The 144,179-nt window shown below is 38.8% G+C and overlaps 1 pseudogene; it reads left to right on the top strand.

Annotated features, from left to right (window-relative positions):
- The first annotated feature begins 61,733 nt into the window (after positions 1–61,733).
- Positions 61,734–117,863, top strand: LOC118356128 (annotated as a pseudogene).
- Positions 117,864–144,179: the final 26,316 nt, after the last annotated feature.

Genomic DNA, 144,179 nt, shown 5'->3' with positions numbered 1-144,179 from the left:
CATTATTGCCTCACAATGCCGGAGTTTATTGCTGAAACCTGCTTCTCCCCTAGCTCCGCACTCCATGGGAACTTCAGTCAGGTGGAAAGTTATTCTCTTCTCTGCCGGAGCGGCTTGAAGTATCGTAAGACCCGCTAAAGCCCCTAAAGCTCTTGCTCGTAACTGAGACATTTAGGATAATCTTTAGAGGAGTTTTGCATGAGCTTCTGCTTTTTGTTGCCCTTAGAAGGAGAGTTAATGATGAGCTTTCACTGGCTTCTCTTTTTCTTTCTTTCTTTCTTTCTTTCTTTCTTTCTTTCTTTCTTTCTTTCTTTCTTTCTTTCTTTCTTTCTTTTTCTTTCTTTCTTTCTTTGTGTGTGTGTGTGTGTGTGTGTGTGTGTGTGTGTGTGTGTGTGTGTGTGTGTGTGAAATCTAAGCCAAAAAGCGCCTGTTTAAGTTAAGTACCACCTCCCTCCAGCCCTTGGGAAACCACTCAAGAGGGCTTTGCTTGGCTCTGTGTTCATGACACATAATGAAAACAATTTTACGCTGTGGAGGGAAGTATTGGGCAATTACTGATGTACCAGCCACCTGCAGTAGGGAGCCCTGGCTGCAGTGTTGCGCGGTTCATGAATATTTTATGGTGTGATGTTATTTTCAATGGCTGGGGCAGGTGAAGGGGGCCGAGGGTGTAATAAGTAACTCTGCTGGAGGCTGTGTAGCTGTTCTGTTTCCCCGCAGAGCCCACAGTGTAACACCAAGAAGCATCCTGACCCTGCCTGGATCGACGCGAGGGCAGCTGAGGCTGTGGCAAGATGGTATGACAAGTCACGGTGGGCACCCTTTACAAACCCTTGTCTGCCGATTTTACACACGATGTCCAGCTTGAAAAGCCCCGGCATCAATCTTGTCTGATTTAATTTGATAAATTAAGTGTGGATAAGGATTAAATGAGAATTTTGTAATGGAGAAAGCTTGTCCTTACTCTTTAATCCAGTTAAGATAGTATGGGAGAGACCTTAAAAAATATAAAGCAATGGCTTGAGAAAGCGAAGGGAAAAAGAGAGAGGGAGAGAATTGCTTGGTACTTCTGTGATGTTAGGTCCATGGAAGTTGAATGAAAATGCAACTCTTGCTTTCCGGTGTTTGCATGGGAAATACACATGCCCTGTGTACAAACATATCTACCATCATACGTGCACATTTTCCAGAGGACTTGGAAATACAGGAGAGAAATAGGGATCACAACGTAGCTTATATAATAAAAGATGGCTATTGAGAATTGTTCATGACTAGGTGGAATATTTTGAGTATCATTTCCTTTTTCAAATGTTATTTTCCTAACAGGAAATGTCAAGATTTAAACTTGGTATCAGAGCATAAAGAATACATCTCCAGCGTTTCAGACTTTGTGATTCTTCCTCCTGGCATATTGAAGATCTCAGGCACAAAAAAATAATATTGTATATGACCAAGATACAGACAGTACAGAAATTATTTTATTTGACAGTTCTATTTCTATAGAATGGAGCGGTATGAACAAACGCTAGTTATCTAGACAGTTGAAGGAAGTTCAAAACAATGCCATGTGAGACTCTATTAAAATTCTTCTTTTAATTTGTGTGGAGTGTGTATGTGTATGTTTTTAGAATGGTGTGCTTTTGAGGAAGAGCTTGGAAAGGCTGTACATTAGACTCCAGGCTGAATAGCTTTGTTGTAGAGAACATGCTTAGAAAAAGATACAAAAGATTTGCAGAAACCTTGGACACAAATTGGCATAAAGTACAGAAATCCTGAACAGAAGCACAGAAGGAAAATGTAGCCGACCAGACATTCTGAGAATAATGTGAGGCAACAGAGGAATTGCTAGTGACAATATTAAGATTATAAAAGATACTCTTCAATTTTTGTAAGGGATAGTTTTATAGGTACGCTCCTACAGTTCATAACATTAATTTAAAGCTTATACCAGAATGAAATCCTGTGGTAATATGTTAAATTTTCTACTTTAACATTCACCTTGTAGCTGAATATTGAAGTACCACTGCTTCCAGTGGTTGGCAATCCCATTTGCACTTTAAAAATTATAAAGTCCAGATGACAAAAATGATAAGTGTCTATACAATCTGGGCATGAGCCACTTTATCAAATGGCAGTACATTACCTAAATTCTAATCTTATTATTTAGTATTGGCATTCCTACTAGTGTGTCCATTGGAAGAATTGTCTCAGCTTGCTTGAATATGCCATTTATCGTCTATACATAAGGCACGATGTCAGTCCTTTTTAAAATATTGGTACTTTTCATTAACAAAGAGGAAATGATGACATCAGATGATCTTGATAAATCATGTCCCTGTGAGCCACCTCTCTCCACAAACAGGTTGAACTCAAGAGAAAGGCAATAAAATGGCAAATAGTGTTAATATAGTAATATTAATAGGAATTAACATACATTAAAGAAATTCCAAAATATTTAATTTTGTCTCACTATAGGTATTTTTCCTGGCTTGTAATGTATGTTAAAGGTGCCCTGATTTAGCAATTTTATAAAGATGAAATTATAAACATGCAGTAAATTTCAGATTCTTGTAATTAGATTTCTAGCTTACGAGATGTTAAACTCTGTATGTAAACGACATTACTTAAAAGCCTGTCTTCTAAAAGAAAATTGCTGTTTGACAATTCTATAGAATGTTCAAGAAAGGTAATTATACTGCTCTGGTTGTTAAAGATGCAGGTGTTGGAGAAAGTCACTGCTTCCGCTTTTGCAAAAAACTCCAATGAGGAAGAGAGAGGAGATGTGATGACACGACCCCATTGCCAAATCTTTATCCTCAGAATATCAGAATGTGGGTTCACATTGTCTCCCTCTCCTCTCACAGGTAATACAATAATGATCAGAAGAAAAAATATCCAGCCAACCCACTGATGCTGAGAAGCTGTGATGAGAGCAGGCACCAATCAGATACTGAAATAAAACCTTGACCAAAAAATGGGAGGGGGAAGGCATTTTTTTTAATTAAAAAAAACAAGCACCCTATAATCAAACAGGGACCAAAAAATGACCACAGCAAAAATTGGTCTTGACTGACTCAGCTTTGCAGAAATGCTTTTGGCTTTAACATTATTTACCCAAATACAGGTAACACTCCTAGAAGCAAATTTCATTTTGAGGATCACAAATTTAACTAAAATCTGACCTAATTATTTAACTCTAATGTTTTATAATATTATGAAATGTTGGGCCTAGAGAAGCCCTAACTGTTTTTATTTTATTGAAGAGTAAAAAGTTTTTCATGAATGGTGGGTGTGGAGCACCAAGCATGCACACAAACACACTCCGAGTGGCCAGTGTTATTGGAAAGAATGTTCTAAGGGATATTTAATCCCTTAGCTCAACAGCAACAAAAAGGCTTGTTCTGAGTTTGAATACATACAAAGTTTCCAAAAGACATTTATGCCATCCTTTCTACTGGATGAGGAACAGAAGTTAACAGATCATGGGTCAGTAAAAAGACAAGGCAAACACGAAGGTTTTAGGTGTTGGGCACTTCATTCTTCTCTTTAGCCTTTCCAGACGTTTTTAGAACAGATACTTAGAACTGTGTTTGAATTGAAAAAGAAAAGGTGGGAGCTGCGATATTTTCTTTTAGGTCCCTAAACTAGTCCTGTGTTTTTAAAAGAAATTTCAGAAAAAGAACAAGAAAATCAACTGACTCTGACTCCTGCTGGAAAGCATACCCAAACAATCATTCTCCTGCTCTTCTTTCTCGTAAAGGTCTTTGTCTCTCTTCTGTTTCCCCTGAGGACGTTTTCTCTTCCACCCAATAGCTAGAGTCCCATCGAAGCCACTGGGCTAGTTCTACAGTACTTACTGCTTATTCTTTAATTAATGTGCACTTGCATCATTAATCAACTCTTTCAAATATATGCATAGATTATAATGCAAGTGGTACCCCTTAGAGTTGGACAGTACAGTGGCCCCTGAATGCATGGGTCTCTGCTCCGTAGTATAATTCCTACCTCCTTGATGATGAAGAGCTTATTTTCCCCTCCCACCCCTCTATCATGCTTCCTTAGTGCTCTTCCCATAACTGATGGTCCATCGAAATAAACTCGCCAACTGGAAGCTACTCCATTTCTTCCTCTTCCCATTTTAATATCGCAGCCTAGGTTCACAAAGCATGTTCCACAGTGAATAGCTACCTGATTCCCACCACAGCCTGGTCAGAACAGCAGGGAAAGACTTCTATCCTGATGGCACACATTAGGGGATGGAAGCTCTGAAAGGGGCAGCATCAAACTTGAACTCAGCTTTGTTGACTCCCAACCCAAGGCTCCTACTACTCTCTCATATGGCCTCTCTCTTTGGTGCCCGCTTTTACACATTTTGAGTCACCAGAATTTAACTTAAAGCAGTGAAAATCACCTGCATACTGGCCAAGGCAGAGTTCGGGGGTGCTGCAGCTTCTAGGCCAAGGCAGGGAGTCTGAGGCAAAGGGAGGGACAAGAAGGTGGCTGCTATATTATCCTTCATGGAAACGGGCTAAGTCTGTGCAGGGGCGGCGAGAGGGGATCAAGGGGGAGTGGGACCCCACTGTGGTTGATGGACTGGATGATTCAAGCATCCTTTGAAACAAGCAGGTCTTAGAGCTCCCAACTACCTCTCAGTGACACCTATTACTGAAAAAAAAAAACCAAAAACCTGCCAGGGGAATGTAGACATAATGGTGATAACTTTAGACACTGGGCAGTTGACCTTCTCATGAATAGAAATGCTGTCTGAGAAACCTGATGGGCAGAAAATCTGGAGCTCCTTCTATGGTACTTACACAAAGGAAATTGGCTTTCAGCTAATAATGAAAACTTGTTGGTTATGATTTCTCCTTTGAAGTCCAGCTTCCCCAAAACCAGACTTCAGGAAATAGCATGTAGGTGTCATTATTAACCTGCATAGAGCAGGTGGCCCCCAGGGTTTACTCTACATCATTTTCAAGGTCAAGAGTAGCTGCACCATTTCAGGTGAACGACATCCTTGGTCTACACTATACCAAAATTCTAGCACATTCTGTAGTTTTCTGAAAAATGCAAGTCCTACTTATCAGAACTTATCCCACCTTTGCCCTTGCTCTTTACACATCAGCCTCACGGATTATTTCTGTTCCTCAAACATTTGAAATTGGTCCCCACCTTAGGATCTTTGTACTTGCTGTTTCTGTGGAGGGGAATGCTTTTTCCCTAGGTGATTTTGCTGGCAGTGTCTTTTTATCCAGGTTTCAGATGGAACATTACTCCTCTGAGAAAGGTCCATTTACAGTTGTTCCTCAGTTGTCACAGAATCTGATTTCATTTTTGTGGTTTTCGGTTTTCAGTTTCAGGCTTCCCCTCTTAACATGTTATGTTAGTATAATACACTTGTTAGGATTCATGAACCAATACTGATACATTATTATTAACTAAAGTTTATCATTTATTCAGATTTCCTTGGTTTTTTTACCTAATGTTCTTCTCTGTTCCAGGATCCTATCCAGGATAACATATTACATTTACTCATCATGTTTATTCATGTCTCATGTTTCTTTGTCTGCTGATCGCTAATGCTGAGAACAGTGCCTACTATATACCTGGTATTCAAAATACTTGCTGAGAGTGTGTAAATGAATTAATAGCTTGAGCGAGGAATTCACAATTGGTCATATTACTTTGCATTTGTTTAGCACTTTACAATTCACAAAATGCATTCATATTCCTTATCCTGATAATCCTGTGAGGCAGGCCATGGGGGCATGTATTACACCCTATGAGACCTAAGGTTCTGAGAAGTTAGTGACTTGCCCTTGGTACAGAAATGCTGGGATTACACCCTCAGTTCTCTGATGATCCTATTCTTTTGAGTACCTCTGTGGAAGGGATGGACTGAGACAGAAAATACCATCATAGCCGATTTTATCTTGGGTGTTGGGTAATTCAAATGCCAAAAGCCTCTATAATCTTCAGTGAAATACAAAACAACAAGTTGAATAAACAAGCACAAGATACAACAGATAGAGCAGATAGACAAAATAGATTTATGTTTGACTCTAGAATTAGGTCAAATTGACTTCATAGTTGTACTTTTTTCAACAAACGCATAAACTTGTATCTGTTGAGTGAATGTTTAATGAGTCTTAATTGTAGGTACATTGTTAAGGTTTAATTGGAAGATGTACCTTATTAGCCTAAGGCAAAATTTTAAGAAGAAGCAACATAGGAGAATTGCTCTGGCTTTGGTAAAACATGTTATACTTGTTAATCCTGGTAAAGGTAAGTTAGTGGGATGTCAATTAAACAATTAATTTCTGGTGTTATAGAACAATCAAATGTTTAAAAGATAGCAATCTAAATTCTAAGATTTTTATAGGAATTACTTCTTTATTATACATAATGGTATACACTCTTATAGCTGTAAGGGACTTCGGTAATTTAACCTGTCATTTTACAAGTGAGGATGCAAAAGGTGAAAGATGTTGAGTAACTCGCCAAAGTCAACCGCAACCAGATTAGTGGTAAGAGATGAGTCTTGATCTCAGGTATTTTGGCTTCCATTCCAGTGTTCTTTCACTTCCTCAAATTGTGTCTAATGCCTAAAGCAAAGGAATGTGAATTGAGTTGATATTCTCTCTTTTTATCTTTATTTACTTATTTGATAGAGAGAAAGGGAGAGAGAGGGAGTGTGAGGTGGGGGAGGGACAGTGGGAGCGGGAAACTAGCAGACCCCCTGCAGAGTGGGGAGCCTGACGAGGGGCTCGATCCCAGGACCCTGAGATCATGACCAGAGATGAAATAAAAAATCGGACACTTAACCTAACCAGCCAAGCTACCCAGACACCCCAGTGAGTTGATATTCTAATAAAAAAGCTTGTCTCTTTAACGTAAGTATAACTATTCATTGCCTTCTAAAAAGTGATGGATCAATTCTTAATGATGAGCAAATACTGTTACTTCTACCTGTCAAATCTGTATTGGATGAAAAAGGGCCCAATCCCCAAATTTTTACAGAAAACTATAAAGGAGAAGTAACATCCCTGGGTCAGTCAAACCTTCTGTTGCATATTCATTATATTCCTCCTCAAGAGAAAAATTACCAACCTTTGTGGATGCTTCTGAAAAAGGAAAAGTATTCTAGAATGATGAAACATTTTAGATACCAAATCAATATTTGCCATAGTTGAGTGACACATGATTAAAAATACCATTATAAATAAGCAAGAGACACGAAGGGCTCTCTTCAAGATAAAAAACGGGTGGGCCCCTGCACTACCGTTACCATCCTCCTATATCGCAGGAATTTATAATGCAATAGCCGAGCCTACGTAAAGCTGGTGAATGTTTTTTCAGCTCCATGTGAGATGTATAATGCCTCCTGACCTGATTAAAAAAGCTTATTTGAAGGTAAATGCTATAGCTCAAAAATTTATACGGCATTTGTGACTTTGAGTAGGCTTATGTTGTAAGAATGGGAAAACCCTGTTGATTCAGGGAAAGAGACAGAGGAAGTTTTTGTTGTTGTTGTTAACAAATTGAGTTACTTCAGACTTCTGCCCAAGCAGGTTATTGAAAACCAGTGTGTCCGGTAAAGGTGATAGCCTGGACATAAAATAAAGAAGCCCAGAGAGAACTGTGATAAGACTCCTGGGGTGATGTCCCAGCTTTACTTTATCTTATCAGCCAAGGTGAATGCAAACGATTATCAAGAGAGCCCAGGTCACGATGAGGGGAAGGCAAATCCCCAATTACGTAAGGAAGTAACAGCTATCTCTAGAGTTAGGCTGCGACATGCCTTCCTATTTAATGAACTGATTTATTTATAGGCAATGTATGTTATTTTTTTTCACAAACATAGCTACAGACTTGTTCGTTTTTGTTAAGAAACTAAGAGATGCAAGAAATGTTAAGGTATTTGCTCGAGGAAGACATTTGAGCTGTCCACAACCAGAGTGTTGCAGAACCCCTGTGGTCAGATAAATTAGGGAGATAGCGTTTATTGAGTTTTCTCTGTGCCTGTGGTTTGGGAAGTAGAAAGTCAGAGGCATAGTTATTGTTGACAAGAAATTTACAATTAAATCTTAGACTATAAATGAGGGAGCTACTTCTTGTGGGACTTTGGGCAGCCCCTTCAACCTTTCAATCTTTGCTTGTTGCAAGAATAAAATCTTTGCTCTTAGAAGAATCATAGCATAATGTTTAAGACCATAGGCTTTAGATACAGACCAAACTATACTGGATTCTTAATCACCATTTCCTAGTTATGTGATTTGGGCAAGTGATTTAACTTTTCTATGGTGCCTGATATGTCTAAGTGCTCCATAAATGGTAGCCATTGTTAATAAGAATGACAGATCAGTTTTATTAAACATTAATCAGAGAGTAGTGTATAAGTACGAAGAAATTTGTAAGGCTGTTACTATAAATAAAAGTTTTCTAGGATAATTCATGAAAGAGATGCATTCTATAGGTGAAAGAAGGAAATTTGTTATTATTTATGAAAACTGTAACTATGCCTCTCCAGCAACGGAGCCATGGCGTACTGTGCAGGTAAGAGTATGATATATCACAGTAGTACAGGGATGTGCATGGCTGATTATTTGAAATAGCAAAGATTTGGGGAAAACTTGAATTTCTCTGATAAAAATTATAACAGCTTATTGAGTGTTAACTATATCCCAAGTATTATTGTTTTTCAAATTAAGAATTTATTTCCCACAAAACCTCTATGAAGTATGTACCACTATCATCCCTACTTAACATATAGTCATGTCAAAGAACTTACATATATTTACATGTACTCTCCTGAAATGTTGTTGTTCAAGCAAAAATAAGCAACATTCAAAATTCCATGTCTCTCTCTCTCTCTCACACACACACACACATATATAAAAGTGGTCAGATTGGATTTAAAGAATTAACCCAACAAGAGATTTCTTACAAGAGACTCAGTTTAAATATAGGACACAGCTTTTTAGAAAAGCTAAAAGGATAGGAAAAGATATATCATTCAGACGCAATGTACAAAAATCGACTGTATTTCTAATACCGACAATAAAATATAAAAATATTAAAATTATCTGCCAAAGAATAAAATATAACAAGCACTTTGTAGCAAATTGAAGAGAAGATATTTAAAAGTTCTATACTAAATAGTACAAAATGTTATTAAGATCAATTAAAGAAGACCTAAATAAATGGAGACGTATACCATGCTAATGGATTAGAAGGCTGAAGAGTACAGTGATGCCATTTCTTCCAAAACTGATCTATAGAGTCACTGTAACCTCAATCAGTAATCCCAGTTGGGCTGTATGTGTGTGTGTATGTGTGTATGTGTGTGTGTGTGTGTGTGTGTGTGTGTGTGTGTAATTTGAAAAGTTATGCTAAAATGCATGCCGAATGTAAAGGGTTAAGAAATAACCAATGTAATCTTGAAAAAGAACACAACTTGAAGATCTAAACTACCAGACATAGTAATGACTAATAAACTGGTACTGGTTCAAGGATAGACAATAAACCAATGGAATAGACCAGAACTCAGAAACAGATCCAAACACATAGGGTCACCTGATGTTTGACAAAGCTGACACTATAGTGCAATGGGGAAAGGATCACAATTATTTTTTCAATAAATGGTGCTGGGTCAATTGGATATCCATTTGGAAACAAATGAATGTTGAACCTTTTATCTCACACCATCCACAAAATTCAATTCTACTTGGATTGTAGATCTAAATGTGAAAGGTAAAAAAATAAAGCTTTTAGGAGAAAGTTAGGAGCATATGTCATGACCTTGGAACAGGAAAAGATTTCTTAAACAGGGCACAAAAAACACTAATCATAAAAGGATAAATTGGATTACATTAAAATTAAGAACTTCTGGTCATCAAAAGACACTGTTAAGAGAGGGAAAAGGCAAGCCAAAGTGGGAGAAATTATTTGCACTAACATATACCAGACAAAGAATTTATACCCAGAATATAAAGGACTCCTATGAAATAACAAAAGCAAACAACCCAACATAAAAATGGGTAAACACTAAACAAAAGATAACCAAATTGCCACAGGAAAACAGATGAATGCAAACATAAATAGCAACGAGACACATTTTCATGCCCACCGGAAAGGCTAAACTGGAAATAAGGGCCCCATCAAGAGTAGTGAGGAGTGCAGCGATGAAGCGAACTTGCACTTCTGACAGAAGCGTAAATTGGGACAATCACCTTGAAAAACCATTTGGCAGTATCAACTGAAGGTGAATAGGTACATTCCTGTGAAAGCATATCGAACACTTTGTCCCGCTACCATATGAATAAGCATACACATTACATACACAGAGATGACAGGACAGTCTGCACCCTGAGATACTGCAAAAACAACAGCCCATCTATGCAGTCCCGGGACTCAAAACAAATGAAACCTTGAACTTTTCCTAGAAGCCTTGCCCGCCTTGCAAAAACAATGTTATCACTGACTTCCTGTGGTGCCGATATCTGAAAATAGGCCATGACCTTTGTGGACACCATAATCATGTGAGAAAGTTGTTCTCACCCACCGCAAATAGATGAATCCCCTAATGTGAACCTGGAAATCTTGAGGGCTTTTTCGGGTTTAAATGATCTCTTGGTTTTCTGCTTTTTGTGAGTCTTCTGAAGCCTGAATCTTTTACACCACTTTGCGAGCCAACATCTTTTCTTCTTCAAATTTACAATTCTTTTGACAATCTTAAGACAGAAAAATTCCGCTCCTCCTTATAGACACAACACAATAAATGCGTGCGTTTAACATGTACAACTGTTCGCAGGAGAACATGAGTCCATGAATTGTGGCATAAAATGGACTGAATAGGATGAATAAATGAATTGCAGTTTATATATTCAATGGAATATTATACAACATGAGAATAAGCAAGCACTGTCACATGCAACATCAACGATCCATCTCGACAAACATAATTTTGGGCAAAGGAGTCCAGACCCACAAAATACTTTATGGGATTTCCATTTATATAAAATTTTAAAACAGGGCAATTTATCTGTGGTGCTAGATGTCAGGATAGTGAGATATGATTACCTTCAGGGGTGGAGTACGATTAGCTTGAGGAGTGATTCATGTGCTGGGAATATTCTTTCCTGAACTACATGCTGGTTACATGGATGTAGTCACTTTATGATAATTCACCAAAGCTGACAATTAAGATCTGTGCACTTTTCTGTAAGTATGTCATACTTAAAAGATTATTTTAAAATGGCAAGGGACATAAACTCACCATAGACAAAAGCACACGCCATGCCATGTTGATGTGAGGAGAAGCTCAGTGCCCTCAGGTGGACTGTGGGTGAGGTTGGTCTGACTTGTGTGGAGAACAGAGGACGTGTATGTGAAAGAAATAATCGGAACACGTTTCTTAGAATGAATCCTTCCTCAAATCGAGGAAGACTTTGATCAGGGATGATGGGGATGGGTGTGGGGGCTGGGCTGATGGTGGTCTGAAATAGGAGAAACAGAGTTAAATTTCAGTAATGAGAGAGAGAGGAGACTTGGGCTATAGTGTGAGGAAGGCAAAAGAGAGTCAGCGTGGTCAGTCAGGTTCCAGCCTTGCCAAGGGTTGATGATCAGTACATTTTCATCTGTGTTGTTGTTTCCTCCAATCTGGCCCATGATTAAATGGGTTAGCTGAATACCTCTATGCCTCTCGTGCATGTAATATCCTCACCGGAGCGGCGTGAATGCAGCTGCAGCACACCACACAACAGCAGCCTCATTTGTCAGCACTGCCCGACCATCATCCGCAAATGTGTGAATCAAGTACTAGCCAGTATTTAATGATGGGATCCTATATACTCAGGCACGGGGAAAATGGAATAAAAATAAGATGTTAGGTCCTCAGAAAAGCTAACAACATACATGGAGATATAAGGCTACAAAACTACTGATTGGGTCTAAGAACGGCATTCCAATATCTACCTTGTGTAAGGGGCTCACACCCAAGCACTGGGCAAAGGGTCTCAGCTGGGCAAAGGGTCTCAGCTGTGCAAAGGGACCATGGGGTATAGTACTAAGAAACGTCTGGGAGAATTTTCCTGACAACGTCACTGGAACTGCATACATCTTTTTATTGTTTTTAATTATTTTATTTTTAATCTCTACACCCAATGTGGGGCTCGAACTCACAAACCTGAGATCAAGAGTTGCATGCTCTACTGACTGAGTCAGCCAGGTGTTCCTTGGAACTGCATACATCTTTATGTTACAGTCATATTTATACCATTCATCGTATCAAATGTGTTTTTACATATGTGCGGGGACTATTATTATTTTCCAACATATCCAAGTAGGATACCAGCTTGATGACCTTAAGCAACAAAACCTATGGATCATGGAACATGGAAGATTCTAGATTGGAACTCATCTTGGCCCAGTCATTCTGGCATTTTTTTCTATGAAATGGAACATTAGTAACACTTTGGAGCCCCAAGGGACAGCACTGCTGATCATAATGCAGAAAGCCAGCGTGCCCACTCTCCCACTTTAAAAGGAAAAAGTAAGCTGGCACAAGCTATGAGAATCAAGATGGTGCCAGAAGTAGTGAATTTCCCATTCAAAGCCAGCAAAATAACTATCAGATGTGGAGTCTGGCGTTGAGGTGACTGGGTTTTGGTGCTCTGACAGGCATCAAAGATTATGAATATGGACTCACAGGTAAGATATAAGGACCCCCCAGAGATTTCCAGAAATATTTGGGAAGAGTCACCATAAGAAAAGACTGGATTGTCTTTCCATGGAGAAGATCAGAGCATCAAAATTGGAAGCATTCGTGCAACTGTCACCTCATCTATTCCCTCAAAGGTATTTATTGAGAACGTGTTCTCATGCCAGGCATGATTTGGTCCCTGGGTTTATGGCAGTGGATAAAATAAAGAAGGGGCCTGCTTTCAAAGAGATTATTTCCTAGTGGGGAGAGAGAGAGAGAGAGAATATAAACCTGAAAACAAACAGGTAAGTTAAGGAAAAGGGTGGTGAAGAAAAAATAAAATGGCAAACAAATAAAATGGCAAAGGCACGAGGAGCGCTTGGCATAGGTATGTCCTTCAGCCAGGGCTGCTGGCTGGCCCACTGTGTGGATCTAAATGATGGGAACAAGGCAGCAGCGGGAAGATGGGGAGAGAAGCAACAACACAGCTTCGAGAAGCCTTGGACGGGCTAGTTCTAGCAGCACCGGGGAACTGACTTCACTTCTAGGTCACTGTTAAAATGTATAAACAACTGTCACCAAAGCTTCTTGGGGAAGTCCTATAGCCTCTGATGGATGCTAATGAATGCACTGGAGTTGAAGGAGAAAGACAATTAGAGGAATTGTGCAAAGTCAGCAGTGCCCTTGCATTGATAACATGTCTGTGGACAACCTACCCGGCGGCACTCCCAAGCTCCGTCCTGACAGGCACATTGCAGAGCTAAAATAATCCCTGAATCCTGTGTGATGCCGAAGCTCGAAGAGTGCACGGAAACACCCTTACCAAAGCACCCATATTGAATGTCACTACAGAGTTCCCATGTGTCAGTAGAAAGAGCTCAGACCTGGAGTTTGAAGACATGAATTCAGGTCTGGGCTCTACCTGACAAAATTGAGTTAACAGAGACGAGCTACATTCTTCATGTGTAACCAGAAGGATGACACCAAGATCACAGAGCTATTGCAATGATGAGATGAATCAACACCTATAAAAATGCTTTGTTCATTCCAAAATATAATGCAAATAATTGTCATCAGAATCTATGCATCTGAGCCAAATCTAGCCCCGGCGTGGAATGGCCACCCTCTGAAATGCCTGCTACAATAGACATATCCTTTATATCCTCTCTTTTGCAGTGAGTTGCCAACCAAGAAAAGCTGATTGGCATCTTTAGAGGAAGCATCTGGCTTCCTCTACAAGGACAAATCAATTCTCAATTTCTTGATTCGAGTGCTGTGTTTATTCAGTGCATTGTCCACAAGTTTGGGATATGATTCCATTCAGCCCTAAGCAATTCGCATTAGAAGTATTCGAACCACACCTCAGTTCATTCACTTCTGTTTCCGATGGAGCCTGTGGCTATTCCTGACTCAACATTCAGTGTCCAGGTGAGAGGGAGAGGGAGGAGGACTGCAGCCTGAATGTGTCTTGTGACCGTGGCCAAAGACCACAGCAATTCCGTGTCCTCAATAATAATTAGTCCTCCTGTGGGTCATACATTTCTGGTCACCTATCTTCCTCTACGTTTTGTTTCTTTTCTTTTTTCTTTTCTTCCTTCCTTTCTTTTCTTTTATTCCTTCCTTTTCCACTCCCTCTTCCTTCCTTTCTTCTTCTTCTTCTTTTTTTTTTTTTTTTAGAATATCTGAGTTATTGCTTTCCAAAGAATGAATCACAGGGCTACCTAACTCTGAAAGCAAGCTACACTTGGACAGTACAGTTTTATACTGAACCTTGTTGTTTTTGGTACAAAATGAATGGAATGCAAAGAACAGAGCCCCTATAGATGGTTTAAACCAAGTATAAGTGAATAGTTATTACCAGGCCACATATGGCCTAACCAGCTTTCTATGACTCAAGGTCTAACGTCAAAGCGAAAGGCTTCAAGAAGGAAAAGGCTCCCAGGAGCTCCACATCATTTATAAGGAAGTTAGACATGAGCCTTTCAGCCAAGTGGTGCCAGGGCTTTTCACTCACACACAGAGCTGACTCATGGTATCTCACTCTTGAGAAGTTAGGACATCTGGGCCCACCATTCACCTGGTATATTAGTTTCCTATTGCTGTTTTAACAAATTACCACATACTTAGAGGCTTAAAAGAACACAAAATTTATTCTCTAACAGTTCCGAAGTTCAAAAGTTAAAAATGAGTCTCAAACGGCTAAAATCAAGCTGTTGGCAAGGCTGATTCCTTATAGAGGACCCAGGGAGAATCAACTCCATGGCTCTTCCAGCTTCTCAAGCCTGCCAGCATTTCTGAGATTGTGGCACATGACTTCAATCTCTGCTTCTGTGGTCACATTGCCCTCCCCTATTACTCACTTTGATCTCCTGCCTCTCTCTTAACAGGACTCTTGTGATTACTTTGGAGCCACCCAGATAATCTGGGATAATCTCCCCATCTCAAGATCCCTAATCACAACTCTGAGGTCCCTTTTGCCATATAAAGTAACATTCACAGACTCTTGAGATCAGGATGTGGACATCTTTGAGCACCATTATTCCCATTATCAGGTGCTTGGTTCCAGCTGCCCTGCCTCACTGAGGATGGGACAGAATCTTCTAAACAGAGGAAAAGAAAGTTCAGACTGGCTTATACTGCTAGGAGTTAACCACATTTTTTTATTTCCTCTATTCCAATAGCTTAACTAATTCTTAGCATACAATAGGTCCTCAAAATGAGAAAGAATGCTAGTCGTCCCCCAATATGCACGTCACCCTTTGTCCTTTGTCAGTAGAATGCCCTGGTAGAGTTGAGCACAAGGCTGCTTGCTATTAGGTATTTTCAAGTTCTGGCTAAAGGGAACAAAAGAGATGTGCACAACTTCCAGACTGTGGTTCTAGAGTAAAACAGTGGGCCCGTCTTCTCTTTCTCCTCCCTGATGGCTGGAATTACAATGTGATAATGGGACGTGAAACCTTTGAAAAAGACTGGGAGACAGAAGCCATGAGCTGAGCACCAACAAGGTAGATGGAGCCTGGGTCCTTGAAAGAGTGAAACTGTCTCTATTATTATTATTATTAACATGTAATGTATTATTTGTTTCAGGGGTACAGGTCTGTGATTTACCAGTCTTACATAATACACAGTGCTCACCACAACACATACTCTCCCCAATGTCTTATCAGCCTGGTGGTTTGTTCTCAGATTACTTACAGACAATTGAATTACAGAGCAATAAATTTCTTTCTTATTTGGGACTTTTTTTATAGGAGCTAAACTCATATCCTAATGTAGTTTTCAATGTATGAGAACGAACTCATTCTCTCCACAGCTTTGCCACTAAATGGATATATGATCTTACATAGATCAGTTTGCTTCTCTGATCCTTAGTTCCTTTAGTTGAAAAATAAAAATGATAATAATATGTACCTCATGTGTTGCAAATATTAAATAGGAGTGGACAAGTGGCCATCATTTGTGAACTCTAAGGCACTTTACAAATACAAGGGTTGAAAGATTAAAATGTAATTTCTGATTCCTCCTCAAACATGTTTGGCTTTTTAACATTTTATTGTCTAAAAGGCTCTACCAATTCTCTCATTGACTTTCATTTATTTAATAAGGTCAGCAATATAATTTGTAGAATACATATATAAACTTTTTTCTTCTAGGAGTTAATAAAACTATATTTATTTTGAATGGAAAAAATAAGACACATTAATTTTTATTTTTCTGCATTAGACTCTGTAAAAATATTTGCTCACCACAGTGCAGGGGAGGAGAACTAACCATTCTTTCTACCCTTGTTAGTTCTTGGCTGGGAGTGCTCTAATAAAAGACAAATCAAGAGGAGAAAAACATGCAAATGTATTAGATGTACATTTTACATCTACTTACAGGAGCCTTCAGACGGAAAAGACCCAAAAACCCAGTTAAAGTTGAATGTTTAAATAATGAATCGGACAAAGAGTAGTAAACTATCAAACATGATAAAACAAAGGGGTTGCCCTAGGGCAGTTAGTGTGCAAGTAACTAGGAAGGTGAGGGTTAGTTTCACAAGGCTTGTTAGTGAAGATTTTCCTCTGCTTCCATTCCCATCTTTGGTGATAAGAATGTTACTCTCCTCCTGGAAGAGGGTGGACATCTTCATATGGGGGTTTGATCTCCTTCTAATCAGAGCACCCATTTTGCATCTGCTGTTTTCTGAAGTGCCTTTGGCTCAAAATCATCCTTATGCCAAAGTGGCCTATTTTGCCACCCTTCACCAAGCTTAAACAATGTCTATTTCTCCATTAGTGACTTCATGTAAGTGAACATGGTTACCCAACTATGGATTTGGAAGGAATAACCTGAAAAGGGGGCGGAAAAGGCTGTGTGCCAGTTACAAGTTAAAATATAGGAACTCAGAGTGAGAAAGATAAAAGTAACCAACAGTGTCCACCCAAAGAAGGTCTAGCACACCCTGTCCAGGAAGCAGGGAGAGAACAGACTCTGATGTTCTTGGTAGAGCATTCTGTCTCCCAGCTTTAGATCCCTAAGCTCCAGATTAAGCCACAGCTTAAGTTCTACATTTTTTAAAAAAGATTTTATTTATTTATTTGAGAGAAAGAGAAAGCACAAGCAGGCTAAGTGGCAGAGGGAGAGGGAGAAGCAGGCTTCCCGCCAAGCAGGGAGCCTGATGCGGGGCTCAATCCCAGGACGCTGGGATCATGATCTGAGCCAAAGGCAGACGCTTAATCAACCGAGCCACCCAGGCGCCTCTAAATTCCACATTTAGAATGTCCTGAGAGCAGAGGTGGAAGAACACAAATGGAGAAGAGTGCAAGTTGGCCGCCAGACATGTTCTCGAATCCCAGTGGCCATTTGGATTTGGATCAGGGACAGGCACTGGCCAAGCAAGGACTCTTTGAACATCTCAGTTTGGCTTTTTTGATTACTCCTTATCCTTCATTTTCATTCCTTCTCATTCTACCCTCTGTGGGATCAGAGATGTCGCAGAATAAAATGAGCATTTTGAAACCACAGAAAGAGGGTGATGTTGGCCTCTTACTTTGGGGCAGTCAGCAGTACTTAAATAAAGGTTTTATCACCATTTAATATGATGGGAGAATGAAGTGAATATATGGTTCCTTTTGTTAGCCTTTTGTCCACACATGTTAAGACTCCTGCTTGCATTTTTTTTTCTTTTTCTTAACAGAAGTTCTTCACTGACAAATTCTACCATGTTTCTATACAAATTTAAAGACAATCCTTAGTAAATAATAACATTTCAAATTTGCAACTCAGGGGTCACACACTGCTTTTCTTCTGTTCCTTCTGTGTTTGGCGTATACTGGGCACCTTTCAGGAGCTGTTACACATGCAAAGGGTTGTTCTTCTGGATGAATAACAAATGGGTGCATGCAAAACCACCCAGTACACTGTAATTACAAACTGGAAATTCATAATTGGTGCATGAACCACTTCCTTTATGAGTTGCTCAGCTTTATTTACAACTCTTTTCATTGGAAGGGCCATGTCTTCTGGCTCTACCTTTAATAATGGTGATAATCAAAATAACTGTAATAATGGAGCATTACTTTCTAATTACAAAGAAAATCTCTTCTGAAGGACTCAGAGCACTTCACAGACATTATCTCATTCATTCTCATAACCTCTGTGTGCTATCTGTTCATCACTAGCATGGTCAGAGTAACAGCTTGGTCATGTTCCACTTCTCCATACTCTCATAAAGCCAGATGGCAAGGGGAACCTTGACACTTCCCAAACTCAGGTGGAAACTTTTGCCTATTCCTGAATATGTTAATTATGCAACTTGAGACATCAGTAATGCAACACAAAGCATTACGTGCAAGCTGCACGTTGGTGGAAGAGAAACTTCTCACGGTTTTGGCATATCCTTCTAAAAACACAACGCTCTGCATTCTGTCAGCGGAGAACCGCCAAACACGCAGATTCACCCCAGTTGCTAATGGCCTCCGACTGTGCTCTTTCACAGAGCCCTCTAACACAGGGCTCAGCACACTGTGGCTCACAGGCCAAATCTGGAGAAAAATGGTTTTTATGTTTGTAAATAGCTATGTGTGTAAAATAGTTAGATCAGTCCCTAAATAAGATCTTGGATTTTGCTTCTTGGGTCCCCAAGTCTAAAATAGTTACCACATGGTTCTGTACAAGTTTGCTAACCTCTACTCCCGAGAATAGAACACAGACACCAAAGCCTGGACAGTGGGAGGGGAGCAGCATGGGTAATCCCTGAACCATTCCAGGGCACGATCAAGGAAGATCCTGATGCTAGGATTCCCCATGCACCCGACAGAAAAAGGTTCCTGGCATGATTTGCTGGTGCTCTATATGCCCCTTTAATTTCCCAGTTAGATTATCTCTTGGGTCTTAATTATACTTTTCCCAGAAAAACAGTGTATCTGTAATATGGCTACACCAAGTGATACTTTTTTGTTTTCATCAAGCCATTGCACTGCCACATAGTTGCTGAGATAGTCACACGTGTGTGTATTTTTAACAGTATATATTGCTTGTGTCTGAGCTGTTTTATTTGCACCAGAAAAAAAAAAAAAGGATTAAAAGCATAGTGATGACACGCCTTAGAAATGTTTACCAGTCTTCACGGTCAGTGAATAAGCAATGGGTGTGGTAATTTTGACTTATTCACGTTCATACTGTGTTTTGCTTTTCTGATCTCTCAACTTTGGATGAAGCTTCAGGCTCAGTTTCAAGGCATTTAATATTCAGAAACGTCTTAGAGACAGAGTTCGATAAAAACCCGCAGGGAAAGGACAGACTGGTTATTGGGCCTGTTCTTCCTGAGCCACAAACGACAGTGGGACTTCTGTTTCTGAGGCTGGCACTGACTTTTCTGGTCTTCTAGGTCCTCATGTACCTCTTAGCTTCGTATTTTGCTAACTTTTTCCCTTCTTGTTCATTCCTCCCCTTTACTTCCCCCATTGGACCAAAAATATGGTGGAAACAAGGTAACAATTGAACACTTTTATATTTTGAGATCAGCTTTCATTTAGTGAGGACATTATAAGGATTTAGGACACTGGGAGAGTGGTTTTCATTGCTGACTTTTGGGTCATGTCTTCTGTTGGCTGCAAATGAAGCAGTAAATAGAGTTGATTTTGACAAAGAAGGAATCAGGGCAAGGTTGAACACATGTTCCTCAGGCACAGTGTTCTTAATACGTGAGTACGTCGCAACAACAAATCTGGCCCTACTTGTGCGCCTGGATATTGAGTATCACAGACAGACTTTACCTTGTCTTTTCCCCTCTCAGAAAGGATGAGTTGATATGCAGTTGCTGGGGGAAGTAGTCAACAGACCAGACAGTATGTGATCTTGAGAATCACACTGACTGCAAAAGGGATTAGTCACCAGTAAACCCTGTAAACCAAGAAAATATTTTTGCTGGTAACAGGTAACAGACAACAGGAGGCAAATTGTAAAAATAATGATTGAAAGTCGATGTTAAAGTTCTTTTTGAAACTTTAAAAAAAGTAACCTTGGCTATGACACCAGCAGCACCGGCAACAAAATAGAGATACGTTGAACTTCACCAAAATTTAAAATGTTTGTGTCTTAACAGACACTATCAAGAAATTGAAAAGGGTAACCTACAGAATGGGAGAAAATACTTGTAAATCATACATCTGACAAGAAATTAATATCCACAATACTTAAGAACTCCTACAACTCAACAACAACAAAAAATAAACAACCCAATTTAAAAATAGGCAAAGAATTTGAACAGATGTCTTCCCAGAGAATCTATACAAATGGCCAATAAGCACATAAAGAGATACTCAACATCATTAGTCCATAGAGAAATGCAAATCAAGACCACAATGAGATATCACTTCACATCTACTAAGATGGTTATAATAATATTGATCATCATAATAATAAACCAGAAATAACAAGTGCTGGGGAGGAGGTAGAAAAAAAGAGAGCCCGTGTGCACTGCTGGTGAGAACGTAAAATGGTGCCACCATTACGAAAAAGAATTTGGTGTTTCCTCAAAAAGGTAAACACAGAACTACGATGTCACCCAGTGATTCCACGTCTAGGTCTATGTCCAAAAGGACTGAAAGCAGTAACTCGAACAGATATCGGTAACCAGGCTTCCCAGAAGCAGTATTCACCACAGCCAAAAGTGGAAGCAACCCATGTTCACGGGTGAATGGCTAAACAAAATGTGGTCTACATACAATGGAATACTATCCAGCCACATAAATGAATGAAATTTTAATATAGGCTACAACATAAGTGGAACTTCAAGACATTGTGATTAATGAAATAAGCCAAACATGTAAGGACAAATATTGTATGATTCCACTTATGTTGCTACCTAGAATAGGCAAATTCATAGAGAGAGAGAGAACAGAGGTTAGCAGATCTGGGGGTAAAGGAGAAGGAAAAGTTCTGGGTTGATGGATACGGAGTTTATGGTGGAGATGATGAAAAAGTATTGGGGACACAAAGTAGTGACAGTCATACGACATTGTGAATGCATTTAATGCCACAGAATTGTACACTTACAAATGGTTAAAATGCTAGATGTATATTTCATGTATGTTTTACCGGAACAAAAGTGATTAAAAAAAATAATCTTTGATATTCACTTCAATCCTCATTATTTTGCCAAGAAGCTAACATTTTTCTTCTTATTTGGGGCTTTTGTTCTCATCATTAGGAAAGTAGTTTTCAAACTCGAAACTGACAGCAAAGCTCCCTGAAACAGCAGCTGTGATTCTGTGTTCCTCTCCAGGAACCCGAATCGTGTCTGTAGTTATAATTTCAGCACATGTGGACTGAGCTTGTAATATGTGTATTATAGAGCAGAGCTACAATTCATCTTAATGATGGTATGTGAAAGAACATCTCGGCAGGGCACCTTAATGAAATGACAATTGGTTGAAGACTTAGAAGATTAAAAATACCCAAGACTTTCAGAAGCCATATCAACTCTCATTTGGATCCTTTAAGGGATAGTGTGAAATAATGTTCTCTGCCAAATAACAAGAAAGCTTATAGTAAAGAGACTAAAAATCCTTTTAATACATTTTTCAAGGATGCAGCCATTAAAAACGTCTAATCAGAAAAGCTAAAAATATGAACCAAATTCTCAAGTTTGAATATATCATATAGATACCTCTGGAAGAAACTTCTTAAGGAAAGGACTAAAATACTGCCAAAAATAGTTAGAGCCTCTTAAAATACTTAGAATTCCCTTCATGGGGCGGATATTCTTGGTCAGGCCTTGCAGTAGACACAATATGTCTTTCACTTAACTCTGAGAACAGTCTTATGAGGCAGGTATAGGAAACCCATCACAATGATAAGAAAGCTGAGGCCCAGAGACATTAAGTATGTTGACTGGAGTTCAGAGTAGATAAGGCTTCATTGTTATTAAGGCATGAATATCATTTAACAGCAAAAAAGTGGACATATTGTATGTCCCATTTTATAGTCATTACATTAACCAATACAACAAAGGGAAAAATTACGTTCAGGCAGGCCTCCTTTTCTAAGTCCAACACAGCAAACAAAAGGCAACATATTTCATAGTAAGAATTCTAATTCTTTCCCTGGATAACTTGAGATATCCATTCCCTGTCTCAGCTTCCTCAAAAAAAATATCATTGAGTACCTCTTATTCCAAGTACTGTACCAACCATTTTCACCTGCCTTATCTCACCTAATCAATTCAACCTAATTTTTGTTATTTTCATTCCGCATAGCCAGCAGACATGAAAGATGTGATAATATCCTCTGTGCAAACTGATATGCCAGTACCTACTGGTATTTTTTTTAAAGATTTTCAAAAGTAATCTCTATACCCAATGTGGGGCTCGAAATTACAACCCCAAGATCAAGAGTTGCATGCTCTACCAACCGAGCCAGCCAGGCACCCCTACCAGAACTTACTTTGTTAACAAACTACTATGATTTACAATTAACCAACAATATTTCTCGAAATTTTCTTGTATTAAATGCACTTACCAAACCTTTACATTTTTAAAAGCAATGTATTTCAGAATTAGCAAGTGATTTTCAAATTGTTATGCAGTGAATAATATGAGCATCTATTGTGTTTGCCAATGACTTTGACTATTTGGATATCTTTTCAAAAATCAGGGTATTCTGTAAACTTCCTAATATCCATATGGCTAGATAAATTAGAGATGGAGTCACCCTCTCAAGGCTATTCTCTAAGGGCTAAAAATGTAGCAAAAACTTATGACCGTCTACTTTATGTCCATCTTGTGCTTTTTGTAGGGTCATAATTTAATATGTAGTAAAAGATCAAGAAACAAATATTAGAATACCTTCAGAATCCTGTGAATAGGCTGGGAATTTTATCTAGAGTACATGAGTTAATAAGTCAGGTCTTAAAGTACAGTCCTATCCTACCGTGCACTTTAAGCCCTCAGGTCTTTTTGCACACCATGCAGCCAGCAAAAATAGAAGTGGGATTCTACAATCCATGCACTGTTCTCTACACTAATGAACAACGATTTGCCTTAGTCTGTCTTTATTATGCTTCTTTACCTAGTCTCATTCTTTCTGGCTTCTGACTTTGTGACCCAGTAATATTTATTCACTCACTTTAGCATTCATGCTTGCTCTGTAACACTGCTTCTCCTGTTTAAAACTTCTTTTGCTTTCCTATCATGACTTAGGTTTCCCCCTTCAGGCTCTCTGCATGAAGATCCAGCAGGGCCCATTTTAGCCTCTCAAACACTTTGATTTGGCACATTCCATAAGCATAGCACTACTGCTGGGTTTGTACTTTTCTCTGAGTAGAACCTAGTTGTGCTAAATATAATTAGGATGATGATAGTAGGCTAAAGTTATCCTAAACTCAACAGCATAAACTAAGCCACTTATTATAAATCAGACACTAACTCTCCCAAATCTTCAAAGGAAAACAAATCATCTTTTAGCATATTAGGTTATCTTTTCAGTACACACACACACACACACACACACACACACATGTGACAGAAAGGTGGAGAAACTTGATTTTGATGGCCATTATGTCATCTGGGACACTAGTTAAAAAATAATGGGTCAGTATGGCTGAAGGACTGAGTAGCTGAGAGATTTCCTATCCAAATTGCCATTAGCAATTTTGTAAAGATTATCTCTACATCACACTTGATGTTGATAAAAGAAATTAAAGATGACACAAATAAATGGAAAGATGTACCATGCTCATGGATTGCAAAAATGAATATTGTTAAAATGTCCACACCACCCAAAGCAATCTACAGACTCAATGCAATCCCTATTAATATACCAGTGGCATTTTTCACAGAACTAGAGCAAAGAATCCTAAAATATGTAATGGAACCACAAAAGACCCTGAAAAGCCAAAGAACAAAGAAGAACAAACTGGATGTACCATGTTCCCTGATTTCAAACTATACTACAAAGCTATAGTAATCAAAACAATATGGTACTGGCACAAAAACAGACACATAGAACAATAGAACATAACACAGAGTCCAGAAATAAAGCCACATTTATATGGTCAATTAATCTTTGACACAAGAGGCAAGAACATACAATGGGGAAAAGACAGTCTCTCCAATAAATAGTGTTGGGAAAACTTGACAACTGCATGAAAAAAAGAATAAAACTGGACCACTTTCTTATACGATATGCAAAAATAAACTCAAAATGGATTAACAACTTAAATGTAAGACTGGAAACCATAAAACTCTTACAAGAAAACATAGGCTATATGCTCTTGGACATTGGAGTGGGCAATGTATCTTTGGATCTCTCTCCTCAGGCAAGAGCAACAAAAGGAAACATAAATAAATGGGACTATATCAAACTAAAACGTAATTGCACAACAAAGGAAACCATCAACAAATTGAAAAAGAAGCCTATTGAATGGGAGAAGATATTTGCAAATGATATAACTGATAAGGGGTTAATATCCAAAATATATAAAAAACTCATACAACTCTGTATCAAAAAAGCAATCCAATTTAAAAATGGGCAGAGGACCTCAATAGACATTTCTCCAAAGAAGACAGATAGGTGGCCAAAAGATCTTTGAAAAGATGCTCAACATCACAAATCATCAGGGAAATGAAAATCAAAACCACAATGAAATATCACTTCATACCTGTCAGAATGGCTATTACCAAAAAGGCAAGAAATAACAAGCATTGGTGAAGATGTAGAAAAAAGAGATCCCTTGTGCCTTGCTCATGGGAATGCAAAATGGTGCAGCCACTGTGGAAAACATTTAAAAAATTAAAAATAGAACTATAATATGATCCAGCAATTCCACTTCTGGGTATTTAACTGAAGAAAACAAAAACACTAATTTGAAAAGATATATGCACCCCTATGTTCACTACAGAATTATTTATAATAGCTAAGATATGAGAGCAATCTAAGTGTCTACTGACAGATAAATGGATAAAGAAGATGTGGTTTATATAGACAGTGGACTATTACTTGGCCATAAAAATCAATAAAATTTTGTCATTTGCCACAACACGGATGTATCTAAAGGGTATTATGCTAAGTTAAACAAGTCAGAGAGAGAAAGACAAATTCCATATGATTTCACTTATATGTGGAATCTAAACAAAACAAAACAGAAACAGACTCAAGGATACAGAGAACACATTGATGGTTGCAAGGGGGAAGGAGCTTGGGGGATGTGCAGAATAGGGGAAGGGGATTAAAACGGTCAAACTTTCAATTATAAAATAAGACATGGGGATACAAAATACTGCATAGAAAATACAGTTAATACACAACAACTTTGTATGGTGACAGATGGTAGCTAGATTTGTCATGGTGATCACTTTGTAATGTATATAAATGTTGAATCACTATGTTGTACACCTGAAAGTAATATATTGTATGTCAACTACACTTCAAATAAAAAAAATTATTATCTCTACATAATGCTTAGTAAAAAGGGTTAAGCTTTTGGGAACAAAACAGTCATCATACTGACTGAGAGCTGAAGAATATGCCAGAGATGAGGAAAGAGTAGTTTAAAGTAAATATATAGTTGCTAAATATAAACTTGAAGAAATGCTGACTAGATCTCAGCCAGAGGAAGAAAAAGAAAAACACAGACTAACCTAGACCAGTGGTTTTCAATTAAGGGTGATTTCTACCCCAGAAGACATTGGGTAGTCCAGTGTCATTTTGGTTGTCACAACTGGGGCAGTCGAGTGTGTACTACTGTTATCTGGTGGGGAGAGGACAGGGATGCTGCTGAACATCCTACAAGGCACATGACAACTGCTCACAACAAAGAATTATTCAACCCAAAGTCCAGCAGTAGTGCCAAGATTGAGAAATCCTAGTCTAGAGCAGAACATTCTGAAACCAGCTGGCTGATATTTAATCAGTGTGATTAAAGGGAGAGCCACATGTGAATCTACCTTGCAGAGCATAAGCATAAGCAGACCCTGGGCCACATATCAAGTTTGCCTCTGCTGTTTCAATTTTTTTCTGACATCCTAAGTCTATTGATTAGGTATAGTGTTCTCTGTGATGCCTGTGTTCACCTTTGGGTCAAAATCTTACTCAAGAAAGTTTCTAAAAACATGAGTCCCAACACAAATTGGCTAACCACTTCTTGAGCATTTTCTCTTAAAAGTGGAAATATTTTCATGGGCAATAAAACATGACAGGTCACAAAGAATGAATCTCTAGTTATGGAACTTAGGCATGAGCCGACTTAGAGTGGAAAGTTTTCATTTGTGGGGGTACCTTGCCTCCCCCATATGAATGACCCTTTTCTCCATATAAGACTAGCTCTGGGTAACCATGGAAAGTGACGGCTACCAACAGAAGGGGTACATAACAAGGAACCACATTCAGAGACTACATACAATCTAGGAACACGAGACTTCTAAATACTAGTAACAACACCATTCTGATAAAAAGAGTAGCCATGTCAGTTTTCCTGTAAATTATTTCAGAAATATTATTAGGGAATGCTATTCACTTTTCAAGATTTCTATCAAAATCAAAACAATGAATGGCCCCTTTAATTATGCAAAGTGGACTCTGTTCAAAACAAGTTATACTGAATCTCTGTGCTCTTATGCCTTGGGATGTTATTCTGTAATATGTAATAAATAGCAAGTAATAAATATGTATATAACTATATAAACACATGTACAAAACATGAAATATTAAAGTTAGACTCAATATGTAATTAAAAAGGGAAAACCACATTAAAATCAGGGAAAAACCCACTGTCTGGGGCAGTGGGTTTCAAAATGCCTCCTGCTGAGCCCTGCGTCTCCCAGTTATGCCGTGGGAGGCACAAGGAGGAGGGGGACGCAAGCTGGAGTAGCTTCACCTTTATGTGTTTGCATTTTGACTTTTCATATAAAAGTTCTTGCAGAAAGGGATTCAGTTGGAAAAAAATTGAAAATAATTGCTCCAAGGTGTTTCCAGTACAACTTTAAAAATGTAGATACCCTCAAAGATATTTTTAAGATATGTTCAATTCACTTTAATTTTTGGAATAAACATACCATGAAAAGTTCAGTGAGATAGAAGGCAAGTAAGCAGCACAGCGTTGCACACAGAATGTTAGTTGGTAGTAGCTGGAGAGGCCCTTCACAGAAGACTCAGTTGCTCCCTCAAACTGTGTTATATTCCAAAGGAACCCAGATAACTTTGTATTTCGGTTACATGTCTATTCATCTGTCTTCACAAGACTTGGCTCCCAAAGAACCTGGTCATGTTAGACTTTTTAAAAAATTTCTAGCACGAACACAGTGCCAGGCACATTGCCAAGTCCTTCTTGCATGTTTGTTGAACTAAATTGCTGAATGTCATGAAATAATTCTTTATGGCCATACTTCTGCCTTCACATAAAATCTGAACAACATTAAATGCTGTAGCTGTTTTCCCCTTCTTTGGAAGACTTATTTATTGTCTGAGACCAAGCAGAACTTGTTTCTAGAAAGATAAAAAGGGTTTTTTCCCCCAGAAATTCCCAGAAAGGAGCATACTACAAATATCACAATTCAATTTTTTCTTTATGTAATAACTAACAAAAACAGAAACCACCATGCCTCAGTCTGAAGAGCCTACTTTCTTCATACACAAAAATTGGGGAAGCATTTATGCCTGCCAACCAAATAATGGGCAATTGGGTTATCGCTAACCTAGATGTCTCAGGTAGGTTAATGGGAAAAAAAAGCAACTTTATAATTTCAAGTGACAGCCACAAAAGTCTAGGTAATTTCAGGACTCTGCAGGCCAACTTTCAGATTCATATGGGCTCAAGATCCTGGATGTAGACGTTTCCCCACATGGAGAAAAGGACCGCCACCAACAAAATAACAATAGTTTATAGAGATCTATGTAAACCGTAACTAATGAGTTTCCCACAGTTCTGAAATATGACTACTTCATTTCTTTTCCTTCTAATGTTTGCGAGCATCACAAGGCTAGAGTCAACTAGAGTATCTTGAAAATGTACCTCTTTGAAAATAATGTTAATTCAAACTTATTATTAACTTATGTTGTAGGACTATGATTGTCTAAAGCCGTAACCTACAGTTCATATTAACAGCAACAAAGACTGAAACTTTATGTAAAAAGGATCATGGAGACTAGCAACAAAGACAAAAATAAATAATATAGAAGAGAAAGGAGAGTCCCCATTTCTATTAAAGATATACTGTAATTAGCATCCAGTTATTTGGGATTCCTGCAGCATATTCTGAATGTGTAAGCCTTACACTCACTTTGGTCACAGCTCTCCACCTCTTTTCTAGCCTTGGTCTGTGTTCTACTCATTTCTGGCTTTTTTCTTCACCCTCTCCTTTGTATGTCTTCCCATCTGTGTCTTGCTTGAGCTAACCCTCATTTCGTATTGTTGCTCATTCAAATCCCATTGGGTAGTCAAAACACACACCACAAACACATGCAGACACACACAGGCACACAGACAAACATTTCCAAGTGTTCTATCATCCTCAGGATCACTCATTCAGTCTCAGTGCAATTTTCAGTATTTCTTCTCAGCATTAAGAAGCTGATTTCATTGGGAAAGTGGGACAGGGATTTTAGCCCATGAATAAAATATGCAAAAGGAACACATGTGCCTAGATAGACGAAAAACAAAAGCAATACAACAAATTTTTAAATTAGGTAATGAGGATACATATGAGAACATATATTTTTCTTCTTATAAGAATAATACATATTTTTTGAAAATGTAGAAAATACAGAGAAATATAAAGAAGGAAACCAAAATCACCTGTAATCTTGCCACAACAGACATAATCAATTCTCACCCTTGGCTACATTTCCTTCTAACATTTTCCTTGTATGTTCATATACATGTATAAACACACAAATTAAAAATAACAAGACTAGAAGCTTACTCTGTGTGTGTGTATGCACACACAAACATTTAATTATACATTTAAATATATAGTTAAAGTCTAAAGACTAAGCAATTTTTAAACATTCTAGAATAATTTGGCTTAACAAATGAGACTTTTTTTTTAAAAAAAAAGTTAAAATAAAACATACTTTCTAAGGAATTTGCTACATATCCTCAAAGTAAAGATGTATTACTGTGATTGGTTGGGAAGGTACAGCATGGATCTAGAATGGTGTTGCTAATGAGATTAAGTCTATGAGTTCAATTCCTGAATGAGTTTAGCACCACACATACAAAAGCTCTATTCGATGGCCCCAGAACACCCCCCAACCCCCAAAAGTGTCTTCGTACTTATGCACCATTGCTCAAGTAATGGGTGTCTGGAAAGTGTGTGTGTTTGGTGAAATTCAGCATTTCATAAGCCTACCGGTGCACCAGAGCCCTTCATTTAGAGTAAGGACTTTTCCCATCCTAAAGAATTACTATTCCACAGGATGCACTTTAGGAAGTTCTGGCCATAGTATTTAAACTTTCCGGAGTGATATCATATGAGGAACTTCGTGGTCTGGTTCCATGTAATTTTAGAAACGTAGTGAGAAAAATCCTGGGCTCTGGAATCAGATAAATTTGAGTTTGGATCCTGAACCTTTGTAAACTTCACTTTTCTCCTCTATGAAAGAGATTAATAACAACACTTTGCACAAAGTTGTGTGGAGTAGAAATAATGTGAGAAAAGATTTATCATATCATCCTCTCAAAAAATGGTGGATGTCTTCCTTATTATTGTTGTTGCCTTTTTCACCACATTTACTCTAGTCCATCATATAATCCCTTTCCTCAAGCCCAGTAATTCCCAACAGGCATCCTGCCAACCAAATTCAAGGTATGCTACCAAGTTTTGACAAACATGCAAATTTGGTTGTTGCTATATTTGAATCTGTACTGTGTTTTGCCATTGCTTGTCAATGGAATGTTCAGCTAAGAGGACATGGGACATCCAGTGAGAAGTCGAGGCAAATTCGTTCTAAAGTAAGATTTTCAGAAATATGTGACAATTCTGCCTTATGAGTATATATGAGCAGGGTAGTAAACTACTCAAACACAATCACATTGCTAAAGAGTGACCACTTGAGTAGTGTGAGAACTATGGGTACTTCTGTACATGCTGGGATATATTCTTGCAGTGTAATGCCAATTTGGGGGATGATTACTGCTGATTTGTTTAGTATTACCCTAAGCCTTTTCAGCCCTTAAACAGTGCTGTCCACAATTCCAGTGTGCCGTGAAGAAAACTGCTTCAAATCCTAGTCATGTCAAACCACATATGGTCCTTTGATATACCAAACACTTTCTTGCTTCTTGACTTGGCTCAAAAAAACAAAATACAAAACAAAACTCTTTTCTTTGTCAGTCTAACAGCATATCCACTTTAGGCACACTCTTTCAATGTTTATTTATTGTCTAAAATCCAGGGTTGGGGTGCCTGGGTGGCTCAGTCGGTTAAGCGTCTGCCTTCAGCTCAGGTCATTATTTCAGGGTCCTGGGATTGAGCCCTATATCAGGCTATCTGCTCAGCGGGGAGTCTGCCTCTCCCTCCCTCTCTGAGCCTCCTCCACTTGTGCTCTCTCTCTCTCTGTCTCAAATAAATAAATAAAATCTTAAAAAAAATAAAATCCAAGGTTGTAGTAAGTTATCAATAGTACATTAAAAGAAGACAAAAATGAGAAGATAATAACGCTACAGAAAATTCAAAAATGATTAAAAAACTTGGTGAATGCAAAAAAAAAAGATTTTAAAAATATGAGTATTTAGTACCAATGCACTGTTGTCTGTGACAGAATTTGCACATATTTTAGGTCCCGAAGAGGAAATAACAATACTCCCTAGGCATTGCTCTTGGGGGATGTTTAATGATACTGTACGCAAGGAATGTCATGGCACTGAAGCTCATATCCCATGGCTCCTCCCTTTCATGGCTGGGGAATATAACCCTGGCTTCAAGAATCTCAAGAACATGAACCCAGGCCAGGTTGTTTAGTTATTCTGAATTAATAATTCTAAGGTGAAACTCAGGAATCTACATTTTATGTAAGGCCACTAATTGACTCTGATGCACATGATCCATAAATCACAGTTTGAGAAACAAATCTAAAAGTCATCTTCCAGTCAATTAAAAAGAAACTCCAAAAAGATATAAGTGAATCACAAAACACAATTTTAAAATTTGGAGAATAATACCACACATACACACACACCCCTGTGTTTCTAACTTTGGGAGCTAGAACCATGATTCCTAAATAATGAAAACACTCTAGCATTCTTTCTCCACAAAGTGGAAATAAAATCCACTATTGTGGAGTGAATGGTATCCCCTCAAATTGGTATGTTGAGGACCTAACTACAAACATGACTATATTGGAGATATGGCTTTTGAAGAGGTAATTAAGGTTAAATGAGGTCATAAGGGTAGGCCCTAACCCAATAGGATGGACATCCTTATAAGAAGAGGCAGACACTGCCCACTCACAGAGGAAAGGGCAAGTGAGCACACAGTGAAAAGGGGGCCAAAAGGAGAGTCTTCCCAGAAACTAACCTAGGTGGCACCTTGATCTTGGACTTCCAGCCTCCATAACTGTGAAAAAATAAATTTCTGTGTTCAAGCCACCCACCCAATCTAGTATTCTGTTATGGCAGCCTGAGCAGACTTAATACATCTAAAAAAGAATATATCTATGGCCCAATATTTTGTCTATTAAGTGGAAATTACTGATGTGGACACAACCATTTGTCTCTGAAAGAAGATTTCTAAGAAAAAAAGGTTTTCATAGGTCTTTACCCATAGAGAATTTCTTTTTTTAAAAAATAATGTTTTGGTTTTGGTATGGTACTTACATACATTAAAAATTCTTGATAAAGATGTGTAATTTTAAAAAATGTGAACAGACTGAAAAATAAACAACTCTTCTTAGATTCATCAAAGAAATGAGGTCACAGGGCAAACTACTACCCCAAATATTAGAGAGACAAACAAGTGGACACCAAGAATCACAATCTTACTTGAGTAGAAACCCACAAGCAGAAACCACTTGTAAAAGCCAGTACTGGGGTAGGAAAACCTGAACTGTGATTGACAAATTGCTGGAGGCTCAGTGTGGACAAGTCTGAGAGTTAAAAACTCCAAGGGAGTCCAGTCATAGGACAGCCCCCACACTTTTGTGACTTTTACCTCTAGGAGCTCTACTTGTTTCTCATAGTAAATATTAGAGGGGAAAAAATATCCCTTCTTGCTTCTGGCAGGGGGAGGGGGAAAGCAATCATTTTGAAATACTCTCAAGTACTACCCTCAAGAGAAACTATTTTATGAGAGTATAACCTGTCAGAGTTTTATCAGAGCCTAACCAACCTGAAGGAAGGGAAATACCCAACTCCAGCCCCCTCTAGCCATCCTGTCCCTCTTAAGCAGGGGAGAAAGTGAGAAGCACTTGTGGAATTCACAGCCCAGAGGCACAGGCTTACTACAAGACTAAGCTCTAATCACAGGACTGCAGATTGCTTCCCCTCTGTGCCATACTTCAACACTACATCACTCAAGATGTATTTAGTTTAGTTGTTGTTGTTGTTGTTTTTTAATGTAGTATAATGTGCTTGCCTTTCAACAAAAAATTACAAGGTAAAATAAAAGGCAAAATATAGTTTACAGAGACAGAGTAACCATTAGATCTAGATTCAGATATGTCAAGGATACTGGAATTATCAGACTGGGAATTTGAACCAACTATGATAATATGCTAAGGGCTCTAATGGATAAAGTAGACAGCCTGCAAGTACAGATGGGCTATGTAAGCAGAGAGGTGGAAATTTTGATATGGGAGAATCAAAGAAATGCTAGAGATCAAAACCACTGCACAAAATGAAGAAAGCCTCTTTGATGGGCTCATGAATAGTTTGGACATGGCTGAGGAAAGAATCTCTGTGCTTGAGGATATATCAATGGAAAATACCCAAAGTGAAAAACAAAAAGACTGAAAAAAAAGTAACTGAATATCCAAGAACTGTGGGACAACCACAAAATGTATAACATACGCATAATGGGAATACCAAGAGAAGGAGAAAGAAAGACAGACAGAAAGACAGGGAGGGCGGGAGGAAAGAAAGAAAAGGAAGGAAGGAAGGAAGGAAGGAGAAGAAAGAAAGAAAGAAAGAAAGAAAGAAAGAAAGAAAGAAAGAAAGAAAGAAAGAAAGAAAGAAAGAAAGAAAGAAAGAAAGAAAGAAAGAAAGGGAGAGGAAGAGAAGAGAGAAGAAATATTTGAAGCAGGACTAACTGAGAATCTCTCCAAATTAATGTCAGACACAAATCCACAGATCCAAGAAGCTCAGAGAACACAAAGTGGGATAAATTCATAAAAGAAAAGAAAAGGACATCTGGGCCTATCATATTCAAACTGTGGAAAATCAAAGATAAAGAAAAAATCTTGAAAAAAGCCAGAGGGGAAGGGGGAACCACCTTAACGATAGAGAAGCAAAGATAAGAACTATATCCAGCTTCTCCTCAGAAATCACACACACAAAAGGAGAGTAGTAAAATATTTAAAGTATTGAGAAAAAAAAATCAACCAATAATTCTTTTTCCTGTGAAATTATTCTTTCAAGGATGAAGAGTAAATAAGACTTTCTCAAGCAAAATCTAGGGAATTTGTTGCCAGTAGGCCTGTCTTGCAAGAAATGTTAAAAGAAATTCTTCAGAGAGAAGAATACAGATCAGAAACTTGGAGCTATACTAAAAAAAAAAAAAAAAAAAAATTAAGAGCTTTAGAGAAGGAAGAAGTGAAGATGAAACAAAAACTTTTATTTTTCTTATTCTTAATCTAACATCTAAGAGATGTTCAAAATAATAATAGCAACAATGTATCTGATGTTTATAGCTTATGTCTGATTAGTTGTACATACATACTGTGAACTCTAGGGTAACTAAAAAAAGTAAAAAACTAAATATAATTCATCTACTGAGAGAAAATCATATCAAATGCTCAATTAAGACCACGAAAGGCAAAAAAAGAGAGGAAGACTAAACAGGAACCAAGAATAAGGGCAATGAATTAAAAACAGTAACAAATATGGTAAATGTGAATTCAGCTAGGGCCTTTATTCATAATTGCCAAAACGTGGAAGCAACCAAGATTTCCCCAGCAGGTGAATGGATAAAATAAACTGTGGTACAACCAGACAATGGAATATTATTCAGCCCCAAGATAAATTATTCACCCCCAAAATAAGCTATCAAGCCATGAAAAGACATGGAAGCACATTAAATGCATATTATTAACTGAACAAAGCCAATCCGCAAAGGCTACCTAATATATCATTTCAGCTATATGACATTCTGAAAAGGCAAGACTAAGGAGAGAGTAAAAAGATCACTGGTTGCCAAGGAGTAGGGGAAAGAGAGGAATGCATAGAGGAGTACAGAGGATTTTCAGGACAGTGAAAATATTCTATATTTTAGAGAATATCACTGAAAGCCTTTTGCAAATTCAGGTTTGATACAGAAAAGAACTGGAGTTTAGAGACAGTGATATGCCAGAGCCTGTTCCAAGCCTACTAGATTTGACTGTTAAATATTCAGGAATTTTGTGTGTTGGTTGGTAAAAACACTGTACCTTGAAACCACCTGAAGTGCAAGTATTTATACCAAAGAAGTTGGCAAAGGCTGCAAATCAGGTTTTGTGTTTTTCCTCCTCTTCAGAAAGTAGTCTACCAGCACACCACTGATTAGAGAAAAAATTTGAGAGCTATAAAAAGGAAAGTAATGGGAGTGGTTACATTTTCTGCATATTTACTTTGAGGTTTATCAATATAAGCTAGGTATATATGTGAAATATCTTTAATCCTCACCCTAGGGGCAATTAGTTAGCATTTGAAGTAATCTAATCATGAATACACACTCTAGCAATCGTTCTAACTTGTACTTTAGGTATTACTACAGAAATCTGCATCAGAGGTTTATTAGCATAAGAAATGTTAGATATAATTTTTACTGATGCTAGTGTGCTGAAACGAGTGGTGTTCAAGATATGCAGGGGTTAGAACAGCAAGCTCTCTGGACAATATTCTTGACTCCATCTTGGAGTGAATCTTCCATGCAAGGTATTTGTTAAGAGTGTTTGAGCAGAGAAAGTAGAGATGTCATCATCTTACAATAACCAGTTGTTAAAACTGTTTTTGTGCCTTCTTGAAAATAAATGGATATATATTTGGCATTGCACTAAGATCTGCTTTTATTGTACTATATACCTGGAAACAATGTATAGGGAAGACATCTTCTTTGAGACAACGGTAGCTACCAATTTTTACCAAAAGAATCTGACAAGTTTTTGAGCAGCCATTTTGACCGAGGTCAGTTTATGATTGAGGTAAATAAGAGTTGACAAAGAATTCAGAGCTTCAGTCCCTTACTCATGTAAGTCCCCCCAAAAGATTTTTGTTTCCATGATGCCTTGTGTCTACTGACCTTACATATCACCTTAAGATTAATCTTTTAATCATGATATTCTCCCACTTTAAAACCTTCTATGATATTCTAGTAATTAAAAACTATATTTCTTAATCAAGTATTCAAAACTATTCATAATCTGGTTTCAATCTACATTCCCAACTAAATGTCTCACTTCTTCCTTCATTCCAGCCAGACTGCTTTAGACAGTTTTTTGAAACACACTATGTGCTTTCCTTTGTAAGCAACTGTGCTCTTTAATAATGCTTTTCCTTGGAGAGTCTCAAAGCGTTGTCCCGGGACCAGGAGTAGAATGGGTCCCAACCTAGACCTGCTGACTCTTAAACCCAGAGGGTAGTCCCAGTAAACTGCATTTTGACAAGGCCTCTGGGTGATGCTGATGCATATCTTGAGAACTATTGACCTGATCTGTTCTGCATATTCTTTCACTGAACATCGACTGAGCCCATTAGCATCAAACTTTAAGACCCAGATCAAACCTAGCCTCTCTGTGAGGTCTCTAGCAACTGGAAACCTGAAATAGTCATTGTTTTATACCACATATACCTGTTCTGTTTAATTTTTTAAGACGTCCATCTCATGCTCAGCTAAACTGTAAGTAACACAGCCATATCAAGACCATGAAGGTCATGGCTTCAGTGTGAAATGAAATCCTCAGATCGGGAGGCAGGGAAGCCAGGATCAAAAACGCAAGAGGTGAGAAAACAATAAAGAGTCTGGGACTTGAAGAATGCTGGAGTCCCCAGCTCTGTCCTCCATTGGAGAATGTTGGGGTGGCTTGAAGTACAGAAGAAAAAAAAAAAACAGGCTAAATTGCTGGGTTAGAAGCAGAAAGAGAGCATTCCAGTGGTGTAATATCTGTCCTTTATTCCCAAAGAAAGTCCTCTTCACATTGCCACTGACCTAGATTAAAACGACACACTCAACAAGACAGAGGCACAGCTTTTTTCCCAAAAATAATAAAATAATTTTTTCTGATTCTGAAAATTATATGCAATCATTGTGAAAATTCAAATACAGAGAATCACAGAGGTTATCACTCCAAATTCCATCCATGAGAAAGATCTATTGTTTGCATTTTAGTGGTCATCCTTCCAGATGATCTCAACACTATGCCATGACATCAACAATTATAGGGCAAGATAAACACTGTAAATATATGTGAAACAATATTCATCTCATTGTCCATCTCCATCGAAGTTCTTGGGTGACCAGGTGCACTGTCAATGAGCAGTCGTATCTTGAAAGGAATCTTTTTTCACTGAGCAATGGGTCTCAAAAGTAAGCTCAAAGTATTCAGTAAACCATGTTCTAAACAGATAGTGCTGTCAGCCAGTCTTTGTTGTTCCGTTTTTAGAGCACAGGCAGAATATGTAGAATAATTCTTAAGGTCCCTAGGATTTTTGAAATGGGAAATGAGCATTAGCTTCAACTTCAAGTCACCGACTGAATTAGCCCCTAACAGGAGTAGCAGCCTGTGAAGCCAGGCATTGACTCCTTCCTCTTCTCCAGCTATGAAGAGGTGGCGTCTTCTCCCAATAGAAGGCTGGCTTGTCTACGTTGAAAATCTGTTGTTTAGTGCAGCCACCTTCATTAATTATCTTAGCTACATCTTCCGGATAAGTTGCTGAGCTTCTACATTAGCACTTGCTTCTTCACCTTCTACTTTTATATTATGGAAATGGCTTCTTTCCTTAAACCTCAGGAACTAACCTCCTCTAGCTTCAAACTTCTTCTATAGCTTCTTCCACTCTCAGTTTTTTAAAGAATTGAGGAGAGTTAGGGCTTTGCTCTGGTTTGGGCTTTGGTTTAAAGGAATGTTGTGGCTGATTTGATCTGTTGTCCAGACCACTAGAACTCTCTCCGTGCAGCAATAAATCTGCTTCACTTTCATATCCTTTGAGTATTCACTGAAATAGCACTTCTAATTTCCTTCAAGAACTTTTTCTTTGCATTTACAACTTGGCATTCATAACTGTTTGGCACAAGAGGCCTAGCTTTTGGCCTATCTCTGCTTTCAACATTCCTTCTTCACTTAGCTTAATCATCTCTAGCTTTTGATTTAAAATGAGACCTGCGACTCTTCTTTTTACTTGAACATTTAACGGACACTGTGGGGCTATTAATTGGCCTGATTTCAATCCTGCTGTGTCTGAGGGAATAGGGAGGCCAGAGAAGAGGGAGCGAGACCCAGAATGGTTGACGGGTGGAACAGTCAGGAGACACACAACACTTATCAATTAAATTCAGTGTCTTAGGTGAGTGCAGGTCATGATGCCCTAAAACAATTATAGTAGTAACATCAAAGATCACTGATCACAGATCACCATAACAGTGAATAATGAAAAGCTTGACTATAGCAAGAATTACTGAAATGTGACACAGAGACACAAAGTGAACATACGCTGTTGGGAAAATGGAGCCAAAGGAATTGCTTGACCCAGGATCGACACAAATCTTCAATTTGTCAAAAACACAACATGTACAAAGTACAATGAAGTGAAGCATGGTAAAACAAGGTATGCCGGTAAATACTACTTGAGTGCATGAGCCGCATCACGTGCTGCCAAAAAAAAAAAAAAAAAACACATTATCACTCATCTTCCCAGCAATCCTAAATGGTAAGAATTATCTCATTTTTATAGATGAGAGAAGAGTCGGCTTCTTCAATAAACGATTTTCCTAAGGCCACCACCCAACCAGTAAAGGGAGAAGGAACTCTCACCATTAAAAACCCCACTATGTTCCAGTTGTTTTATATACTTCTTTTTCCATGTAATCCTCATAGCAACCCTGTGAGGTAGCTGCGATCTCTAAGGTAAGTGGGAAAATGGGCGTAGGACACTTCCTACCGCCTTTCTTTCCAGGCACACAGGAGGCCCCCGTGAATAAATACATGAGTAGCTGTGCCCCTCAGCAAACTATGGGCTTCCCTATGGATACAAAAGAGCCACTTAATTGTCTCACCAAACTTCTTACCTCCTTCAGGAAAAATCTAAGTGTACAGGTCTCAGAAACGAAAGGAAAAAAAACACAAGTGATCCCTTTCAGTCATTTTCAGATGTCCATCAGCTCTTGTAGAGAATGATAACTGCGTCATATTGATGGGGGGAGGGGGGTGTACACAGTAAATGTATTGCCTTAGTACACAGTTTTCTCTGACGTTGAATCCTAAAATAATCACACATTATTTACAAATTTCAAGATGTTATCTCACTGTATCATGCTCTTCATAATAAATAAAGACTAATGTTTAAAAGAAGATGAATAAGACAAATAATTTCAAGGCCAAATATGTGTCACTTGTAGATTAAATTTGCACATCTATTCATTTAGTATGCTCAATTGGGAAGACGGGAGATACAGAGTTAGTCCCCTAAGTGACCTTTTCCTGAGAAATAATTAATTGGCATGTGCTGTGCTTTGTTAAAGAAAGCAAACACCCTTCATGAATATGAATTTAATGCCTTTTGAAGCAAATAGAGCTAGATTTTTTTTTAAACCTCCTCTCCTTTCTTTTTGGACTCTGTGTATTTTGAGAAACCTAACAAAATTCTATATAGTCTAAATAGGTTTTCACAAACAAAAAGCATCTGGAAGCAGTCTTCTATTCTTGGGTTTCCACAAACAATTACTGGACATGTGACCACAGTGTATAACTCATGTGCAAGGTGTTCAGAATGTGTCAGAAATGAGCAATGTCTAAAAACACAGGATTTACCAAGTCCATTCATGGAAGCCAAAGACAGAGCTACAGACAAAACTAGATGTTCTGTTTCTACAGCAGAAGGAAACATAAAGTGTTATGATGTTGATATTTAATGCAGAATACAAATCAGGGGGAGGGTATATACCACCTGCCTTGTCCTCCCCTTCCTCTCTTCCTGAGGAACAAAATACAAAACCTGTAAGACAGGACACATTTGGGAGTCTATGGTGGCAAAGCAACCAACAACCACGAAACCTCTAACTCTTAGATTCTGTGTGTGTGTGTGTGTATATTAGGATAGTTAGATGAACTATGGTTTCTCAAAACATTGTGGGAAAACTCTTGATGCACAAGAAATTTTAAAACTGAGGAAGTCTACAAAGACAATTTTAAAGTGTCCACAAAAAAAGCCTTAAGAGAAAGAGAAAGAGAGGGAGGGAGGGAGAGAGAGAGAAAAAAGGGGGAGAGAGGGAGGGAGAAGAGGAGAGAGAGAGAGAGAAAGGTAGAGAACAAGAAAATTAGTCTTCACAGGGTTTATTATGTAAGGCAAAATGCTTGATAGTTATTATTTGCCCAAACTCTTCAAGACAAATGAGTCTATCTTCGGATGAAGGAGAGGGAGAGAGAGAGAGATGGAGAGAGACAGAGAGAGAGACGGAGAGAGGAAGAGAGAATGGCTCTGTCCATTTTAAAAGTTAATCAGTATCCATGGTGATGTATGTCTCCAAAATAATAAAATGGATTAAGCAGGAGCTAAGGGAGAAAAAAGGGCAGCCATTTTACACCCCCCCCCACGCACCCCCATTCAGATGAAATATACATAACATAAGGAAGGGCCCTAGCAAGTAGCCACAGGAAGAGCACCTGGAAGATTAAAGCTGTGGCCATAACATTAACAAAGTACAGACCACACTGAATTAATGAGCACTGGAGATAGACATGCAGTGGAGTCTTAATTTATTTTCCTTTTCTAGCTCATCCTTTAAGAAAATGACAGTGTCTTCTTATCGATTTTACACTCAGAGATCAATCAGAATTGCCCTGACTCAGACAAAATTTACAGCAGTCTCTGACACCGCCCCGAGCATGTGGGCCCAAACAGACATTACAAGGAAGCAATAGATCATGTTTGTATGTAGAGCTTGACATGCTTAAAAATAAGCTAATCTGTAGTGGAATTTCCTTCTTTTTGACAAGTTGCTCTGCCCAGCTCTTCGGCCCCTTGTTATGAATTTCTCTCCCAGCTCCACTATTAATTATAACATGCGAAAAGGATTCATGCATTTTGGCCCTGAGGGAGGTCATCTGATCTGCAGTTTTAGATAAAATATAAACTAACCGATCACTCCTACTTAAACAATGGGAAATGTCACTCTGAGGCACTCCATTAAAAAAAAAGCTAGAGGTGTTCCGTCAAGAGCTATGATCAATTCTGACAACCCAACAATATCAGGGCTAAATGATGGGCCTGTACATTCCTAAACAGCCCCCAGTGGAAATTGCTGTATCCGGAAGCTCTTTTGTGCAAGTAACTAGCTGTATTAAATGCAATAATTACAGAAAAGACACCGACTGTGGCGCTCAGGCAGTTGCCGGCTAAGCTGAATCGTTTCCACACCACCATTTATCTTGTAACTGGGGCCGCACGGTGACTTGACACACTGGAGGGCAAGTCTCGGGAGCTTCCCCCTTCCAAGCCCACAAGAGGCTCTGGCTCACGGTGGACCCAGTGGAGACGATTATTCTGGGAGGCATGTGCTCAACAGGGACCAAGGAAAAACATGAAAACAGTTGCTTGGGGGAAATGCATTCTGTGTGTGGATCTGACTGGAATGGGGCTGTATTGGCCAACAGCTCAGCTACAGGGAAAGCCCTGGCCGGAGAGAGGAAAGACTTGCTTCTTAGGCAAGACACATGGCTCCAAACCACCCCGCTCGGAGGCAGGCGCTGAACAGACCTCAGTGGAATCCGTCTGGCAATTCATTTCCCTTCCAACTAGTTGAAACATGTGAAGACGAGTGTGCTCTGTGTTGGTGCCTGGAAGGAAATGGAGCCACTGAGGTATGGGAATATCCATCTTAGCAAAGAGAGTGATCTGGAGCAGTTTGGGAGACCTCTATGAAATCACTGATGGAGGTATTTGAGGTATTTGATCATATTGCAAAAGAAATTCAAACTAACTTCAAAATGCACATGGAGAGTAACATAGTTATTCTATCCTATAGGGAGAAACGTCACAATTCTTAGAATTTCATTCTTAAAGTTATCTTTAAAAAAAAGTCTACCCACTCAAACACATCAATCTTAAAAATATTCATTTATATTTTTAAAGATTTTTATTTATTTATTTGTCAGAGAGAGAGAGAGAGAGAGCATGTGCACAAGCGGGAGAATGGCAGGCAGAGAGAGAAGCAGACTCCCCACTGAGCAGGGAGCCCAGTGCAGGACTCGATCCCAGGACGCTGGGATCATGACCTGAGCCGAAGGCAGACTCTTAACTGACTGAGTCACCCAGGCGCCGCCAACCTTAGAAATATTTAAATTGTTAAGAAGGTAAGTCTACAAAGGACTCTCAACTTCCCATAAAAGAAAACACCACTGCATTAAGACTCCAGATACTTCAAGGAAAGGGTTTTTGTTTTGTTTTGTTTTGCTGTAAAAACACCCACACTTGGACTCTGAAATTTTATTTTGTCAGGAGATAATAAATTTCCAATAGCAACAAATGTCATTTAAAACTACTTACTGAAAAACTCCTCAGTGCCAAGCTCTGATAGGCCCTGAGGATATCCATGGGGAAGGTATAACCACTCTCCTAAGCCGAATGCAGTGGGAAAAAGGGACAGATCAACAATTATCTTAATTCATTGTGATGAGTGTTCCATAAAAGTGTGCAGTGCCATAGAAACATAGTCGAGAGGGAGCAAAATTGCCTGGAAAAGAAAGAGGTTTTCAAGTAAAAGAATCAAGAGAAAATACCACTGCATCTGGACCTTGAAGGATGAGCAGGAATTTTCCAAGGTGACCTGGGAGAATGGGGAGGAAAGGTGTCCTTGTTGGTGGGAACAACATGAGCAAAGACAAGTGTGGAGGTGTGAGAATGTGTGCCAAGGTCCTGCAATGAGAAGTACTTAGGGAGGACCAACAGAACGAGGGATATAGGGAACGAGCTCAGGTACACACACACACACACACACACACGAACTTGTGTGAACATGAACGTGATGACTGTTTCTCAGAATGCAGAAGTGTCAAAGCTGGATGGGTCCATGAGGCAACCCACTGCAGAGGCCATGAGGACACAGGTGTGATAGTTCAGGCAAGGGATGACCCAGCTCCCAGCTCCACGAGGGCTGCTACATTTATGTGTCCCCCCCAAAGCTCTTTCTCTACCCGGGCCCATTATTTTCTCCTGCTCACAAGTTTATCAAGACCCATTTTCTCCCTGTGAGTAATTTTGCTGTGCTTGTTCTGGATAAAAAGGGCAGATCCATGATCTCTAGGAGCAGCGAGGCAGTGCAGTGACTGAGAGCCTAGACTCTGGAACCATGATTCAATGCTTGGCTCTGCTTCTTATTCATGGTTTGACTCTGGGTAAGTTACTTACTTTGCTGTGCCAGGGTGTCATCCAATATAAAATGACAATAATATTAGCACCTACCATTTAGGCTTGTTGTGAGGATCAAAGTAGTTAATGCATTAAATGTTTAGAATAGTGTCTCAATTGCCAGATCTCTTTTTTCAAATCTGAAAAGGGATTTCAAAACTAGCATAATGGAGAAATGATCTAGACCTAAAAATTATAATATGGTCAAATATGTTGGCCAGTGATTTTAGGGAGGTCTCTCAAACTGTTCCAAAAACTGTTCTTTCTTAAGATGAATATTCTGATACCTAGCTAGTATCCCTCCATGTATATCCAAATATCTTGATGTAAATATTGCTCTACATGATGATTCAGATCCATTTTAATATATATTGGAGGTGTTAGAAAATAACATGGTCTCAAAAGTGAGGTTGCTGAGTCATGGCAGGTGAAACCCAAAGAAAATGAAAGGGGTAATTAAAAAGTGTCAGGGTAGACACAATGCTGTTATTTGTCATCCCTTCCCAACACCCCATCTGAGTCAGAGAAAACCCAGCAAAAATGCTGCTGTCGAGGGCTGGAGACTCTCCAGGGAGGACACGGACAGAGTCACAGTGGATCACTTCTCAAAGACAAGAAAGAGAGCTGGTTTCACCATGTTAGTAGGAACATGTGAACGTGGCATTTATACATGGGACTTTGGCTTACTAGATGACAAATAAGACGAAGTACCAAGGACCCTGTAGTAGAAATGCTCAAAGGTACTAACCCTTTGTCCTTCTAAGTTTTTATCTTTTTCTTTTCTGTATTTAGACCTATGATTTCCCCAGGTGTGTTAGTTGACACTTTTCATCTGACTGGGAATTCGGCAAAGCACACCAGACCCGTCATCTCCAGTCTCTGCACCCTGTCTAGTGCCGTGTTTCCAACTCTGCATGCGGACCGTCCTTGTTATACAACCTACTCCTGTTCCCAGTCCCTTCTTTAGGCCACAAGAAGAAGAAAAAAAAAAAAAAGGCAACAGCAGTTACTTAGTCTCAGCAAGGGTCTATGAAAGCAAAGCTTGAAGGAGGAATTCACATTCTTTGACTGTGGCAGAGTTATTCAGTTCTCTTGTTCTCTAGAATATTACAAATTATTCTCCCTGGATGTAAGTGAACTTAGATTTAGTGCCCAGGTAAGAACTAAGATAATTTGGGAACTTCAAATTCTATCATATATATGTGACTGAGTAAACGTGATTTATAAACTCTCAAACTGGAAATAAGCAGATGTGAGTCACATGACACCTATGAGGGAAGTTAAGTTGAAATCAAGAGACTAGCTTTCCAAATTCTCTCTTATTTTGAAAACAGCTGAACTAGTGGATTTCACATTTTGAAGTTTGGTTTAAAAGTGAAACTAAGACATAGTGATTGCCTAACCCTAACACATGGTATGGATTCCATAAACATTTATTGAATGAGTACTTCTGATTTCTAAAACAATTAATTCCATGATGAATTTTTAGTTATTTTACTTTTTATTAAAGTAAAAGGTCTCCAATAGTATACTTGAACACAAGTCAAACGTATAACTAATTCAGTATCTACTATCATTTACAATAAAACTGTTTACAAAATGGATGGCAAACAACATGAGTATCAATTACCTTTAGATTTTGTGAGGCACAGAGACCCAGTCTCCACAAGTGTTCAGTTTCAAAAAATCAGATACTACTTTATGTTACTATTCCAAAGCGATGGCTAGGTAACCAGTACTTGGGTTATGATGTAACTCTCAGGCTTGTCACTCACCAGACTTGGCTCAGTTTCTTCTTACATAGGAGCATCTTTATACCCTCCTTGGTACCTACTCTACCTTGGTGGTTTTCTTACCTTCATTCATTCATTTATAATTGTGATTAAAAAAAAAACTTACCATCTAACCATTTTTAAGTACACAGTTCAGTACTATTGGGTATATTCACATTGTTGCACGACCATCACCACCGTCCATCCACAGAACTCTTTTCATCTGTAAAACTGAAACTCTCTACCCACTAAACAGTGACTACCCGTCTCCCCCTCTCCTCAGCTTCTGGCAACTACTATTCTACTTCCTGTCTCTATAATTTTGACAACTCTAAGTGCCTCGTCTAAGTGAAGTCAAACAGTATTTGGTTTTGTGCGAGTGCACCTGGCTTATTTTCACTTGGCATAATGAGATTCTACTTCATACACATTAGGATGGCTACTATCAAAAAACACAAGGGGCACCTGGCTGGGACAGTCGCTGGAGCATATGACTCTTGATCCCTGGGTTGTGAGTTCGAGCCCCACGTTGGGCATAGGGATTACTTAAAAAAATAAAATCTTAACAAAATTACTTCTAGGGGCGCCCAGGTGGCTCAGTCAGTTGAGCGTCTGCCTTTGGCTCAGGTCACGATCCCAGGGTCCTGGGACCTAGCCTGGAATCGGGCTCCCTGCTCAGTGGGGAGCCTGCTTCTCCCTCTCCCTCTACCCCTCCCCCTGCCTGCGCTCTCTCTCTCTCTCTCTCTCTCAAATAAATAAATAAAATCTTAAAAAGAAAATACTTCTAAAAAACCCAGAGAATAGCAAGTGTTGGCAAGGATGCAGGGAAACTGGACCACTTGTGCTCTGTGGGTGGAATGTGAAATTGTGCAGCTGCTGTGGACAATAGTACGGTGGTTCCTCAAAAAATTCAAAATAGAATTACCATATAATACAACAAATTCACTTCTGGGCATATACTCTACAGAAATGAAAGCAAGGACTCAAACAGATACGTATATATCTATGTTCATAGCAGCATTATTTACACTAGCTAAAACATGGAAGCAGTCCCCAGTGTCCACCCATGGGTGGATGATCGGACACGCAAATATGAGTAAAATGGAATATTATTCCACCTTAGAAAAGAATGAAATTCTGACACATGCTAAGACATGGACGCACCTTGAGGATGAGAATTGATTTCTGCAGCTTGCTATCATAGCTGCCTCACCCATACTTTAGGTTGTTATGAATACCGAATGAATCGTCCGCTCCTCAACTAGTTATATTGGACAAGGAAGGCAAGCATGTATTTTCCCTCTCACCTTGTCATTTGTGCAAAAGGAATACACAGATGTTTTCAGTTTCCCAGCCACATGGTAAAGAAGTCACTCTTTTTTCCTCATCTAGCCTCATGAGAAATATTAAGGAACGTTTCCTTTGTTAGAATCAATTAACACTGTATTCATGAAAACCACAGGGTTTGGGGTGAATACTCTGAAATAATGAATGTTTGATAGTTTCTTCTTCATTCTAACTTTATGGCTTTGGGGTTTTATCTTATATATTTATATATAAAATTCAATAATGTTTGGCTGTGTACCATGTCACCATACCCAGTTTAATTTAACTCAGTGCTACAGCATATAAATTGTAAGGATCTGGTCCAGAAGGCGATGAGATGGAAGTTATATTCATTTATTCATTCTTTTTAAAAATTCAACCACCAATATATATTGATAACTACATGTGTTCTCAATTTCAGTCAGCCACTGGAGCCTGGTTTTATTCTTGTCCTGAGAGATATTTCCATATGGTCATTAGCCTTCCCATAAAATTCTATTTCCATTCATTTGTCCTATTACGTTCATTTGTCTTATGAAATCCTTATTTTATCAATTTGATCTATATATTGTCTCTTCAGAATGAAGTTCTACTATTTTAGTCTGTCCCTTGACTATTTAAAGCATTCTTTCTGTGGCAAGAGATAATAGAAAAAATAATGCTCCTGAAATATTTCCTAAGTTAATTTCAACTAATCCCACTTAAATTTTTCTCATGTAAAATGTTTCCTGTTTACCAATTAAGTTTGTTTGTCTTCTTTAGCAACCTAATTGATACTCAGTGGTAGAAGGTAAACAACCCCAAATTTAAAAAGCACAAGGGATGTAGAAACTTATTTAAATTCACTAATTTGCTGCAAGTCCCTTTCCAGAGGTTTGCTTTCTATCTCTCTGCCCCTCTTGCCATTTGTTCTCTTGGTGATTCAGACTCTTCTGGAACTTCAAGGGAAACTCCCACATGGATAATGTTCCATTTGATTTTGTCTATGCTAATGTTTGCCCATGATGCATATACTTGGGAATTACCTTAATTTACGAATCTGGTATTTTAAAAAAATGAGTGAAATGATAAACTCTACCTTACTTTATTTTATTATTTATTTCCTATCATACAATCAATACATATTCGTTGTAGAAAATGCAGAAAAAGAAAAATAAAGACCCAAATCATCCATAATCTTAACATTACACCCAGAAATAATCACTGACAATAGTGTATGCAATTCTGGTCTTTTTATGCATTATCTTTATTTACGTTTAAATAGATCTATATTAATGTTTTCAATGAGATAGTAATGTAAGCTATTTTGGATCCTTTTTTTTAAAAGTAAATACTTTTTCATTAACATCTTTCCTATTTGATAAACACGTTCATTTAATTTTTTTTATCATGGAAGCGCTGCACTTTATTTAACCAAACTCCTATTATTGGTCTTGTAGGTTATATCCAAGCCTTTGATATTATAAACTATTGACATCATCAATTAAGTTTTGCACATTATCTTCATTATTTCTCAAGTGCACTTCTCTAGAAAGTGAAAATATTTAATAAAAGAAAATGTCGGTAATTTTTTTAGGGGACTCTCTCTACCCTTTCTTTAAGAATAACCAAAGCAACGGTAAACAGATCCCCTAAGTATCTTTTTTGAATATTTTTCCTTCCTATGAAGGCAGAGTAAAACCAATTGAGACCTTTTTGACTCCCTGTTTTCTTCCAATGCACGGCAGCCGCAACTTTGGGAAATCATAATGGCAAAGGAAGCAACAGGTGCTTAGAAATGTAGATTGAAAACTGATATTTATGTAGGCCAAAAACGGCTAGAAATGGGCAATTTTATTTAGTTTGAAGTTAAGTCACTTAATCTACTAGTGCAAAGGCTTTTTCTCTGGCCCGCTTCATTTAGAGTATTTTGTTACTGTTGTGTGTTTTGGTGCCCTGAGCAATTTTTATTTGGGGGCTTGTGATAGAAAACATTGTTTATCATGTCAAAAGTGGGTAACTGGCTCTTGTACAGTATACACAGTATGTCAAATAAAATACACTCCCCAAATGTAAATAGGTTCTGGGTATGTTCTGAATGATTCTAAGTTGTATTAAAGGAGAATAGTAAGAATGCTCCAACTTAATTTAAAGATGTGCATGTTAGTTGAGAGGATGTTCTGATTTTATGTTAAGGAAGAAACTATCTCAAAGTAGTATTGGGTATTCTGAGCCATCTGAACAGATAGATGCTTGCAGTTACAGCGTTGGCTCAGAATTTACAATTATGGAAATTCTACATTGGCATGCTCTGTGGGCCAACATAAAGGTACTGTAATGTATACCTATGAAAGAAAATATAGAACTTTCATGCATCAAATGAGCAAGTCTTGACAGGCAGTTCCATTTTGATATGGGTCATGCAGCTGATAACTACCACGCTTTTTAAAGGTTACATTTTAAAGGTTACATTAATGTTGAAGTTGTGCATGAAGATGAGTACCCCGTGTAACCATAAGCTTTATATTTCATTCATCTCTTGTCATCTTAAAAATAGAGTTAGTGATACAAATGGGACATAACATTTTGAAGAGCTCACTTGGTATGATAAAGACTTACCCAGCCAAAGCACCATTTTTTTTCTGAGTAGTAATTCCGTTAAGGGGGAAAAATCCATATGACCTTATTTCTTTGCTGTCTGCTTTCAATCATACCACAATATTATGAAACAAATTGCTACTAACAGTGAGACTGTCATATTCAGGAATGAAATGGGTAAGCCCATGGAGGCAAGTGATTGGCACAGTGCAAGCTTCCTTTTATCAATCACATCACTCAACAAAATACCAATGTTTTAAAGGGCTCTACAAAGTCATGAACTAAGATGCACCCCTTTATTGAACTCTAGGATGTCCTCATGGAGGTTCGTTCAGAGCTCACCAATAAACAGATCAGAAATTCAGTAGCTATAGATCATAATTCTTGCCTGCAAAAAGCTAGGTCACTTCCAAGAAAACAGTGAATTTCAGAAGGTCCTGGTAGTCTTATCTATAAAATGGAGATAATAGTGTCCAATTTCACTACAAAAATATGTAGTACTAAAATCAACCTGATGAGTCATGAACCCAGAGCCTTCAAATTGTTATACACAAACAATGAATCATGGATGACTACATCAAAAACTAATGATGTAATGAATGGTGACTAACATAACATAACAGTGCAGACTGATTTATAATTTAAGAATTTTCATAAATCTCTCCACACACACACTTTTTACTTTGGTAAGTTTTTTAAAGTGACTCATTCATTCAAGAAATATATATTGAGCACCTCTTGTGTACTAGGCACTGTGCTAGATGTTGAAGATAAAGCAGGGAACTGAACAGACGTAGCCTCCTTCTGATTAGGAAAACAGAGAGAAAAACACCGAACTGAGAGAAAAACTGAGAAACATGTGGAGTCTTGGGTTTCATTTCTGATCTGCACTGCTCACCAGTAGTCCCCAGATCAAAGTTTAAGATGCTGTTAGTGAGTTGAGTGGTTTTCAAGCTCTGTTTGCTGCGGTCCTACAGTTCTTGGGGTGAGAAATGTGGGAGGAGTGGAGGGTGCTGAGCAGGGTCTATGAGAACCCTGACTATCCACCTCAGACTCCAACATCACAATTCCACTTCTAACTGTTTCTACATACGGCGAATATTTTATTTCGGGAATGACTGCACTTTGCTATTTGTTAGGAAAAAGAAGAAACTCTAGATTTAAGAAAAACCTTTATCTTTCAGATAGGGCTACTGAGAAAGAGAGTAATAAATAGGCTTATTAAAGGTGTTGAAATAGTAACACACCAAGGGTTCGAACACAGGCCTCCAAGGAATTAGTGTAGGGCTTTCTGTACTTGCTCTTCAGTTGCTTAGGCAACTGCCTCTGGAGTAACTTGCAATTTTTAGCTTTTGAAAATTATAATCTTAGGGCTAGAAAAATGTTAAGAGTTATCAATGCAAGCCCCCCATGCTAAGTAACAGTGTTTTTCCGACTGTGGACTATGACCATTAGTTGGTCAAGAAATTGATTCAGCAGGCAGCAATCAGCATATATATCTTTTAAAATGAAAGAATAGAACAGAAAATATCAGAATGCATACTCTGTGGGATAAGACTAGGAGTTATTTCATAAAGCCTGTACAGAAATGTGTAAAATATATATACACACATATGAACATATATAAAAATTCATCCAAAGATAAATACATATATGTGTGCATGTATATTTGTATATATAAGGTCACGAATAAAATAAATAAAATGTATTTCTTGCTGTGGGTCATGGTCAAAAAGTTCAAATAACAGAGCCACGGAGCTCTCATTCCTTCCTCAGCAGCTGTTTCTAGTTCTACTAGATCAAAATAGCCATAAAACATGATCCCTTGATGTTTTGTTATTATTATTATTATTATTTTGCCAGTTAACCATTTCTCATTTCTTCACTGGTCCCCTTGTGATAATTTACAGACCTCTCTCCATCCTAGATGTTGTCAATGGCCTTCCCAGAAGGAGATGTCCTTAATTTCAAATGAACCTCCTGTTAGAATCAGGTACATAATGAAAATGGGGAGCCTCCTGTCCAAAAATTATTAAGACCTTCAGAACAGGGACTGCAGAACATTAAGCCAAGCATGGAGTCCTTAAGGCACTGGGCCCGGTGTGAGCACACAGGCAGCGTGCCCATGAAGCTGGCCCTGCCTCGAGGTCCAGGCTGCCTCTCACAAGGTACCCTGTGTTTTGGCTGCTGGGGTTTCAAGAATCCCTCCTCTACTGTCGCAGCTCTGACCACTGGAGCTGGTTATTTGCAGCGTGAGCCATGACTGTAAAAGGGCTTTGCCTACAGAACCCGTAGCTAGTCTCCCAGCACACAGGGAAGAACTCAGCCTGCTTTGTGCATTCTCATTTGACTTGGCCACACGACCCCCTTGCCTCTCTGTTCCTCAGGCATGGAGGTCTTTGATGTGAAATTTCATGCTCAATCTCATGGTAGCCAGACCCATGAGTTATGCCATGCTCGGGGTTCCAGAGACAGCAGTGTTCAGCACGCCTGGCTACCAAGTTCATTTCAAAAATGCTCTGTTCAAGCAGTGAGTTGCTCATTAAAACACCCTATGTTGGTAAGATATCCCTAAGATAGAGGGGAGGGGGGTGGGGGATGGGTGAGCCCAGTAATGGGTATTAAGGAGGGCATGTACTGCATGGAGCACTGGATGTTATACACAAACAATGAATCATGGATGACTACATCAAAAACTAATGATGTAATGAATGGTGACTAACATAACATAATAATAAAAAAAAGATAGATGTTTTGTAAAAAGTCCCAGCAAGTCTGTGAAAACCCAACACTTCATGAAGACTAAATGTGATATTACTTAGAAAAAGGGCTATGACAAGTCTCTCTCATATTAACAAACAAACCAAAATAAGATCATTTCATCCTAACATGATGAAAGCAATCAGGTCTTTATCTTAGAAGGATATCATGCATAAGAGGCCTCAATCTTTTATTTTAGGAATATTATTCTAAATTGCAAATATTTTAAAACACAGGCCTGTTGAAATTTTAAGAGAAATATTCACTGAATATCAAAATGCATGTTAGGGACCAAAGTCAAATGAACTATATTCTTTACAAATAATCATTATTATGAAATGTCCCTTATATCTATTAAAGCAAGTAGAAATAAGTATTGGCATATGAAATTTAATGTATCAAATGTATCAAATGTATTATCAAATCTAGGTAAAGCAAGTCCCTATTTAATATAAAATTATGTTCTTGGGTCTACAATTTTTTGCTTTTTTCCACTGTCATTTAAACATAGATTGTTCTAGGGGCGCCTGGGTGGCTCAGTTGTTGAGCATCCAACTCTTGATTTCAGCTCAGGTCATGATCTTGTGGTGCTGGGATTGAGCCCTGCACGGGGCTCTGTGCTCACCAGGGAGTCTGCTTGAGGATTCTCTCCCTCGCCCTCTGCCCCTCCCCCCATGCCTTTTTTTTTTCCTCTCTCTCTCAAATAAATAAATAAATTTTTAAAAAATAAACATAGATTCTCACATTAACATATTTAATCAAAAGAAATTTATTTTAGTGTTGCATTCTAAAAGAAGTCTCTGTCGTAGTTGACCCCAATGCATGCCACCAGACTATGAGACTCTTAGAGAGGAACCGTGGCTCTCACTATGTGTCCCCACAGTGTCAGACTCACAAAAAGCCCTCGGCAGATGCTTCCTGAATGACTGAATGGATTCCTCCACCCACACCCCCAGGATTTGGAGACTCTCCTTGCTGAGAAATCATCACTCTGGTTCACACACATTTTTTGGTGTGTGAATAACTTTTCAGTCATTATGCATTTTGGTTTTTGGAACAGCCTCCCAAATAGCTAAACATGAGTGGAGGGCATCTCAAACATTTCTCTCCTTCACGATCCTCTTGAACAGTACATGTTAAATAGAATGGGTGTCTGTATCATTCAAGACTTAGGCAGAAGTAGTAGGTTAAATTTGTTTTAGGGTCCATCTCCCTGGATTTTAACACCCTTCTCCCTCCTGAGTTTTGCCATTTCTTTCTCTGCTGCTCAGCTAACTGAAGATGAGCCCTTGAGATATCCACCTTAAGAGAGAGAGAAAGGAGGCATTTCTATGTACAAGTCTCCATCAATAGCCTCTTGTTGGGTAGAAATTTGCTTATATGGAGATATCGGGGCCATCTACTACACCATTACTTCAGTGACGATAATGTTTGCCACCGAGAAGATGAAATGTAAGGAATCTTTCATTGATCAAGTGTCAACTGAAAAAAAAAGTTTTGTAAGGACAAGAGCTATGCTGATTCCAGGCAGGGACATACTTCTGTACGAAGTGATCTCACAGAAAGCCTTGGAAAATTCTGGAGTGCCTGGCTGGCTTAGTTGGAAGAGCATGCAACTCTGGATCTGAGTCATGAGTTCAAGCCCCCGCTGGGTGTAGAGATTGCTTTAAAAAAATAAATAATTTTTTTAAAAGTGAGATAGAAGCCTATGGAGAATTCTAAATCCTGTTGTGTATGATTAGGCGCTTGGGCGTTCTTTTCCCTTTCCCTCCCTCCCTGTCCCTCTTCTTCCTCATCCTCCCCCTCGTTCAGTGGGAAGGCAGTAATAACTCACAGACTACCCAAGTTAGAATCCCAGACTTAATCTCTCTGAACCTCAGATTCCTCATTTATTAAGTGGGGTTATAATGGCATCTACCTCACACAGTTATTGGGACTATCAAATGGATTAATAATGCCAAATACCTAGTGCAGTGCTTGGCTCATAATAAACCCTACATAAACGTTAAGCCCTGTTTATTATTATTATTACCAGTATATCAGATAGTTACATTCTCCCTAAAACAGAGTCAATGAACTCACTGTTTATCTCAGAACTGTCGATCCTGTTCCACAAATTTTATGAAGTCTTCTCTACGGCAAACTATTTCCATCTGTTCTTAAATTATACGGCCATTCTGAGGGTGAACCACAGTGAAAAAGTCATTCATTAATTGGAAATAAGAGATGTGAGCTATTTTTTGGTGGCAGCATTTCACAGTTTATCTCCCTGTAGAGAAGGAATGAAGGCCAAGTGAGCTCAGAGAATTTTTGCCTCCTTAGCAGTATTATCAGTGGTGAAAGCACACTGCATGGGGCCCCTGGGGGGGCTCAGTCGTTAAGCATCTGCTTTTGGCTCGGGTCATGATCCCAGGGTCCTGGGATCGAGCCCCGCGTTGGGCTCCCTGCTCCGCGGGAAGACTGCTTCTCCCTCTCCCGCTACCCCTGCTTGTGTTCCCTCTCTTGCTGTGTCTCTCTCTGTCAGACGAGATCGGGCGCGTTCAGGGTGGTATGACCATAGACGTGTTCTCTCTGTCAAATAAGTAAATAAAATCTTAAAAAAAAGAAAAAGAAAGAAAGAAAGAGAAAGAGAGAGAGAGAGAGAGAGAGAGAGAGAGAGAGAAAGAAAGAAAGAAAGAAAGAAAGAAAGAAAGAAAGAAAGAAAGAAAGAAAGAAAGAGAGAGAGAGAAAGAAAGAAAAAACACACTGCATCATACAGGCTATAAAAAACAAAAAACTTAGTATCTATGAGGGGTCAGTTAGTACCTGCATGGTCAATCTAGTTTATTTCTTATTTCTGTTTGGTGCAAACGGATACCGTTAGGTATAAGGAGTGTGTGATGAGAGAGGAGACATGACCCTCACGATTCACGCCCTGCAGGAGCACGAGAAATGGCAGCAGGTCCTGCAGCGCAAAACACCACATCACGAGAACTAGGTGTCTAAATCTGTGGGCAGCCTGAAAACTTTAAATACACTCTTTTTTGTCCATCAGTGAAAGAAACATATTAAACCCACTCGGGAAATGTACTAAATAAAGATGCCAGAAATTCACTCTCAGAAGTGATCCTTTTCTAAGCTGATAGTCCCATCCTACCCATACCTCTTTGTGGTATATCCAGAAATTGGTATACGAGTCCATATAAAGGGGAATCTAAGGTGCTCTCCAGCCTCTTGCTTTTTCCCAAGTTTTCCTCCATATTTTGGTCACTGGGCCTTATCTAGGAACCCTCAGGGATAGAACACCTGGGAAACTGCCATTTAAAAGTATAGAGAATACGCATAAGGGTGCACTGGTTGCCCACAGCAGAGTGAGGATTGGGATATGAAGCAAGAAAACACCTAGGTTTTGCTTAAATCAGTGGGACTGATGTCTCGTGTACAAGCTCACAGAACATTTCATTGGTGCTGTAATTCATTTGCACATCCCTTGAAGGGGAGCCAACAATTTCCCCCAACCTTATTCCAGCTGTGCCCCCAACGCCCACCCTGCTCATTACCCGACGGAGTCTGCTCATGATTCTCACTGCAATTACCGTGAAAGCGCTTCGGACTAGGATGAGGTGGCTCCAACCATCAACAAACAAACTCCAACACCAAACCCTAGAGCATATCATTTCACAGAGCGATGATATGGATGGATGGATATTTACCACACTCACAGCATTCAAGAGCCTTTCCGAAGGAAGGAAGAAAAAAAAAAAGGAGAAGGAGTAATAGCTGCAGGAGCTTTGTGAGCATTGGCATTCATAAGAATTCTTCTTTGGCAAGGAGAAGTTGAATTTGGACATCTGAGTTTCTTAGAGTTTTGTGTGTAAATCATGAATATCAGTGCCAGATCCTAATCATCTATAAAGAGACGAAAGAGTGAAAGATCCAGGGACTGCTGAGCACCCTCCATCTATTTTCACAAAACTACTTAAAATATTCTGGAAAATAAAAAGTGTCTGCCAGCCAACCAGCTTTGCCTCCATAGCTCGAGAAAGAAAAAGCAGAAGCTGGGAAATAAAGCTCTTCAGGTGGCAGGTCACAGGCTCTGGAGCTGGATGGCCCAGGTTCATACCCCAGATGCATCCCTTATTTGCTGTGTGCCCTTGTGTCAACCTCTAGGTCTCCTGAGCCTCAGTTGCCTCATCTATAAAATGGGAATAATAACAGTGCCTTCCCTGTAGGACTGTTGGAAGGAATCAATGAGATGAACAGTTAAAGAGATTAGCATAGTGCCTGGCACTTCATAAGCCGGGGGCGTTCCTTCGCTCCTTGTAATTACCATCCATCTCACCATCATGGGAGTCAGTCCTGGTCTAGAAAGATAAACGATGATAGTGAAAGTTCATGATCAACCCCTGATGGTAACATTCCCAGTAGTAACTGCAGTCTGTGCGAACCCCTGAGTTTTTCGCCTCTCATAAAACTCCACTGCCCCCATCCAACAAAAGTAAAATCGTCTGAAAAGTCTTCCACAATAGTTATTGAACAAAGTCCCTCCACAAGGTAAGAATTTTTCTGGGTCCTGCTCCCAGTTAACGGGACACTCATTTTTAAGTCCATGGTTTAAAAACCAATTAAAAACCCAAGCAAATGTCACTCTGTCATCTATAAATATGTGACTACATTTAAAGTTAGGAAATCAAATCAGAAGTCTAATTGTTCCAGAAGAATATGTGTTGCTGATAGAAAATAATAACTGTATTAGACCTCAATATTACAGTGAAATTGGTTGTTATGAACACTTGCAGAAGCAGCAGATAATAAACACATTTCTTTGCTTTCAAAGAATAAGATGCTGTGCTGTAAATAAATCATTACATTACATCAAAGGTGCTAAAATCAACAATCACCTGATCATCATTGGCAAGCCTTGTTTGAACTCCATTTTTTTCCTAATTAAATGAGAGAAGAGAGTAAAAGAAATCTTTGCAAAATGTCCCTCACACAATAGAGTTTCTAACTGTAGGGGGTAGAATGATGCATCCATTTCCACTTACTGTATTAGGGAACAACTAAATTACTTGGAGCTCCCTTTCTGCACGTACACTTATAAGTAATGATATAATTTTCTAAATCACATGAAAATACATAAACAGGATTCACTACTGTCCCATGCCCCATCTTTATGAGAATCCATGTGGGTGCTAATTTTATAGACTGGTTCTTAAGAGAATTTTAAAAAGAGGCTACCTTAGTTCTGTTGCAATCCAGGCTACACGTCTGTATTGTACATATGTTAAGCTTTGGACGTGCAGAATGGTCATGTTTTGCTGTGTTTTGGCATCTGTGTGCAGAACCTGAGATCTTAAAAATTCACTATTTCTCAGCTTGCTCACAACTTTCTCTTATAAAATTAAGCTTTCATTCCCAGTCTTAATATTTGAGTCATTGAAGGCTGCTTTTTAAATGGTGAGTGACCATAAAACCAGAAATGTGAATTTCATTTTAATTGATTTTGTATCTTCATCACCATTCTTTAAAAAGAATCTTGTCTTATTACTAGAGATAATGTATGTGTCAAAAAAGAAGCCTCAAATGCACTTCCTGTGCACTTGACAGGGTGACAAAATATTTCTCCTATCCTTTCCTAATTGAGCTGCAGTACAAAGGAGGACATTATAATAATATTAATAATAGTTACATGGATATTTGTAGGTACTGTGTAACCCTTCAGTCCATTTTCCCAGACAATAGTGGCTACAAAGAGGCTTCAAAATAGAACATCGCACAATATGAATGCCACTTTTTTCTATCTTACATTTTAAAAACATCATTGAAATCAGAAAGTTCATTTACAAAGGACTGGCAGTTGCAATCACAGCAATAATGTAGTGCTGAGAAAAAAAGGGTAATTGGTTTGGTAAAGATCGCTTTCCATTACACCATAAAGCACTACACAATAGGAAAGGTCGCCAATTAAGCAATCATGAATACCAAGTACTGAAGCTGATGAAAATAGGGCAGTGGTTTAAATAGATTTGCAAGCAATTTACCTTTTCACAATGTTGGCAATCTGATGCAATTTGCTTGCAATTTTGTCTGCTTTCAGTAGCACTCGAAGCTGACACTACACAGACCAAATGGCAAAGAGGCCCTGCATAGAAAATGTAAAACTATCTTGGCTGCATCAGGAAACCAGAATGGTGGTTCATCAGGAAAATTACAACAATTAACATAAGTGCTGCAAAAATCAACACTTTAAATGTCACACTCACTAGTCTGTCCAAAGACTGTGAAAGTACCATCCCCATTGCCGGACTAACAGTAAATATGAAGCAATCACCACCAAACCTTGGGGCTGATGGCTTTACAATTGATGTGACATTCTCTGAGTGATAAAATAGCCTCTCATTTTACAAAAGTAAGTATTTTTCTTTTTTAGACTTAACCTGGATTATGTCAACACAAAATTTACAGTGAATTTTTTTCAACTTTTTCGACAAAGCCATCTTGGGCCAGGGTGGGTGTAGTTGGTCTTGACATTTAAAAAATAACTTTATATTTCAGAGAATTAGAGCCAAGTTGATAAAAAATAATCCCTCTTCAAATATTGATCTGGTGCTTTCAAATGTAAATCATGTTCCAGATTTATGTCGAAAGCTGTTACACTGTGTGAGGTACAGTGTGTCTGGCCAGAGCCTGTTTTATTATCTAAGAGAGGGCTCCAAAAAAGCGTCTGTGGATATTCCCGGGAGGACTTGCTGGGATTACAGATGCCATCACATATCTGTATCAATGTATTCCCAGCTAAAAGTTAGACACCTTGGAAATAATTGATAACTTCTGCTTTGGCGTCCATGTTTTGAGAAGCTATAAATTTGTCAGGCTTCGAGGAGAATTGGCTTATAGTGTAAACCTAATGATTTCTCAGTGAACTGGGAGGATCTAGCAGCGAGAGAACAAGAGTGGAGTGTCAGAAAATCTAAGTTTAATTTTCATCTCTATATTGGCTGACTGTGGGAGTTATTTTAGGGCTGTGTCTACAGAGGGCCCATCTCCCATTTCTGAGGGAATTGACTGATTATTTTGGCTTACAAACAAAGTTGAACTTCCCCCCTCATGAACATCTCTGCTTGAGGTTGAACACCATGATTTCCATGCCAGAAGAGAAAGGAGAATATCCCACATGCATGTGTGTGACATGCTTGCCATGAAGAACAAACGATTTTATTACAAGCTGAGTGAAAAGGTCCGTTGTAATACAGCCCCTCCGTCCCCTGTTCACTCTCACTGCACAACAGGGCTCGTCTTTCACTTCTTCTCAGTCTATAAAAAGTCATTTCTTAAAAGGGAATTCAGAGTTGGCCTGTAGAAGCCAGGTTTGTCCAAAACTATGGGATCTAATGTATTGTGGTGACACATATCTCCCTAGATGACTCCTCTTGTCATCACTAATGAGTCATCTCATTCTGTCAAGAGTTACTACCCCCAGACACTTTACTCCCTACGACTCTATACTAAGCAACAGTGTCAACTCCAGGGAAAGGTTTGATCAGCTGCCTCTTGCTGTGATCATCTTAATGAACGTCAATAAGCAGTACTCTGTTGACAAGGTCTCTGTCACCCATGCTGCCAGTGAAGGCCAACCCTAGACACTGAGGGCATCGTCCAGACGACTGGGGCTCAAGGTTGAGATGCTAGCTCTTCAGGAAGCTGTTCGTTGCTTGGCTGAAAGTTGAGGGCTAAGCCTCTGTAGGGAGCTGTACCATCCTCTGAGAAGGGTTTACATTTTCTGTGAGGGGAAGCTGGAAGAGGTAGGTCCTGGTTTCTTCCCCAGTTTCAGGTGGCCTGTTTGCAGCCATTTTCTGCAGGTCTACATGCATTTGATACCTGTTCTTTGACAGATTCTCGGAGAATAAGCCACTACAGGAAGGGAGTGACCTTCTGTTGCCATCCACAACATGACAGGGATGATTCTATGGGAGGGTGGCATCAGTAGTCTCGAGTCAATTACAGGCTGGGAATAACAGTAAGACATTTGCTATCTCACCAATACAAAATCCTCACAAGTTTGTAAGATTGCTTCCAGAGAAACAGACACTAAGAAGAATTAGCTTTTTTTCGTGTGTGTGTGTGTGTGTGTGTGTGTGTGTGTGTGTGTGTGTGTAATGCAGCATGATCAAGCGAGTGGTATACAGGAGGGTGAGGAGAAACTACAGTTAATTTTGATAAATATAATGACCTGTGGGGTTTTTTTCTCAGCTGTTGATTGGTGCCACGAAAACAATTATTACTGGTTAATTTAGTTGCTGGCATAGTGCACAGTAAATATTTTTGTTGTATCACTCTTTATTAACTGCAGAAGAAGCATTTGGATTTTATTTATCAAGTTAGTCAAAAAGCACACACTGCAACTGTATGACCATGGGCAGATGGTGTCAGAATGATCGAAGCTATTTCCAAATCACTATTCTAGTCCCCACGGTCTATCTCCGAGAAGGGTCCGAATTTAGTGTAATCCAGTAGTCAGAGACTTGGATCTAAAAGATAGGATTTGCCAAAGAGGAGGTTCAGAATCTTTACTAGTTTGGGTTGAACTAAATATATACGTTGGTTAGACTTGCCTGATAAAGCACGTAAATTCTTATAAAACTACTCAGTGGGACTTGCCATCACCAAGCAAGCAAAATACATAAAAACCATAACCCCTTTTGGGGAACAATGCCATTTATCCAAATAAACATTTTTAGTCCTCAAAATATTTTAGAAGACAATGAAATGAAACTACTTCTAAATAAAAAAGTATTTTAAAATATGAACAAAGTTTCCCTTGAATGGTAGTTGTACAATCACTTTAAGGTCAGATACGGATTGAATTTTGGCACTGCTATTTATCAGCTGTGCACCCTTAGGAAAACCACATAATCTCTCTGAGTCCAAATTTTGTCATCTGTAAAATGGAAAAAACTAAATCTTACAGAGTCTGTGAGCGGTGAGAGTCCGGCATGAGATGGGGATGTACTAGATATTTAAATAAAGCTCTTCCACTATTAGATTGTGGTGGTTGTTTTTGTTTGAATTCTGTTGCTCCTGGTTGGGAATCTAACCTGGTAAGCATTTAAGAGCTTCTATTTTAATGTTATTTTTCCTATGTATTTCAAATGCAGACCGGTATCCTTGGATAAACATGGAAATAGTTACTACATTCAAATGAGACAACCTATATTAAAAATGTTTAAATGTGCAATAAAATTCAAGCGACATTGTACTACTTCTTCTTCAAAGCGAGAAAAAACTTTCTCCAAAGGTATTTTCAAGACAGAGTGAAATCACATTTCAATTCTTTGTCTTTTGGTGAATTGCTACAAAGTAGTTTTCAAGGTAGAATGAACAAAATTTCAAGGCCTTGGCATATGTTTGAAAAACATAAATTGTTTAGTTTCTCTAAAATCCACAATGTTAAGCAGAAAGTTTGTGTTCCTATAACATTTCCTATCCTCTTGGTTCTTGATAAACCGAGAAACCAGTGCGAGGACTCTGCAGAATGTCACTGGGAAGCATCTTGGAGAGAGAGGAGGAAGTGAGACACTGTTCCAGAGCATCTCCGAGCCTCCAAGCAAGGCTGCCCGACGAATCCCAGGTGACAATGAGCTGGGACCAGGCCTAGACAAGCAGGCCCCACAGTACCCTCCAGGTATCACTGCTTTAGGGCGGTCAGACGATTCTGAATGCTTTGGGAACTCTGGTTATCTCTGTTCAGAGAAGTCTGGCCATTCTCTTTTTTTCTAAAGATTGATTGTTTGACTGATTGATTAAAAGGTGGGGAGAGGAGCAGAGGGAGAGAATCTTCAAGCAGACTCCCTGCTGACTGTGGAGCCCAGTGCGGGCCTCCACCTCACCACCCTGAGATCATGACCTAAGCCAAAACCAAGAGTTGGACACTTAACCGACTGAGCCACCCAGGCACCCCTGGCCATTCTTAACTTTAGTGGAATACTGATAGATGTTTCCGACACTACCCCTTAGCTACAAGACACCTTAAATCTCTGAATCCAGCCACTCTGGGCTCCCACGTAGCCTGTGGTGGCTGTGTCAAGGCAGCTGGAGATACCAGTGGATCCTCATCATTCCCGGAGCTTGCTAGTTCTAGTAGACAGTTTAATGCAGAGACCTACCACTATTTTTGAATACCAGTCATCTGAGCCAAATAGTATGCACTCAATAAACATTTACTGAGACCTTATTATGGACTATATTTTATGGGATACAGAAATAATTCATTGCCCCTGTCTCCAAGGAGCTTACAGTCTAGTATAAGAGATGAGAGGTAGTTCGTGGCATATCAATATTTAAATAAAAGATAGAAATGGCAAGTACCATAAAAGAATGCACAATGTCAGCTGTTGAGAAGAAGGAGATGATGCAAGTAAGGCCATAGTACAGGATGCAGTTACTTCATTAAATCTTGCCCTTTACTTCAAACTAGAGTGACACCATTATAGAACAGTTGGTGCTTGAGATCATACTTAAATGCTTGACTAGGTCAGCTTTGGATATACAGGGAAAGTATTCCAAGGTAAAAGAAAGAGCAGAGGGAGGGAGGGGAGGAAGGAAGGAAGGGAGGGAGGGAGGGAAGGAGGGAGGGACCTCATTTAGGCCAGACAATTCTAGTCCAGTTTGGCTACAGTGTTATAACAAGAGCATTCAGAATTCTATGTGCGATCCTGTTTGAGTTCACCTGAAAAATCCTGAATGCTCTGGGTAAATGAGTTTTCCCATTTATAACTTACACATCAAGCATTTTATAAAGCATGTCCTCAATTACAGAATTTCAGTGTCCATTGTAATTATACTCCACGTATGCTTGGGAAAAATAATCCTGTACTTGAATTATCTTGAAAGGGTGATACCAAGTCAGAAGAAGGCTGATTTTTCATTCTTCCTAGGTCAAATCACACTGTAATAAAACCTGATGTTGTAATCTTATATATTCTTAATCTTTCAGGTTGAATCTGAACTTAGCCCCAGGCAAGCCAACTCTTATATAAAAGGTTGTTACAGAGCAAATGAGGATTTCACCAGCTCAGGAACAAACTGCACCTTCAGGTTTACTGCTAGTTTGAACAGGAAGTTACGATTTGTGCCCATCCACAGGTCAGTGAGAGTATTTATTGACATTGGAAAACCCTGTGTACACTAGACTGATAAACCCGATAAAATTGGAGCTTTTGATTTCAAGTGCCTCCTGTAGCTGTCTATAGCCACAGGATATTATTCAGTTATGAAAATTCCACTTTCAGAACACTGAGTTCCTTTTTCTTTGACTCCTCTTTAATTCCCAATCCTACAGTACCACAATACTTTGACAGGACGCTGCCATGTTTCCAGATCAGTCGAGAGCTACCCCTACTTAAAACAAACAAAACCAAGATCAGTTCTAGCTGTAGATCGCCCTTCAGTCAACACAGATGGATTCTAAGAGTCTTTCCGATGAAGATCTTGGGGCCAGGATGATCAAATGTCACAGAGCTAACAGGTCTAACAGCCTCACTGCTGTTAACTACTTTCTCTCCCCACTCCCGAGTTTGGTGGGAATAAAAATATTGCACAGATGGGACTATAACTGACCGTAGCCTGCTCCATTGTATGTCCAACCATCTCTAATTACGGCAACGCACGAGAGGAAGAGATTTGAAAGGGCAGGTGACGGGAGAGGAGAGGAACCTGGTCTGACTTAAACAGCACAGGATCCCTCACCATCAGGCCTGATGTACATCAGCCTGACAGCTAATTAGGGTAGACATGAATTTTTCCAATGTAACAGATGTTCGCTAATCAGGCCAGATTTGGAGCCCTTGCGCCAGCAACATTTCATGCACAATTTAACTATCTAAAAGGAATAAACTACTTAATGCATTGTACTGAAGGCACAGCTGTTTCACAATCAGAAAATTTGCTGTCAAAGATGTTCTCTTTAAAACTGACATGTTTTTATATAACTCTGATGGGGTGTTTATAATGTATTAATAGTTGTCAGCAAGAGCTGCTATCATCATCAGAAGTAAAATATTTCTGAAGGTATATTAAAATGAACAGACCCTTTCTCTTCCCCCAAAATCCATTCAGATACTTTAACTAGGTTGAATGGGGTCTGCTGGGTTCCAAAATGTATTTGAAACAAAGAACATCAATGTATTCTTTCCGTTTATTTTAAATTTAAGGCAAAACCATGCCTGTGCCTTGCTTTTGGTTTAAAGGTTTAAAACAATCAGAGGTCCACATTTGTTTACAAAGCTGGATTTTTTAAATCCTTTTAGTTTTATGGAAATACACCAGGCGGGAACATCATTACCACACCAAAAACGTTTTATTGAGTAAAGTGAAGGTTTGACATCTTCATAAGCACGAACTAATTTGGTTAAGAATGAAATGGGATTTCTCTCTCTCTCTCCCCCCTCTCTTTGCACCTCAAGCGCTGACCCTCTATTCTAAGAAAGGACTCCTAAATATAAACTGGAACCTTTTTTCTTTTGAACAGTTTCGTTTTATAATTTGTTGTTTGTGTTTTTTAAATGGTAAAGCAAAACAATCCTTAATACCCTAAGGATATTGAAAAGTTCATATCATTTATGGACTGATTATAAGTCTTAGGAACCTGTATTTGAAGTAGGTGTTAAATATACGCTGGTGACTTCAAATCCTACAATAAAGACAAGTTGTAGGGCTTTAGTAATCTCTTTGTAGTATATGCATAATTTAGCAATTTGCTCATTTTTGTAATATTTTTAGCAGTTTCCCCCACCATCTTATGATTCATAACTTGTGTGCATTATTTTTAACCAATAATGTTAACAGTATCATCAATTATGCTTTATCTGGCAGGAGAGCAATGAAAGGTAATGTAGTTTCTATGGTGACTAGGTTACTACTGACCCTCATTTTCATGTGCTGGCCCTAGTAGATTTGACTCCTGAAATGTACTAAATTGAATTAACAGCACCCGTAGCTCAGATCTTCTGGCAAAGTCAAGGATGGTATCTTTAAAATCTGGTCTCAATTAAAGAACTGTTTTCAGGACTCATAAAGGAGTCTAGGATTCTCTGCTAGGACTTGAGTATCCTATTTTCAGAATATGTTTTTCTGATGTGATGACTTATCCACTGGAAACTGGCTATAGACCAGATATTTAAAGAGTTACATTTCCAGATGATGACAAACGATGCCACACCTAGAAAAGAGAGTTTTCATATCTGTGTTCCAAATCAAATCAGCCCTGAGAGATATTAAAAATTAACTTTACAAAAGGTGAAAAATGAAATGCCTTGATTCTGTCACTCTCCCTTTGGATATTCTATGTAAGTAGGTTGTTTGCCATCTTCAACTCCAGTATCTTGAGGACTTGAATCTTTCAATCTTTAAGCCAATTTCAGAACCACCAGTAGTTCTTTCACATGGGGCACATTTTGAACTAAATTGTAGATAAAGCCTTTAAGAATGATAAAGCTCTGGGGTGCCTGGGTGGCTCAGTTGATTAAGCATCTGCCTTCGGCTCAGGTCATGATCTCAGGGTCCTGGGATGGAGCCCCATGTCTGGCTCCCTGCTCAGCAGGGAGTCTGCTTCTCCCTCTCCCTCTGCCCCTCCCTCTCTCCCTCCCCCTGCTTGTGCTCTCTCTCTCTCTCAAATAAATAAATAATCTTTAAAAAATAAAAATGATAAAGCTCCAGATTATCACCCACTTCATCTTTAAGTAATTTAACTTTGCACATAAGTATTTTATAGGATAATTAAATTCTTAAAAGATTATCTATGATTTAGATTTCACTTAGAATAAAATCCATACCTTTTACCACAACCTATAAAACTCTGCATTACCCAGTCTCTCCTACCTACCAGCGTCATTGCCTATCACTTGCTCCTTGCTCACTGTGATCTAACCGACACCAATCTGCTTTCTGAGACTTGAACACACCAAAGTTTTTCTCTCTCTAGGGCTGTTTTACTTCCTTCTTTCAGTCTAGAATGTCCTTTCCCCTCCTCTTGGCATGTCTGACTCCTTATCTTCACTCGGGAGTCAGTTTAAATGGAACCTATTCAATGAAAACTTCCCTGACAATCCTAATTTATGTTGCCACTCATCCAACCTCCACCATATCACCCTGCTTATTTTTCCATAGCACTCATCGAAATAAAAAATTAATTTGCTTTCTTGTTTATTTTCTGTTTCCCCACATCCTCAAACCCTCTAGAACTGTGAGGTCCAGTACAGTAACCAGTAGCTACATATGGCTATTTAAATTAATTAAATAAAATAGCAAATTCCATTCCTCAGTTGGTCTCAATAATACAGAGAACATTTCCAACTCACAGAAAATTCTATTAGACAGTGCTAATCTAGAATATAATCTTTGAGAGCAAGAGAAAGCTCTGACCAGTGTCCACAGTAGCAATCAATCCATAATAGTTCTCAATTAGTTAAATGGATGGATGGATGGATGCAAGGATGGGTGGATGGAAGGATAGGTGGGTGGTTAGGGGAACTTCCATTTACACATAATCATTAAGAAGTATTATATTCCAGCTAATGTAATAATACAGCTTCTATTCAATCTTCTATTCCTAATATTACTTTATTTTATAAAGATTTTATTTATTTATTTGTTTATTTATTTATTTTAGAGTGAGAGTGTGTGAGTGGGGGGAGGAGCAGAGGGAGAGAGGAAAGGAAAGACTCTCGCAGACTCCATGCCCAGCACAGGGCTCAATCTCATGACCCTGAGATAATGACCTAAGCCAAAACCAAGAGTCCGATGTTCAACCAACTGAGCCATCCAGGTGCCCCATATTCCTAATACTATTTTAATAGGGTGAGATGAAGTATACTGACCCTAAAGTATATCTAATACGATTTCATCTTTTTTGAAAGTACTCTTGAAAGAAACGTTCATGACTTGAACTAGAGCCAAGGACCATAAAGATCCCTTTACAAAGAAGCCTTAGTCTTTAGATCACAGCTATGGTAAGAGTAGAAAGAGCAGGAGCTTGTACTCTGGTAAATACAACCTCAAATCCTAACTCTGATATTTACTAGTTGAGTTTTTTGTACGTTTTGTTGTTGTTGTTGTTTTGGAGAATTTACCTCTTCTCTCTGAACCCTATTCCCCTCATATGTAAAACGGAAAAAGAGTACCAACTTCACAGGGTTATTTTGAGATTACATGCTTGGCTTAGAGTAGGCTCTAACCAAATGGTAAATGCCATTATAAATTTTCTTGAATTAATGGCATGAAGGTAATTAGAACTTTGGAAATCCTGGCCTATCTTGTATCACTCCTTCTCTGGTATTGTTCTTTGACTCAGAAATTTTAGAACTGAAGCCCTGCCCATAAACACTGTCATTAGCTCTTGGAGGCCTGTCATAAGCATAGTGCTTGGGAAAGGGGTAGAAAGCATTAGGACTGGGGATGGAGGTTATGGACAGAGGGGAACATGGTAAATACAGAACAGCTACTTACCAAACAGCTCTTGAAATGAACTGTCTCATGTTTTAAATTTTATTAAAATCCCTGAAAGTATGAACGATTTCTAAGGCTCAGTAAGTACATAATTATATGCAGTATCCACTGCATCACTTAGTTTCAAGAGTCAAGTAGCTACTGTTAAGCTTAGGAAGTATAAAAGATGGATCCTAAGAGATCAACTGGGAGGAGGTTCTAGTTATATGTGTTTTTCTGTTGATAAAAACAAAAGGGTAATTTTATAATGTCATCAGAGACAATGAAAGTCCACCACGCTTATTATAGTTTCCCACAGGGAGAGGGCTTATAGAGGATCAGTCTGAAGTTACCGCAATCAATTGTCCTCCTAAGCCTATAAAAAACAAAGCAAAAAGGTACATGGTACAAACTTAGGACTAAATTTTAAATCAGAATATGAGTATAACATGAGAGCTTTCACTACTAGTGTATTTGGCTGATTTTCTACATTTCCAAAAGGTGTGTGTGGGGGGCTGTTTCTTTCTTTATAATTTCCATGTTACCTTAGAGCATGATCTTCTTTGAGGAGAAGAGCTGGAGTGAATTCTGCCTTACAACTCTAAAAGTGATCACTCCTAACCATCCTGGATTCTTGGGGATATTTGGTAGTTACTTAGTTTAGAACAAAAGTATAGAATGTTGGAGCGCCTGGGTGGGGGTGGCTCAGTCGTTAAGCATCTGCCTTCGGCTCAGGTCGTGATTCCAGGGTCCTGGGATCGAACCCCGCATGGGGCTCCCTGCTCTGTGGGAGGCCTGCTTCTCCCTCTCCCATTCCCCCTGCTTGTGTTCCTTCTCTCACTGTGTCTCTCTGTGTCTAATAAATAAGTAAAATCTTAAAAAAATATATAGAATGTTAAATATTTTCTTGAATGACAAGTGAGAATTCCTGTTCTTCCATGGTGAGTCTTTTGGTTTTTGTTTGCTTGCTTTTTTTCTGAGACTTAAGACCAAAATAAACACAATGGTCTACATTGCAACTATTTGGAATTGGTCAGTGTCATAAGGAAATCAAATTTACTGTTAAGTCACACATGAAGGTTGGGAATATCTTTGATGTAAACCTTTGTGTGGTATGCGTCCAGGAACTAGGATAGAGAACATACTTTTTTTTTAAGGATTTTATTCATTTATCTTAGAGAGACAGACAGAGACAGAGAGTGCGCAAGCAGTAGGAGGAGAAGAGGGAGAGGGAGAAGCAGACTCAGCTCCGAGCACAGAGCTAGATGAGGGCCTCCATACCACAACCTTGAGATCACAACTTTGAGATCACGACCTGAGCGAAAACCAAGAGTCGGATGCTCAACCGACTGAGCCACCCAGGCGCCCAGAGAACATATTTTTGTACTAACCATCAGGGGGAAAGAGTTTATGCTTGTGTAGTGTTCTCCTATTTCTGGAGTAAAATATCAAACACTTCGTAGCCAACCACAGAGAAAAACACATATGAAGAATCACCTGATTAAACATCAATTTGGGGGAAGAATTCTGCCTTAAAAAGAATATACTGAGGAATATTCTGGAAGAGGGTTTTTGTTTTTTTTGGTAAGACACCTGTGATAGAATGTGTGTGTGTGTGTGTGTGTGTGTGTGTGTGTGTGTGTGTGTGTGTGTATATATATATATATATATATATATATATATATATATATATATATATATATTAAAGACCTAAAAATCCCGAGGCTCTGTAACACTGTATGTTAACTACAGTGGAATCAAAATAAAATATAAATGAAATGAAAATAAAGACCCTGAGGGGAAAATTCTTTCCTTTATGGTTTATAGACAATAAGAGACAAGGATTTTTTAAAAAAGGTCCTGCCACCATTTTACAGAAAGCCTTGCAATGAGAAGGGTGTAGAGCCATTGTCACACAACTTTTGACCTTTGCTTCTCAGAACAAATGATAAACTTTTGTTTATTTCATATACATGCCCATTACTTGCTGTTATCACTTTACTTTCACTTACAAGATTAATCTCTTTCCCCACCCCCTCTTCCCTACCCTCCTCCTGTTTTGTGGAAATAGTCAACAATGATTACTTATGTTAAAATGAGAGCCTCCAAATGAAATAAAATGGAGAATTAGAAAGAGATACTAAATGAAAAAAAAAAAAAAACAAGCAAGTAAAGAACAAAACAAAACGTAACAGAACGCTAGGCTGGAAATCTCAGACATGTTTTCTGTGATCCTAGATTAATCTCTTCACGGTGCAAGGTCTTGTCTTCCCTTACTATAAAATGAGGACATCCCAATATTGCAGCTCTAAGGGTTTAGCTCTACCTCTTGGGGATCTTTGGGATACTTCTCAGTCATGACCTCTAGATAAATCAATGTTAACAGTCTCATGTTATATGCATTTCCCTGATTATGAGTTTCCTCCCTTTTCTTCTCCATTAGTCTTTGAGTGGGTAGTTTCTTTGGACTTTCCTGGATCCTGTCTATCTTCATATGGGTGCTGATTTTACACGTGGGTGCTGATTTTGGCATCTCATTCTACCAACTGACTTCCTTCAAGTTTCTCTTTCTCTTTCCTTCTCTTTTTCAATCTACTTTCAATGTTATTTCCCTGTATGTCTTCTAGGAATAGTTAACACCATTTTTAAAGCAAAAGCATGTTGACCAGGGGCGCCTGGGTGGCTCAGCCGTTAGGCGTCTGCCTTCTGCTCGGGTCATGATCCCAGCGTCCTGGGATCGAGCCCCGCATCAGGCTCCCTGCCCGGCGGGAAGCCTGCTTCTCCCTCTCCCACTCCCCCTGCTTGTGTTCCCTCTCTCACTGTGTCTCTCTCTGTCAAATAAATAAAATCTTAAAAAAAAAAAAAAAGCATGTTAACCCTGAACAGGAACTCAATCATTTTTATGTCCTGGAACTTTTCCTCCACCCCAGCAAGTGTCAGGTTACCAAAAAGTGTTGGCCATAGTGCAGAGCACATCAAAAATACCATTCCTCCTGTAATTTCCAATCCTCCTTGTATTGCAATGCATGGAAAATGCTATGGGCAGAGTCCTTCTTTGTGATTTTATTCTAGGACTAAAACTTACAAAGTAACCATTGGTTAAAAACAAAAATAAAAACAAAAAAAAAAAGTAAATGCAAAACCCCAATGACTGAAATGAATAAATAGATAATACAGTATCACTCGCAATGCTGAATGAGGTGGAGGTAGACCCTTTAAAAAAATTCTTGGATGGCTAATATATCTTCATAATTTAAAAATCAACAAATGTTAAGACATGCACAGTACAAGCATTTGCTTCTACCACTGTCCCCATTCAGCAGTTCCTACAACCTTCCAAACAGTACAATTTTTATTAGTTTCTTTGTATAATTATTTGTAGAAGTAATGTTTTATGTAAGATGAATATACATTTATCTTCTCTCTCCTAAAACAAGAGGTTGCATATTGTACATACTGTTCAACACATTGCTTTTTTTCTTCATGTATCTTAGAACTCTATCTATATTGATAAACAGCGATTGCTCAATTTTTGCATTTGATTGCATAGATAGACCGTGGTTATCTTAACCAGTTCCCTATTGGCAGACATTTGGGTTGACACAGTCTTTTGCTAGGAAAAACAATGCTGCAGTACATAACCTTGAACATTTGGGACTTTGCATATGTGCACGTCTATCTGTAGGAAAAAACCCTAGAAGTAGGATTGCTAGACCAAAGGACATATGCATTTGTTACTTTGACAGATAATGCCAAACTTTCTTCCGTAGATGCTACATCAATTTGTAGACTGCTCTCAGCAATGTCTGAAACAGCCTGTTTCCCCACAGCCTTGAAAACAAAATGTTAATAAATTTCTTCATTTTGGAAAATCTGGAATTTTGATGACACACTCTGGTAAATCATGGTATCTTGGTGTGGTTTTACTTTGCTTTTCTTTTATATTGAGTGAGGCTGTGCATTTTTTCATGTTTAAGAGCCATTCCTTTTCTGTGAAATGCTGTTCAAATCCTTCCCTCATTTTCTTGTTGGGTTTTTAATCACCTGTAGGCACCTATTTCTCATATTAAGGCAATTAGCTATTTGGATGACGGGCAATCCTTTTCCTGTCTTGCTATTTTTCTCTGGATTTGCTTAGTGTTTTTGTTTTGTTTCCCTTCAGAAGTTTAAAATTTATTTTTCTATAAATTTATCTATATTTTTGTTCCAGTCTTTAGACTTTAGTCATAGTTACAAAGGCCTTTCTCACTCCAAAGTTATAAAGGGATTCTCTCTTGTTGTCCTCTCCACTATTATAGCTCCATTTTTTAAATCTTTGGAACTTTTGGAGATAATCCTGCAGTAGGATTAAAAAGAAGGAATTGAACATAACTTTTTTGGATGGCCTTACCATTGCCCCAGCTTCGCTTGTTGAATAATACATCTTTTCTCTCACCAATTTGAGACTCCACCTTTAGCAAATGGTAAGTTCCTCATACATCCAACTTTTTTATGGTCTACACACTCACTTTGGATTTACCCAGAGAGCTTTTTGCTTTTTCTCCAATCGTCCATGCTCTAGCCATTCAAAACTACTCACTCTTCCATTCCAAGGTCTTCAACAATGGAGTGTCCCAGTTACATTCATGCCTTTGCACAGGCTGTTCACCCTGCATGGAATGCTGGCCTTACCCTTCTCTGTCTAGCAAATCTTGCTTTGTCCGCTAAGACCCAGATAAGCTACCACAGTTCCAAAGAAATGAGGAGCAGAAAATACCACTATAATTACTGGGCTGGGGAGAGGATATTATGTACATATGTAAACAAGAAATGATGAGAGTAGTTGCCTCCGGGGAAGAGAAACTGATATTAGGATGGAAAGGAGAAAGACTTTTTACTGAGTTTCTTCTGTACTGTTTGAATTTTTATGACATAATTTTATTAAGTTTTTTAAATATATAGTATTTTTTTAAAGAACAATTTCATTTTCAAGGAATGGCATGTAGACAATTTATCTTTGCTGTCCAATGAAATTAACAGCATAACAATGTAATAAGTAAAAGACCATGAGAGAATTTTTCGTATCAATAATACATCATCTCACCTGTGAAGCACCCCTCACCATTCTGTTCTCTACAGCAGTCAACTATGTTCTCGCAGCACATTATACAAACTTCCAAATGGAAGCATATTGTGCACTTCGGTGTTATCATTTGCCTGCCACTCCATTGAATTCTTGGCTTGTTGTTCATCTTTGGAGCTCAGATATTGAACACCAACTGCTGCCTCTTAGTAAGCTTACAATGTTTCAAGAAGGAAGGAAGGAAAAAGGGGAGGGAAGAGAGGAAGATATTGAGGGACATTACATTAGAGGTGCCTATTGGAAAGAGAGGAATGAGAAAGGAAATAGGAGTGTAAATAAATAAAGCAAAAAAAGTGGTATTACATGGACCAAAGATGAGAGTGTGCCATGATTCAAAGTGTAGCCATTCAGGATCTCTCTTTCTCTCACACTCCACTCCGAATATTTCTAGTCTTTGCAGGGCAGCTAGAGTAATCTTGTTTAAAAGTATGTCAGATCATGTCTATCTGGACAAACCTCAGCCCCTGCCCCTAGCCAATGACATCCAGTTTTTACAGAGTATCAATCAACATTACAACGGTCAGTGTGGTCCCACATAAACTGACTCCTTGCCACTTCTCTGACCTCTTTCACTATTCCTCCCCTAAATACCTTTCCCCACTCCCACATTGTCCTCCTGGCTATTCCTCCAACACTCTAGATACATTCCTACTGTAGAGGCTTTGCATTTGTTTCTTCTGCCTGGAATATTCTCTCCATAGGTAGCTCTATGACTCTACCGTCTTCAAGCCACAGACAGCACTTCCCTGCCCTCATTTAAAATTGTAAGCTGCCCTTGAGCCCTGATCTGGCATTCCCCATCTACTTTCCTTGCTTTATTTTTCTTGATGGTAGGTAACAGCTTTTAATATACTATGTAGAGTGTCAAATTACTTTGTCCATCCCTACTAGAATATAAGTTCATGAAGGAAGGGGGTGCCTGGCACACATTAGGTATCCAGTAAATACTCACTGAATGATGGAACAAAAGCATCTTAAGTTCTGTCAAGTAAAAACGACCTGGCAAGAAGCAACAGACTTACCTTATGTTTTACAAACTGCTGCTCACCCCTGCATCTCCCGCCAAACAGTGTGTCCTGAGATCTAGTGGGTTTGGGTTGTGATGCTCTTTTCTTCTCACGTTCTTACTTGATAGTCTTATCTCCTGCCCTGAATTCAATTTCCATCCATAATACGAAGTCTATTTTCAAATGATATCTAAGTATACAAATGTAGTGATCTGAAGCGGTACATGCAACCCGATGTTTATAGCAGCAATGTCCACATTAGTCAAACTATGGAAAGAGCCAAGATGTCCATCGATAGATGAATGGATAAAGAAGATGTGGTATATATATATACAATGGAATATTATGCAGCCATCAAAAGGAAAGAAATCTTGCCAATTACAATGACATGGATGGAACTGGAGGGTATTATGCTGAGCGAAATAAGTCAATCAGAGAAAGACATGTATCATATGATCTGATATGAGGAATTCTTAATCTCAGGAAACAAACTGAGGGTTGCTAGAGTGGTAGGGGGTGGGAGGGATGGGGTGGCTGGGTGATAGACATTGGGGAGGGTATGTGCTATGGTGAGCACTGTGAATTGTGTAAGACTGATGAATCACAGACCTATACCTCTGAAACAAATAATAGATTACATGTTTAAAAAAAAAAGAAGATAGGAGGAAGGGAAAAATGAAGGGGGTAAAATTGGAGGGGGAGATGAACCATGAGAGACTATGGACTCTGAGCAACAAACTGAGGGTTCTAGAGGTGAGGGGGTTGGGGGATGGGTCAGCTTGGTGATGGGTATTAAAGAGGGCACGGACTGAATGGAGCACTGGGTGTTATATGCAAACAATGACTCATGGAACACTACATCAAAAACTAATGATGTAATGTATGATGATTAACATAACATGATAAAATTTAAAAAAATGTAAAATAAAGAAAATGATATCTAAGTGGAACTCTAGCCCAGAGCTGTCTCCTGAATTCAGATACACCTTTGAACCTTTCCCCTGTGATGATTTACAGGTCTCGCAGATTCAACATGTCCCTACTAAATTCATCCTCCACTCCTTTCTCAGAGAAGAACATGATTTTCTTGCCAGTTGCCCCAGTCATCAATCTGGATGTCACTCTTGACTTCTTTCTCACCCAAACTTATCCAATCAACCACAAAGGGCTACTACTATCTCAATATTTTTTGAAACATTCACTTTGGCCAGAACCCATTTCCACCATCCCCTTATAGGCCACTACTATTTTCCATTGGAATATTGCAACTTGGCCTCACTTTTCCCCCCTAGTTATTCAAATCTAATAAAAGTAGTTTAACTTTATTGGACATGCTCTAAGTACTTTACATCCATTTAAACCCCCCAGGAATCCTATACAATAGGTTCTATTATTATCCCCATTTTACAAGTGAAAAAACAAAGGCACCAAGTATCTGTGTAACTTCTCCAAGTCCTGTCACTACAAAGCAGCGGATCTGAAATTTAATCCCAAGTACTCTGGCTCCAGAGTCCATGCTCTTTGCCACCATCTTACTTAGATTCTTTGGATTGAGTCACACCTTTGCTGAAATATTTTAATGGTTCCCAAGGAGCCTGGCTGGCTCAATCAGTAGAGTATGTGACTCTTGATCTTGAGGTTATGAGTTCAAGCCCCATGTTGGGTATATAGAGATTACTTAAAAATAAAATCCCTCAAAAAAACCCCATTTTAATGGTTCCCCATTACCCTTGGGATGATGCTCAAATTCCTTCTTATTCCCACCAAAATCTGAATCTTGATCATCTCCCCATCTCTGTCTTTGACTTTAAAAGCCATCCTCATGCCCCTCCCCCCCCACATCCCTCACCCTACTCTTTGCTCCATCACTAATGAACGTGAATGGTTTCGTGTGCTTGCACATGTTACTCTCTGGGCCTGGGACACTTTCATTATTACCCTATGCTCAATGGCCTGACTTCCCCCCACTTGCCCTGCATGTCTCACCATAGACCTTTCTCAGGGAAGCTTCCCTGATCACTCCCCCACTCTACAACTAGCTCTTGGGACCATCCATTTTCCTCCTATGCCTCAAGACTGTGCTCTGGGAGTCCTTTTTTCTCACTACGCATGGTCCCACCATGAGTTGGTCCAGCTATGTGTCAGTGGCTCCGAATCTCTATCTGACCTCTCTCTCAGATGTCCGACTACCAATCTGACATCTCTGCTTGGATGCCAGATAGACCCCACTCAAGCTTAATATATCCCACAGAGAATTCTTTCCCTATCACTATCTATTCACTTGTCCAAATCTAGGAGTTATTTTCATTCCTTTTGCTCCTTAACACTCTAATCTAACCCTGCAGCAGGTCTGATTAACCCTGTCTCTAAAAGATATCCCAAATCTATGGACTTCCCTCAGTCTCTCTTGCCTAGACTATGTCAATAGCCTTATAACTAGACTCCATGCTTCACACTTGCCACATGACAGCAAAGTAAACGTTTAAAATGTAAATCAGATCATGCACTCTCCTACTCAAAACATGGCTTCCCACAGTCATCAAAAATCTCCCAACAAACAAAAGCCCAGGGCCAGATGGCTTCCCAGGGGAATTCTATCAGACATTTAAAGAAGAATTAATACCTATTCTCCTGAAACTGTTCCAAAAAATAGAAACGGAAGGAAAACTTCCAAACTCATTTTATGAGGCCACCATTACCTTGATCCCCAAACCAGACAAAGACCCCATCAAAAAGGAGAATTACAGACCAATATCCTTGATGAACATGGATGCAAAAATTCTCACCAAAATACTAGCCATTAGGATCCAACAGTACATTAAAAGGATTATTCACCATGACCAAGTGGGATTTATCCCTGGGCTGCAAGGTTGGTTCAACATCTGCAAATCTATCAACGTGATACAATACATTAACAAAAGAAAGAACAAGAATCATATGATCCTCTCAATAGATGCAGAAAAAGCATTTGACAAAGTACAGCATCCTTTCTTGATCACAACTCTTCAGAGTATAGGGATAGAGGGTACATACCTCAATATCATAAAAGCCATCTATAAAAAACCTACAGCGAATATCATTCTCAATGGGGAAAAGCTGAGAGCCTGTCCCCTAAGGTCAGGAACGCGGCAGGGATGTCCACTATCACCACTGCTATTCAACATAGTATTAGAAGACCTAGCCACTGCAATCAGACAACAAAAAGAAATCAAAGGCATCCAAATCAGCAAAGAGGAAGTCAAACTCTCACTCTTTGCAGATGATATGATACTGTATGTGGAAAACCCAAAAGACTCCACCCCAAAACTGCTAGAACTCATACAGGAATTCAGTAAAGTAGCAGGATATAAAATCAGTGCACAGAAATCAGTGGCATTCCTATACACCAACAACAAGACAGAAGAGAGACAAATCAAGGAGTCGATCCCATTTACAATTGCACCCAAAACCATAAGATACCTAGGAATAAATTTAACCAAAGAGGCAAAGGATCTGTACTCAGAAAACTATAAAATACTCATGAAAGAAATTGAAGAAGACACCAAGAAATGGGAAAACGTTCCATGCTCATGGATTGGAAGAACAAACATTGTGAAGATGTCAATGCTACCTAGAGCAATCTACACATTCAATGCAATCCCCATCAAAATACCATCCACTTTTTTCAAAGAAATGGAACAAACCATCCTAAAATTTGTATGGAACCAGAAGAGACCCCGAATAGCCAGAGGAAGGTTGAAAAAGAAAAGCAAAGCTGGCGGCATCACAATTCTGGACTTCCAGCTCTATTACAAAGCTGTCATCATCAAGACAGTATGGTACTGGCACAAAAACAGACACATACATCAATGGAACAGAATAGAGAGCCCAGAAATGGACCCTCAACTCTATGGTCAACTCATCTTTGACAAAGCAGGAAAGAATGTCCAATGGCAAAAGACTGTCTCTTCAACAAATGGTGTTGGGAAAATTGGACAGCCACATGCAGAAGAATGAAACTGGACCATTTCCTTACACAACACACAAAAATAGACTCCAAATGGTTGAAAGACCTAAACGTGAGACAGGAGTCCATCAAAATCCTAAAGGAGAACACAGGCAGCAACCTCTTCGACCTCAGCCACAGCAACTTCTTCCTAGAAACATCGCCAAAGGCAAGGGAAGCAAGGGCAAAAATGAACTATTGGGATTTCATCAAGATAAAAAGCTTTTGCACAGCAAAAGAAAGAGTCCATAAAACCAAAAGACAACCGACAGAATGGGAGAAAATATTTGCAAATGACATATCAGATAAAGGGCTAGTATCCAAAATCTATAAAGAACTTATCAAACTCAACACCCAAAGAACAAATAATCCCGTCAAGAAATGGGCAGAAGACATGAACAGACATTTTTCCAAAGAAGACATCCAAATGGCCAACAGACACATGAAAAAGTGCTCCACATCGCTTGGCATCAGGGAAATCCAAATCAAAACCTCAATGAGATACCACCTCACACCAGTCAGAATGGCTAAAATTAACAAGTCAGGAAACGACAGATGTTGGCAAGGATGCGGAGAAAGGGGAACCTTCCTACACTGTTGGTGGGAATGCAAGCTGGTGCAGCCACTCTGGAAAACAGTATGGAGGTTCCTCAAATAGTTGAAAATAGAGCCACCATACGATCCAGCAATTGCACTACTAGGTATTTACCACAAAGATACAAATGTAGGGATCTGAAGGGGTACGTGCACCCCAATGTTTATAGCAGCAATGTCCACAATAGCCAAACTGTGGAAAGAGCCAAGATGTCCATCGACAGATGAATGGATAAAGAAGAGGTGGTATATATACACAATGGAATATTATGCAGCCATCAAAAGGAATGAGACCTTGCCATTTGCAACGATGTGGATGGAACTGGAGGGTGTTATGCTGAGTGAAATAAGTCAATCAGAGAAAGACATGTATCATATGACCTCACTGATATGAGGAATTCTTAATCTCAGGAAACAAACTGAGGGTTGCTGGAGTGGTGGGGGGTGGGAGGGAGGGGGTGGCTGGGTGATAGACATTGGGGAGGGTATGTGCTATGGTAAGCACTATGAATTGTGCAAGACTGTTGAATCACAGATCTGTACTTCTGAAACAAATAATGCAACATATGTTAAGAAAAAAGAAAAAGAAGAAGATAGCAGGAGGGGAAGAATGAAGGGGAGTAAGTCAGAGGGGGAGACAAACCATGAGAGACGATGGACTCTGAAAAACAAACTGAGGGTTCTAGAGGGGAGGGGGTGGGGGGATGGGTTAGCCTGGTGATGGGTATTAAAGAGGGCACGTTCTGCGTGGAGCACTGGGTGTTATGCACAAACAATGAATCATGGAACCCTACATCAAAAACTAATGATGTAATGTATTGTGATTAACATAACAATAAAAAATTTAAAAAATGGCTTCCCAAAATGGCTTTCCATCTCACTTTAAATAAAACTCTTCCCTTTATATGGCTCAGTCACTTCCCTGACTTCATTTTCTACTCTCTCCTTGCTACTGTCTTCCAGTCATACTGCTCTTCTTTCTGTTCCCTGTATGTGCGTCTTGCATCTGCTATGTTTGGATCCATCTGCCAGAGACAGAAAACCCAAAATAAAGATGACTTACCCTTACTGGTTATAACACACTCAAATAAAAGAGATTCAGAAGTAGTCCAAGGTTGGCACGGTAGTTCTGTCATCATCAGGTTCCTAGGCTTCCTCTATCATATAGCTCTGTTGTCCTCTACACAAGGCTTAAACTACATGGTCCAAGATGTTAGCTCGGACTCCAGCCATCCCATTAACAATCCAGCCAGCAGGAAGGTTAAAAGGCATATTTCTGCCTTTAAGGATATATGTATGTTGTTATCCCTTTGGCCCAAACTCTGTGACATGGCCACATCACATTTCAAAAGGAAACTGTATCAATAGTTACTTTTTATTGCTGAGTAGTATTTCACAGTACAGATGTACCACAGAGTGTTTAACCATTCATTCGCTGAAGGATATTTGAGTTTCTTAGAGATTCTATCACAAATAAAGCTACTATGAATATTCATGTATAGGTTTTAGTATAAATATGTTTTCATTTCTCTGGGATAAATTCCCAAGAGTATAACTGCCAGCTCATAGGATAAGCACTTGTTCAGTTTAAGAAATTGTCATACTTTTTCTAGAGTAGCTGTACTATTTTACATTCCCACTGGAAATGTGTGACTGACCCAGTTTCTTCACATCCTCACCAGTTTTTAAGGTTATCATTATTTTTTATTTTAGTCATTCTGATAGAAGCAGAGTGACATCTCACTGTGGTTTTAATTTGCATTTCCCAAATGGCTAATGGTGTTGAACGTTTTCCATGTGCTTATTTTCCGTTGATATATATTTTCCAGTGAAATGAATGTCACTTCATGTCTTATGTTCATTTTCTAATTGTCTTCATTTATTTTTCCTTATGAGTTTTGAGAATTCTTGATATATTTTAGACACAAGCCCTTTGTCAGTTGTATGGTGTGCAAATAGTTTCTCAGCTGTGGTTTGTTTTTTTCATTCATATCACAGGGACTTCCACAGAGCAAACTCTTTAATCCAGTTTATTAATTTTTTCTTTTTTGGATCATGCTTCTGGAAGTATCAAGTCTAAGAATCCCTTCCCCAGTCCCAGGTCCCAAAGATTTTTTTTCCTATGTTTTTGTTGTCATTGTTTCCTGAAAGTTTTATAGCTTTTCATTTTACATTTAAGTCTATGATCCTTTTTGAGTCAACTTTTGTATAAGTTGTGAAATTAGATCGATTCTTTTTTTTTTTTTTTGCCTATGGGTGTCTAATTTCTTCAGCAAGAAAATATTTTAAAAGAAATCATTAAACAGATGGTTGTCCATGCATAAAAAAGAAAGTGATGATTAACAAAAAAGAAAATGGGTTCACCAAAACCCAGTTAGGCCAAACTAACTTCTTCTTTTTTTAAAAATATTAAGATTTCTATGAGTGGTAATTTGGAGAATGCTGGCAAAATAAAATAAACAACACATGTAGCCCTAGATGGAAATATTGTGCTCAGGGAGAGAGATCATTGCCCCCCCTATATTTGATACTTGTCAGAGCATTTCTGCAGTAGAGCTCTGTCAGTAATATACTTTATAAGAGCACATCAAGGTGTGTGTGGGAAGAAAGTCCAAATGATGACAGGGGTGCAGCCATAATTTTTGAGGACTACTGAAGGACCATGTACTGCTTACTTCACTTTCGATGGATAGTGAATAGTGGATAGTGGATAGTGAGCCTAGAAAAGAGTAAGCATGAAGAAGACATGAGGCAAATTTGAAAGGTTCAGCAGGCCATCTCACAAAAGGAGGGGTGGGTTATGCACAGCTTTGGGGAGAGCAAGCCAGGATAAGAGGGTGGAAGTTATAGGAAGCTTGATTTCAGTTCAATGTGAGGAAAAGCTTTCTAATAATTTATGCTAATCAATCACAAGTTACAATCTAGTTCAAAATATACACATGTAATAATCTACTTCAAAATATAGTGAATTCCCTGTCGATGAAACTGCATGAGCTATAATGAGAGGTTGACCCACATGACTTCACAAGTCTCTAGCCAGGATGAAAAACTTGGAATTTGGTGGAGGAAGATTTTCTTATAGGTGGAGAGGTCAGGCAAGATTTCACAGGGTAGAGAATGTCTTTTAGGTTTAATATTTATTTATTCATTTTAGAGAGAGAAAGTATACATATGCAAGTGGAGCAAAGGGGGACAAGGAGAGACAAAATTCTTACGCAGACTCCCTGCTGAGCCTGGAGCCCAACATGGGCTCAATACCAGGACCCTGAGATCATGACCTGAGCCGAAATCAAGAGTTGGATGCTTAACTGACTGAGACACGCAGGCCCTCCACATTTTGGGTTTCTTAAATGGTTAGTGGCTTTGTGTTTTAAAGACACGAAGGTAGGGATCTTGGCCAAGGAAGAGATAGCAAGCTGTTCTTGCTGGTGGAAGCAGAGACTTCTTTTGTGGGGAAGTATCATCTAAAGAGGTCTCCTAGCTCTGAACCAACAGTTAGGTCACATCTAGACTGTGGTTGTCTGAAGGAATGGTTTTCTAGACATAGACTCAATCAAATGGTTGTAATAACGACATACATGGTAGACTGAGATCCCAATTTGAGTTTTATTGCATGCAATTGACATTCATGCACTCTTCCAACTACATACTGAATGGAATAATAAAATGTTAGAAGTAAAGGGGCCTAAGATACAATCACTTCTAATCTACCCATTTTATAAAGGGAAAAAAAAAGTAGACTCAGAGGAGTTCACATTTTTCACTCAAGAAACACTTTTCATATGTAATTAGTGATAGGTAGTCAAGCCTCCTTATTCCAAAGAGTGGATGTTTATTGGGTACTTTCCATATGCAGAGCACTTCATATGGATTATATATTTAAACTTCACAATAATTCTATAATTTGGGTATTATTATTATTAATGCCATTTTGCAAATGAGGAAACTAAGGCTCAATGGATAAAAAATTACTAGCCCCAAATTACATAGCTAGAGAGCAGAGGAGCCAGGATTTAAAGCTAAGAATGGCTAGAATAAAAAAGACAAGAAATAAGAAGTGTTGCCAAGGATGTGGACCAAAGGGAACCCTTGTGCCCCACCAGTAGGAATGTAAATTGGTGCAGCCACTGTGGAAAACTGTATGGAGGTTCCTCAAAAAATTAAAAATGGAAATACCATATGATCCAGTAATCCAATTACTGGCTATTTACCCAAAGAAAATGAAAACACTAATTTGAAAAGATACATGCACCCCTATGTTTACTGAAGCATTACTGACAATAGCCACGATATGCGAGCAACCCAAATGTCCATTGATAGATGAATGGATAAAAAAGATGTATATATATACAATGGCATATTACTCAGTCATAAAAAAGAATGAGATCTCGCCATCGATGGACCTAGAGGGTATAATGCCAAGTGAAGTAAGTCAAACAGAGAAAGATGAATACTATATGAGTTCACTACATGTGGAATTTAAAAAATAAAACAAATGAAAAGTAGAAACAGACCCTTAAATACAGAGAACAAATTGGTGGTTGCCAGAAGAGAAGGGGTGTGGGGGGATGAGCAAAAGAAGTGAAGGGGAGTGAGAGATACAGGCTTCCAGTAATGGAGTGAGTAAATCACAAGCCTATGAGTTACAGTATAGAGAATACAGTCAATGGTATTCAATGGTATTGGAATAGCATTGTATAGTGACAGATGGTAGCTACACTTGTGGTGAGCAGAGCCTAAGGAAGAGAGTTGTCAAATCACTATGCTGTACCCTTGAAACTAATGTACTATTGTGTGCCAATGATATTTCAATAAATATAATAAATTAATCAAGTTATCAATTTCTAAGATTGCATTTTTTCAACATTTCTATTCTATTATTACTTTTTAGTTACAAAGGTAATTCAAGTCCAATAATACAGAGATGTATAAAGAAAAAGTTAATAATCTGCCTCTCTCCTCTCCCCAGCCACTTTCCTTGGGGTAAACAATGTTTCGAGTTTGGTGCATAGGATCTTAGACTCTTCTCTGAACACCCAAATGCTTGGCCTTTGAGTTTTGTGGCCTCCCTAATTTAGTCTTATTTCTAGTACAGAAAGCTACCTCCAAATGAAAAAAAATGAGAAGGGAAATTTCAGAAATGACACGGTAAGTAAGTATCAACTGCTCTTAGTAAATCGATATCTAACAAAGTATACTAAACTCGCCAGAAGAGAAGGCTTCACTTGGGGCTAAACATTTTCTGGTAAGATTTACTCTGATGAGTATGTGTAATTAAACCGAAATGGGAAGGTCTAACTGTGTATGTGACTGTGCTATGGACAATCATTACTTTGTCCCAATAGCAAACAATTATTCCTTGTATGAGAGCCAGATTTGGATGCTAAATTTTACTCTGGAAAATAAACGATCATAGATAATTGCAGGAAACTCTGAAAATAAGTCTTTTCTAGTGAGGATCAAAGGGGGCCTTATCTAATGTGGTAAGATCACAGTGTATAGCTCTCCTACAGCCTATCAAGAAGCAAGGTACACCTTTCAGTTTCCAGGGAAAACAAATTTCCATTTTTCATGGGACATTTTTTCTATTTTTCTTCTGAAGAAGTGACAGCTTAAAAGGGACAGAATTAGTTAATTCTGTATAATCTGATGTTTAGGAAATAGTGCACAATATAATCTCACAAAATAAAAGCACGTATTTATCCAGAGTCTTTCCTCTTTTGATTCATCACCTTCTGTTGCTTTGAAAGTCTGGGGGAAAAAAATTTGTCACAAAATTATTCTGGCTATATAAAACAGTGCCTCCGAAACACGCCTTTGCCCCTCTTTTTAGCTGAAAAGTTTTTCTGTAGAACTTTCTGTGCAATAATGTCTCCCTTCACAGTTTCAAACAGCTTAACAGCAGATCAAAATACAGGCTTAACATCAGCATATTGAGACGTATCCAAAATAGGAACATTTTTTTCTTGTATCTAAAAATAAACCGCGACTATTTCAATTTGTGGAACAAATAAAAACGGATCAGGAAGGGCGAGCCTGTAGAACTACCTACAGCATGACTGACCATTCCTTTCATTTCCTTCCTCATACATTTAACAATGCAAATTTAGCCATGGCTTTGCCCCACGGTTGCCAATTTGGGCACCAACTTTCTCGAAGAAATAGCCTGATTAGAAAATAATTGTACTTCTTTCCTGCTACTGTTACCACACCTGCACTTTTCATTTCCTATAAGGTACGGTGGCAAAACTGCATCTTTCAACTCTGCCTCTTTTATCTGATGTAGTGGATGACAGGTAATCTAGCTGAAAGTTCCGACAATTGCACCACCAGAAAAACACTGGCTGATGAAATCTGAGCAGTTATCACACTAACCATCACCTGTCAAGCCTCTTGCTTCAATTTAAGGGCACATCAATTTTCTGAAGAGGAAATCAAGGGCAAAGAATAAAAGCGCTTCAGATAAACACTGACAAAGGCCCTTTCTGCCTTTTTTTTTTTTTTAATTTATGATGGGATGTACTATCATAGGTTGCTCCGTGAGGTTTTATCAACTGTCCTGATACATCCCAGATAGCTCAGAATTCTTTGGCCATTGATGAAGTGCTATACTTGCACTTACTGAAAGGGCAGAAGATTTCCAACTGAAAATTACTTTCACTAAATACCACAAAGATATTGAAGGCAGAGAGAGCCGGGAGACGGGACAAATGATAGCTGCATATAACAATGAACCTCTCCGTTCTCGAGGCTGGCAGACAAGACTGATTAGAGCAAGAACATGAAATAATGTTTTCTTAAAGCCAGGGAGCATATTGTGTAAAGTGTCAGGCACAAAGAGTTCATATGTTCTTTGTGGCAAGTTGGGAGCTGAGCGCGGGCTGCCAACTGTACTTACGGTATGTCCTGTCACGGCTTCCTGACCGAGATTTTTTTCTAGCTTTCTTACAGTGTATCTGGTTGCCCCATTCAAAGGACATGGGCGAATAATGGAATTCGGGGAGAGGAAAGATGGAGGCTAGAGAAGTGAAAGATACGGTGAAGGCAATCTGGGGAGGCACTTGGAACTGGGCCCTTACCAAAGCCGATCTGCTCTTCTTATGGGGTTGAAAGCCATAGGGTTGAGGTGCTGGGCCTTCACTACAATTCTCTTGGGACATCCGTGGAGAGCGTTGTCAAGAGGGAAACAACATATAGGACAAAGACTAGTTTTGATGGGTCTCAGGGCCTAAGAGTGAATGTGAGCTTAACTGGGACATTTCCCCACTCCTGACATATCTGGAAACTCCTCTGTCCAGTGGAACGTGTCCTTGGCATCTCGTGGAGGCTGCTGGAATTTTTGAAGGAAGTGCCAATTACTCACTCTCTTGGTTTCTTCAAGTTGTGAACCATTTGGAAGACAGACAAGGCAGTCAGGGCTGAAAGCACCAGCTTTACCTGCATTAAAGCGAGACTGAAGAACGTGGGTGGGACGCACCTGCCCCCGTGGGCATAACAAGCAAAGGAGAGGTGAATGGGCACAACCTCCTGTCAGGCAAGTTCTAAGCAAAATTGCCAAAGGGAGTGTAGGCCACCTGTGTGCAAGTGAACCTCTTTCCAACTTTTCCAATCAAGTCAGCAGCCTCTCCTTCGGGGTGGCGTGAAAATGAGTACAGGGCAGAAACATGAGGATAATATACCCTGACAGGATGGAAATTTGAATTTTGTGAACCGAAGCCCTCTACTCCCCAGGGTTTTTATTTGTTTACTGATTTGTTGGGGGGCCTGTTTGGGTAGTAATGAAAGGAGAGCATGAAGAAGCCTCTTTTGCCTTTGGGGGCAAGCGACGTCCTCCAATCCAGTTTTATCAGTAGGAAAGCTGATCCTTCGCCCGACACCCATATTTCTGCTTTCAAATCTCAGAGTAGAAAGCAATGTCATTAATATGCTTAACAGCTCAGACTTCTCCAGATATCAACTGGACAGTTTCCCAGTGGCCTATGAGAGCAAGTCAATGGAATAAGGGTTGAATCTATTAATGAGAAATTTCTATTTTGGAACAGTGGCATTTCAGGTCTGGTTCAGCTCAAAGTTCCCTCAGGACAAAACAATGAAAAGGGATCTATTCTAAACTCTGGTTTACCAGGAGAAAAACAATTGCATGTTTTTGACCTGTTCATATACTGGATTTCTCATTTGCATTTTTCATGAAAGTCTGAATCCAAACCACAAATACGCTTTGCTGGGTTCTCTTAAATGAGACCATTTTCCTTATTATTCACATGTAAAAGGAAAACATGGACTTCCTAGGACCTCACAATTATAATTGTAGAGCATCCCTATTTCTTTCTCATACCTTCCCAAAGTAGAGCTCTTTAAAAAAAAAAAAATATATATATATATATATATATATATATATATTTGAGAGAGAGAGAGAGAGAGTGCACACACAAGCAGGGGGAGAGGGAGAAGCTGGCTCCCGGCTGAGCAGGGAGCCTGACAACGCGGGGTTCAATCCCAGGACCCTGGGATCATGGCCCAAGCCAAAGGCAGAGGCTTAACTGACGGAGTTACACAGGCGCCCCCCCCCCTCAAAGTAGGGTTCTGTCATAAGATGCCACTTTTTGTATTTGTTCCTTCTAAGAGGCTCAAAGCCCTTACAGATAGCTCCTCAATGTGTGCAATATTCCTGTGACTAATGAATGAGAGAGGAATAATAAAGTTGAAATTAAGATGAGGTGTGCAAAGAGTTGACAGTGCCCAAGTTACTCAGTGAGGCTGTGCCAAGGTGGGACACCTGCCAGGTCACTGAGCAATGAGCACAAGACCCAACCTCCACCCCCCATTAGCACGTGACTCTGTGATTTTGATCTGTCTCACAGTGGTTATGATGGAATTCCTCCTGCCTGTGCTTGCTACCCTCATCAGACTGACCACAAGCACTGAAAGGCAGGAACCGATTGTACTTATTTCCCCCAGCACACCATCAGATTGGCTAGAAATGTTTGTCTGTTTTCACTTGAAGGAAGCAAATTCACAAATGTGCAAGTTAATGAACAGAGGGTTCATCATCTCTATGAGGGTAAACTTGGGATTCTTGCCCTTTTTTTAAAAGGTGGGAAAGGGAGAAAATTATTTTAATTTTTCATTTTTGGTCATTTTCTAAATATCTTTGATATGGCAATCTTGCATTTTCTGCTTATTTCCAGTTGCCCCCTCACCCAGAGGTACTAGACAAGCATGATTGGGGAAGCAGTTATGTTCAAAAGGAAATGGATTCAACTGCCACTTCCTAGGTCAACATTCTGAATAGCGCAAACATTCGGCTTCTTGTCTGAAACTTCATTAAGTTTGTTGGGATGATTAAGATGACATGAGGCACGTGCACCCCCCAAAATCACTCATGAATGTTCCCTTCATCTGTTCATTTTCCCTTCTCTGAATATTCAAATTATCAAAATTGTTTACTTCAATTGTATTCACGCTTGGGTGGATCCATCTGAAGGTAGCATTTCTGATTTTTTGTTTGTTTTGCAGGGGGACGTCTTTATTTAAAGTAGCATTGCTTTCCTACAAAATCATGCAGCATACCAGTGACCCAGGGGTTGAATCTACAAATGGGAAATATTTATTTTGGAACAGTGGTGGTTCAAGTATGATTTGACTCTACACGGTCTTCTATGATAGTCATTGTACTACTCATTTTGCCATAATTATTGACAAAAAATAGGAATCACCTCATTTATGGGCATGAGAAATATTTTAATAGTGGTAAAGGACAGGGTGACATAAGGTCTTCTGTCCTCTTCAGTTTACACATTAACAAAGACTTGAGAATTGCTGTTTTATAGCAATGAATACATGCTCTTGGTCAGAGCTAGCAAAAACGAAGAACCAAGTGCTCGAGTTGGTCTGTGTGGTAAGAAAGCAAACTGATGAAATTCCTTCCCCTGGACAATGTCCTCTGTGGATAAGGAAGGTATTAGCAGTCCTAAAAGAAGGGCAAGGGTGGCGATTGCTCTTTTTATAATGGACATACAAATAAGACAATTTTCCCGTCCTCTGTGGCTGGTGGGGGTGGGTGCTCTTTCCATCCAGTGGAAGTAGAAAACAGAAGATATTTCTTAGTTTATTTCTAGCTCCAGACAAAAGTCGCTATGCCAAGAGAATTAATAATATAACCCAAGGTATTTCTTCCTATTGCTTTAAATTTCATGGGTGTGCATGCCAGGGAAAAAAAATTAATCCATATTTCCATTTTTAAAGTGCCTTCAGTTTAATGTAGTTAATTTCTCCATTTTGGGGAACCATAATATCCCCATTGTTGCTCAGGTAATTCCACGTTCCCCTCCTACAAGTCATTTGGGGCTCGGGGTAGGCCAAGCACAAAATCTGGATGCAGAGATGTACTGGATTTCCTTTTCCCGATAAATGGAATTGCTTTCCTAGAAATAGGAAATGTACGACTTCTTTTTTTCTTCCTTAATAACAGAGAGGTTTGGGTTACATTTGCACATGTGCCTGTCTCCTTCTGAGCCGGTGTTACACCTGCTTGCTCCTTATTTCTCTCCTCAGGTTGCATAATTAATTCTTTTTTTTTATTCAGGGAAATTATTATATTTTTGTATTCTAAAGCCCCATTTCAAATAAGAGATGCTAATGGTGCTCAGAATTGCCTAAGCAGAGCTCCCATGCACTTTCACACAAGCTGTATAAAATGCATGTGTAAAAGAGGTTTCTTGGCTAGAGGTAATATTTGAATAATCATTACCAACTCATTATACTGGGTACCATTAAAATAAACTCTGTTAGTCATTATTAAATATTTTTAGATTTAAAAAAGAAACCAACATATTAATACAACATGTTTAGAAACTTGAAGATTGTTTTAAAACCTCATGTATTTTTATGATATCATAGATCAAAAGCTTCAGTTTTGTTTCATCATAGAACCATAAGAGTTTTTATGAAGAGAACCTGAAATGAAATTAGTCACCTACAAATACAGGCTGCAACTGATTGTTGGAAAATCATTTGTTCTAAACCTTCAGCTAAAAGCTCAGAAAGTTATAGAAGGAATTCTTTCCACACTAATTTTTGGTCGAATTATATTTCACTTAGTATCACAGCTTGCTGTCCAGCTAGAAGAAACCATCCACTGGCTTTTAAATGTACAACATTCTATGATGGAGACTTAATTATTTCTGATTTCATTAAATCTCAAAGCTATTGTGTTCCAGTCGAAATAAATTCTAAAATTAACACTTTAAGAAAAAGATATCAAAACATAAACATCTTCCATAAATCCTTTAAGGGCAGACAGTTGGTCTCCTACTGTGTTACCTTCTACATACTCCATGGCATTTAGCAGATACTCAATAAGTGTTTTCAAAAAAAAAAAAAAAAATGGAGGCTCCTGGGTGGCTTAGTCGTTAAGCTTCTGCCTTCGGCTCAGGTCATGGTCCCAGGGTCCTGGGATCGAGCCCTGCATCGGGCTCCCTTCTCTGTGGGAAGCCTTCTTCTTTTCCCTCTCCTCTGCTCCCCCTGCTTGTGTTCCCTCTCTCACTGTGTCTCTCTCTGTCAAATAAATAAATAAAATCTAAAAAATAAAATAAGTTTAAAAAATGGAAACAAAGAACATTATATCTCCTGATTCCATGATTCTAAAATCTAAGGAATTCATATTTTTAAAAGAACAGCATTAAACCACACACTTATGATTTTCATTTGCCCAAATGGGAGACATGATACAGCTTCCTTTCACAACACAGTGAGTTGCCTTCTTCTGATTGAACAGAATGATACTACTAAGTGACAATGCTGGATTTTAATCATAAAACTCATTTGCACTCTTAAGATAAATGTTTACCTAACAGAAGTTCTTGTTATTAAGCTAATAATAATCATTTTGAATTCCAATATCCCATTTCCAACTTATAAAATTCCTCTTCAGAGAGCAACTAGACACACAGAACGTGGTACTGGGCGGGGTTATAGTAGACATGCAATAAAAAAAGGACTAGACCAAGCACCCCACGCGAAAAGACAAGAGGTCTGGGTTTAATTTCTGCTCATGCTTTTCTTTTTATCTGAACGTGTTTCATGTTAGTGCCCCTTCCACACACAGAGTCAGCAATGTCATAGACAATGAGAAGGCACTTGGTAGTTGCACAGGAATTACTAACTAGATTATTTTTCCTTGACGCTGGTGGTACATACGGCGTTGAGTGATGAACGTGAAATTGCCAAAAAGCATAAGAAACCTTGGCAAATATTCACAGAGTGGAGCACACTGCTTAAATACAACGAAATGATTTAATGACAAGTAGGGAATTACTGTAAAATATCATGCTGGAGCAAGGCAGCAAACAGCACCTGCTGGCTAGACTAAGAAATCCAAAATGGATTCCAGGAAGAGAGTACAATGCCCAGCTGCTGTGGTCGTTGCCTGTTCTCCCCTATACTGTTATTACTGTTCAACAGTCCTGAAATCTGAATGACAGTGGCCTGAGCCCTTTCAAACAACAGAAAGAAGTTCAATTTTGGTAATGAGGAAATGGAAGTGGTGGTGCCGAAGATCACTGACCCTTACAGTTTCTTGTGCGGTGAAGGAGCAGTGAAGTGCACCAGGAAATTATGGTGTAGGAAAACAGTGACACCACCATCATAAAACACAGAACCAAGGAACAAGTAGCAAATGCACTAAAATGTGCATAAATCAAATCTACGCTCTCAATTCTGGGTTTATTCCTCTTCTCAAACTGTGAGAAATGGGGCCAATACTTCTGTGAAGAAAGGAGACGGCAGAGGGCCAAAAATGCAGTTCAGGAGTCCAAAATGGATATTTTAACCAGGGATAATATTTTAAATATTTAGCAACTAGATGGTCTAGGTACTGACTGATGACAACAGGCTGATCAAGGTACTGGAGGTGAGGTCTGCTGCTAACTAGTGAATTGCCAGGTCCTGGGTGGGTCGAGGGCTCCAGAGAGAAGCAGAGGCACCTCAGGCCAAGACGTGGGGTGGGAGCACTTAGGGCTGGGTCAGTGGTGGTTTACCAACTGGTCCAAAATTATTTCAGTATTTGAGCATCTCATATAGGCCACCAGCTCATCAGCACTACTCTTAACCGTACCTCAGTCTACTGCTATGCCTATTCACACAGTATTTTGTGGGGTAAAGCAGGAGAACCGTAGCTTGTCAGCAGGGCCATCTGAAAACTTGTCTTTGATATCTGAGGGCCCTTTCCCATTTCATGTCCTTTGGCCTTAGGTTACCAGATCATCCTCCTATTCATAACCCAGGAGTTTCTGAACGAGACAGGGGATGTGCTCAACTTACCAATGGAATCAGTGAAATTTATTTCACTGGATAATAATGATGCTTGATTATCTGATGATTGCAGGTATCCATGATTTCCCTTTTGGCAATAAAGCAGAATTGCAATTCTAAACAGGTTAGACCAGATGTGGCAACATTTATGGATTTGATGACTTTGCATTTATATTTAATTTTTATCAGTTTAGTAAATACAGTAATTTTAAATAACAAAATGTGAAATATTAGCAAATGGGATTATAGAATGAAGATTTGGAAGTATCAAAACTTCCAAGCCTAGAATTTCAAAAGGACTCAAAGACCAAAGGTGAGTTATCTGCTAATACAGAGTCAATGTAAGCACTTAAAGATGATTCTGCTGACAGTGGCTGAGATCTTAAGACACCTGGAAGACAAGGAAGCCATAACAAAAGCAGTCACGTCTCCCAATTTTTTCCTCACATGTGACAATGGAGGAAAAGCCCATCCTAGTAAAGAAAAAGAGGTAAGTCATCATCAAGAGGAAGCCAGGATGTGTGGTGGTAGAAGGACATGACACGCTCAGTTTGCCTTAACGCACAAGACTGGAATGCCATGCAGAAATATCTAAAAGAAATATTTAATAACATGAGCTGAGCTTCCGAGCATGTAAGTTACCCTAGAAAAAAAAGTTTCTCAGACCACGAAGAGATATTTGCTTCAAATTTTCAAATACAGTTATTAAACACTCTGAAAATGCCATCACTGTGCTGGACACTTTGACTTTAAGTGCTATGGAAAGGCAATAAGCAAATACAGAAGTACAGGAAGTGTTGGGGACAATGGGTAATGAAATCATGTATATCTTTAATCTACCCTGCAATGTATCAAAAATTGAAGTTGGGTTTTTTTTTTAATAGTCAAAAGAAAATGAACTGAATTCTAAACTTCTTTTAAATGTCAGCCTTCAAGGGGCATCTTCTTTGAGGCTACACATACAAGGAGGCGGGAAAAAATGCCCATAAATTTGAAAAACTATGTGCCCCTCATACATTTCAAGTTGACATCTTAAATTAATCATAAGTGAAAATAGTTGTAAAGGATGTAATATTGACATTTTAAAATACAACTTTACATCCCTCTTTTCAATGAATTCAATGGGACATAAATGCCATAGTGATTTTACACCCACCATCATCCATTAAAAAAGAGATTCAACCAAGTCTTCTCAAATAGTTGCAAATTTTATGATTCCTTTGTCTTGTAGAATTGTTTCCATCCTCTTTTCTCATACAATTTTATCTTACTATAATGAGTGTTTAATATTTGAAAGCACTCTATTGATTGTATTATCAGACTTCTCTGCAACCACAGAAAAAGACATAAATTGAATTTTTTAACTTAAAAATATGCTGTTATCATGTGGTACTAAGTATTAAAAAACCTTCTGCCAGGTATTTTTTTTTAAGTATTGGTAGTATACAATTTAACAAAACAATATACTTATTTCAAAAATATTTGATAAATATTATTAAATACAAAAATAAAATTGTATTAGAAATTCATCGACGAACCATTAGAGAGGATGGACTCTGAAAAACAAACTGAGAGTTCTAGAGCGGAGGGGGTGGGGGGATGGGTTAGCCTGGTGATGGGTATTAAAGAGGGCACATTCTGCGTGGAGCACTGGGTGTTATGCACGAACAATGAATCATGGAACACTACATCAAAAACTAATGATGTAATGTATGGTCATTAACATAACAATAAAAATTATTTTTAAAAATTCCACAAAAAAAAAAAGAAATTCATCTCCTTATGAGATGGGGGAATAATTATGGAGTCTTACTTAGAGGAGGCTTCTCCCACACACAAATAAATTGTCCCTTTGTGTAGCATTCTGGGAGTTCTTAAACCCTGGGGCTACTGGGGAGCACTATAATGATGTCTCTAATTTTGGGGTGTAATGTAATCTCAATACTGTGTAACACTGAGCTTTCCACTGTTCAGCACAATTCCCAGCACCTAATAGGTGTTCAATGAACGTTCATTTTCTTGGTCTCATTTCTCATCCTTCCAGCCTGCACCCTTGCTGGGGCAACCACCAGCTTAACAAATCAAGCCACCCCAACACCAAGCCACCCCAATACTGTTAAATAGGGATCTTCCCCTGATAAATGGATATAAACAGAATGTTTCTTTCCTTGATGTCACCACATCCTCTTCATAGCAGGAAACAAAGATTTTTTGGAACACATTTATACATGTACATGCACATTTAATCAAATGGTTTAATGTATGCGTATAAATCTCCAAACCCAATCTTATTGAAAAATGAAGAATTTCTATGTAAGGGCATTTAAACGGTGACATTTAGTGCAAAAATACACTAACTTAAAAAGCTCTATTTCTTTTTCGCTAGTAAATGCTTACAGTATGTCAAGCAAATGGAAACTGCACTTGGATACATAATACCTGGAACATTTGAGTCATTTTAAAAAACACAGATGGTATTTTAGAAAGAGCCTACCTTTCTATTAGCATAAGTAGGCTGTGGTTTTTTCAAATGTAATGACTTCTGTTTCTACCCCCTGCCTGAATGTACTGCCTACTACCGAAGGGTCTGAATCTATACTTCCCCACTGGTCTCCCCTACTCTTCTCACACAGGGAAAGATACTCCCCAGCAGGTACTTTTTATTTTAACAGATAAAAAAAAAAAAATAATGGCTCATTATCCTTTTTTAACCATAGATTATTTTTCACTATTATTATTTTTTTTTACTAGGATATTTCTGCTTCTCTACCAAAGAGGTATGCCAAGTATTTAAAACCTCTCTAAAAAATAAATAAAATCTTGTTTCAAAATAAAGATTTTAGGAGAACTTCTTTGTAAAAAGCAAACCATTGCATTTTCAGTGTCTTTTTTGTTAGCAAGCCCTAATATAGCAACTCAGCAGTAATTGCTATTTTATAATCTCCTGAGTATTGAACTATTTATTATGCAAATTAATACTCTTTGGAGTATGCACCCGCCTAGCCACCCAGTTTTTTTTTTGTTTACATATTTTCTTTTGCATCTTTTGCCAGTGTCAGTGTTAATCTTGATATTTACCAATTCCAGGCATAAACAGATTTCTGCCAGACACGTAGCAGCTACACTTCATGTCTATGTTTTTAAATTAAAGACAGACATACGGAAGATTTACAAAATAGGAGGAAACTATTTTTTGGTAACAGCTAGAAGTTCTCTTCAGCAGACTCTAGTCTCATCATGGCTACAGAGCCCTGGGACCAGAGTAGGACTCCACAATCCATAGCAGAATGTGGTGGTTTAAGATGAATTAGGTTGAACCATGCAAAATGGTCATTTTGACCCAATTTTTGTGCATCAAAAATGGTCAAATATTGCAATTTTGTATGGACCAAACAGTTGCTGCATATAGGCTCTTTCCTCAGACAAAGTTCTACAAGATAGACCGCCTCAGGAAAATGCTCTGGAAATATCTCCCAGGAGCTATTTCCTAAATTTGGTAAAACTTCATAATATATTATTTATTTAGTTTCAGTATATTCTACCAAATCATTTTATGAAGGGCAGACTTGATGAACATGTGTTCCGCTCTTAGAGCAGATGTCTGTTAAATGCTTCATGGCCCTTCTTCTCCCAGGAGGAACTGGGCCCATCCCAGTCCCAGAAGCCTCAATGAGGGGTAAAGGATGCCCATCCTAGGCCAAAACTTGAGGGAGTCAACAAGGAAAAATAGTCTGAACATACAAAAATATACTGACCATCTTAAAGATTGTTTCATGATCGCCACACTGGCCCCCAAATCATTCCACTGTGCATTTGTATGGAAACACCCACAAGGTAAGCAGGGTATATATATTATTATTTCCATTTTACAGATTAGGAAGCAAAAGCTCCAAGATAGCAAGCAACCAACTCAGGGTCACCAACGAGGCAGTAGCATATCTAAATTAGAACTCTGTTCTGTCTCATGGTGGGTTTCACTGGGAGATAATATTTGAACATTCCGGCTACTAGGCAGAAAGTCCCTCCAAATTCTTCCCCGTGTACCCTCCTCCTTCCTTCCTCCCTTTAGTGCCCTGCCCACAGGCTAAGGCAGTGAGAGGACTTGGTGTGGTGGGCTGGAGGTGACGTCACAAGGAGTCAAGCACTTCTCTGCTTCGTGAGCAGTCAAGGGATAAAAATGGCAAAAAAAAAAACAACAACAAAAACACACATATTCCTTTGGAGAGAAAAGAGGGTGAGACAGAAGGTAAGCATTTCATAGATTTCATGAGAACAGACACCTAGAATCTTTGTGTCAGTGTGGGGCAAGAAGAGAGAGAAGGAAAGACCTGTCCTCTTTGGCAGAGAGAGCTGTAGGATTATTTCTGGGCTTTATTTTCACCACAACAATATGATTTGAGCATGCCCTGTGGACAAAGCCCAGTGAGACAAAGGAAATCTCTCTCTGTGTGTGTCTCTCAATGACCTTAAGAAATGTACAATCTGGATAAGCTTGGACACACAAATGAAAAAAAAAATGCATGGCAGAAAAACATGAGTGTTAATATGGATGCTCAAATGCTTGGAATGATAGATGTCATAAGAGATCAGCTATAAAAACCTTGAGTAGAAATTGGCCCTCAAAAAGCTAGGAATTCTAAGGAGATGCTTAAAATTTCATATGATTGCCAAACACTGGAACAGAATGAGATCAATACAGCGCACTTCTCTTGGAGAAAAAGTGCTTACCTGTTGAGGTGCCAAGTGGCCTGGATATACCTAGCAACACTTGACTTTAAACTCTATTCATCTAGTTCCACCATAACAGTCTATAAAAATAACTTGAATTTGTGTAATTTTTCCCACAGACTCAAAGACAAACATACGAGAAAATGGCAGAATGTGTTTAAAAATAAAGTCCATCCTTTCTATCAAAAAAAAAAAAATACGCTGAGACAAATATTTCTACCCCAAAGTAACTTTTTATTTTTGCAATGTTGTATAAAATGCTCATCATATGTCATAGTTAATCAATTTTAAACCAGTTAATCCTAAAGGTAAAAGACACTTGTCACAACGTGTAACTTTCTGTACATATAACCATTTTTCTTAGAATACTCATTTACCCTAAATCCTCTGTCCCTGTGTCCCTGACTTTTCGTGCTAGATCAGTTTGTGGAGCTGCATATGTATGAATGTGGATACTGATATTGAATCTTACAGAAAAGCAAGATGTGAGAGCTTAAGGTATGTAAGAAATTTGTTTAGAAGGTGGGTCTTGTCCTATCTGTAAAAACTCAGAAATCAAGTCTACCAAAGCCTACGGAGAAAGCCACCCTTGACCTTTCCAGATTGATCTCTGAGTGGGCACAGAGTAAATGGGGGGTAAAGGACGCCTATCCTGGGCCCGTTTGAGGGAGTCAACAAGGAAAAATGGTCTGAACATACAAAAATATATTGACTATCTTAAAGATTGGTCCCAGGACTTCATGTGGATCTACTTTTTGTAACCTGGTACACAAATACCAGGAAATATGGATATTCAAATATTCCAACCAAACTTAGGCCAGCTTCAGGGCTTGACAAACAGAGACTATCCAATAACTGAAAATATTTAATGTGTGCCAAACAACTGGAAATGTATTTATGCTTTAAAAATTTTTAAACACACAGAAGTGACTCAGGTGTCACTTCTGATTTTCAATGTACGTGTCACCAACACTACTCCTGGCCAGAGTATTTGGGGCACTCTAGGTCAGAGATGAAGCAATAAATCAGTATTCATCCCAATAGGTTTGACACAAAGGCCTCCAGAAGAACAAATTTAGATTTTATCTCACTTTTAAGTCCTTTTCTCTTCAGTCACTAGAGCCTCCCAACATGACTTTATGGGCACCTCTCTTTCTTTGCATATATTTTTATCCGGGCACACATATCACTGTATTTTCCATAGTCATATCTATCTCCTAGCCTAGTGTATTAGTGTCCTAGGACTGCATACGAAGTACCACAAACTGGGTGGCTTAAAATAACAGAGATTTATTGCCTCGCTGTTCTTGAGAGCAGAAGTCTGAAATCAACGTGTCAGCAGGGCTGTGCTCCTCTCAACGCTGTAGAGGCATCCTCCCTTGCCTCCTCCTGGCTTCTGGGGGTTTGCTGGTGATCTTTGGCAGTTTGATGGCAGAGTTAATGCAACTGACCCTTGAATACCATGGGCTTAAACTGAATAGGTCCACTTATACACAAATTTCTTTTTTTTACCACTGTAAATGTATTTTCTCTTATGATTTTCTTAGTAACATTTTCTTTTCTCTAGCTTACTTCATTATAATAATACAGTATATAATACATGTAACATACAAAACATGTATGTTTAATCAATTGTTTATGTTATCAGGAAGTCTTTCCGGTCAACAGTAGGCTATTAGTAGTAAAGTTTTGGGGGGGTCAAAGTTAGACTACATGGGGGTTGCCACCCCAAACAACCATGCTATTCAAGGTTTGACTACGTCTTCATTTTTAATTCCCAAGTATAGTAAGTAGCACAAAGTTGGTGCATTAGAGAAATTTATTGATTGCATAAAGAACGGGTAAAGGAAGGAACGAATAATTCCAATGTTGAGATCCTAAACTCAAAACCCCATAGGATGCCTCCCCCTTCCTGAGTTTGGTACCAGTTCTCAAATGGGTCCATGCACAAAAGTGCTAAAGAAACAGGGAAAAATCAATGTTCTTGTTCCTTGCTCAGTGTGCCTTCTGGTTCTGGTAGCAGCACCAGTGGTGACCACCTCACAGCACTCAATCATCATAGTTACTCATCATTATCATAGGCTTCCTGTGAACCAACCATTGTGCCAAGTACCCACTATTTATTATCTCATTTTAGCCTCACAATAATTCCAGGTAGGAGGAAATATTTATTTTATAATTATAATTACAATTATTATTATTATTATTATTCCCCTTCTTCTGATGAAGAAATGAAGGCCCCACACTTCACTGTTGGTAAACAGTAGAGTCAGCATATAAATGCAGGTGTGATCGCCATGTTCCTGCCATATGGGCATAGTGCTTACTGCATGGAACTAGCCGTGGGTTGAACTTGCTCAGTCAAGGCCTCTTTTCAAGGAAGCTTCCATAGCTGGTGAAAGGCCTGGGGAAACCCCAAGGCAGGGATCTGAAGGACTAGCAACTACTTCCTTTGAAGCAGAAACACTGCCCCTCTTGCCTAGCCCATTGGTGCAATGACTTGAACTGATCTGTTGTCATGTTTGCCTCCATCTCAGGCCTCACAACTTCCTCTTTAAATCTTCAGCTGCCAGTGTGTCAATGGTCTGTGGATATCCTGACCCAGTTTTATAGATGACCTAAGCCCTCGCCAGAGATGGAAGGCTGGAGACATTAACTTCTGTCTTCTTCCCCATAGTCACCATGTAACTTAGGAACTCATATCAACTGTTAGAACCTCACCATGTCATCTACCTAGACAGTGTTTCTGGTGAAAGGGGCATATGAAGTTCCATCTTCACCTTCGAAAAGGGGGGAACCTAAGATTTTGAGAGTTATGTAGCCGGACTGAGGTTGGCAGTACCCTGAATATCTTGCCAACTCCCCCCAAAAAATGAAATGCCAAGACATCTCATCTACCTTGATCCACAAACAGAATCAGAGGAGTTAGTGTTACATCAGGCCTGCACGCCTCCCCATCAATGAATCAGTCAGTATCTTTTGATCACCTATTTGTATAGGGCACTTTGTCAAATGCTGTAGAGGATGCCAACATCCATTAGACATTTCCATCCCTGGAAACCGACTCTCCAGTTATAATCCTGGGCTGGCGTCTGGAGCAGTTCCCAGGATTAAATACGAGGACTGGCCTAAACTAGGCCACCCAACGGGTGTCTTTCTGCTCGCCAGAGTGTGGGGTTTGTGCAGGCAATGAAAAAAGCACAGGCTTTGGAGCTGGGACTGGGTATGATTTTAGAGAACCTTCACTTACCTGACATAAGCTATTCACCTGAGAGTCACTTTTCTCACTTTTCTCGTCTCTGAAAGTGAGATAATAAATATCAACCATGCAAGATGGTAGAGGCCCTGAGTGAGATAACGATGCAAAAGGCCTGGCACTCAGGAGGTAGTCACTAAAGGGCAGCTGCCGGATCATTAAGGGTATTTGCAATAGTGCCCAAATTGGATCATAGGTCCATATCGGAAACATACAGGTCAGAAAGAAAGGGAAGTCCTCAGGCTTGCAGAGGCTTGTAAACAGATTAGTGGTTGTCTCTGTGGCTGCACAAACCGTTTCCCTCTGTGTTCACAACACAGGGAACACTGTGGTGGCATCACACTTTGGTGGCAAGTTGTATCAGGAGGGATCTGCCACCTCAAGCCTGGGAAACAGACCTTCTTGCCTCTGGGCTGGGTCCAGCCGTCATTACAGGCTTTGGCCAGTGTTAGTCTCCTCACTAAGGAGGGGTGTCTGGCGGGCTCAGTAGGTGGAACATGCAACTCATGATTTTGAGACCCGTGTTGGGCCTAGAGCTTACTTTAAAAAAAAAAAAAAGGATCATGGAAATATTTGAGATTCAGAGAAAAAGAGCATGCTAGTTCAATGGTTGGAATGTGTCATTGTGACGGTTAATTTTATGTGTCAACTTGATGGGACCGGATATTTGGTTAAACGTTATCTATGTATCTCTGATGGTGTTTCTGGATGAAGTTAATACTTGAATCATAGTCTAAGTAGAGCAGATTGCCCTCCCCAGGGCAAGTGGGCTTCATTCAATTCTTTGGAGGACTGAATAGAATAAACGACTGAGTAAGAAAGAATTATTTCTCTTGCTTGACTATTTTTTGAGTTAGGACATTAGTCTTCTGTCTTTGGACTCAGACATGGACTAGAATTAATCACACCATCAGCTCTCCTGGATCTCCAGCTTACCGACTTGGCACTTTTCAGCCTCCATAATCGCACAACCTAATTCCTTACAGTAAACCTTTCTCTCTTTCCCTCAACTCCCTCTAATTGTTCTGCTTCTCTGGAGAACTCAGACTAATACAGTCACCTGTGAAAAACGGTAGAGACCATGTCCCAGGAAACAACAGGTGGGCTCACCTGTCAGGCAGAGAAGGGGAAAGGGTATGCATAGTGAGCAGTTACGCACCATGTGGCAGAGAACATGGGTGTAAATGCCACAGGCTAGCCAGAAGAGAGAGACCCGCTGGTAAGCGTGATTAAGGACTGCAACCAGACAACAAGGGAGGATGAAGGACCCTGTCCTGGTAGAACTTGGAGAACAGGCTAAATAGCCGTTTTTCTTGAAACCTGGGGAGATCTTGCCTGGAGGTAGAATTTGGGCTGAATCACTCCATAAATTTCCTTCTCATACCAAGATGATTTTATCGGACTCTTCAGAAGTCCAGAGGAACTTCTAGAAATTAGACCTAGGTGGAATATAATATAAGCAAAAGAAGGAAACCCTCATATAAATAACAATCTAGGGCTCAAATTATTATTACTGGCCATGATTCTTCTATGTATATAAATGATTATGTGCATTGCTCAAACCACATAATGCTCAGCTCTACTATTTTTTAAAATATGTTTTTTTGTGTCTTACGCTTCACTTTTAGGGATCTCTCATGGAGGAAGGGAACTTATACTGAATTAGTTTCCCTCGTGAAGAGGCAGGGTTAGCATTCTCCTTGGGTCTTCTAGAATTTGCATAGAATGACAAGGCTGAGGATAAGAAATACCCTTGGCATAGCAATTTTCAAGTTCTACTTGTAGGACAGTAGGGTTGTATTTTAAATTTTTCTAATAGACTAGCTCTCCTAACCACCTTTGTCCATTATTCTATTCATGCAATCCATCATCAATGAATATATGAATATTTATGTGTAGCTCTAATATGTATAGCACTTTAGCAGGCACTCCCCTTAAAGACCACTGCAGTGCTCTGTGAACAAATTTCAGTGGGTTCTTGTGACCCTCTTCCAGGCCAACTTTTAACCTGATTAATTGGAATTATAATATCACCTGGCAAGCAACAGTGGGGAAACAAAATATAAGGCAGATTAACAAGAGAGCAAGTTAGAGACACAAGTAGGAGCCAGAATCCCAACTGCCATACCAAGTGATGTTTGCAGAGCTGGCTCAGTGGAGAGGAGAGTCAAGAAGGCAAGCATAGAGTGAACTCAGCCTTGCTATTGATTGGCTATTCCAGGAAGTTCTCAGGACTTCTTTGTTTTCATTTTCTATGTGAATGCACATTTACAAACTTAACCTTGCCACAACCCCCAAGGCCTAAGATTTATGCTTCCTAACATTTTATGTACTTTTATTATGCTTCTCGCAATTATATGTTTTGTCAAGAGTTGTGTGAGGACACCGCAAAGAGGTTATACACGTACCCTCTGGTCCCACCTTCCCTCCCCAATGCTGAAGAACAAGACAGAAGTCCAAGTGACTGAATTAGGGCATGCTCAGTAAGGAGAGGGGGTCTAGTGAATTATTCCCCTTTCCCATCCAAGGTCAGAACCAATTAAGAGATAAATGAGGGAGTCTGGCAGGTAAAGATCAAATAGTCAGCTTCATGCCTGATCAAGCTCTGGAGAACAATGCTTAGATATGTGAGCACTGTTGGATTCTTAGAACACAGTCTAGAATTTAGCTGCTCTCACCACCAGGTACTACTGGTCTAAGAGCAGATGGCTTTGCTATACCACAGAGAACAGCTGACTGTACCCAGCCTACAGAGGGAAAAATTAAAAAAAGGCCTTAAAGGGATGGAAACATATGGGCCTTCTCCTCCTCTATCGCTCACCAATCCTGTGTGTCCTGGTTAGCCATACTTCCTTCCCTCGAGATGTGGAAGTGAAAGGGTGAAGAGAGGCCAGGAGTGTGTCTCTAAACTAGCAGTTCTCCAAGTGTAATCCAAACACCAGCAACATCAGCAGCGTCTGGGAACCTATGAGAAAGGCAAATTCTAGGCCAGTATAGAGGCCTAACACTCTGTGTTCACAGGCTTTCCTGTAACTCTGATGCTCATAAAGGTTTGAGGACCACTACTCCATAGAGTAATTCTCAACAGGGAACCACATGAGGCATTTTTTAAAAAGATTTATTTATGTGTGTGTGGAGGTGGTGGGGGGAGGTGAGAAAGCAGGGGAGGGAAGGGCAGAGGGAGAGAGAGAGAATCTTAAGCAGACTCTGTGCTTAGCACGGAGCACAGCACAAGGCTTGATCTCACGTCCTTGAGATTGTGACCTGACCTGAAACCAAGAGTCAGATGCCCAACCAACCGTGCTACCCAGGCAACCCCTGAGGCATTTTTTAAATGTCAGACTGTCCAGGCCTTCCTCCAGACCAAATAAACCAGAGTCTCTCAGGTGGGGTTAAGTATCAGTATTTTTAATACCGTTGGTGGTGACTGAATATGAGGGCTTTGTGTACATAGCAGATGTTTAAAACTAACTCTTTCATGGACGCATTTGTGACTTTAGAGAGACTTTCCTGCACCCACCCACCCAAGTTGCTCAGGATCTCCCCGCTTTGGTTTTCTAGAATGGTAGTTCTCAACTCAGGGCAATTTTGTCCCCCAGGGAATATTTGGCAATGTCAGGAGACCGTTTTGATTGACACAACTGGGAAAGGGCATATAACTGGAATTTAGTGGGAAGAAGGCAGGGATGCCAATAATACCCCACAATGCACAGGAAACTTCTCACAAGACAGAATGACCCTGTACACAATGTCAATAGTGCCAAGGTTGAGAAACCCTGCTCAGTGGCATATATTTCTGAACCTACAATACAGTGTATATACCAAGGTTTTTATGGAATAAAACTGCATTTTAGAACGATTTAAAAAACCCTCCCCTATAAATCAGACTAATTTTTCTCCTCCCCATTTTGGGTGAATGAGGGAGATTATGAATTCTCGATCAACATTTCAAGTTATTTCCTTTATGATTCCATTTCAGTATAGATGTCTATGTGACAGGCTGGCAAAATCCATCCACCATGTTTTGTTTTTGTTTTTTTTCCTGAGAACACTCAGCACAGTGTCCCATGTAGACGGGCACTTGATGGGTGTTACTTGATGATGACTGAATTAGCTTTTCCTAGCTGGGAAATGCAACTTTTTAAATGCAAGTGCCACCTTATCTCCTGTTAGTATAATTTCAAAATCATTTTATTACAAGCAACCTTTGCATCCTATAGTTCTGTAGCTCTGCAGCTAATATTTCATGCCTTATTTCTGGAATTCCAAAGCAGCTCTCTGTCAAGTATGCTCAAGTGATCCCAGTGTGCTGGGCCCCCTGTAGCATACATTTCTCCTCTCTTTCATTTAACGTCTTCCATAGGATGCTGATACATTTCCTGCTAACTATATTCTATTTAGGGTCACCACATGGAATACAGGGCTCCCAGTTAAATCTGAATATCGGATGAACAGCGAATAATGTATTAGTATAAGTATATCCCAAATATTTCCTGGGACATACTTACACTAAAGAAAGTATTTGTTGTTCATCCAATATTGAAATTTCATGGACATTTCATGACTTTTCCTTTAATATATGTATCTATCAACTCTTTGAGGAAATTTAAATCTTTTTCAGTCTGACTACTACTTTTCTGTTAGAATGAGGGCTGTGAGTTGGACGGTATACCCAGAACAGTCACAGTATTTGCTAAAATATTAGTATCTTCTATACATGTTAGAAATTACACACTGCTCTGAGCCCCTTAAGTGACATTCCCACCAACTCCCCCCTTCTCTTGAATCAGCAACAAAAAGGTTAACATCCAGCCCCTGGCCGGGGGCTCCAAGACCTGGCTCCAGGTACCTCCGCTCACACCTGTTCTGACTGGTCAGTGTCTGGACACACTGCTATTAAATATTTTTAATATCAGCCCTAAATACGACTCTCATTTTAAAGCACACAAATGCTTCCCCAAAGAATCCAAACACAGATATAATTACATCCCATGTATATATTTGAATAAACACATTCTGAAAGTCAAGTATGCTTTCATCTCATTTTCCAATCGTGTCTTCTGCCATCTTTCTCCTTCCTAAGTAAACAGTGACGGTGCCTCTTCTGAGGTTGCTTTTGCTACCATAACAATTCTCCAGCTTTTCCCAAGGGATTAGCCATGGTGCGATTTACTTTTCAAGGAGGGCCCATTTATCTTCCCCCTGACAAATTTCAACACATGCACAGCGCTAGCATGAACATTTCTGCAGATTAATCCCTCACCCTTCTCAAAAAGAAGAATTATTCTTAAACAATCCATTTCAATACGGAGTTCCTGGTGTGAAGTTAATTTCCACAAACCTCGTGAGCATGCTACCAAAACCCCATCTCTGTTATTCACTGAGAACAACAGAAGCCCTCTGGCTTGTAGTTTTTCATCCTTATTGTTTAAATGTAAACAGGAAAGAAAGACAGGCCAATGCATGCTTTTTTAAAAAAATCAGTGTTTCCTCCAAGCTCTGGGAATGGTTTCTGTGTTCAACAGTCTGTGGTCATTAGCTATCGATAAATATTTACCTGGCATCTACTCTACAAGCACTACATATAGACAACAGGCTATGAATGGTGATATTTTATGTGTCCGTGTGATTGGACATTATGTGGCTTTGACAAAAAGCTATGCAAAATCAGCTACGTGTTCAGATCAGTCTGCTGACAACCCAAAGAGATAATAGTGCTTTATAAAACGTACCCATATTTTTCTGTAAAAAGAAAATAATACTTGATTAGATTATGAGGAACAGCTAAAAACTATTTAGCAGGTCAAGTACAGGGTAATATACCCTGGAAAAATTACCAGGCTCTAACACATACGTAACGGGGAAAAGCAAGTATGAACAAATAAAGCAGAAAGAGAACCAGGGGGCAGCCACAAGCTGAATGTGAATCAGCAATTCAGGGCTATTGTGATAAAAGTCAATATGATACCAGCACAAATCAATAGGAGTAGAGTCGGCAAGGCTCAAACATAATTCTTCTTCTCTCCTCCCCATTAGTCAGAGGGAGGAAAGTATCCTGTTTTGGACAGCACACTTGAAAATCTGTGAGGAACCCAAGAGCATTCAAAAAGAGAAAGCTGGCTAGGTAAAAGGATGGGAAAGGAGCCTGAGCAGAAAAGGTGAAAAAACACGATCAAAAAGTGGCTCCAGGGAGACACGAAAACCGTTTCTAAATATCTTCAGGTTTTGAGAATTCTGGTCCGTGACTCTGATGATGGAGTTTCCAAGAACAAAAAAATACCATTCTAAAATGAACACTAGGGGCATTTCTGCTATACATGGACATAAGGAAACTCTTACCTGCCCACCAGGACAGTAAGACAAAAAAGGAGGTGTTGTCCTGAGACAAAGATTCCCAAGTGCTTAGAGCCTAAATTTGTAAACAATTTTTAATGCAATCTTCATGAGTTAATCACTCACAGGGAGGTTAGGTGGAACCTCATAGTCATGGTCACCTATATCATAATTATACAGAGGCTGTAAGACTCCTACATCTGTACTTTCAATGAACCTTTTAATATAAAATGCCTGGAGTCCAGCGCAACAAGGGCCACCTGGGAAAAGCGGTGATCTACTATACACTATACTATACTATGCAGCTACATCTCTATCAACACACATCACTTACTATGAAAGCAGGCCACGCCCCTCTCTCAGGAACACCTACACACACAAATTCCCTGTTTCCTTTTCTGACTCAGGCACACAGCCAGACAATAATTGCAGAAGAGCTAGACACCGTCTAACTACCTTCTAGATCATTCTAGATTGTTGCAAATTTACTGATCAAGGAAATCATGTGGGATAAATATTGATGTGTGGGGTGCACATTTTTTGTTATTGGGTAATAGAAAAATTATACTCATTAATTTGACTAATTTTCTGACTAACTACTTTTTTTAACCTTCAATTTTACAGTTTGATGGATATAAAGACCACATTGAGTTGGGTAATAAGGGGGTGGTCTTTTATGATGTAGCTACAGTTTTCCTCTTCAAAAGTCCCTTGTAAGGAATTTTTTAAAAGACTTTTTTAAATTTTTATTTTTAAGGAATCTCTACACACAATGTAGGGCTCAAACTCACAATTCCAAGATCAGGAGTCACATGCTCTACCAACTGAGCTAGCAGGTGCCCCTGTAAGGAATTTTCTTAAACTTAAAAATAGCACTTTTGTCCTTAATTTCACTTTTCACTCTTTCCTGAAATTGCCTTACTTTTCACATTTTTTAAAAAAAGATTTATTTCTAGAGAGAGAGAGAGAGTGCATGCATGTGAGTGGGGGGAAGGGCAGAGGGAGAGGAAAGAGAAAATCTCAGCAGACTCCCCACTGAGCACGGAGCCTGCCAAGGGGCTCGATCTCAGGACCCATGAGATCATGACCTGAGCCAAAATCAAGAGTCAGATGCTTGTGACTCATGGGTGGCTCAGTTGGCTCAGTGGGTTAAGCATCTGCCTTAGCTAGGTCATGATCCCAGGGTCCTGGGGTTGGGCTCCCTGCTGAGCAGGGAGTCTGCCTCTCACTCTCCCTCTGCCCCTCCCCCTGCTGGTGCTCTCTCTCTCTCTCTCAAATATATAAATAAAGTCTTAAAAAAAAAAAAAGAGCCAGATGCTTAACTGACTGAGCCACCAAGGCACCCCACTTTTCACATTTCTATTATGCTCACCTGATTAATAATATACTCATAGAAGTAAGGGTCAGGCTCTGTGGTCAGGATTATATTTTTAAGAGAAGGAAGCTCACCTTGGTACAGATTATAATGCTAATTATGCACATAACTGCTTACTAAGAAGTTTTAGCGTGAACATACTACCTCACATTAAAAGTTCTTTTACATTTAATTATTGTTCCTAGTAATGAATGAAATAATTGTCCGTATTTCTTAAATTGTAGCTGCACGAATGTTTCAGCACATACCTGTTCGGCTATTTTGTCACAGAAGCCCCGTTCTTGCAGTTATCTCACTCATCCTCATGAGCTGGTCCAAGTTAACCATCCCTCCCCACCCCCCCAACCCCCGAGTGGGATATAGAGCAACTGAGTGTGAAGAGACAGAGGAGTGAGAAATGTCCTGTTCTCCAATTTATATCCCTACTCTTGTCTTCCTGGGACTTTCTAAGGAAACATCCTGGCAACTCCCGTAAGTCAGCTACTCAGGAATCTCAAAGAGGACTCAGAATTACAACCAGTGACTGTGGCCATAGTGACTGTATATTTGGAGCAAATATGGAATGCTTATCAAGGATCAGACATTGTAGTAGACACTCAGTGGGGATGTAAAGCTAAATCAGAAGCAGATTCTACATGGAAAACCCAAATTCTTGGGACTCGCAATATTGATGTTTGAAATTAGCCTTTTTTCAACCAAATTTTCTGTAGAATATTTGAGTCTTGAGATAGCTCTAATTCTCTTTACACATTTTTTTTCTTTTCTTTTAGAGGTGGGGGAGGGGCAGAGAGAGAAGGAGAGAGCGATCTTAAGCAGATTTCAGGTCCAGTGCGGAGCCCAACACAGGGCTTGATCTCACAACCCTGAGACCATGACCTGAGCCAAAATCAAGAGTTGGGTGCTCAATTGAATGAGCCACCCAGGTGCCCGTTAACAAAGAGATTTTCATATATTCCAAGTTCAAGATCTAAATAAATAAAAATATTTAGAAAACACTATGAGGAAATGATACTACGTGATCTTCTGACAGGTGCAACTGTATTGATTGGGAGAGAGATTTACTTTTTCACCAACCTTCACCATTGAGAATCTTAATTCAGGATGTGTGTAGCCAACAGTCAGGCTCATGTATCAGGACTTCCACCTGAAAAATAGGTGGTAAGGGCAGCTTACTATGTTTTTGCATCAATGTATAAAAATTGCCAGAGAGGGGTCTTGGTATGTCCGTGGTCTTATATCTTATGGCAAGGTGGCTGATTATGGGGACAAACACTTACTGCAACTAACAGTTACAGTATCTTGGGTCAGGGACTAAAATCTAACTTCTTATATCTCAACATTTTTATTTACTGTTGCATTTTGTCTCATTCTGTGTCACTGATATGTACTTTAAAAATCAGGTACAAAATCATATTTTGGGGCTCAGTTTCCCTAATTGCCCTTTGTTATACCTGCTTGGGAACACACTCTTCAACACTGGAGTACCCAAGATCAAAGTTCTGGTCAACAATTTAGTACATTTTGATTTTCAGGAAATAAAATCACATGTTGTCATTAGGCAGCAAATGCTAGGTTATAACTCTGGATTTGTCAATCTAAATGTGTATGATACATTGGCATGTCCTAGAATTCGAGCTTGGTATTCTGTATGTAGAAAATGGAAAGAATATGACCTCCAAATGAGTTAGAAGAGTCAGTGGTACTTCACAATTGCCATGTTCTAAACAAATATTTCAAGTTCTAAATAGAGATTTCAATTTCTCAATCCCAGTACAAATCCCTTTTCCTGTTTTCTGGTGGTTCTGACCAATATCAGATCCCTACTTAAAACTATTTCTCCAGAAGCTAATTTATCTAATCACCGTATATTAGTGTCCTATTGGTGCAGTAACAAATTACCAAAATCTTAGTGGCTTCAAACAGTACAAATGTATTATTTTAGAGCTGTGGAAGTCAAAAGACTGAAATGAGTGTTATGGGGCTAAACTCAGGGTGTTAGGAGTGCTGCCTTCTTTTTGGAGGCTCTAGGGAAGAATTCATTTCCTTATCTTTTCCAGCAAAAGGCTGCCTGCATTCTTTGATTTATGAACCCTTCTTCCATCTTCAAAGCTGATCACTTCAGTCTCTTCATTTATATGGTGTTGCTCCAAATGTATTCGTATTAGCCTCCTCTAAGAAGTACAGACCATCTCAGCCTGGATCCATTTCAACTATATTATCAGTCCGAGTTATTTTTGTTTTTCCCTATAATAGTACTGTAGTATGAATTCTGGCCTCAAACTCATAGGTGAACTGGCTTTGAGGATCAATCCACAAAGGAGAATTTTTTTTTTAAACTCTTTGTCCAGAGCTAAGGTCAATATGGACAAGAATCTGCACACTCCCACCCTTTTTGGAGGGGGGCAGTTCTAGGTCACTCTCTGAGCATCTTTTTGATGTCCCTTCTTCACCAGTCTCCAAACAAACTCTCACACTATTCTGGCCGCAGACTTTGCTTCCTGTTCCCCCTGCAGATGTAACCCACGTTCTAAGGTTTCAACACTTGCTTAACTCTGCATTCTCACCTTCTCCTTGTTTCTGGTCTTCCAAGAATTTCCCTTACATTCCATTGGGTTCAGTTATGCATTTACATTTTTAAAAAATTTTATTCGGCATTCTTGAAAGTTCTATATGGGGAAAATTTCTCTAAATATTTACCCCATCTTAAATAGACTATCCTTTAAAGTTAAACTTTGAAGAATGGGTCTTTGGACTTTAAAAATCTCCTAACATGTTGAAAAGCATAGTAGGCATTTTTAAAAGTAAGATACCCATAATTGTATAAAACAATTCTATTATGAAAATCATGAAGTTAAGCAGAATTACCTAAGTCAATAAGTTATGTTTCTCTGTTTTTAATTCTAAGAAGGCTATAAAGATGGAGAGAGAGAGAGAACACTCAAATAATTACAAAACCACTCAACAAGGGATTGAGTTCTAAACTGTTCAATAGATAAATTGATCTGAAGATAAACTTGTTTTAGATAATACGGTTGTTGCTGAATTGACACAGAACTATTCTGTCCAAAGGTCTCTGTTACCTCTCCTTCTATATTAACTTTTATCTTAGTTTTTTTTTTAAATTTGTACAGTTAAGCTGGGTTGAATGACATGTGGGCATGGCTCAGCTTTCTACTGAATAAAATGTATCATTTTCTTCATCAAATATAATAGATACTTGGGAAACCCCACAAGGAGATGATTAATAAAACAATTGGATTGAAATATTTTCCTTTTCTTTGGTTTATGTATCTGACAATTACTGCCTAATAATATTTCAAACAAATTAGCTAACTTCTATAATATTTAATTTGATGATAGCATTGTTAGAAATATATGATTGCCATCAACAGAGACATATTAACTTTCTCAATAACCAGCATCATAAAACAACTGGCCAAGTACCTGTGCTGTTCAATGATTCTGGCTCCTTCATTTTGAAATTGCATTTGAATACTCAATGTTGAAAGATGATTGACCACAAGAGACACTGAAATCTAAAAATACATAATGCAATTGATTCATAAAGCCAAGGTTGCTAATTGGGTAATATTGTGCCTGCCCATGAATTGGCTCTCATAAATTCGACTAAGGTACCTTAGGATATTACATGGGTTCTTTCACCCATAAAGTATGTTTCATTAAATTGGACATTGCCTGGTACATTATGTATATTATAGTTTAAACAAAACTATTATACTACCACAAAACTGTTTCTTGAGTCACTTAACCAGCCAGCACAAAATCCATGGACAAAACAGGAGTCATTACAATAGAAATAAAAACTAATTAAAATGCCATGGTTGTGCGCCAAAAATTTTTTTTGTAATGGCAAGATTAGAGACCTAATATAATTTCTCTTATTTGTTTCAAAAGATTAAATAAAATAATTTCCCTCTTACCTACTCTGGCATAAATGAAAAATCATTTGTAAGTTACATGCATAAATTATGTGCTAGTTTAATAGGATATTCTGTTCTCTTTGTTAATTCATTAACTATTGGTTTGTACACTAACTTATTCTTTTGTGCCAAAGGAAACAATGCACCAACAGCCTATGAACTGGTTACAGATACGGCATTTCCATGTTACCAAGGTACTTTTATAGTTAGTGACTGCTCAAAACTATATGTACCTCCAAATAAGGAACACTATTCTTGGGATACAAATAACTTAATGTAAACAACAAGAACAAACAATATAAACCCAGTACACTGTAAGATCCATGAGGGGAAGCTAAGAATGCTTCCTTGGCCACCCTCAGCCAGAGTGCCTTAAATGTAGTGGACAAACAACGCATAGAATTTTTTTTAGTTTTTCATTTATCTTTTTAAATTTTATTTTATCATATTAGTCACCGTACAGTACATCATTAGTTTTTGATGTAGTGTTCCATGATTCATTGTTTGTATGTAACATCCAGTGCTCTATGCAATACGTGCCCTCCTTAAACAACACATAAAATTTTAACAAATTATGTAATGTTTAGTACCGAAGGACCGGTTCTCTAAAGCTCACCACATGCATGCACACTCACGCTCTCACACACACCTATGCCCCTCTTGAAGAGGAAATACGATTAGATCTAGATATTTAGAAAACCTACTCCCTGCCTCAGTTTCAGCTAACCTTCCCTAACTAAACCAAGACTGAGGAACATCTTGGCAATTTCCCAAAAAATCAACACTCCCATCCATCTTTTAAAAAAGTGAGTCTAGAATTCTAACAACAAATCCCATTAAAACAATCTCAATGCCACAAAAATCTTAATGTGAAAAAAAAAAAAAGATGAACAGAATCCACGTTCTAGTGAATAGGATTTCTTACTGCCTCCTAGGGCAGCGTACCTGTGGCAGCTCTATGTTTTACTTCCCTGCCTTTTCATCTGGGGAGCGGAATACGGGGATGACCAGAACCACAGGTCTAGGGACAAATTGAAGACATGTTATTTCTTCCTCACAGAAGACCTAGTCATGAAAGATTTTAGAATAGTGTTGTGAGAATCTACTTTGAAAATGAAAGAATGTTTATTGAATCTTCAGTGTAATAATTATGTTTTTTCTACCAGCTCCTCAACTGTGAGGAGCGAGTACCTCTTAAATTCAATGCTTGTGTCCAAATGACTCATGAGTCTAGAGACAAGAATATCACTATCTTAAGAACCACTTTTTGAAAGTCTCCCTGAGGCTACCCAAGTGTATTAATAGCCAAGACATGTGCTGGGATACTGTCAAATGAGAATTTAAGGTGAAAAGGATCCTATTTATCTTACCTGAGAAATGATTTTAGAAGACTAGTATTTAGCTTCGCTTATTGACTTTTTGAACTTTCTAACAGCTGGTAGACTTCTTGTGCCTAGTTTTGCAATCTTCTGCTCTTTCTTCCAACCTTCTAAACACTATATTTTTATAAGATTATTATTTCTCTGAGCTGAGATTGGAAAATGTTTTATTGAGAAGCATTTTCAGTTGCCTACAACTTGGTGAAAACGTACTTACTCTTGTTGTTGAAATTGTGCACTGTTCTGCTATTTGGAGAAATATTGATTAATATGAGCATATTTGAAAACTGCTTTAAACTTTAAACTTTAAAAAAAGTTCACCAGTGAACTTTTAACCTATCTTTAGGCTGCAGGCTCCTAGCAAGATGCACTAAGGAGTGATTTTTGTTACTACTTCTTCATCTTTCCTCCACCTCTTTTTTTTTTTCAATCTTTTCTAAATTTTTTCACTTGGGAATAAAACTTTACATTTTATACCTAGAGTCCCAAAGCAATTTGAAGCAACAACCACCAGAAGCACACACACAAAATAAAAACCAGAAAAATGACAAGAAGTGTGGGTAGGCATGAATGTATTTCAAGCATTCCAGGCACACTTACTTTCCCATGGTTAACAAATACACAAGTGAACAATATATGTGTAAATCAGGATACAGAAAAGGGTCATCCTATTTATAAAATCCCTGGAAATCGTAATCACTATTATTGCCATTCATCAAGGAACTTCATTTTTATAATTCCCAAAGAAAATAATTTTAATTTCTACCACTAAAAAATATGTTGTGCGAGATATACTTGCAAGAACAAAATGGACAAGTGAGGAATGATGTATGGACATTAATCTTGTAATTTTAAACACTGTACTGATGATACTATCTGTCAATGACTACTAAGTTACTCACGTCACTCTATATCAAGGAATTTAGATCCTTCCCAAACACAAAAGGATCTAGAAAAATGATGCATCCCTGTTCTTCATCTCTCTATATGCTATCTCAAAAATCTCTCTTGAGAAGCTGTTTCTCCAGTTACCCTTTGCTGTGCAACAAATTACTACAAACTCGGTGGATTGTTTTAATAAAACCACAGTTCCTGTGCTGATTTTGCCAGGCTCACTCATGTGGCTGAGTCAGCTAGAAGATGAGAAAGACCAGAAAACCTAAGGTGACTTTACTCCCAAGTCTGGTACTAGGTCTGGCTCTCACCTGGGAAGCCTCAATTCACCCAATGGCTTCCCATTCTTCAATAAGCAAGTCTCTTCCTATGGAGGTCTCAGGGTAGCATTCCAGGAATGCAAAGGCAGACACTGCAAATCCTCTGAAGAGAATTCACACTATGTCACTTCTGGCACATTCTGCCAGTCAAACAAATCACAAGATCAGCACAGATTCAAGGTGTAGAGGAAAAGACTCCACTTCTGGATGGAAGGAACAGCAAAGTCATATTGCAAAGGGAGCTGGTACATAGACTGGAGGAATTTGTGGTCATTAAACAATCTACCACACCTGGTTAGAAAGGCCAACTTCCCAGTTCATAGGGCAGGTGGACATCTCATCCCAGACATTGGACCATGTCCTGTGTGTCAAACATTTGAAAAACACATTGTGCAATACTATACATATTAAGTATTCCATGCAATCTTCGAGTAGAGTTATTTAAAACTATGGTAAATCTAATTTGGTTTTGATATAAATAAAATATTTAAGTTTCAAATAAAAAAAATAAAACTATGGTAAATCATTTTCTCCTGATCAAACCAAGAATTTGATGTCATAAGCCTCATGCTTCATGCTGGCCAACCACTTCTAAACTAAACGGCGTTTTAAATGCTCTTTTGAACAAGTACTATATGCCAAGAGATATGAGATAGGCTTTGGAGGGCAAAATTCCGTAAGGGAATAATGAATTGGTAGAGATTTGCCCAGGGTGATTTGAGAGAACAGAGGAAAGGAATCTCATCCACCTTAACTCAGAAGACAACTGAAATAATGATTTGACCACCATAAAGATACATTTCTGTTATCACCCTTTGTACTATATTTTTCAAATGTCAGATTAAGTCTACAGAAACTACAAGAAAAGCATAATTTTTTTTCAAAGCCATGTAAACAGAGAAGGTTGGGTAAAATTCAGATCCACTTTATGTTATTTAAATTCCAGTGACAGCATCTACTTCCTATAGCCTAGTAAGCTTTCACTAGCGATGCCTTGATGTATGTAAAGATAGATAAATAACATAATTAATAGTATGTATTCTAATTCAAAGACCTCCATTATCTGCACTATAAATAACACTGGTCATTAATACTGTAAGTACTTTTTTCTTTTATCTCATTATAGTAAATACCTATAAAACACAGCTTCCTATCCCTTTCCTTCTAGGTAAAGAATCTCTGGATTACAGAGAGGGTCATTTCCTACATATATGCATATGCCTTTGTGCACCGAAAGTGGAAGATTTCTTTCAATTTTAAATGTTTCCCTTGGACAATGATCAATTTTTTTGTGAGCGGTATTTTATCTTTTAATTTATTTTAACTGCTCGAAATGGACCAGCTGCAGAGTGGGAAGTGTGTTGACATTTATCTCAAGTCTTATCTTTATTAAATCACTTGTATTATTGCACTACATAAACAACTTAATAAACACAGGAAATACTTATCTAACTAGAGTCAGTAAGTCTATTGAGCCAGCCAATGTACTCTTAATTTTCTGAAAAAGATAAAACCTCCTGTATCAGTTGAGTCACTGGGGAAATTAAGTCTTCAGTTATCAAATCTGTTACCAAATTCGAAGTACCCCCCATGAGTACCTGGAGGGCTTTGATTCTTTCTTTTCTATCGACACCCAGTGGAACTGTTTAGTGACCTTTCTACTCATTCCACTTGACAAATGTAAACAGTCAGGAAGGTTTTATTTTCCTACCCTTCCCCAATATCCCAATAACTTTCAGTTGCCCTTTGCCATACTTGATATTAGCAAGAGATTATTGTTTTTTCTTCAAATATGCACACCCACATTCATCATGAAGAACAACGAGATAGGGTTTTCCCAAAATGAAGTCAAATGTAAGGCTTATAACATTCTTTGTGGTCTGTGCTGTCCAATATGGTAGTCACTGGCCACATTAAAATTTAAATTAATTTAAAATTGAGATTAATTAAAATTACATAAAATTTAAAATTCTGTTTCTCTGTCACACTAGCCCCATCTCAAGTGCTTAGTAGTCATATGTGGCTAGTGGCTACCTGATTGGACATCACAGAGATAAAACACTTTCTTCATCGAAGCAAGTTCTATGGGACAATGCTGGTCTAAATAACAGAAAAAGTGACCAATACATAGTCTAGTCTGAACATCTCCATTTTTTGTTATTCTAGGGCTATGACTTTCAGTCCTATTTTAAGGTACTTTTTATTACATATTTTTTAAATGCAAAAAAGTATACTGAAAACTCTTTGTCCCATCTCTCAATACAATTCCCTCATCCCTTATGGGAACCACTATACTGAAGTTGATGAGCATCTCTCCTACCCATCTTTAAAATACATTTTTCCTAAATTATAGTAGCATTTTTAAATTTTATATTAATAACAATCTGATTAAAATTTTTCACTAACATTTGAATTTAGAAAATTATGCATGTTAATAGTTTCTTAAGGATTCCATTGCAGGTAGGTCCCAGATCATTTGTATTCCACTGCATGGATATACCCTAATTATTCAAGCATATTTGACCTTATCTTTATTTTTTAAATACTTCTCTTCTCAGAAATAGCCATTATGTGGTTAAGTGATCAGGATAGAAAAAGATAATGGAATAAAAATTACTTTTCATTTGACAAGTATACCTCTTACTCCTCGCAGCCAAAGACCCACCACCAAATAAAGGCCTGGGTAATCAGGTGCTATTAAACATAAAGGCATCTATGCTTCTCTTCCCCAAATACTCTTTATTTAAAAGATAGCAAACAATTGCAGGGATTAAAGGTCTAAGATAATGAAACTCTCGGTGAAAAGAAAGAATAATGTTATCTTTTCATAGTTTCAAGTAATGTTTCTTATACTTACTTTTTACTCGAGGACAGGAATATGATTGTCATGTGGTGAAAGGTGCTTGAATGAACCACCGGTGGCAGGCTTAAGGAGTAATCATCCTATAACCAGTATGATCCAATTCACCTTCCTGAGGAACGACAACATAAAAAGCCAAGTATTTATTTTTAATATTCAAATTAGTCACTTGAGTTCTTATCGTTCCTGGCAAGACTGCCTCCTCCCTGTGACATGCAAATGTCAGATTTCTTAGTTTGAAGATGGAAGTAGTATTTCTGGTTGTCTCTAAGACAGAGCTGGAGAATATATTAAACCCAACTCAGGTACTATTACCTCTTCATGTTCTGTCTCCAGGATTTGGCAGCCATGTTGAAAACAGGCCATCCTTACAATCAGAAGCTGTCTGTTTTGAGTTATTATATAGCAAGTACTTTATATATCATATTTTATTTAAGCTTAATAAAAAACCCACAGAAGAATGCATATTTTTTTAAAAGATTTTATTTATTTATTTGTGAGAGAGAGAGTGAGAGACAGCATGAGCAGGGGGTGGGGCAGGGGGAGAGAGAGAAGCAGACTCACCACTGAACAGGGACCCTGATATGGGGCTCAATCCCAGGACCCCAGGATCATGACCTGAGCTGAAGGCAGACACCTAACCAACTGAGCCACCCAGGTGCCCCAAGAATGCATATTTTTATCTCCAGTGACAAAAACAAGTCTCAGAGAAATTAAGAAATTAGCAAAGATTGTGCAGCTAGAAAATAAGAGACCTTAAATTCAAGACATCTGTATGAAGTTAAAGCTCTTTAAACACCAATTTTTCAAATAGTTACTAGGTGATGTATTTAATTAAATAATTCAGAAAAACTAGATTCCAGCCCATTTTGACAAAATTAGCTATGTTAACCGGGCAACAATAATGACCACAACTCTTTCTAATATTTTATTAAACAAAACAACTCTTATCACCGAGAGCCTCCATTGTCTCATGTATACTTGTATACTGGAGGATTAAATTAGATGATCGTTAAGGTTTCTTCCAAGGCTAAAATTGCATGAATCTAAATGAAAAAAAATCATTAACAAGTGTTTAATAAGATACATTTGTTATAAGGCTTCAACCAAGGAAAGACAGAAAAAACAAATCGCTCTTCACAAGGATCCAATAATCCAAAATAAATACCATAATCACAAATACAAAAGATAAAATAGAAGGATAAACAAATATGATACATCTTTTAAATCTAGTGAATGTTAAAAGTTCAAATAAATACTGGAAAATGTGCATTATAATTCAACTTTCATTTATACATTGACATAGCCTTGTTTTTAACACAAGAGGCTGTAAGCTCCATAAGAGCAAGAGATATTTCCTTTTGGTTTGCTCCATAGCTTTGTACACCTAGAATTGTAATTCACAGCAAACAATCGCTCAATAAACATGCTGACTGGACAAATGAATGAATGAACAGGCGTTGTTAAATAAACTGGGGGAAAAAGGGTGGGGTAGCTGGAAGAGCGGCAACCTCCAGGCAGGCCAGCTTCACAAAGGTTCTGGGCACCAGGCCTTTCGCACGTGCCCTCCCCACTGCCCACAGGACCAAGAGTAAGGCCAATGCAGCCAAAGGGGCCATGAAGGAGGAACTCTAGAGATCAGCAAGGTTGTCAGCTAAACCTAGTGATCCCAGAGTGGAAACGAAACCAAAAATGACAGCAGGAAAGGTTAAATCTTCAGACAAAAGAGTGAAACAAAAGGGAAGAAGAGAGCAAAGGGAAAACAGATGAAGTGTCTAAAACCAAGACACTCAAGATCAAGTGGCAGAAAATGGAGGAAGTAAAAATGAGGAGAGTCCAGCCCCTGACAAAGCAGCAGAGAAAGAAGCCAGATCTGATGAACATCACCTATCATGTCTTATCAGGGTTCCCCGTGTCCCTTGTTGAACAACCCAGGGAATATTTTTACCAATTATTTTGCAGATGGGTGTTTTTTAGTGGAAACACTTTTAATAAGGAGGGCATCCAACCTCATTCTACTTTTTAAGTGTAAGCACTTTTATTAAGAGGCAAAATCATGTGCATGTTGTTTATGTTGTGGTGCAACCAGAAAATAGAGAGGTACTGAATTATTCCAGGCTTTCACTGCCTTGAGTGTTGGCGTAACACTCCATAGATTGGGGGAGGGCTAGTTTCTACACCGGTAACACAAAGCATACTGAATGGCAATTTGGAGTGCAGTTCTGCATTTACTATGTCTTGAACATATTAAGTCAATTCTATTCCCATGTGGTTTTTAGAAGAATTGTTCCCGGAAGAAAACCACTCCTTGATCTTGGCTCTCCTGTCCGAACTGTGTGTCCTCCGTCTCTTCATTCATTAGTCTTGGTGGTCCCATTTTTCTAATAACTTTGTTTCTGTGCCACGAAAGACTGAAATTTGGGGCACGTGGTGTATCTATTATATTGTGAGTTAGGGGGACCTATAATGTAACAGCTAATCAATATTTGAAGATATTGGTACTTGATATCCTCTTAAAGAAGATCTGCCTATAAACTTTGAGCTGGAAAGTCACTGGAATAACTTTAGAAAAGAATCACAACTATAGGACTTTTAAAATTTTCAGCACAAATTTGAAGAAGTGTATAAATCAAAATACCTATGTACTGATCCTCAAAATAACCAATAAAATCTCAATTATGAAAGAAAATAAATAAATAAATAAATAAATAAATAAATAAATAAATAAATAAATAAAAATAACACGATCCTTTATATCTCAGTACACTGCCTCGTAGGACCCTACTCAGCAAGAAAACTAGTTGGTAAAATTATAATTTACTGATGCCAGTTTACAGAGGTTAGCAAATAGACTTTAACATTGGTTCATTTACTAATACAAGGGAGATAGAAATACCTACCTATGTTAGTCAGAGCTTCTGTTACAAAATGCCATCAACTGAGTGGCTTAAGCAACAAACATTAATTTCTCATAGTACTGGAGGCTCGAAGGTCCAAAATCAAGGTATGGCAGATTCGGGTGCTGGGGAGGGCCCTATTTCTGAATTGCCATCTGCTCATCATATCCCTGCCGGGCAGAGAACAGAGAGAGAGAAAGTAAGCTTTCTCATGTCCCTTTTTTATAAAGGCACTAATTCCAGCATGAGGATGTTACTCTCATAACCTACTTCCCTCCCAAAGGCCCATCTACAAATACCATCACATCGGGGATCAGGGTTTCACGGTATGAATTTGAGGTGGGGGACAATCATTCAGTCCATAGCCCTACCTTGATGGGTTCTCATTATGTGGCTTCATTGGTATGTTATTAAAAGGTCATCCTCCTCCAGCCAGACCTTGGCAGGAACTGGGAATTAGAGCATGAATTTGGAGGACTGGAGGAGAAGGGATGTTACTCAGAAGGGGCCTACCTGGCACCGCCACATTGGCCTGAGCACCATCCCAGAGGCACTAATGAGCACTCTGAGCACCATGTGGATGCCCTCCTGCAGCCATTTATGCAGGCTCTCCTTGGGGAATGGCAGTGGTCCTCATCAGAAGTTTTCACTATTGTGGGGTAAGGGCCCATTTTCCCAGCTGCCCGCCTACACTGGGCATTGCCCAGTAAAAGGACTTGTAGCCCTGCCCTAAGACTTTGTTAGCCTCCCTGCTAACTGCAACTAGCAACTAGCAAGCATCCTACAGAAGAGAGTGGGGTGGGATAATGTTGAAGCAAAGGCCCACACCCCAGGTACTGCATGGGACCAGCCAATCAGGGAACCTACCCCGAGTACATGGAAGTTTCTAGATCTGAGATACTGCAACAGATTATCCATACTATGTGTTCCAAAAAGTAAAAGGACCCATAGCCATAGAAACTCTACATATACATATATCATTGATATTAAATACATTATTATTAACCAAAAATTTCCATCACCAATACAACAAACAATTAGCAAATCAGAATAATGGTGGGTGTTTATTCTAAATTGTTGATTTGCTCTCATGGCTAATTGTAGCTAACTTTTTTTTTTAATGTCAACACTGTATGAAAGCTTTTTAGAGAAATAATTTGACATAGAAAATATCTTAATAATCTTTACTCAGTGCCACATTTTATAAATGAGAATGTGGAAAATGAGTCAGGAGGGGTTAAGTAACTTGTGACCAAGCTGGGAAATCAAACTCCCTATCACCATATACTGCATCATTTCTCTGGCAAGGAGTTTTTTCTATTGCCCAGGGAAAAAAGGCGTATGATTTTTCCTAACAGCTGGAAAATTTCTGACTGTGAATAACATTTTGATTTTCTTTGAATTCATCAAGCCATCTTTATTTTTCATAAGTTGGGTAAATCATGAGAGAGGGAAAAAAAGCAATTACTTCTCTACTTCCAAAAAACATGGTAGCACCACATGGCCAATGAACACCTAAAAAAATTCTAGCTGTGTTGCTCTGATTCCAAGTATACACACATGTGTGTGCACGTGCACACACATGCACACACACACACACATAAAATCTGATTATAAGAAACCTGAACCAGGAAAATTTTGGTAGCTTTAAATAGGAGATTAATGAGACTATCCGAACCACATGAATGCAACCATCAAACACTTTGGAATGACCCCTTTGTCACCCACTTCCAATAAGGTTTACGAGATGATGTCCTTCAAGCAGTTCAAGAACATCTTCAAGGAGAATGAAGAAATGGGTGATGGAAGTCCCTTATCTTGATTCCTATGAAATAAAGCTCTAGCTATAATTATCACTATAGACAGATGAAAAAGATTAACTCACTTCCATCAGAATTAAGTGTGTGGGTGCAGGAGTCAGCAGGCCTCAGTAGCAATTATAGAATCCTAATGTTAATCTAGCTCAGTGACCTCAGGCAATAATACCATTTCTTTGAGTCTGTTTCTTCAACTGCAAAATGAGGGTAATAACAGTAACTTCTTCCCAGGATTGTTGTAAGGATGAAAGCAATGATCTGTAAGCGCTAAAGAGTTGAACTATGTTCCCCATCAAAATATATATATATATGTTGAAGTCCTAACTCCTGGTAACTGTAAATGTGACCTAATTTGGAAAAATAAGGTCTTCACAAATATAACCAAATTAAGAATAAAGGTGGGTCTTTAGCCAATGTAACTAGTGTCCTTATAAGAGGAGAAGACACACAGAGGGAAGAAATCCCTGTGAAGACAGAGGCAGAGACTTGTGTTATGCTGCCACAAACTACAATGTCTACAGCTACCAAGAGCCCTAAGAGTCTGGGAAGAATCTGCCCCTAGAGGCTTTGGCGAGAACTTGGCCCCGCCAACACCTTGGTTTTAGGCTTGTAGCCTCTAAAACCATAAAAACATAAATTTTTGTTGTTTCAAAAGCCTCCCAGTTTGTGGTATTTGGTTACAGCAGCCCAAGGAAACTAATTCAGTAAGGTTTTGACATAGTGCTTGGCACAGAGTAGGAGCTCAGTCTATTATTACTCAAGAGTGAAGTGTATTTTGCTTTATACAGGGAGCAATAAATCACACATTATGTTATAAATTACATCCTAAACTTCAGGGTCTTCCTTTAGCAAAGACCCCCAGGGAAGTCACCTTTCCAGCTTCTGGGGCTTTTAAGAGCTACTTTGTCCTACCAAGGAAGTACCACTTGTCTTGTTACATAGTAGGAAAGTCTGTGGAACCCCTTCTGGCCCAAGGTCCAAACCAGGGTATTTATTTCTAGCTCATTCTCAAATCCTCAAATACCATTTCCCCCAGAATTACCAATGGCATCCTACAAGAAGTGTTGGATTCCCATCAGTGGATGGAAAATCCACACATCCACTTGTAACCACAAGCACTCTGCTTAAAGAAACTGAAACACACCTTCCCCCCATCCCCCACCCACCCTTCAGAGTACCCATAGACATTTTAAAATATAGAAAAACCTTCAGAACTAAGCAAATTGATAAACATTCTTCAGATTATTAGCTCCTCATAGACTCTCAAGGGATCATTCTTTTGTAAAGTTCAGGTTAAATTTGGATTTCCATAAATTGGGTTTTGTTTAAGATTTTATTATTTTAGATATAGAGTGGGGAGAGGGGCAGAGGGGGAGGGAGAGTGACAAGCAGACTCCATGTTGAGCACAGAGCCCCACATGAGGCTCCATCTCACGACCTTGAGATCATGACCTGAGCCGAAACCAAGAGTTGACCCTCAACTGACTGAGCCACCCAGGCGCCCCTAAATTGGGCTTTCTTAAAGCAGGTTACATCTGTGCAGCAGGTGTGAGGAGAAATTGCTATGACGGGCCTATCTAGTTCTTTCAGCTTATTAAAGGAGCATGCATAGATGCCATTTAAAAAATACCTAAGAAGGCATGTACAGGCCAGTTGTTAAGTGTTTCTTCCTTTATTTTTAACAGTTTAGCATCACTCAAGGCAGTCATCTTAGGTAGGGAGATCAAGTTTGGATGCAGTATTCCAAGGAGATTTCAATCAATCAGCAGAGTTCACCAGTTAACACGGCTGCATCTTGACCACATGGTCCCAAAAGAAACTGTATATGGGGAATTCAACACTTTTCTCAACACGGTCTGCAAAAAAATCCTTGGAAACCTGCTAAATCATCTCTTGACTAACAAGTGGAAAATGGATTCACCATAAAGCTTTATTTGATTGGGGGCGCAGGGGAGAGGAGGAGAGGGGACGGGAGACAAGGGCTTCAGCAGGATGCTTTTCGGTAGCAGAAGAGGTGTACAAAAGCAACAGAATACACATTCTTCTCTAGTACCCATGGAACATCCTAGGTCACAGATCAGGTCTCAACCAGTACCAAAAGATTGGGATCATTCCCTGCATATTTCAGACCACAGTGCTTTGAAACTAGAACTCAATCATAAGAGGAAAGTCGGAAAGAACTCAAATACATGGAGGCTAAAGAGCATCCTACTAAGAAATGAATGGGTCAACCAGGAAATTAAAGAATAATTTAAAAAATTCATGGCAACAAATGAAAATGAAAACACAACTGTTCAAAATCTTTGGGATGCAGCAAAGGCAGTCTGAAGAGGAAAGTACATAGCAATACAAGCCTTTCTCAAGAAACAAGAAAGGTCTCAAATACACAACCTAACCCTACACCTAAAGGAGCTGGGGAAAGAACAGCAAATAAAGCCTAAACCCAGCACAAGAACAGAAATAATAAAGATCAGAGCAGAAATCAATGAAATAGAAACCAAAAGAACAGTAGAACAGATCAATGAAACTAGGAGCTGGTTCTTTGAAAGAATTAACAAGATTGATAAACCCCTGGCCAGACTTATCAGAAAGAAAAGAGAAATGACCCAAATCAACAAAATCATGAATGAAAGAGGAGAGATCACAACCAACACCAAAGAAATACAAACAAGTATAAGAACATATTATAAGCAACTCTATGCCAGGAAATTAGATAATCTGGAAGTAATGGATGCATTCCTAGAGATGTATCAACTACCAAAACTGAACCAGGAAGAAATAGAAAGCCTGAACAGACCTACAACCACTAAGGAAACTGAAGCAGTCATCAAAAATCTCCCAAGAGACAAAAGCCCAGGGCCAGATAGCTTCCCAGAGGAATTCTACCAAACATTTCAAGAAGAATTAATACCTATTCTTCTGAAACTGTTCCAAAAAATAGAAATGGAAGGAAAACTTCCAAACTCGTTTTATGAGGCCACCATTACCTTGATCCCCAAACCAGACAAAGACCCCATCTAAAAGGAGAATTACAGACCAATATCCTTGATGAACATGGATGCAAAAATTCTCACCAAAATACTAGCCAATAGGATCCAACAGTACATTAAAAGGATTATTCACCACGACCAAGTGGGATTATCCCTGGGCTGCAAGGTTGGTTCAACATCCTCAGATCAATCAATATGATACAATACATTAATAAAAGAAAGAACAAGAACCCTATGATCCTCTCAATAGATGCAGAAAAAGCATTTGACAAAGTACAGCATCCTTTCTTGATCAAAACTCTTCAGAGTATAGGGATAGAGGGTACATACCTCAATATCATAAAAGCCATCTATGAAAAACCCACAGCGAATATCATTCTCAATGGGGAAAATCTGAGAGCTTTCACCCTAAGATCAGGAACACAGCAGGGATGTCCACTATCACCACTGCTATTCAACATAGTATTAGAAGACCTAGCCACAGCAATCAGACAACAAAAAGAAACAAAAGGCATCCAAGTCGGCAAAGAAGAAGTCAAACTCTCACTCTTTGCAGATGATATGATACTTTACATGGAAAACCCAAAAGACTCCACCCCAAAACTGCTAGAACTCATACAGGAGTTCAGTAAAGTGACAGGGTATAAAAATCAATGCACAGAAATCAGTGGCATTTATATACATCAACAACAAGACAGAAGAAAGAGAAATTAAGGAGTCAATCCCATTTACAATTGCACCCAAAACCATAAGATACCTGGGAATAAATCTAAGCAAAGAGGCAAAGAATCTGTACTCAGAAAACTATAAAATACTCATGAAAGAAATTGAGGAAGACACAAAGAAATGGAAAAACGTTCCATGCTCATGGATTGGAAGAAAAATATTGTGAAGGTATCAATGCTACCTAGAGCAATCTACACATTTAATGCAATCCCTATCAAAATACCTTCCACCTTTTTCAAAGAAATGGAAGAAATAATCCTAAAATTTGTATGGAACCAGAAAAGACCCCGAATAGCCAGAGGAATGTTGAAAAAGAAAAGCAAAGCTGGCGGCATCACAATCCTGGACTTCCAGCTCTATTACAAAGCTGTCATCATCAAGACAGTATGGTACTGGCACAAAAACAGACACATCGATCAATGGAACAGAATAGAGAGCCCAGAAATGGACCCTCAACTCTATGGTCAACTCATCTTTGACAAAGCAGGAAAGAATGTCCAATGGAAAAAAGACAGTCCCTTCAACAAATGGTGTTGGGAAAATTGGACAGCCACATGCAGAAGAATGAAACTGGACCATTTCCTTACACAACACACAAAAATAGACTCAAAATGGTTGAAAGACTTAAATGTGAGACAGGAGTCCATCAAAATCCTAAAGGAGAACACAGGCAGCAACCTCTTCGACCTCAGCCGCAGCAACTTCTTCCTAGAAACATCACCAAAGGCCAGGGAAGCAAGGGCAAAAATGAACTATTGGGATTTCATCAAGATAAAAAGCTTTTGCACAGCAAAAGAAGCAGTCCACAAAACCAAAAGACAACCGACAGAATGGGAGAAGATATTTGCAAATGACATATCAGATAAAGGGCTAGTATCCAAAATCTATAAAGAACTTCTTAAACTCAACACCCAAAGAACAAATGATCCAATCAAGAAATGGGCAGAAGACATGAACAGACATTTTTCCAAAGAAGACATCCAAATGACCAACAGACACATGAATAAGTGCTCAACATTGCTTGGCATCAGGGAAATCGAAATCAAAACCTCAGTGAGATACCACCTCACACCAGTCAGAATGGCTAAAATTAACAAGCCAGGAAATGACAGATGTTGGCGAGGATGCGGAGAAAGGGGAACCCTCCTACACTGTTGGTGGGAATGCAAGCTCGTGCAACCACTCTGGAAAACACTATGGAGGTTCCTCAAAAAGTTGAAAATAGAGCTGCCCTACGACCCAGCAATTGCACTACTGGGTATTTACCCCAAAGATACAAATGTAGGGATCCGAAGGGGTACATGCACCCCGATGTTTATAGCAGCAGTGTCCACAATAGCCAAACTATGGAAAGAGCCATTATGTCCATCGACAGATGAATGGATAAAGAAGAAGTGGTATATGTATACACAACAGAATATTATGTAGCCATCAAAAGGAATGAAATCTTGCCATTTGCAACCACGTGGATGGAACTGGAGAGTATTGTGCTGAGCGAAATAAGTCAGTCAGAGAAAGACATATATGTGATCACACTGATATGAGGAATTCTTAATCTCAGGAAACAAACAGGGTTGTTGGAGTGGTGGGGGTGGGAAGGATGGGGTGGCTGGGTGATAGACATTGGGGAGGGTATGTGCTATGGTGAGCGCTGTGGACTGTGTAAGACTGATGAACCACAGACCTGTACCTCTGAAACATATAATACGTTATATGTTTAAAAAAAAAAATAAGAAGAAGAGAGTAGGAAGGGAGAAATGAAGGGGGGGAAATCGGAGGGGGAGATGAACCATGAGAGACTATGGACTCTGAGAAACAAACTGAGGGTTCTAGAGGGGAGGGGGGTGGGGGGATGGGTTAGCCTGGTGATGGGTATTAAAGAGGGCATGTACTGCATGGAGCACTGGAATGAATCATGGAACACTACATCAAGAACTAATGATGTAATGTATGGTGATTAACATAACATAATAAAAAAAAGAATAGGTGTACAAAAAGGGTTGGAAGAGTCATTTACGTTTATCCTAATCGCTCCTTATTCTACCACATCTACGGTGAAACTCACATTTACCTCACGTGCAGAACTCACTTTTACTTCAAGGGGAATTCCACCTTTTCAGGAATTAAAAGGCCATGAGGCCCACTCGTGATGAAAAACAATCCTAGAAACATGATGTAGTCCCCAGAAGTAATGCAAACTTGGTAGCACTGGTGCATGCATTTCCATTTTAGGTCAGAACACCAAGATGAAGTTCTAATAGTGTTCCAATTCATTTCGACCTGAAAGAGATTAGCAATTGGATTTTGAAAAATGTGTGCCACGCTATATTGTTATATCACTGTAAATCAACAGATGATGAACTAACCTGATGTTAATTGTGAATATTGCTTCCAGGCCTCATTTCTTTAACAATGTAGAACTATGCTTTATTTTCAATAGCTTTTCCAATATGCTTAATTGCATATTATAACTAAAGCTCTTTGTAAAATTCTAAAGCCTTATCTATTAAAGCCTTATCTATTAAACATTCTTCCATTATTATTTACTACATTCAATCCTTACACGGAAAATCTTCCCATTTACTACCCTCAAATAAAACTTCAGTAATTTTCAGTTTTCCTGATATAATGATCTTAACAAAGCCCAATAAACTCCTCTGTTCTCCCCTTTGATTGATAGAGATTTTAATCTGATAACACAACTCAGCAAGTATCCACTTTAGTAAGTACTGAATATAAAACACAGAAACATTTATTATTAGAATACCCCTAAATCCTTTATTGAATAGATCCTAATACTTAAAGCATTTTCAAAGGAAAAGGGGAAAAGACACAATCCCATTATTACATTATTTTCTTTACACTGAGAAGAAAATTTCATAACACACTTTATTAGCAGTTTTCCAAGCCAAGTTTATAATGATATCTGGCCCCTGGCCTTGGGTGCTTTCCAAGGGACTTAGAGGGATCTATCACCTTGACTGATACGCGATGTAACTATTTAGTACAGCTGTGAAATGAACGGTTCACCCCTTAGCCTGGGGCTTAATGGGATCCAGGTTTGATATCATGAGCATTATTTAATAACTCAACATTCAAACTCTTTGCTTTATGAAGTTCAACATTTTAACAAATGCTGACCACTTGTTGCTTTTGCTGAGAATCTCATTAGCCTCACACACACAGAGCATTCTTCCTGCTCATTCAAAAAATATTTGTTGAGTACCTACTGTGTGCCAGGTCCTAGAATAATATCATGGTGAGCCAAATAAACCCACTCCTCGTGGAGCTTACAGTGAGAGTCTTTCCAGAAAACTGCATAGCTTTCATGCTCTTTTAAAGTTTCTGTACAGGGGGCGCCTGGGTGGCTTAGTTGTTAAGCACAGGCCTTCGGCTCAGGTCATGATCCCAGGGTCCTGGGATCAAGCCCCGCATCGGGCTCCCTGCTCCGCGGGAAGCCTGCTTCTCCCTCTCCCACTCCCCCTGCTTGTGTTCCCTCTCTCACTGTCTCTGTGAAATAAATAAATAAAATCTTTAAAAAAATAAATAAATAAAGTTTCTGTACAGACTCCCTACTACATTTAGCCAGTTTTCATAATTCTGGGCTGTTCTTTTAGTCATCTCAATCCCTGTGTTTATAATATGTTTATAATATGGTATTATATTTATGTGGGAGAAAGGCTGAAGAAGTCCAAATAAGTGTTTGTTGTGAAGACGTTGTGTTGTATGTGAAAAAATATTTCTAGAGCATGCTTTTCCCAGATAATCTAAATTTATGAGACAGCACTGAAATCCATGTTACTACTGCAGTGTTTTGGAACCATCATCTTGTTACCTGCCATTATTTCATTGTTTCTTATGAATTGGAGGTGGAAGGGAGGCGGGAGAGAATTAAGAAACTCAGCAAATTTGTTTTAAGGTATCACAAGCATTTTGTGCTATGTGTCCCCACAGTACTCAGCACATACATCTATATATTGCATATTATTTTCTATAATCTGCCTTTTCCATTCCAATTTCCAATTTCTACCCTGTAATTTCTAAGTACACATAATTACTACTTCAGGTGTTAAATTCTACACTCGAAAGTATCTACACCCCAGCCCTCCAAAAGACATCCACCAGCTAGATACAATTACCACATTATAAAATGTGCAAATTTGAGCAATAATCATGGTCTAAGAATATTCAAACACAGACACTCTTCTTCAAGGAGTTGAATTAAAAGACCTAATGGTGAAATCCAGACTTTGCTCCAACAATTTTGACTTGAGGGTATATCTTTAATAAGTGTCCGATTTCGGGGGACCTGGGTGGCTCAGTCCATTAAGCGTCTGCCTTGGGCTCGGGTCATGATCCCGGGGTCCTGGGACTGAGCCTCACATCAGGCTCCCTGCAGGGAGCCTGCTTCTCCCTCTCACTTTGCCCATTCCCACTGCTCGTGCTCACTTTTGCTCTGTTGTCTCTCTCAAAATAAAAACATAAAAAATCTTAAAAAAAAAACTGACCAATTTCCAAATGTTAGGAAACTAAAAATATACAACCTGAAAAGCGTTACTATGTGAATATTCACAGCCTTTCACTGTCCTTGTAGGGAAGTCTCTATCTCCCTGATTCTCAGTTCAGTGTCCATTTATTGAATCAATAGGGAAATACATTTTTTGCACTCTGACTACCACCAGGCATTTTTCTAGGTGTTGAAGATAATGTCAGAGAAATAAAAACAACTTCTCGCCCTCATGAAGCTTACCTTCTAACAGGAGAAGCAGATAGGTCTTTTGCTCTAGTCATCTACTTAGTCATGTGGGCAGGGACCCCTGCATGGTGTTAACATTAACAAACCATGCTGAATTTGTCTTTGTTATAAATAGTTTACTACATTTAGTATGAAATTTGAACATGGCAATTTACCACTGCAATCTACCAGTGGTCTCCAGGTAACATTTTGTTGGCAATAATGTTCATATAAAAACCATTGGGATTTAGCAATTCTCTAACTGGAAATAATAATGGAGGAGCATGTTATCCATTCTCAGAAACATGATTTAAAGGAAACCAATCAATTACATCTTTGGAGGGCAGTTTGACAGAGTTCTCATCTGATGTCCAGCCTTGACCAGTTGCCTTACAGCTGACATCCATTCTGACTGATCCGAGCCTGTGCCGTACCAAATGTTAAAGATTAAAACATCACTCTGGCAACGCTTGCCAAAATTTTCGTTCAACATGCCCTTTGACCCAACAATTCCACTCACGAATATCACCCCTAGATATACTTGCGTATGTAAGAAATAATCTATGTAAAAGGATATTCGTTACAATGTTATTCAGTCCAGCAAGGAATTGGAAAAGACCTAAATGTCCATCAATGGAGGTCTGATTAAACAAATTATGGTACATCCACAGAATGAATTATTGTGCAGGTTTTTAAAAGTATGAGACAACTGCGTGTGATGATATGGAAAACTCTTAAAAGCACTGTTAAATAAAAAAAAAAAAAAACTCAAGGTAGAGAACACTATGCAATGTGCTACCATTTGTGTATGTGTGCACACATACATATACACACACGTAGTTGTAAGTGCATAGAATATGTCTCTAGAAGTATATTCAAAAAACAGGTAACTGGTTGCTTCCAGGGAGTGATTAGATAGCTAGCTAGCTACTGGATAGTAGTGGGAAGTCGTACTTTTTAGCTCTTTCTGAATGTTATAGTATGTGTTTGTATAGCCAGCTTGTACTACTTTTTGAAAGAAAGCCAAATAAACACAGCGCCCCTTATTTTCTGAGGGAAAATTTTAACTTTATTGTAGACATTAAAATGAGGGACATAAAAATCAAACATTCTCAAGTACCTTCTACTCTCACCACAGAGTGTACCATGCATGTATCTGCTGTGGTTTTTCTTTTTCCCTCCTTGCCTTATAATTCTAATAAAATGTTACTCAACTGTATATGCTACATTTTCCATGATGTCTAATTCAGAAGACTGATAAACAGCTCACATGTAGTTTAGAACCTGTTCCTGATTTTTTTCTTCAGGCTTAATTTTGTTAAATAGGGTGGAAAGTTACTCGCAGAGCCAGCACACTCCATGATAAAAGCTAGTTCTTAGGGGCTCTGGCTGTGTCAAGATCAGGCTCATTATTCATCCTCTAGCACATTACTTGTCAAATTCTACTCGCAGGCATACAGAAAAGACTCAAACCTGTTGAACTTGGCTTTTTGTTTTTAGAAAATTCAGAATTTCTTTAGAAACCATCAAGGTAGACACTTGCAATCTTTTGGAAGGAAGGGAGGGAGGGAGGGGAGGAAAGAAAGGAGGAAGGAAAAAAGAAAGAAACTCAATTTAGTTGTTTAAGGGCAATGTCTTTAATTTTTCACTTTACTTATTGTCAACCGTTGATGCATAGTGACATAAGTACAAATAGATTATTTTCTAAGGCTGTCAGGGAAGATTTTTAATCTATAATAAACAAAGAAAAGTTTGCAGCTCCAGAAAAGTAATGAAACTTTGTGTCAAGATAAATTTAGTCCTTAACATTTGCTGCAGATTTAAATCAATGCAGATAGTGCTAAATAAAACAAAACAAAACAAAACAAAAAAAATACAAGGGAAGATTCAGAAACATTGATCATGGCCAAAATACGCCCCAGCACTGTTAAGAGGTTTACTTCAGTAATATCTGTGGTCATTGACTAGATCAATGAAACTCATTCTTTCAAGAGCATCCAATTACAGTTTACTGTAGAGTGAGCATTCTAATAAATCAGCATACTTTACATAGAATTAGACAAAGCCAACATGCAAGTTAATAACTCAGCACGAAAAATCGAGGATCAACTCCCCTTAGGCCCAGAAAAAATAGTCTTATGATAAATTATTTCATTTAAGTTTGATTCATAGATGCAAACATTTCAAAACCATGTCTTTCTGATGGTTTATGGCCAATAGTATTAATGGAGTTTGATTAAGCACTTAAGAGACGAGATCAATATACCTCTGTCATATTTACACAGTAAAAAAATGGCATGTTCAGGGAGTGCGAACCAACATGAATTGAGGTGCTATATTATTCAGAAAGTTAACAGTGGTATTTTTCACAACAACTTTGGTCATTTTGAAAATGCGCCTTCTTAATAGAATTCAACAGCTTAGATGCAACGGACTGAAACATGAGTAAAGTAAGAGAAGTATCGGAAACAAAATGAATCAAGTCAGTTAATATAGACTCGAGAATTTTTTTTCCAAAGAAATGTACACTGATTACAGGTAAAGAATATTTGGTTGACAGCCAAGCAAAATAACTAATAATGACAAATGACTTAGGGCTATTTGGCCACTGGTGGTGAAAGAAGGAATTCCGACTTTAGGCTCTCTTGCAAGATGCATTAACAGTTACAGTTCAGGGGCACCTGGGTGGCTCAGTCAGTTAAGTATCTGACTCTTGATTTCAGCTCAGGTCATGATCTCAGGATCATGAACTCGAGCCCCGCGTCAGGCTCTATGCTCAGAACGGAGTCTGCTTGGGATTCTCTCTCTCCCTCTGCCACTCCCCCTGCTTGCACTCTTTCTCTCTCTCTCTCTCAAATAAATAAAATCTTAAAAAAAATAGTTACAGTTTATTACAAGAACTATTTCACTAAAACTGACATCTGCTTTTTATCCAGACATGTGGCTGAATGTAGATAGCTAATCCTGATCATTAACATCCCAAAGTCAACTGAGACACAATGTACAGATGAATTTAACTCCTGATGATCACAGCAAATGTTTGCACAAGTGGAAAGAAGCTTCTAAGAGTGCATTATCAAGAAGCTCACAGCAATCTCTGTTGTTCCTCCAAGACTGGAGGCACTGGAAGGCTCCTAGGAGTGGAAGGGTGTGAGCTGCAGGACTTGGACTGATAGACACAGTCTTGATCCCAAAAAGTAGTCCAATAGGGCTGGGTCATGACTGGACTGAATCTTAAATCTAGGAGCCAGAGCATTAGAGTGGAGAGTCAGAAATGCCAAGTTATTGTCTTGGATTTGTACTGGATAAGCAGGGAATAGGAACCAGTTATTGGGAGGTAAATGAAAAGAGAAAGCTTTTTTTATTATTATTTATATATTTAACTAGTCTCTAAACCCACTGTGGAACTCTAACTCACAACCCTGAGATCAAGGGTTGCATGCTCTTCTGACTGAGCCAGCCAGGGACCCCAAGAGTAAGCTTTTGAAAAGCAGTAGAGTGGCAAGATTATGAAGTTTGGAGCCCCAAACATCTGGATTTGACTCCAGTGACTACCTCTCAGCCTAGCCTCAATATTCTCATCTATAAAATGGGGATATTAATTGTACTTTTCTGTAGTGTTGTAAGAATTTAGTGAGAGTGTATGGAAAATCCCTATGATAGGGTTCAAAAATGAATTATTTAGGCAAGTCCACATGTTTTCTAGTTCTATAACTCCGCAGTAGAGGGGAATCATAGTTTCCTTATTTTGTCTTTAAATATTCTTATATCAAAAAGCATGAAGGGGACTTAAATATAGTCAATTTTGTTTCAAATTTTAGTGATTTCAAAAATTTAAACCAATGATTCTCATCCATAGCTGTTGAGCTTTTACAAATATCAATATATAGTAATATATATAATAAATATAAATACAAATGCTCTGTCTCACTCACACCCAATTAAATCAGTATTTGGGGGAGTAGATACCAGGCTTCAGTATTTTTTTAGCTCCTCAGTTGAATATAATATGTCACCAAGTTGGACAACTGTTGATTTACACAGTCTCTTTTGGGAACTTTTCAGTTATTTTAGATTACTGTGATTTCCTTAAGCACTCAAATTTCATCCGTTGAAACTGGGCACAGTGGTTGCCCCAATGTCCGAATTCTGTCAGCAAGATTAGAAGGAGGGAATAGATGTTAGGTAGGCAACCCACATTGTCTTCCACATTTGCTAGATTTCCAATGTCTTCTAGTATCCAAACCTGGTTTTCCAGACTCTTCCTAATCCTGTTCTCTCCTGCTTTGGAACACTTAATCTCTTGACATAATCTTGGAGAAGTTTACAAATGTGAGTTTAGGAGGAAATTAAAGCTTATCAATTTAATATGTGCAAAAGTTTATTCCCTATACATTGTTTTCAGAAATGGACATCTTGACCAAAACCATGAGAGCTGGAGCCCACGTGTTTGTGTCCATGTGTGAATTCTGCCACGTTTCTCCTTTATTCTGCTCCCCTATTTCCTCTGACATACCATGGGGGCAGTGTGTTGTTTGTAGGTACAATAGTTGCTATACAGTAGTATGCATTTAGAATGGGAGTTAAAATTACAGGGCATCAGACTCCACTTGTTATTCTGTCAAGCATTAGGGAAGAATGCCAATTATTAAAAAAACCTGAACAATCAATTAAAATTGATCTTGGTTTGCTCCCCATTGATTCTCTGGCTGAAACTTGGACAAGAGGGAGTGCCTCTAGGAGACAATAACTATAAAGTAGAGTTCTTCCTGTCCATATTCCGGGGAGCTGTGGTATATCGAACTCCCTTTGTAAGTGGCAAGTACTTGAAGATGCAGATCATTCAAATGTGAAAAATTCTTATGTGGAAAAAAAATGCAAGAAAATGAGATGTTTCCTATTAGCCAATATTCCCTAATAGCCTACTCTACCAGTAATCTATCTCTATTATTCATATTTTCAGAGAAAACTAGATGTAACCTTACTGATTGAGAAAGGTGTAAACTGATAGGAGCTGATAATTGACTACTTCAATGATAACCGACCTCCAGATTGTTATTCTGTAAAGAGGCAATTTTGCTGCCAGTTAAGCTTCTTACCCTAGTGGCTTCTTCTCTAGGCTTAGCTACTCATCTCTGACAGCCAAATTCCACTAGGAACACCTTTAGCCATTACACTCTAACTTCCATATTCTGTATTGTACTACCTTGACTCTCCTTGGGTTAGCCTCTTATAGACTATCTATTGCCAGCCCTATATGTAACTACTACGCTTCACCTCTCCTTATAAAAGTGACCTAACATCTTATTGCAACCTCACCTTTCATTCAAATGGAAGGAGCCAGTGTAATTACAATGAAGTGTGCTTCAAATCCAGTAGGCCACTGATTCTCAAACTGTGGTCTTTGGACCAGCATTATCAGCCTCTCTGGGAATTTGTGAGAAATACAAATTCTTGTGCCCCATCCTAGACCCACTGAATCAAGCACTGGAGATAAGGTCTGGCCATCTGTGTTTTGACACATGGTTCTCATGCATGCTAAAATTTGAGAACCACAGCAGTATAACAGCCTTGGCTCTGAGATCCTTCTGCCAGCGGCCATCCCTTTCCATTTGAGAGTGAGTGTGGATGGCTTGCTGAGTACTGCTCCTGTTCTTAAAGAGATGTTGTTGGCAGTTCCCCAATGTCATAGCCACATGATAAGTTGGCTACAATCACCACTCTATAAACCTCTACCTTGGGCTGAAGATCAATGGCAAATTAACACTACATTCCTCTACCTCATGCTTCAAGGGACATTGTGAACTTCTTAAAACAAATTTGTCTTTTTCTACTAAGTATCGTTTGTCAGAGGATAGACGACAAGTAGTAGGCTTTAGTGGAGAGCTGACGCTCCTGATTTGCATGTCTCCTGACATAGGCAGATGAAAGGTCTGAGCTGTTAGTGATCAGAAACTTCCAGATAATTGCCTCTAGAACTGTTCTTAAAGACTGGGTCACGTAAAGCGAAAAGGGTTTGCCAGAGGGATAAGAGGCAGACTCAAATAGGACTGTCAGGTAACTCGAGACTTCCTCAAGTAAGCTGCATGAACTAGAACAACTAGGGCTAAGCCAAAGAACAAGTAAAGCTGTGCTCTCCTCATTTGCTAATAAAGGATGTCTTTGATGAGACACTGACAACAGGAATCCAACCGGCCACATCTTTAGACAGGCCTTTGGACCTGGGTAGGTGACCTTAAACTTCCAAACACAAAATCAGGGAATCTGGGAACTAGCAGAAACTTTAGTAAATATAGTACAAGTCCCTCATTCTGCAGACTAGGAAACTAAGGCATAGAGGTGTTAACGCTGCTGAGGTCATGTAAGTGGACTGTGGAAAAGCCGAGACGAGAACCCAGCAACCCTCCGGGTTGCTGTCCTCTCCTCAGTGTCCTTGCCCTGTTTGTGCCAAGCCATCTGAGGCCTGCTAGGACTCACATCTACTTGTGCTGAGGGATGCTCTCATTAACTAATGACAACTATTCTTGACAGGCATCCTATGTACCATGATTGATATCAGGACAAAAGTTTTATCTCCTATACTTCCTGATGGACTTGATCATCTTAATTAAGAGTAGGGATGACAGACCAAACACTGAGCCAAGTGGGCCTTAGTAATTTCGCTTTTGGAGTACAGCCTGAGAAAATTACCTAATATGTAAACAACGGTTTATATTTTTAAAACCTGTGAGACAACAGAGGAATGATTGCATAAATTTTGCAGTTTCTGTATGATGGAATACTATGAAAATATTAAAATTATAAAGAATTTTTAATGATTTGGCTTAAACATGCTTAATAAGCACAATGACAAGTGAATAAAAGCAGGATAGAAAAGACTATATGTGATATAATTTCAACTGCATTTTAAATTACATAAATTTCTATTTTATATTTTAAAAAATCCTGGAAAGAAATATATCAAAATATTAATAGTATTTATCACAGTTGTTTAGGGAGAGAAAAATTTTATTCTTTTCTTTTTAATGCATTTATGTATGACCTATATTTTTATAATCTGAGCATGTATTATATCCAAAACAAAAAACTTAGGAGGGAGAAAATGTGAGCATTTATTCTTACATTGGTGATTTCTTAAATTCCCTTAGGCACAGGGAAATAAGGCAAATGTATTTTCACCTTTCATGTCTATGTAGAGACACCACAAAAGAGCTTCTTTAGAAAAATAAATTTCAATTACTCTCAAGAATATCTTTTATAAGTCCACTGGAGAATTTAGTTAAAGTTTAGCTTTTGAGATAATTCACATTCCCAAACTCAGTTGGATTAGGAACCATGATAAGATAAAGACAACCTGCAGGAGCTTCTGATTAACCTTAGGAATTACGTTCCTATAAAGAGGCATGCAAAATTTTAGATGCCACATGGTATGATTATCTACACTATTGAACATTTTTTTCCTGAACATGACTTTTTAATTTAGTAATAACGCACACAATATTTTAGCACTTATTTCAATATCAAAATGCTTCTGATAGGTTTTTCTGGCATATATGCAGGAGTTTTTATGCTCATAATTTAAAACCCTTCTCCAATGTTCTGGTCAGACACAACATTGTCATCAGTCGCAGTTAAGTGCCTAGAATCCCCTCTGGGATGAAGTAGAGTTTAAGTAAATAACAAAAAGAAATTTATTTAAAGATAGCGTGATGTTGTAACTGAGAATGGATGAGTTTCTGAGAGGAGTGATTCTGAAGAACTAAGAGAACCTTTAAGATAGAAAAATCTCCATATCCTGAAATCTATTGCCATCCAGGACTATGGGAAGGCAGGATCAGATACGTTAGCCCCATGAGGAGGGGAGATCAAAGAGAAACTGGATTCAGAAAGAGGCAGATTTAGAGCAAGAAAAGATAAGATTGTTTTAAGGTCATCCAGGCTGAAAAGCAAGGGGCAAATCAAGAAAGAAAAGGTGGGTCTTAACTTTAGGGATTCTCTGTGAGTAAAATGAAGGAAACCTCATTGTTGCATATATTCTAGTCACCCAACATTTAGCGAATGCATATTCCGAGCAAGACCAAGTGCTGAAGCTTTGTGTGTGTGGCAGAAGGCAATAAGGACAAGAAATGGGGAGGTGGGCCAAAAAGACTGGACTTCTTCAGAGGCCAAGAGAACTGAATATGAGAAATCATGTTGGCCCTAAAAAGGACTAGGAGAGCCCTTTTCCTTCCGAGCTGCTTGAAACTCGGCTGCCATCATAAATAACACAGTAACTATCTGGACCAGGAAGTTCATGACCAACCAACTACTTCAGTAGAAATAAATGGTCATGGATGTTCTTCACCCCAGAAAGGCAACAGTACCTAAGACAGAAATTCAGGAAAAACTAGCCAAAATGTACAAGACTGCACCAGATGTCATCTTTGTATTTGAATACAGAACCCATTTGGTGGTGGCAAGACAACTGGCTTTGGCATGATTTAGGATTCCTTGGATTATGCAAAGAAAAATGAACCCAAACATAGCCTCACAAGACATGGCCTGTATGAGAAGAAAAAGACCTCAAGAAAACCATGAAAGGAATGCAAGAACAGAATGAAGAAACTCAGGGGGATTGCAAAAGCCAACGTGGGTGCTGGCAAAAAGTGAGCTGGAGATTGGACAAGAGAAGGAGTAAAGATGCTGCAGTGACTTTATCTGTGGTGGCTGGGCAGATTCTCCATGAGAGGATTCATAAGCTAAGAATTAAAAAAAAAGGAACCGGGAGACCTGGCAGCCTGATGTAGCCACCCATACCATGCAACTACGACAAGTGACAAAGCAGAACTCTAAACACTGTAGGGGAGCAAATGAGCCCGGGGTATATCATTAGGTAAACAAGCAGAAGACAGAAGAAGATGCATGTTACAGGCTTTCATGTGTAAGAAGAGAGGGGCCCTCTATCATGTGTGTGTGTGTGTGTGTGTGTGTGTGTGTGTGTGTGTGTGTGTGTGTGTGTATGTGTGTATTTGCTAAAGAAACTATGGAAGGATAAACCCAAAAACCATAAAGACTTACCTACCTGGGATAAGAAAGAAAAAAGAAGACTAAGAAAAAAGTCAGATCTCTGTGACTTGTTCTATGGTTTTGACTCATGAACTATGTAACTGTTTTACATAATTTAAAATTATTTCTTAGGGCACGTACTGCATGGAGCACTGGGTGTTATACGCAAACAATGAATCATGGAACACTACATCAAAAACTAATGATGTAATGTACGGTGATTAACATAACAATAAAAAATTTTTTAAAAATAACATAAAAATAAATTAAAAAATAAAAATAAAGGGGAATCCTTTAAAGTTAGAAACATACTGAAAATTAATCTAGTCATTTATTAATTTGGAGGCATAACCACATTATTTCAAATGACTTCAAAACCAAGAATTTGACTATACAGTTCTAGCAGTGTGGATCAAAAAGACAAAAGGAACCACAATGAAATATGAAAACTGCTTCCAATTTAAGAGTCTCTTACAAAGAGCTGTTGGTAAAAATATCATATATATAGGGCGCCTGGGTGGCTCAGTTGGTTAAGTGACTGCCTTCGGCTCAGGTCATGATCCTGAAGTCCCGGGATCGAGTCCCGCATCGGGCTCCCTGCTCAGTGGGGAGCTTGCTTCTCCCTCTAATCCTCCCCCATCTCATGTACTCTCTCTCTTTCTCTCATTCTCGCTCTCTCAAATAAATAAATAAATCTTTAAAAAAATATATCATATATATATTCACACACATGTAAACATTCATATTCATATACAAACGGAGAGAAAGAGAGAAGGACAAAGCAAATAAATGATCGTGGATTATGTTAACACCATTGGGAAGCCAGATTTTCAGTTAAGAGAAAAGAGATACAAATATAAAATCAAGAGTATTAAGTAAAAAAAATGTGTAATTTTGTTTTTGGATTGGAAATATGAGTGCATGTGCATAATTTATTTCCCTCTTTCTTAAAACTGTATCATATCTGCCAAATAAAAAGATTCAGAGCCAGTGACAAGCCAGGAGGAATAAGCACCCCTAAGGCCCAGATTAGGACCATTAAATACCACTTCCCACTAAAAAGGAACCAGGACTGATTCCGGGGCTGGGGCAGAAATTACACAGAATGTGCCTGGGCTATCTGATTGCTACCAATGTCTACTAGAGTCCCGTCAAATGAACAGAGCAATCAACCTGAAGCGCTTCTTCCAGGTGAACATAGGACAATGTATGTACCAAGAAGAATTACAACTACAATGCATTGAAAGCTGTAAATTTATAATGTTAACAGAAAAAAAAAAGTGAATTTCCTTTAAAGATTATCAGGACACCAAATTCATTACTCTGAAAATGGATAGGCCAAAAATCAAGCATTTTACTGTACAAATTGATTTCAGATTAAATAGTTGATGAGCAAAAGTTCTATTTATAGATGAAAAGTGGTTACTAATTGCAAAACGAATGGTTGAATTAGGATATCACCATCTTGCAACTTCTGATGAGATAACTGATCTTGCAACAATCTTCAATGGCAAAAAGCCATTAGGTAAAAGGTTGATGGGAACCTTTATAATGGAGGTTTCAGAGTGGCAATATTTGACTTCCCTGACCATTCTTACCACCCTTAAAAGCAGGACAACCAGGTATAATGCTGCTTCTGCTGTATTGCAATAGGAAATACAAATATTTATGAGGCATGCTTGCAAATAATCAGTCTATATGTCATCAAGAGTCTAGGTCTTAAAAATCACTTACAGGAAATTCAAGGAATAGAAAGTATGCTAAACACCAAAACACAATCAGTCAAGTTTAAATGTAATAATTTTATAGGAAAAATGTTGAAGTTACACCCGTGGTGGAATGGATCAGAAAGCCCTCTGTTTGCGGCTGTCGGGGCCAACCATTATGACAATTTGATCTATTTACAAATGTAGAGACCTGGGATCTATTGAGTTTGACTCTTTGGCACCAAGAATTAGTACCTGAGGAACTGCTTCCTGCCAAAGGATTCTTGGCAAGTTTTCACAACCTTTAGAAACTGTGGGCAAAGTGCATAGACAGGAGGTAGGTGGAAAAGAGCTCCCACTTCAGGGCCTGGAACAGGACTTCCAAGGTTGGCTGCACATCAGAATCTCAGGGGGTGCCTGGGCCCCACCCCCCAGAGACGAAGTTTTCCTTTAAAATCTCCCTCCAGGGGCGCCTGGGTGGCTCAGTCATTAAGAGTCTGCTTTGGCTTAGGTCATGCTCCCAGGGTCCTGGGATCGAGCCCCACACGGGGCTCCCTGCTCAGTGGGAAGCCTGCTTCACCCTCTCCCACTCCCCCTGCTTGTGTTCCCTCTCTCACTGTCTCTCTGTCAAATAAAGAAATAAAATAAAATCCCCCTCCAGGGACTGTAATGAGAAACCATGATTGAGAACCACACTGACCGAAGACATAGGAATAAAAGCGTCAGCCAGCCCCCTTCAGATACCACGGTTGAGAGCTCAGCTTTGGGGTCAGACCACTTCCACTGAACCTCATCTCTACTACTCAGCAGTTGTATGATCTTGGGTCAGTTATATAACTTCCATGCCTCAGCTTCCTCATCTGTAGAATGGAGATAAATGAATAAATATGCAAAAAAATTTTTTTCCTCCTTTGATTTTTGGGAAGATTCACCGAGTTAAACATGTAAAGCATTTAGAACCGTGCCTGACATAAAATAAGGGCAATTATTTTATCTCATAGTATTTTCTAAAAAAGAACTGCCTTTGAGGCCTCTTCAGCTTACTTGGGTACTTAACTCAGGGATGAATTTTAACCCTGCCAACTGAATTCTTTGCTGCAGGCATGGAGACTGACTACTCCTCCGCTTTCTAGGTGCTTGAACTGATCCTCAGACTCCGAATTCTACAAGCTGCCATTGCTCTTGTCACAATATCCCAAAATATTTCTTTTCATGTCTAAATCCTCCCACTATACCAAGTTCTTTATGGCACTCTACAGTGAACAAAATATTGATAAGATCTGAAAGAGGCAATGATGTGGGAAAATGAGCATGTTAAAATCAACCAGGGACTCCTTTGCTACCTGTCACTCTGGAAAACAGAGGATGGAGAGACTGAGGGATACATTGTAGAACATGTAACTTTTAATGGCAGAAGAAGAAAATAGAGTGGGAGGAGAGAATGATTTAGGAAAGAGACTAGTACAGACCAGATTAGGACATCACCAGAAAGGTGGGTGGGGGTGTACCCAGAGAGGATGATGTGGATAACAGGGATCCAAAAATAAACCTATGATCCTTCACAGTACTACAAAGGGGGCAGAGGTTCCATTTTTCCTCATTTCTTAGCCAGAAGGTTAGTTAGAACCTGCATCTTGCACTAAATACAACAGCCTAAATATGGTGGAGGATTAAGAAGCTAATGAATCAAAGCCCATCTTTGATTATCTTAACTATGAATACTGTCAGGGAACAGGGATGTTCAGAGGGGGAGCCACCCATAAGCAGAAACCACAGAGACACACGGTCCTAGAAAATGCAATTCATATGCATGCTCCTTAGTTAGCTAGCCTATCTTGCAAGTTTTCATTTACCCATCAACATAGGTCCTGTCTGGAAAGTAGCATGTTTGCATGTAATTGGTACCCTAAGTTTCACTATATACTCAATTGGAATATTTCTTTTTATTTAGGCAGCTGCATAAACGTTCTGCTTTTCTTTTTTTAAAAGATTTTATTTATTTATTTGACCAAGAGAGGGAACACAAGCAGGGGGAGAGGGAGAAGCAGGCTTCCAGCTGAGCAGGGAGTACGATGCGGGGCTCAATCCCAGGACCCTGGGATCATGACCTGAGCCGAAGGCAGATGTTTTAACGACTCAGCCACCCAGGTGTCCCAACGTTCTGCTTTTCTTTTTAATCATACTCCAGTCTTCACCTCATCTCATGCATAAAAATATTGTGTGGAAACTGTGAGTTCATTGCATACACATTTATTTATTTTAAATGAATTTAACTTAAATCTTATTAAAACTGGACTCTTCTAATAGGAGGAAAAGATAGCAGCCATCAGTACAAATGACTGCCTGATAAGGATTTCACCATTGATCATCTGCTGATTTCGTACGCAGTCTGTTTATATACACTCCGTAGCAGGCCAGGAAAGAGCTCAGCAATCTCGTGTCCCTATAAAGAAGGCTTGCTCCACTGAATGGAGGCGTAGAGCACCTTGAGAGTTGCCTGCGCATCATTAGCAGAAAGTAGTGACTCTATAGAAGAATAACTAGGAAGAAGAAAATCAGATTAAATAATTAGTGTCAATTAGCTCCAGCAAAATCATTCTATAAACAATTGGTCTCCAGTGCCCTGCTTAATTATGTGAGCCTTCCATGTTCCTTACCAAGACTGCTTTGATTCATGTTGACTCTTGAGCTTCCCAGAGGTATAATTAATTATTGTCTTGTAAATAAACCCTTGCCAATTAATGGAAGCAAAAAACAATCAGTACTTTTTTTTTTAAGTGTTCAAGAGGACCTTGACTGTATGAATGACCTTAGCACTATTTTTTAGGGGAAAGCCATCTTCTAGTTACTGGGACTTGTGAATGAAAGCTGATGAGTGACAGTGCATCCTTTCTACTTTACATACCAGGAAGGAAACACTCTATGTTGTGTTGCTTTTGAAAATGTTTGGTATTCAATAGACACCATTCTAATTTGATCTTGGACCTCATTAAAATACATTTTCAAACACCCAATTTAAATAATCAAACAGTTCACTTTGAGGATATTATAGATATCAGAACCCACTTAAAAACAAAACAAAAACAAAAACAAAAACAAAAACAAAACACGGACATGATAATTACATTCCATTATTCCGGTGTGCCTTTAAAAGCTAGGATTTGATTTCTCCAGCTCTAATCTCCTCCCAAGAATGGTAGATCATCACCTTACCCCAAAGGTTATCACCCCCAACAAACAAAGCTCAATATTTTGCACATCAGTGATGGAAGTTTTTTTCATACATGTATTTAGGTCTTAACTGTTAAGAAGCATTACAATATCATATGGGAGTCCTTTTTTAAACAAACCCTGAAAGATTCCAATTTAATAGGACATTAGCCAAGTTCAAGCCATGGTTATCAGTATACAATGGTCATACTGGGATATTTTAGGAAGTCTTAGGACTCCACCCATTTTACCAATTGGCATATGCACTCACAGGATTCTAAAAGACACATGACATGGAACCTACTCTCTAAATTCCTGCTCAAAAATTTTGATATTAAGACTGCATTCAACGTGGTCATATTTCCCTTGCTATGTCCTTCCTTGCAACAACCATTGATATTATGTTTTGATGTTATGATCTTGGCCTCTAGTTCACTCCATCTCATAAATCTTCAGTGACTGGGAGAGTCTACTTTTAAGTGAGAGTGATAAAGTATGATTATATTGAATTCCATGTATAACAAATAAATAATGTGGAATGATAAATCATAATTTTTCATTCTTTCACAAAATTTTTTTCTTTAATAAGCTGTCAAATCCCATTCAATATTAATAACATTGGCAACTTTAATTTTGTAAAGTAAATTAAAGAAAAAAATTAAAACTAGAAGCCAAAATCATAGTGCCTATAGTTTTAGATAGAAGCTTTATCACATCTAGAAAATTAAGATTGAAAAATAAACCTCTGAAACATATTTTAACTACAACACAAAGAAATAATATTAAAAAATAACATGGATTGAATTAATGATTTCAAAAGCTTTTTTCCATGTCACATCAGACTTCAAGGCATATATATGATTGAGGGAAAAGAAAAATTAAAAAAAAAGAGTTTCCTAATAAGTTTTTATTATACATAGTGTGAAGGAAACCCATTAAAAATCCAAGATATACTTTTGTCCCAAAACATATTAAGTAATGTATATGAAATGTTAACACGTCTAAAAAATAAGTATGCATAATGGAAAATGTAGAGCAAAAGAAGAGGGATGCTTCTGTGCAGAACTCAGTGGAATCAGAGATACAACTTTGAAACTCAGGGCCGTGCACACTCAA

Source organism: Zalophus californianus, chromosome 12 (assembly GCF_009762305.2).
Source record: "Zalophus californianus isolate mZalCal1 chromosome 12, mZalCal1.pri.v2, whole genome shotgun sequence".
Classification (NCBI taxonomy): domain Eukaryota; kingdom Metazoa; phylum Chordata; class Mammalia; order Carnivora; family Otariidae; genus Zalophus; species Zalophus californianus.
The sequence above is the reverse complement of the archived record's forward strand: the minus strand, read 5'-3'. Positions and strand labels throughout refer to the sequence as shown.